The sequence below is a fragment of the Emydura macquarii genome, unplaced genomic scaffold, assembly GCF_026122565.2.
Source record: "Emydura macquarii macquarii isolate MOO-44397 ecotype Brisbane River unplaced genomic scaffold, CSIRO-AGI_Emac_v2 contig_3345, whole genome shotgun sequence".
Lineage (NCBI taxonomy): Eukaryota > Metazoa > Chordata > Testudines > Chelidae > Emydura > Emydura macquarii.
Window position 1 is genome coordinate 6,066,261 of NW_027133482.1, and position 118,064 is coordinate 6,184,324.

Sequence of the window (118,064 nt, forward strand, 5' to 3'; positions counted from 1 at the left end):
GTTTTGGGCCCCCCACTACAAAAACAATGTGGACAAGTTGGAGAGAGTCCAGCGGAGGGCAACAAAATGATGAGGGGGCTGGAGCACAAGACTTATGGGGAGAGGCTGAGGGAACTGGGCTTGTTCAGTCTGCAGAAGAGAAGAGTGAGGGGGGATTTGATAGCGGCCTTTAACTACCTGAAAGGGGGTTCCAGGGAGGATGGAGCTAGGCTGTTCTCGGTGGTGGCAGATGACAGAACAAGGAGCAATGGTCTCAAGTTGCAGTGGGGGAGGTCTAGGTTGGACATTAGGAAAACCTTTTTCCCTAGAAGGGTGGTGAAGCACGAATGGGTTACCTAGGGAGGTGGGGGAATCTCCATCTTTAGAGGTTTTTAAGCTGAGGCTTGACAAAGCCCTGGCTGGGATGGTTTAGCTGAGGTTAGTCCTGCTTTGAGCTGGGGGTTGGACTAGATACCTCCTGAGGTCCCTGCCAACTCTATGATTCTATATCTGGATGGAAATGGCCTGCAGATCAGCCTTACATCTCCAGAGAGATGTTAGCCCTCTGGTCATGGGCCAGCACCCCACCGTGCTAGGTGCTGTACGAACATGGAACAAGAAGAGGGGCCCTGTCCCTTTTTCTTTCACGATTTCCAGGGGGAACGAAGCTAATATCTTGCTTCAGCTTCGTGGCATTTTGTAACATGGAGTTAAAAAAAATCTCTCTCAGCTTCTCCTACGTGGCGCTGATCACAAAGCCGTTCCTGGCTGGACTTGCTGCCCTCAGCTGCTTGTCCCAGTTTGCCAGGCCAGATTCCCAGTAAAAGATTCTGCCTCATTCCGGTGAGATCCTGTGTTTTGCAAGCGTTCCCATGAGGTCTGCTCCTTCCAGCAGGTCGCATATGGCTGCTACTAGGGTCTTGAGCACGATGGTTTGTGTCAGGGATCTGCGTGTTCAAGCTGTTGGGAACTGGAAGCGACGCAACGTTGCAGCGCAGTGTGTATGTATCAGAGGCTTTTTGCTCCGGTCCTTCGGTGCTTTGTGACGGAGGGAGAGTGGGTGTCACTTCGACTGAGCGGTACCCGCCAGGGATTCCTCCCTTCCCTACAGCAAATCAGAAGAAGGACAGCTCCGAATTCAGCAGCCACATCTACAGGGCAGGCGTCTTCCTCGAGGCGTGTCCCTTTCGCCGCGGTCTGCACCTATTGCTGGCCAGAGATTTCACACTCCCATAGGACACTGGGTTGGATTAGACTCTCCAGTGGTATTAGCAGGGTTTAAACATGCCCAGTGACATTCTTTTGTAGGGCAGGGGACCACGTGACAATAGGAGTGGAATTAAGGCCCTTCTCAGACATCTAGGCTAGGTGCTAAAGGGATTAGTTGCTGAGATGACCCCCCAGGGATGCTGGGGGAGGGGAGAGGCAGAAACCTCAGGCAGTTGTTCCCTGGAGGGCCGAGGGATGTGAGCCTTGAAGAATGGATGGGGAGCAGATGGCTGTTCCTGTTCTTTTGGGACTGTGGCTGAAGCAACCTTGTATCTGCCTGTCCTTCTTTGCTTCTTCCCGATGCACAAAGATGGGGCCTGTCAGGCTGGTTTTCTCTTTGTGGTTTACATCTGAAGTTTGGCTCTGCCTGGTCTGTCCTGTCCTGCTGTCTGCTGGAGGATTCCAACATGAGGGGGAAACCTGATGAGAGCAGAGGGGGAGAGGTGTGTTACTTAGCCTGGCAGTGTCCTTGTGAGCACCTATTTCATTCAAATGTCTGAATAAACATCTGGGAGAAAAACAGTCTGCGTGAAAGATCTGAAACCCCTGGCTCCTCCGACTCAGAGCTGAGCGGTCAGCCAGTCCACAGCCGAGACTGCCAGCGAAACCAGGGACGACGTGCCTTCACATCCCTAGGGGCCTGTCTACACAAATATTTAATTTGTGGCAAACGAAGTGTCCGTATGGACCCTGCTACCGCGCACTAACACTTCCCTTGTGCGCTTTGCTCGACCCTGCTTCGGAACACCTTCTTAAAGGGACCAACATCCTGGTCAGCCATTTTTTTTATCCACCAGAAAGAAGCCAGAAAGGGCACAAGCCCAACTCCCTCCCCTGCATTTGCTGGTCAGCTTTAAAGGGACTGGACTTTTGCACAGGGCTCCAAATGTCTGGGCTGGATTCTGCAGCGTGCACTTCGAGCTGTGGCTGACTTGCCTGGACTCCAGGCCGGGCAAATGCAAAGTGCTGCACTTGGGAAGGAACAATCAGTTGTGCACATACACAATGGGCAATGACTGCCTAGGAAGGAGTAGGAAAGGGATCTGGGGTCACAGAGGATCACAAGCTAAATAGGAGTCAACACTGTAACACTGGCGCTAAAAAAGCTAACCTCATTCTGGGCTGCATGAGCAGGCGTGTTGGAAGCAAGGCTCAAGAAGTAATTCTTCCGCTCTGCTCTGCGCTGCGCTGATGAGGCCTCAGCTGGAGTATTGTGTCCAGTTCTGGGTGCCACGTTTCAGGAAAGATGTGGACAAACTGGAGAAAGGCCCGAGCAACAAAAAATGATCAAAGGTCTAGAAAAAAATGACCAGTGAGGGAAGATTGAAAAAACCGGGTTTGTTAAGTCTGGAGAAGAGACGACCGAGGAGCGACATGATCATCGTTTTCAAGTACATAAAAGTTTGTTACAAGGAGGAGGGAGAAAAATTGTTCTCGTTAACCTCTGAGGACAGGGCAAGCAGCAATGGGCTTAAATTGAGCAAGGGCCGGTTTAGGTTGGACATTAGGAACAACTTTCTAACTGCCAGGGTAGTTAAGCACTGGAATAAATTGCCGAGGGAGGTTGTGAAATCTCCATCTTTGGAGATTTTTAAGAGCAGGTTAGACAAACACCTGTCAGGGGTGGTCTAGATAATGCTGAGTCCTGCCTGGAGTGCAGGGGACTGGATTAGTTGACCTCTCGAGGTCCCTTCCGGTCCTATGATTCTCTGATTCTTTCACTCTGGGATGTCAAGAGCGGATGCCAATAATTCAGTGTGGTGTGTTTAATTTACCATCCTCCTGAGAATGGAGTAGCCCGTTGCAGAGTAAGAATAGGTTGCTTTGTTTCATGCAAAGCAATTGCTCATACAGACAGGAGATTTGTTTTTGCTGTCTTTGTGCTGTGTGTGTTTAGCTGTGTGTGCATCTCTGTGTGTGGGGGATTTCTCCTTTCTCTCTGAGAGTAAAGTTTTTGAAAAGGTTCATGTTAAATGCTGTTGCAGCCAGGGGTTTTATGCATTATTAATATACTGAATGATCCTAAAAACCACACGTGGGAATCCATTTAGGTCATATGGTTACATGCGGAAGGCGCTTTGGAGGGTCTGTAAATAATCTCCACTTTATTAGACCAGCAACAGCAGGCTCTTCCCTTGTCTCCTCCCCAGAATCAATCGCCTGCTTTCACGTTTGTGAAATGCAGCCTCTAGGGCTCACGCTAGTTATCCAGCTCTAGCGCCTTCCATCCTAGGCACGTTGCAGACACGAAGGAATCAAATCTCAGTGCTCACCCTTCTGAGATGGGTAAGTATCATTATTTTCCTTTTAGAGAGGGGAAACCGAGGCAGGGCCAGACATAGAACCCAGGAGTCCTGTTAGCTAACCCTTCGTCTTAGCTACCAACCCAGCTTATCCCTCTGTGACTTCACTCCCTGAGACTGCACCCATCTTTCGCTACTGCTGGAATTCAGACCACAGAGTGCTGCGTGTCAGGTTGCACTGAGCCATAAATGGGACTAAATCTCACCGGGGAACAGGGCTGCACATTTTCTGGTGCCTTAGCTTCAGGCAGACACCCACCACTGCCTGGAACAGGAATTGTGCTGACTGACATGCGGGCAGAATTTAGTTCTGTAGCTTTAACCTTTATTCTTCCTAGGGGGAGAGAGGGGGAAATAGGGAAAAGTAGCTTAGAACAAGCATCATCCGAAAGCCGGACGGCCCAGTGCTGTGCACGGACAGGGGCCAGATTTTGTTCTCAGTCGCTCTGATGCAAATCTAGAGTCATTCCCAACAAAAGCGATGGAGTGAGATGGGTGTAAATCAGGAGCGGCTGAAGACGGAGTTAGACCCGCAGAGCGAAAGTGCCTTTTAAACTGTTCACAATCCTTTTCTCCCCCCCAGGTTCCCGTTTACAATTAAAAAATCCCCAAGCCAGCTCTAAATGAATCTGGGCCTATCAGAACCAATCCAGTGTCCAGTCAGTGTGTAGCGTGCTAACCTCACAGCGCGGGGCTGAATACGCAGCCAGGACCGTAAAGATGGTAGAAAATTAGGGCTTCTTCCACTGACATAGGGTCGGCGGGCCAGCTCTCCCTGAGGCATCTGTAAGGAATCCAAGGGCCTGAGTCCATGGGGAAACCGGTGGGGACCATGAGTTACAGCAGGGACCACTCTGCCAGGAGCAGCACCCCGCCCTTCTTGTAGACAGGAGCGTCGCTGAGGTACAGGGATGAACCAGGCTGGCAGGGTCTGTGATGTGATGATGGACAGCCAGCACCTCGAGAGCTAAAAGCATCAATCTCTATGGCTCGAGGTAAAGCGCCTGACTCTGTCCTGGGCCCTGCGAAAGACTCACATCCTCTTGGGGTCAGGCACAACGGGGGATGTGTAACACACACTGATGAGTGCGTTACCTTAGCAGGTGCTGATCCTGCAGGGAAAAGAGCTAAAGAGTTCTGTTCTCATAGAGGCAGGTGGCTTGTTACCCTTCCTGAACATAAGGGAGGTGGGAGGGTCTGTCTAGGAAGAGAGGATCTAGGGTGTGAGCTGAGCAGCCTTAAGGGAGGATACCTCAGGAGCAGCCCCGTCTGGAAATCAGATCTGAGCTGAACTTTATGTTGTCTCATTCTTAATTTCTGTGTTAATAAAAGCCCAGCCAAGAGGGTGAGAGACGCTACGCAGTGAGTATCCAAGCAGGATGGGAAAGTGCCTGTTCTCTTTCGCAGAAGTGAGAACTGGAACAGATCTTCTCCCCACAGCCCAGTCTCCCAATCCAGTGTGAAATGTCCCAAACCAGGGGTCTCCCACTTTTCCCCTTGCATATTCCATACGCCAACACATCTCCCTGGCCAGGAGCTCCTGATCTTCCGCCTGCATTTCCCTTCGCCCAGCTCCATTGGTGCTATGTCTACACTACACTTGGAGGGGGTAATTCCCAGCTCAAGCAGACAGACAGGCGCTAGCTCTGCTGAAGCCAGTGTGCTAAAAATAGCAGCCTGGCCATGGTTGCCTGGCTGGTGGGATGGGTTAGCCGCTTACGTACACAGCTAGGATCTCGGATGGGGTTGTACGCGAGTGGCTAGCCCAAGCCACCTGTACCACCCCCGCTGCAGCCACGCTATTTTTAGTGCCCCGGCTCAACCAGAGCTTGCGCTGTGCAGCGACCCGAGCTAGGGGTGACACCTCCCAGCTGCAGTGCGGATGTACTGTTATAGAGGGGCGCATGCCTCGTCTGGATCCAAACCGGCCTTAGCGCGGGGGTGCTCGGGTCCAGGGTTTGACCCGCGCGCCTCACTTCTCCGCCCCCTTGCGCCTCGGCTTCTCATCTACAAAAGCCGTGCAAAGGGAGTCATTTCACCCGCCAGCCCCCTGGCCTCCCCCACCTTCTCTGCAACCCCTACACGTCTTCTTGGTGCTGAGGGCCCAGTTTTATCGTCCTTCTCCCCACAGCTATCTAGGGAGCAGGACGACCCCCCGCCCTGATCCCAAAGTTATTTGGCAATGAGCTGTGAATGCATCATTCACAGCAGAGCATGCCTAGTACAGTAAGCCTGCGCCACTGCCCTCTACTGGATGGAATCAGAAAAGACTCAGCTGTGTGTCATGGGCCCTATACAGCTAATTGATAATCATGGCAAGTCTCCTTTGATGCAAATGGCTTTTAGAACAGGAGGATCTGAGTTCTTGCCCTGCGGCTGTGAAGCTTCTGCTTGGTCTCAGGGGTGTTACTGTAAGGAGAAGAGATTGGGAGGAATTTGCAGGGCAGGCGGGGGCGTTTTTGTTGGAAAACTGGGAGGGATTCAGCAATGGGCGCCAAGAACGATGTGAGATCTGGAAAACCTGCCTGACCCTGAGAGACTAGAGAGACAAGCTGTTTAGCGTACCCAAGAGAAGGTGAAAGGGTGCCTTGCTCGCCGTCTGAAAGCACCTGCATGTGGAGAAGATTTTACATCATGGCAGGCTCTTTAAAGTAGCAGAAGGCAGAAGATCTAGTGGCTGGAAGCTGGAACGAGACAAATCCAGGCTAGAAAAACAGACCACGTTTTTAGCAGTGAGGTTAATTCACCGTTACAACAATTTACCTCGGATGGGCGGCGGAGGTCTCCGTCCTCAAATCAACACTGGATTTTTTTAGGAACGTATCCTCTAGCAGGGGTTCTCACGACACATTTGTGGGTGGCCTCAGACACGTCTTCCTAAAATAAGTCTGCTGGGAAAAGCGATATTAACGCACATGCAAATGTCGCTTTTCGCAGCAGACTTACTCAGCCCCAGCAAAGCCTGGATTAAGCCCTGGATGGGGGTTGGGGTGGCGGGCAGTGGGGGCCCCGGGCAATGGGGGAGGTGAGCTCTGCCATTGGAGTTCGGGGCCGGAGCCTGCCACTGTGTGGCTGGAGCTCAAAGCCCTGCAGCCGGGGGACAGAGCCCGCTGCCTCCTGGCCAAAGCCTGGGACTGGAGCCCAAAGCCCCATGGCTGGAGCCTGAAGCCCCATGGCTGGAGCCTGGGGATGGAGCCCGAAGCCCCATGGCTGGATCCCGGGGCCACACAGCTGGAGCCTGGAGCTCATTGCGTCACCACCCTGCAGCTGAAGCCCAAAGCTCCGAACTCACCAGCCGCCTGCTCCTCCAGTGTTGTGCTCCATGTGTCTCCAGAGGTGCCCAACACCAATGCTGCACATCCAGGAGCAACAGGGACGGGGAGGGGCCGCTGCTTTGCCCCCACCCCCAGTCGCCACCCCGGAGGCTGTTGTGGCCGCAAGAAAAGCCGCTGGTGGCCCCAAGAAACGCTGCGCTAGCTCGTCCCCCAGATATGGGCTTGAGGCAGGAATGGCTGGGTGGACACCTTTGGCCTGTCTCATGCGGGAGTCCAGCTGGGCCGACCATAATGAGCCCTTCTGACTTGAACGTGGATGGCCCTTGCTCCATCATTGCCCAGCGGTTTAATTGAGTGCGTGCGTGACAATGTTTCAGAGCTGAGACGATTTAGATCCACTGGTAGTTCTCCCTCCGCAGCAGCACACACACGACCCACCTCCGCGATCTCCATGTGGGCCTCTGAGCCAGCCAGCTTTCAGCCGTGGACGGCCGGGGCTGCGGGGTGAGCCGTGGGCCTGGCACAGCCGGTTTTGCAACGAGCGTTTGCAACCAAACAATGCTTAGCAACCTGATGTGGACAACCAGGGGGCTCGAGGCAAAGGCGAAGGCAGCGGGGCTGACAGCGCCTACAAACTCAGCAGGGAGCCTGGGTGGGCAAGTGGTTGATGCAATCTGGTGTTGGTGAAATGTAAGCTAATGACCCAGGGATAGAAAAAGAAACTAATCCAAGAAGAGAAAGGCTGATCATAGCAGTGATACTTGAACAGACACAGAGCAGGGAGAGGGCGGACCAGGGAAAAGGAGCCAGGAGGCTGGGGGTGTATGAAAGCTCAGCAGTGGTGAAGAGATACTCAGAGACAATCCTCGGAGGCACGCGGCTGAGAGGAAGCCGGTGGTGGAGCAGGCCTGAATGCTGATGAGGGTGCAGGGGCCGGTGTGTCCAAGGGCCAGCCCCGCCCGTGGCAGTGTGAATGCAGGGCGCCTGGATTTCGTTGCGGCACTGGGACGGTGGGCGGTGGAGCACGGCCGCTGTGCACCCTGGGCTTCCAGGCGGCCTGCCCTGCCCTTGCGATAGCAGGCAGGTCTAGTGACGGGGCACAAGGCCGTCCCAAGAGCCGCGCGTGTTGGGGGAAGTCCAGGCAGGGACTGGAAGTGGGCAGAGCCGTGGCTGCCTCTCCCCCCCCCACCACACTAATGCACAGGGCAACTGCAGTCAGTTGGGGGTCGAGGGGTCCAGCAGCAGATTCGGTACTTGTGTGAGGTACCTAATTAGCTAAGCCTTGGGCGGGTTCATCACTGTTTCATAGACAGGGAAACCGAGGCATGTGGTAGAGCCCCAAACTCCCAGACCTTGTCTACACACGTCTGACCCTGCTTAGTTAAACCAGTGAAACCACCTGGGTGGACGCTCTGATTTCTGCTCAGTCTGCCGCCCAATCCTAATTCAGATAACCTGACAGCATCCACAGCATGCTGACTGCAGAGCATCCACACAGGGGCCAGCACCAGTTTATCCTCACCCCATTAGTAAAAACAGTGCCACTGTGTGTAGACAAGAGCTTAGGTCTCAGCCCCACGGTGTCACTCCTAAGAGGGCAGAGTTAGCCCCCTAATCTTTTGTAGCCTGATTTTTATGGTTATTAATTTATTGAATAGGGTAATAGGTTTGCCAATTGCTCTAATTAAAGGATTATGAGGTTCGTATCCTTAATCAGGCTTCAGGTGAGTTATAAGGACCCCGGGTACAACACAGGAAGAATTCCAGTGATAACCAATATTTGTGTAATTTTATAAATGTATTAAAATAACATAAAATAATAAACAAATGACTGATATAGAGAAAATAAAATGAATAATCAAATGGATAATGGATTAATACAATCTTAAAGGTAAAGACTTATTTGATAGATATATCTATGATATGCTTTAAACTAGTATACTCACACCCTTCCTGGACTTGGTTGAAAGAGATGTCTAATTTCTCAAGTTGGAGTTGAGTGGAATAAGCACTGCTTCAAAGCTAAGAGCTATAAGCTAAGACTAACATTACAACTTTAAGAATATAAAATAAAGAATGAATCTTAACACTAAATAAAACTTCAAGCAGGGGTAGCTGACAGTCGACTGCTCCGATGAGCTGGATTTGATCTTTCTTATACCCCCTAAGAATATGGATCCTCCTTCCAGGCCCATACTTGGCCTTTCCACCTCCAAACTTTTGGGGTACATCTAATCTATTGGCTACTAAGTTTGTACGTATTATTGACGTATCCACATCCCTTTCCAGGTGGTCTTTTATCTCACCTTTGTTATTTCTAGCTTATTGTGGGTTCTGTGGTGTTCTTGTAAAGTTTCTTGATAACGGGACAGCCCCTTCCCCTTTTAATGTCCCTTGACTTGTCTAGGGTAAAGGTTATGACCATATATGTCCTATCCTGTTCTACATTTATCTAAGCCAAAGGTTGAATATATATATTAACGGTAGCTGTCATCCAGGATGTGGCCTGGAAGGTACCTTGCATTACAGCTGAATAAAATATCTAATTTTATTATTGAATCACACAATCATATCAAAATATCTCTAATAATGCAAGCAAGCAGGCTAGTTCTATAGGCTACTCTTTACAGGGGCTTTTAGCCTGCATCTGGCCAGCCCACCCCAGAGCTCAGGGTAAGGTTTGCAAAGAGAGCCTGGCATGGGGGTATTAGCTGGAATCACAGCTGGGGACTCAACCTATCAGCTCAGGCAAGCATGATACTAACTGAGCCCCACGGAGCCTTGTGTCACTTTAAATATACCGACATGTCCGTGTCAGACCGCTGGGGTGTGTGTATCACTGCCCCCTGCAGGATGGAAGTCGAACTGCTTCACTGTGTGTCATGGACCCTATACAGCCAGTGGAGAGTGCCATTTAGCCCAGGAAGGGATGTGTGTGTGTGTGTGCAGGATCTGGCTGTGCTGTTGCTCTGACGTTCGGGGTTGCCGCTCTGTAGTTGGAACGGGAGGCGCTGGAAATCTGGCCTGGTCCTCCAAGCTGCTTTCTACCCTTGACACTAGGAGGAGGCTGAAAGCCAGGCGCTGAAAGGTGTGATCCGTTGGGCCAGCTCGAAATCCCGGCTGCCCCGCCTCAGGGACGGGATGGGAGCCACCAGGGTCCCGGCCTTGCAGTGGCCTGCCACTCCCACGCCAGCTGTGCCAAAAAGTCCCGGCGGCATTAGCACCGCGGCACAGCTTCTTAATGGGGCTGGGAATTCCGTCCTTCCAGGGGGGGCCGGGCAGACAGAGGCGCTGCATCACCCGCCCTGCGTCAGCTGCTGGGGTGCAGGAGGGAGGAACGTGTGACTCGCCTGCCTCGCTCCAGCCGTGCGGCGGCTGAGCTCTCTCCTAGCCCAGGTGGCTCCTGGTGCTAACCACGGGGGGAGAAGCCCCGAGCAGCAGAGGTGAGGGCGGCTGTTGGAGGTCAGTGACTTCCGCTGTAGCCAAGTTCCTGCTCCGACAGCCGTGCGCGGCCATGCTCCCTGGACGCCGCCCCGTAATGCATCAACGAGCCGACCTGCTGGAGGCAGGTGAGTGGCTGGGTGTTTTGGGGATACGTGGCCGGCTTGTGCCTGATTTTCTGAGGCTGTTATTGTCTCCTCCTTGGGAGCCGAGCGGATGAAATCCCCGTTGCAAAGCGAAGTTCACCTGGGCCAAACCCCACGTCCCAGGTTCTGGGTGGCACCACCGCCCGTGTAACGCGTTCTGCGGCATTGCATGGGCGGGGCTGCCCGATGCCGGAGGAGGCTAGAAGTGGGAAAAGGAAAAGAGTCAGGACGCCTGGGTTCTGTTCCTGTCTCTGGAAGGGGAGAAATGTCTAGAAGACTGGGGCTTTGGACTCCTGGGTTCAGGTCCCAGCTCCAGGGCAGAGTTAGGGGGATATTGATTAACACAGAGAGGCCCTGGTGGCTGGAGAGCTGGGTTTATTGCTGGCTGTGGAAGGGATGTAGGGTCTAGTGGTTAGAGCAGAGAACTGCTCGCGAGGACTCCTGGGTTCTAGTCTCACCTCTGCCACAAACTCTGTCACCGTGGTCTAACCACTTTCTTTCTACTCGTTAAGGGACAATGTTCGTTAAGCCCCTGGAGGCTGGGGGCTGGTGCTGTTACTCCACACTGCCCTGCGGGACAGTCAGTGCATTCAAACAACCAAACTGACTTGCCTGGTTCCTGTAACCCAAGGGGGAAAGATTTAGGGCCAGAACTGGTGTCAATCTGGATTAACTGCAGTGGCCTTCTTCTTCTTTCAGGTGGCTGGTAAACAAGAGCATTAGATGCCCAGGTTGAGGCTGGCGATCGATTTGATTGCTTCAGAGAGAGCAAAGAGGCTGGCAGAGATACCGCCAAGAGAGGATCATTTGGGACGTGGGCTGGCGAGATGATCCAGCGTTTGAATTCCATTTCCACGGTCACGCACAGGCCTGAGCCTCGGTCCCCGCTGAGGGAGCACGTCTGCCACGTGGTGTGCAGATGTGGTTCATAATTTCCACGGGAGAGAAAAGCCACTGGGATCTTCCACTGGGTCCCTGAGGCAGTGTTTGTTCGGGACGCTGTCTTCCTTCCACCTGGCTCACCGTTGATCTTCAAGGGGCAACCCTGCGTCTTGTGCTGAGAGCCCAGAAGGTTTTCTGGATTTGAGTCGAAAGCTTGGTATGTTATTTAGAGCTTCACGTCTTGGAAGATCCTTGTTCCTTCGAATACGATGGGCCTGCCAAAGAAGTCTCATTTTGCGACCAATTTGGGATGGGTGGATGTGCGCCGGGCCAGGAAACCACGGTTGTGGTGTTGACTTTACTGGGCGCGTATTGATCTGCATGGCTGTGCGTTACTCTGGACTTACACCAGAGCACTGAGATCAGGATCATCCTGACAGGACAGAATTGCTTCCCTTGCACAGATGCTTTCCCTTTCTCATCCTCCTGATCCTCCCTTCTGCCGGCACGGATATGGCAGGGCGGGGCGGGAGGGTAAGCCCCCTTTCTTTCTGCCCCCCCCTTCCCCCGATCGTAGTCCTAGCAAATGCAGTTCTGGTAAAAGGCAGCAAACTCACATGTCCCAGTCCCAGACTGCAGTGCATTCACAGTTCATAAAGCACGTCACCACTAAGAGGAGCTGACAGGAAAACCTTTACTTGAACAAACGGGAATATAGTATCAGGCATGGCTGACCGGACCGTGAACCGTAGGCAAACACAGAGCAAATTAGCATCAACTAAAATAGCAGGCAGTTCAGATCACTTATGTGTGAGGTACCAAATGAACTGGCGTGTCAAGCTGCGTTAGAGCAGGGATGCATAAGGAATGGCCGCTCGCTGCACACTTCCTGGGACGGCCACAAGCGTTCACTCCTGACCTCGGCCAAGCTGAACTTGATGGTGCATTGCGGGTGCGAGTGTGGGGTGCCCACCGTGAACACACGGGGAGGGTGGGTGAGCAGAGGCCTGGGCAGGGGGTTGGTGCACATGTGGGTTGGTGTGGCCCTGGGTGCCGGCACAGGCTATGTTTGTTGGTGTGCGCTGTCGGGATGTGTGTGAGTGTCTGGCAGCGTGTGGTGCACAAGGGGTGTGTGGTACATGATGTGTATGAAACTGGTGTGTGTCTGAGCATGTGCAGGATGCACTGTGTGGTGCATGGGGTGTGTGTGGGTGTGGACACATGTTGGATGTGTTGTGTGGTGCATAGTGTGTGTATGGTTGTGGGCACATGCTGGATGTGTTGTGTGGTGCATGGTGTGTGTGTGTGTGTGGACACATGTTGGATGTGTTGTGTGGTGCATGGTGTGTGGGTGTGTGCACATGCTGGATGTGTTGTGTGGTGCATAGTGTGTGTATGGTTGTGGGCACATGCTGGATGTGTTGTGTGGTGCATGGTGTGTGTGTGTGTGGGGGTGTGCACATGCTGGATGTGTTGTGTGGTGCATGGAGTGTGTGGGGGGGGTGTGCACATGCTGGATGTGTTGTGTGGTGCATGGGGTGTGGGTGGGTGTGGACACATGCTGGTTGGGTTGTGCGGTGCAGGGGTGTGTGTCTGAGCTGCATGATGCTCTCTGGGAGGTGTAGGCAAGGAAATGTGAGGTTTTGCCCATTAGCCAGATTCCTCAGTGGAACGACTGGGAGAGATACCTTTGCTTTTGTATTGTAAAAACTGAATTGCATTCTGCTTCCTTGAAATTGTCTTTGGGAGATTCAGTGTCACTTCGTAAACACCACCACTAATAAATATACCTCCTTTAGCCAGCACCTTTTATCCCAAAGGATCACAAAGTCCTTTATTGTCTACATACAGGCACCGTTCCACCTGCTGCTGGAATGCAGCCACCTCTGGAGGAGAACACGACAGCTCTTTAATAGCACACAGTAACAGCAAAGAAGAAATGCTATATCCAACCAAACCTGGGGGAAGAATCACATCGTTTCCCTGGAACAAGCTAGAGCCCATCACTTCTACTTGTGTGAAAAATACCACTGGGTCTTTAGCTCTTTGGGCTTACACCTCGTCGGCCCGCTTGCTGCACAAGAGACGTCGCTGCGGGTTGCTGGATTCATGGCGGACCTGCTGCTGTTGCGAGATTTACGCTGCTGGCGCTTGTGCTCTGTTTCAGCAGCTCTCCTCCTCCCTCAGACCGTGGCTCCAGCATGGATGAGGTTTCGCCGCGTAGAACGGCCATGAGTGAGAGCTTCCCAAAACCCTGGGTCCATGTTGAAACGCCTCCACGGATAACTTGAGGGGAGCCTTTGAAATGTTTCTTCTGGCGGCCTGGAGAGCACTTTCCCTCCTTTAGTTCGCTGTAAAAGTCGCTCATCTGACATTCTGGTGGCGTGGCCTGCCCCCTTTGATTTCATCCACAGAAGATGGGTGCTTGGAACACCTGCCCACAGGAGAACCTCAGTCTCTGGAACCTTGTTTTGCCATCTGGTCCCCATCGGTTTCCTCAGACCGCCCCTGGGAAAGGGATTCCCATGTCATGGCATCTGCACATCACCCTGGTTCCTCATGCATACATCCAAGTTGGCAACACCGTGGCTTTGGAGACCTTCAGTTTCATTTGTTATCTAATGCCTCTCGGCTCCCACATATTTGCACGTAGCCTGCCAAAGGCCACACTTACTTTGGCAATTCTGGCGTTGGTGTCATCATCGATGTGAATGGCACGTGACGTACTGCCGAGGTCGGTGAATTTGCCCACTGCCTGGAGGGCTGGGCTGCTCATTGTGCTGGTAGGCTGTGTGTAAGGATGTCCTGGTCCAGCACTTCTGTCTTCTTGACGTTAATTGGGAGACCAACATTGTCACAGGCTGAAGATGAAGAGGCCATACTCCACTGCCCATCAGGCTCAGAGGTGGCGTTCAGGGACCAGCCATCAGCAAACAGGAGATCATGAACAGTCGCTTCCTGTACCTTTGGCTTCGCCGGCAGTCTCCTGAGATTGAAGAGTTTGCATCAGTCTAGGATCTGACGCCAGTTCCGGTGTCACACTCGTGACGGGCGTCTGTCAGCGTGGCAGAGAACATCAGACAGAAGAGGGGTGGGGCCCACACTCAGCTCCTGCCATCACGGAATTGCCGAACCTGTGATGAATTTCTCCGGGCAACTGACTTTTGCTGTGATCTTGCCCAGGCTCTCATGACTGACCGTAGCAAAGGCTTTTGTCAGATCAGTGGAAGTCACGTACGGGCCAGAGTTCTGTTCCTGGCCTTTCTCCTGCCCTGGACGAGCTGCAAACACCATGCTGAGGGTCCCACGTCTTTTCCGGAAGCCACGCTGGCTCTCAGACAGGAGCCCTTGTTCAAGCTGTCGCACAAGGCGATCCAGCAGAATTCTGGCGAGAATTTGGCCGGCTGTGGACAACAAGGAGATGCCCCGATAGCTGTTGCAGGATTGTCTGTTACGTCTCGCCTGACCTGCCTTGAAGAGCGCCCACTACTAAGTCACCTGCAGCCCAACGGCCCCTAGAATCACACTGTGCCCTTGACTCCATACCGACTCGGAGGGGAGAGCACCTCCTACTGAATACCCCTGGCCTACTCGCAGGGTAAAGGAATAGTAAGCATGAACCACAGTGGCAGAACTGAGCCGTTGCAGAGCTCTGGCCTCTGGTACAGTCAGTGCCCATTGTATCATCTGTTTTATTGGCTTTGGGGATCGTTGTCTTTGCTTGTAAAGGAGCGTGGAAGGCTTCAGAGACACATTCGATGGTTAATTTGATTTCATTTAGAACTGGACTCACACCAGTCCACAGCTGGACTCACACCAAAGTTCGACTCTGGATCCAAAGCTTGCACCTTCACCCATCTTGGACTTGTAAGGAATGGAAAAATCCCTGGTCTCAGGACTTCGCGCTTGTTGCAGTGCTGTTCTCCACGGCCACTGGGAAGCTTTTCAGAAAGTTGGGGTAGAAGTGAGACGCGCCTGCTCCAAAATCAATGCAGTCCCTTGTCGGCTGACTGTATAGGCCCTCCAAGCCACAGTTGCGAAGTTCTGAGTCCATCCAGGAGAGGATGGACACACACAAACACACACACTGCAGTGTTTGCACAAGGCGAAACTCTGCTCTAAACATCATTCTGCTATTTTCTCTTCCTAATGCAGTAACCCCACGTTCTGCCCTGGGGAACAGAGCACAGAATTCTACCTGCGGCTTGCTTAATTTGAGAGAGAGGGGAATTCAAAAAGAAGAAGAGGAAAAATTCTGTCAAATACATAAAGATCTTGAAAAGAAAAGGGGGGATGAAAAAAAAAAGAGAGAGAGAGAGACGAAGGAAGGGAAAGCAGAATGACCCTGTTTGTCTTTCTCTGATGGATTGCCACATTACTCACGCTCGGGTTCTCCAGGAGTGAAATTGCTGGAAGCCACATCCCCAGTGAGATGCAGAGAAAAACTTTTCAGCCTTGTTGTTGTTGGGCTGAATCGTGGCGGGGAGGGAGACCTTGAGATGGAAATGTGCTGTTTTTCTGGAGAAGTTCACACTTGGCTTTGATTTCCCCATCACTTCATTTCCAAATGGCACATTGCGAGGTAAAGTGCTTTGCCTTTAACCTCCTGAGCAAATGGATTTTGTTTACTTTCACCCACCTAAACCAATTAAAAGGAATCCTTTGTGCTGATTTTTCCATTGATTTCCCCCCTCCCCCCCTTTCTAGTCTTTGTATTTTGCTTTGTTCTCATCGGTGCTCAGTAAATCCCAAAATGCAAAGCTCTGGCTGGATTTACTGATTCGTCTCCTCCATGGCTCCCGAAAAGCCATGCTTCAAGAGACTTTTGCACTGCTGCAGTGGCTTCCAGCTGAGGAACTCCAAGCACTTTGCAAAGGGCGTCCCTGATTTGTGAACGCATCCCTGTTCAGGACAGCACTTAAACCTGCGCGTAAGGCCCTTGAAGTCACTGAGGGTTAAGCACATACTTCAGTGCTCTCTGAAGTCAGGGTTTACGCTCATGTATAATAACATCCCTGTGGGGTAGGTAAATATTGTAATAAACTGGCTTGGTTGCACATGTTAACACCGCCCTCTGCTGGATGGAATCACAATGTCTTAACTGTGTGTCATAGGTGCTATACTGCTAGTGGTGGGGCTCCATTAGCTCAAATAATAGGGGACCTGTCTTCTGAAGCAGGAGGAACTGAGATCTGTTCCTGCTATCGCTCTAGTAGGCCTGGTGCCTTGCTGAAGGGAATAGTGAAGTCCAAGACAATCATAACCCCTTGGAAGGAGGGGTAAACTGTAGCCCGTATAGCTTACAGATGTGCCTAAGGTCACAGAGGGCCAGCACAGGGGCTCTGCACCCTTTAAATCACACCTGGTGTACACGGTGGTGCTCAGAGGTCTAGAGTAGCAACTGGCAGAGCTGGGCTTGGAACCCAGGAGTCCTGACTCCTCGTGCCCTAGTCTAACCACTAGGCGCAGCCGCTCCATGAATCAGCAAAGCTAAACGGGCATGCAAGGTAATTTGGATTAACGAAGGCCATTCGTGTGGGCAGAAAGACTCCGGTGATGGGGAAGCGCTGTCTTAGAATGTACCGCGGCTTCTGGGCAGAGAATTGCTTTATTCCAAAGTCACAGGGAAACTCACGGTGCAAGCAGTGTTTGTTTAAATGCTCTCTCTAGCTTCCCTTTCATCTGCAGGCATCCTCCTACCTGTGTTTCCAAGGGGAAGAAAGAACAGAGATGTCCAGAGACTTGACAGGCTGGCCCCACATGAAAAGGGCTTAACAAGGCCTACAATCCAGGACCGCTTTCACCCAGGCTGAATCTCAGGTCCCTTGGTGGACCTAAATACCAGCAGAAGGGAGGAGAAATCAAGGGCAGGGAAAAGGTGCTTCCAGCTGAGATCTGAAATGAACAAGGGAGTCTGTTCCAGGAGCAGGAGCTGCAGGGGAGAAGAAGTGAAATAGACAAGGCGCTCTCTGGCTGGTGGAAGATTTTTATCTTCCCCTTGTCTCGCCTGCAATGAATGCCTCAGAGCTCCATCCCTGACCTTCCTTTCTTCTCCATGTATCTTCCTTCCTTCCTTCCTCTAGCCACAGAGGTGACACCCAGCTCAGAATCTCCCTCGACTCTCCCGTTACCTCTTCCGTGTCTAAGCATCCCATCCCCCCCCCTCCACCGCCACCCCAGCCGCACCCTTGAAGTTCCCCTTCACCCTGCCCCTGCTGAAATCCTTACCCACATCTCAGCACCTGCAATCAATTCCCTTTTCTGCCAGTGTCTCAGACCTACAAGACTCAGCATCCGGAGCGCTGCAGCCAGACTGCGCTGTCAGACTGAGTGCAGCTGTTCTCTGCCTGCTTCACGGGCTTCCAGAAGTGGGGAGCTCATGTTTTAACACAAGGCAGACAGAGTGTTGCTTGGACTGAGCCTTCTGCTTTGTGCCAAGTTGCACAGCAGGTGCCTCAATCACGCGATTGATCAGGTTCGTCCCTGAAGTCAATGTGGTGGGACCCCAACTTCAAAACTCCCACAGACTGTATAGGCACAGGACCGAGCTTTTTTGCACAATAGATGAATCGGACACACGAGAACGGCCTTGGATCTGAAGAGTTTATGTCATTCAATCCTGGAGAGAACCAACACCGTGTGCATATGTTAGGCGACCAGTCAACGGATACTCGTAGAGACCAGCGTGCGTGCAGTCCATCGGGTGAAAGTTGTCTGCACCTGCAGTAGCTCTTTATTATATCCGTGACGGTAGCATAAACCCCTGCTCTGTTCGAATAAATCATTCATGGGGAATCCTTCACCCAGCATCAGTAACAACAATCACACGTTCGCCTTTCCATCTGTCTAGCAGCTGTCAAGATGGGGGCCTGCCTGAAGACACCCCAGCCCTTCCGTGCAGGACCGACACTCTCACAAAGGCGCGTTTATTATCATCCTCCTTAGGTCGAGGATGGAGCAGCAGCGGCCAAGTGACTTACCCCAGGTAAGTGGCACAGCTAGGATGAGAACCCAACTCTCTGAATAGCTGAGTTAGTGCCCTACCCACTAGACCGCACTGCCAACATCTTGGTGGGACATCTAGAGAAGAGTGGATTATTGGAGCTGTACAATTATTTGGCCAAACTATTCTGAACGCCTGTAGGGTGAAATCCTGGCCGCATTGAAGCCAAGGAGAGTTTTACATTGACTTCAGCGAGGCCCAGGATTTCAGACTGTCTGTTTGTTGTGGTAGCTACTCCTGAAGCATTCGCTTGGTGTGAATGAGGTGAATCCTCTGTGAACCAGTTTCCAGCCTCAGTTGCCGGTAATTCCATTAAATCCACTGGGTTACTCTGGATTTACACCCGGTGTATCTGACAGCAATGTTTGGCCCAGACACTGATTCAGACAGAGCAGCACGTTCACAAGGAGTTGAGAATTTCTGTGAAATGAAACCATAATCCCAACTACGCCTACAAAATGATGGAGTCTAAATTAGCTGTTACCACTCAAGAAAGAGCTTGGAGTCCTTGTGGCTAGTTCTCTGAAAACATCCACTCAACAGGCAGCAGCTGTCGAAAAGCTACCAGAATAGGATACAGGACCATTTAAAGTCAAGTGGCCCATTGACACGTCTGCTGTCATAGGACAAAAAGAGGGGACTAGTGAGTGACAGATTGTTGTAATAATTCATAGTGCCGTACAACGTATGTGCTAACTGTGCACGCTGAACAATCCGTTCCACCTCGCCTTTTGTTGTGACACTGGGCGTCCCTTCCCCAGACTGGCCCGGCAGCTCGTCCCTCTCACCACCAGAAGTTGGTCCAATTAAAGGTATTTCCTCACCCATCGGGTCTCTCTAATCTCCCGGCACTGACACGGCTACGACGCTGCCTACCCAAAGCCAGAGCCGATTAGCGGCTTCCCTCGCTGAGGTGGCTCAATGGAACCACGATCACGCTTGCAAATGACCTGATGAGGAAAGGACAACTGCCTGCTCCAGGGATGCAGATTCCACATCAGCCAGGCCTAATCCAGGGGCACCATCACGATAAAAAAACACATCCAGCACACCGCTGTCCTATTGCGTCATCCTTTGGAGGATCTCAAAGCACACCTTCCGAGGTCTGTGAGCACCCTTACCCCTGTTCTAGACATGGCCACGCTGGTGCCTTCTCCGACCAGCACCCCTCTTGCCCGTAGGCAGAGCGGGAGCTGGTACTGACTGCGATCCTGTGGCAGAATCAGGCCCAGTTGTGCAAACGTGTAGAAAGACACCGACCCTGCGGTCAGGCCTGTACGGCTGAGTGCAGCCCCTTTGAAGCCCATGCAGGTTTTCACGCTGTTCTTCTCTCTGCTTGTTGTTCGTGCCAGTCAACCAGGGAGCAGGTCCCCTTGTACCAGGCCCTGCGCACGCAGGCAATCCAACGGCAGTCCCTGCCCCAGGTAGCTTGCTAGGCTCCGACATCCAGGATTCCTTCAGCAACCGCGTTGCGTGGTGCTATGGGCCCTTCAGACGGCGCCATGGCCTAGCGAGTCACAGCTGTCAGTGACAGGCAGCCACGTGCCCTTGGAAACCACACACACACACACACACACACACACACACCCTGCAGCCTCCTACGCTCCAGCAGCCGTAACTAATTAAGGATAATTACCCACGAAGGGTCCCCTCCTACCACCTCCTCCTCCTGCTGCGGGGTCCCTTGCGCCTCAGAGGCCCACGGACTGATTCCTCGAGGAGTAAGATACTACTCGGCGTGAGTAAGGGTGGCAGGGTGTGGCAGGTACCGCTTGGCAACAGAGGGGAGGCAGGATTGGGCCCCTGTTGTTTGCAGAGGATGGACTGAACCGAAACCCTGGCTCTGCATTTTCGGGGAAGGGTGGAAACGCAAAATTACAGTGGGTTGAAGCAGACGCCCAGATCCGAACCGTTCCCCAGCTTTGGGAACTCGTTGGCCGTTGGGATCCGGGCTGCCTTCCCCGGCTAGGCAGAGCAGGGGCGTTGGTAATGCTTTGGCCCGGACTGAGCGCTGCCTGGCCCTGCGTGTTCGCTGAAATAAAACAACACGTGGTCTGGTTCTTCGTAAAGGCCCCGATCCGGCGAGGCCCTGAAGCACGCGACTGCCATGGCTCCCGGCTGAGGGTTCAGCACACATGTAAGTGTTTCGCTTCATTGGAGCCTACACCAGCTCTCCGGTCTCCACACATGCTGGGTGTGAGAGTAGCACAAGGGAAGGCCGGAAGGGACCATTAAACCATCTCCTCTGAGCGCGTGGATGGCACCCGTAGAACTTCACCCCGTGATTCCTGCCTCAAGCCCAGGGCGTGTTGTTTAACCAGCGTGTGCTTTGCAGAAGGAGACGCCAAGCGGGATGTAGAAACCCCAGCGAGGGACAATCCACCCTGTGGCTTGGCAGGGATCGTTATCAGCCTGCTCTGACGGAGGGGAGCTGCACACAGCGAAATTGTGACCCCGCCCCACACATCACACAGGGGGTCTGCGGAAGGATGGGGAGGCCGAGTTCAGCACCTCATCCTTGCTCTTGGTATGCGTGTGTTAGATCTGAAGCGTGTATTTGTTGGGGCGTCATGAGGCACGTGTGTTTGACGCGATGCATGTGTTTGCGCTCGGTGGGTGTGCGTGTGGGGTGCGATGCACATAGATTCGCTGGTCACTGTGTGTTAGATAGTGGGACAGGGTCAGACCGGATGGCTACCGGAGAGTGCTGGACGGCCAATATATCAGCCCAGGCTCGGCAAGTCCCTTTTCCTCTGGTAACTGAGCTGGGGTTACTCCTGGTTAATTAACACACCTGGAGCCAATCAAGGCCCCGCCCAGGACTTGTTAAAAGCCTCCCCCCCCGAGAAAGGCTGTGGCTGGAGTAGTGGAGTGAGGGGAGCTACCAGAATGTATGAGCAGGCCAGACACTGTCCAGAGCCAGGAGGGTTGTGGAGATGGAGCAGGATGCTGGCAGGAGAGAGCCCTGCAGGTACAAAGCCTGGGGGAGGGAAACACCTGCCCGAAGAGGGCAAAGGACCTTTCCCAGGCATGGAGCCTAAGGGAAGAGACCCTGCCAGAAGGGGAAGATTGAACTGGACATGTGGTGAGGCTGCTACTTGTAGGGTCCCTGGGTTGGGGCCCAGAGTCAAGGGTGGGACCAGGTCCCCCACACGCCCTACCAGCCATTCACTGGAGGGGCAAGAGCCCCAGTGAAGAGGCAAGGGCCTGTGAGAACCAGAGACAGGACTGGGACCCAGCAGGGAGCGAGCATCTTAGAGCGGCTGCATTACCCTCCCCCACCACTGGAGGGTGGAAGAACACTAAGGGGTGAAGCAGTTCCCTGACCTACCGCTGGAAGGAAGCGCTGGCCCCAGCCAGGCAGAGGAAGAGCTTTGTCACAATATGTGCACATTTATTCTGAGTGTGCATGTGTTTGAGATGATACCCGTTTGTGGGAGGGTGTGTCTGGGTTAGCTAGATACACACATTTGTTCTCCTCTGCGTGTGTTAGATGGGGAGCACACAGTTCCCCTGGGGGGATCTGAAGCCAGCTGTTTGCTAGCACTTGTGTAAATAATTAAGGTAAATGTGTGCCGTGAATTGCGCATGCTTCGTTGGGGGGGGATCCTCCTAGACGTCCCAGATGTTCCTGACAATGCACAGATCTGCCCCTCCCCCCGCTGGGTCGGGTGTGATCTGGTCACACACCTGTAAGCACACTTTCTTATTCCCCCCACTGAGAGAAGGAGCAGGAGGAGCTAACTGCAAAAGTGAGCGTCAAAAGCAGCCAGTGATTTAAAAACCCCAACAACTTCTCCCAACAGGGGGCCGGATCTTGAGGCCTTTACTCTGGGAAACTCCTCCTGCAAGGGGGAGGTTTCACCAGAAGCCTCTGTTACTAACACAAACGTGTGTGTGGGAGAAAGCGGGTGGTGTTGTATGAGTGTGTACTGTTTGTACGTGTTTGTGTGCACATGAGTGCATGCACTTGAGCCAGTAAGCATGTAAACTGGTGCGGATGTGCAACTCTGTGGATGCGTGTGCGTTAGTAGATTTTGTGCACATGCAGGTGTGTGTGTGTGTGTGTGTGTGTGTGTGTGTGTGTGTGTGTGTGTGTGTGTGTGTGTGTAAGTGCATATTTGTGCGAGAGGGTGATCGCACATGTGTGAATAGGCACGTGTTTGTGCAATTGCCAGTGTTGCAGCCCCAAAGTGAGCTCTGGAGTTTGCGCACGCGTGTGCGTGCACGCACACACGCATGCACACACCCACACCCAGCAGAGCCCTGTTCGCTTTTCCTTTTGTTGCACTTGCTTGTTGCACAAGCTGCCCCATGGGCGTGGGGCTCACGCTGGCCGCAGGCCGGAGCACAGGTGCTTTGGCTCTGGGTTCAACGCGCGGTCACAGAGCCCCGGCGCCGGGGTCAGCCCAGTGTCTTTGAGTCAGAGAGGGACGTGCCAATGTGCATTAGCGCTGAGTGGCCAAGACATCAGCCCACTTGTACACACACACACACAGCAGCACTCCCTCCCTCCTCGCGTGAACAGCCCCATCCTTTCGCACTCTGCAGCTCCATCCCACCTTTGGGAGCTGCTCTCCCCTTCCTCCACGGGGGGAGACGTTCCCTGACTCCACGTGTTGTGACACCGGGCTGTGGGCTGGGGTGAAGAGCAGGGCAGCCTTTATTTAGCAGGGGATGGCGCAAAGCATGGCAGAGCTAGAGAGAGGCGGGCAGAGAGCAATGCGCTGCCCGGCAGAGCGGGGAGGATGTGGGGCTCGTCTGGCAGATCGTCCTGACTTCACACGTGGAGAAGTCAATATGTCGCTGGGTCCATGAGACCAGTTTGCAGCCAGGGCCAGAGACCTGTTGGGGGAGGAATTTAAAGCCATGGAGGTAGCAATTAGTCAGGTGGAAAACAAGAGTAACTGAGTCTCTGCCCTTCCCGACCATCCTTGCTGGGCAGCCCTGGGGTCTCTCCGCCTTGAGCTGCATCTGGCTCGTGGCATTTTTGCCCGGGATCCCACCCGGGAGTGCAGGGTGTTGGGTGTGGGCATGTTTGGTTGGAGCAGGCCGGTAGCTGCTTGGCGTGCTGGGCGCAGGAGCATGGGGCTCCATGAGGAACAGATGTGATGGAAGGCAGGAATGACCCGAGGCGCCATAATACACTGGCATGATCGTGCCAATTACCGTGCCCGGCTGCGTGGCTCAAGTCCGGGGGAATCCATCTTTGCTGGAGCTGGCCGGGGATTTTTCGGCAAAACATTTTCTGTTTGTCCAAAAAACACTGAGCCATCGAGAGCAAAACTTTCCCCACGAAAGGGTCAAATTCGACTGATTTCTTGGTTCAAAGAATTTCTGACAAAAAGACGTTATGAAAATGTCAAAACAGTCCCCATGCAAGGGAGTCAGAACGAGGCCAAATGCATCCGCTCCGCCCGGACCGACATGCCTGGACACGGGCCAGAGCCGCTGGGGGTGGGGAAAAGGGTAGCGGGGATGTTTGGGGGACGGAAGGGTAGATATGGGCGGTGTATGGGGATGGCTGGCTGGCTGGGTAGAAGGATAGGTATGGGACTAGAAGGGGGGCTATGGAGATGGATGGGCGGAAGGGAAGGTATGGGGATGGATGGATAAATGACATTTTCTCTGTTAGAAACAGCTGACCCTCCATTCAGTCCAGCTCCAACTGGTGCGTAAATCAGACTTTCGCTACCATTCCAAGGGCCTCCTCTTCGCCCTCTCCTGGCTGTCTATTCCTCCCTCGGCCGGGCCCATCTCTAGCACCTCGATGCCAAGGCTCGGGCGCTCTCCTTCGCCCCCTTTCTTCTCTGTGCTGCGCTGCTTCTGCATCTCTTCCCCACACCCCCTCTTCCCGGCAGAGCCTTTTCTCTGTTCCCCTTTCCGGCTTTTCCAAGGAGACTCTCGGCAGGACGAGCTAGGCGCGGGCTGCCAAACGGGTCGGGAAAAGACAGAGCCCTCGGTCATCTGTGGGGCTCAGGTCAACTCAGCCCGGATGGGGTGAGACACTGTGGGTGTCCCCCGTGGTCCTCTGTCATTCCTGTCTGTTCCTGAGCTGGTGCCTGCCTTTCTCCAAGATCCCTCTCTTCTCTGATCTGGCCTGTTTTCAGCCTCCTTTCCCTTCTCTGTCCTGGCCTGTCTCCCCTCTCATTCCCCTCCCCTTCAGATCCCCGCATCCCACCCACAGCCCTCCCGAGATGGGAGTGGAGAACTTGGGACCTGCGGCCCCTATCAAACGTGGCTGGAGCCTGCTTGGATGAGGGAGCGAGGGACAGTGAGTTGGGGGGGTTTCCCCGGCCGCCCTCACCCCACGTCCCCGGGGAGCAGGTTGGCTGTTGCTCAGGGGACGGGTGAAATGGGCTTATTGCAGCGTGGGCGGATAAAGGCCCCTCCGTCGGCTCGGAGCCCTGGCGTCGCCGCGGTGCAGGTGGCAGGACGGCTGCTGCTGGAGGACCAGAGCCCGTCTGATCTCGCGTCTCCCAGCCGGCGGGTGGCACAGGCGGCAGAGTCTGGGCTGCTTGCTCTGGGGGTCTGGACGGGAGTGGGCGGCATGGCCCCACACGGGGGACACAGCTCCCTGTTGGCAGAGGGCCCTTACCAAACGCTCCAGGCTTCACGCCCCGGCCTGGCAGCATGGGGCCTGGGTGAGGAGGGACCCAGGGGGAAGGAGTTACGCTGCCTTCAGGGGCCCGATCCAGGCTGCCGAGCACCCTTGACTCCCCATGGGCTGCAGCCGGGCGTTCCTGAGTGGGCTGGTGATGGGGGCATGGCCTGCGTCCCACGGCTCGGTTGATCCCAGGGCAGGCGATTGCCCCCATGCCCAGTGGTGGTTCAGAGCCGGCTGTTGTCAGAAATACTCAGCAGCCTTGGGGGAAAGCTGGGGCCGGAGCCGGTGCCGGAGCTGTCCCCTGCTGCTCTGCAGACACCTGGCCGCCTTCTGAGCTCCCGGGGCGGTGGCAGCGAGCTTGGCCTGGTGGTGCCAGCGTGCCGGGGCCCGGAGAGGCCAGGAGCCGGTCGGCAGCGCCGAGGGCAGGGAACAGCGGGTGTCGGAGGAGCAGGGGGATCCACACGCTAGCAGCTCTCCATCGCCGCCGTGAGGGGCTGGACTAGAACTGGATGGACTCTGCATCCCATTCCCAATCCAGCTGGCTAACATATCAGAGAATCCTATGGAGCGGCGAGGGTGGCACGGTGGGGTTGGGGTCAGAGTGCAGATAGGGGTGTGGGGATGGATGGGAGGTTGGGGTGCAGTGGGAAGGTAGTTAGGAGGGGATGTGGGGTGGAGTGGGGGAAGGGTGTGGTTTGGGGTGTGGAATAGGGAAGGGGTGGGGGTAGGATGGAGTGGGTGTGGGAGGTGGGTGTGGGTAGGAATGGGTCGGGGGGGGGGGGGGCACTGGGAAATGGCCCTCTTAGATTTTCCTCTGGCACTTTAAAATATTTTGGATTTCCCGCACAACTTAAAAACTCCTTTTTGTCTGTTCTGCTCCCTGGGCTGGTGAGAGGGGCTGGATTGATGTGCTGATGGTCACACAGAGAATCCGCTGCAGAGCCAGGAATGGAACCCAGGAGTTCTGACTCCCACGTTCCTGCTCTAACCACTAGACCCCACATCACCCAGACCCATCCTCTGGACTCTTTGGTCTCTTCCTCCCTTGACTCTCCTTCCTGGACCCGCTGCGGTATACACCGAGAACATAGATCCTTCGAGTCATTCCCTCCCCTGGGCCACGTGGCCAGCCTAGGCTGAGCAGGATTAATGGCAGCTACTGATTGCAATGCTAAGGGATGCTTGACATCATCCACTGTAATCTCGTTAAGCAAACCCAGCCGTGGCTTTAGGAGCAGAAGGCCTGACGGCAGCACATAGGAGTGGGGATGGAAGAAGGCCCTTGTCTCTCAGCCTCCTGGAAAGCCAGCCCACGCCCCAATCAAAGACAAGAAGGGCTGCTTGCTTCCTAGGCGTAAAACCAAGGTCCTCACCGACTTGTATACGATAGCAGAGTGACTCCTGGGGTCACGGCCCGTTTCCCTCTGGACCTGAAAGTCGTCTTTGCTCCCTGCTCCCAACATGCTGTGTAGCGTTGCTGTGAGCGGCCGGGTTCCACCCCAGGGGTGGCTGCATCTGATTAGCGGGTTGCAGCTCCTAGAGCTGGCCTCCTTGCTGACAGTCTTAGCGCACAGGCCAAGGTTTGACGGGGGGATGGAGAGCGCAGGTAGCCCTGCTGGGTCAGGGGTGTGGCAGCCTTCTGTGGATTTAAACAGGCTTCAGGGCTGACAACTTCGCGCCTTTCACCAGATTCAAACTCACCCAGAAACTTTGGGAAGCGTGAGGGAGAAACCAGTTTCCCTTTGTCCCACCACCTTGTGGGACGTATCTCCCCAGGTTCTCCCGCCGGCCGGAGGAACCCCCCGTCAGCCAGATGGTCCCTCATCTCAGCGCATTCGTCAGGCGTGCGGTGCGTGTCTCCACCCCTCACCGTCTATTTTCTTTACCTCCCCAATTCAACGAGCCCTCCGGGCATTTCTTGTCCGCTGCTTGCCCTGACAGCCTGACCTCACAGCCTGGACCCAAAGCTTCCTAGCTCCTCAGCCCCATGCTGCACCCCACCCCAGCTCAGAGCTGGGGTGAATCTGGTTACAAAACCCCCGCTCACTGATTCCAGTGCGTTTACATTCTTAATCCCCGGGATGCTCGTGAAAGGGGCCGATCTGGAAACTGACAACCCCTGTTGCGCTGGGCTGCAGCGATGCTCACTTCAACCCAGGGAGGCGTTCGTGGTCTGACAAGCGGTGCCAAAGTGAAGAAGAGACAGGGCCCCCTCCGGTAGCCATCGGTGCAGGTGTGAGCTGCACATGCTGTGGGCGGGGGGGCGCTTGTGTCCACAGCTGTAGCTACAAGTACAGATCCAGCCAGCTCAGCTTTGCACAGCTCCAGGGAAGTTGATGGGTGAATAAAATCTTTTTTTTTAAATGATTGCCTATTAAATCATGCTAAGGGCAAGCTGGTTTTGTGCCTGGGCTGGTCAATAACCAGGGTTTCTCTCTAGCCACGGGCAAATCAATCCGCTTGCTGCTGGGAATTTAAAGCGAGGCCTGTTCACCACCATGTGTCTGTGGGACAGCTTCTCTTAGGCCTTGTCTACACTGGTGGTGGCGTGTAGGGTGCACGTAGTGACACGCGGCTGTGAGAAGCAGGCTGTGTCCACAGCCTGGGGTCTAGCTGCCTGTGGCAGTGAAAAGACACTATACTGATAAAACTAGCAGCATCGCCAGGGCAGGCACTGTGGGGCCTGTGCAGAACTGTGTAAGACACAGAGCCTAATGTGCTGGCATGGCTTTACTTTGCTAAGCAGTGCTGCACCGTCTACACTGCTGTTCATACCCAGGCAAAGCGGGGGGTGCAGTGTACCTACTCCAGAGGCTGCCCTCCCTACGTGTGGACATAGAATTAGTCTGTATGCTCTCACGCTCCCCCTCCCCCCCACTGGTCAAACAGCAGAGTTTCAGCAGAGCTTTTCAAAACTTACTTATTTTTTCCTGTGGAAAAACAGCCTTTTTTTTTTTTTGGTCACACTGGAAATTGTTGCAGGAGACAATGTTTTTTGTTTCGGATGCCGTTTGTCTAGTTTGCCTTGACAAGTGAAAAGTCAAATAAAAACAACTCGGCGTTCGCAACAGCAGAAAATGGAAACAAGTTGACTGAAAAATGGTTTAAAAAAAAATCCAGTTTGTGCATTTTCAGTGAAAACTTTGGAAGAAAAATTTCAATTCGAATGAAAAGTTTTTCTGTTTGTAGAAATTTTTCATGTGGAGAAATGAACGTTGCCCGACCAGCTGTAAGGTCAACTAAGAAATTAAGGTCCAGTTCATCCAAGATATTTATTTCCTCTTACTCACTTGGTGCTGTACCATAATCTGCAAGGTATCCCACTGAAATCAATGTAACTAAAGAGGTAGAAGCTAACCTGTTAGCTGCCGGGATGTGACAGCTCCACTGAGGAGGCTGATGCAACAAAAAGGAAGGAAACCGCCCAGAAGTTAAGGCCTGCTCACTTTAGTCCCCGCCTAACCAGCTAGGGTGAGTGACTCGTAAACGTTAATGTCAGAGGGGACCATCATGATCATCTCGTCTGACCTCCTGCACATCGCAGGCCACAGAACCTCACCCATCCGCTCCTGCAATAGATCCTAATCTCTGGCTGCATGACTGACATCCTCAAATTATGATTTAAAGACCTCAAGTTACAGAGACTCCACCATTTACATGAGTTGAAACCTGCAACTGACCTGTGCCCCAGGCTGCAGAGGAAGGCAAAAACTGCCCAAGGTCTAAGCCAATCTGACCCAGGGGAAAATACCTTCCTGACCCCAAATATGATGATCCGTTAAACCCTGAGCATGTGGGCAAGGCTCACCAACCACACACCCTGGAAAGAATTCTCTGTAATAACTCAGAGTCCTCCGCATTTAGTGTCCCGTCACCGGCTGTTTGGGATATTCGCTACTATCCATTGCAGATCGGCTACACGCCATTGTCCCATCACACCATCCCCGTCCCATCACACCATCCCCTCCATCAATTTATCAAGCTCCGTTTTGAAACTAGTTAGGTTTTTTTGCTCCCACTGCTCCCCTTGGGAGATCATTCCAGAACGTCACTCCTCTGATCGTTAGAAACCTGCGTCTAATTTCCAGCCTAAACTTGTTGATGACCAGTTTATATCCATTTGTTCTTGTGTCCACACTGGTACTTTATTTAAATAATTCCTGCCCAGTGGGGAAACACTTTTGGCTTTCTATCTCTTATGACACGGACTAGTCCTTGCATGCCTTGGCAGGTGTATTACATCTGTAATCAACCAATATTTCACTCCAGGGGGCTGTGCGTGGTCTCTCCCAAAAGCTAACAGCCAGCTGGTTGTCCTGGTTATTGTGAGATGTTTGCATGGGAACCACCTGTGGAGTTGTGGAACATGTACAATATTGGTTTCCAAAACGGGTGGAGGTGGCACTTGTCACCTGAAATGGGGGGGGATCTCAGAGCTGACTCAGTCAAGGCGGAGAGCAATCGACTGCCCTCGATCCAGCCCAGCGCTGTGTTTGCAGTCAGGGGAAGATGCAGCCAGAAGATTTCCCCCCGTGGGCACAAATCCAGCTTTCTCATGCTGGATGCAGTGGGTAGTGATTCATTCCGGATGCCTCGGGTAACCCTGAAATGCATCACAGCTCTGGTCCATTGCGCTGGAGTGAATCCTGCCGGGCTGCCATAGGGCCAGCCCCAATTTACATCAGTGTAACCCGCAGCCCGTACGCTGAGCCGCTCCGTTGCTTGTTGAATTGCAAGGCTCCCTGTTACTGTTAAGCAACTGAACTATTCGTGTTTGCAGTTTAGGCAGGAGGGAGGGAGAAGCTAACTGAGGTGCTCAGAGGAAATCGGGTGCTCATCTTTCAAGCCTGCTGGATGCCGGCCTGGCTTTTCCAGCTGGGACGCTGCGCCGTGCAGCCCTCCCAGCCTCAATTAGTGTCACTTGCTTGTTGTCTTTTGGTGCCTCATTAATGCTCTGCAAAGACAGGGCATGCTCGGTGAGGCCCTAGCCCGAACTCCTCCTGTGCGCAGCGTCTGGGTGATAGACAGCAATGGAAACCGAACTGGTCATGCACAGCAGATGGCGAGAACGGATTCAGACTGCATCCTTCCGGGAGCCGTCCGTAGGGACGCTGACCTAATGAACTCCCCCTGGGACTTCCAGTGACCCCGTGTCAGAGTGGCAGTGGAAGGGGGGGGGCACATCACTGCCACGACTGGGGCAGTGGAAGTAGGGAGGCTAGACCAGAAATGAACTGGGCTTCAGTCCGCAGCTCTGCCACAGATAGCCTCCACTTCAGAGAGTTTAAGGCCAGAAGGGATCATTAGATCATCCAGTCTGACTCCCCCCCTGCCCAGCGCAGGCTGCTAAATTTCACCTTCTCTGACTGTCAGCCGATCACGTCACCTGTCTGTGCTCTGGTTGCTCCCAATTGTGCAGCGGGGATAAGAACCACACCCTCCCAGGGATGTTGGAGGGTGGATTCATTGGCGCAGGTGAGATACGGCTGCACTGGGGCCAGAGATCCCCCGGAGAGGAGGTTCGAAGCAAGTGAAAATGCTCTCTGATAATGCACGTAGTTCGTCTCTTTCAAAAGGGGCACAATGGGGACCTGAGGAATTACAGACCAGGCACCCTAACTTCAATACCTGGGAAAAGACTGGAACAAATGATCAACAATCCGTGTGTAAAGCAGCGAGAGGAGAACAGGGTTATAAGGAATAACCAGCATAAAACTGTCAAAGATCATGCCAACCCAGCCTAATTTCTTTCTTTGACAGGGTTTCTGGCTCAGTTGATGGGGAGAAGCAGGAGACATGAGATCTCTTGATTTCATAAGGCTTTTGACACAGTCCCACATGACATTCTCATAAGCAAACTAGGGAAATGTGGTCTAGATGTAAGGTGGGTGCCAACTGGTTGAAAGGCTGTACTCAGAGAGTAATTATCACTGGTTGGCTGTCAAACTGGGGTCCTGCAGGGGCCCATCCTGAGGCTGGTGCTGTTCAACATTTTCATTAGTGATGTGCCTAATGGAATGGAGAGGATGCGTATAAAATCTGCAGGGGACACCAGGCTGGGAGGGGTTGCAAGCACTTCGGAGGACAGGGTTAGAATTCAGCATGACCTGGACAATTTAGAAAATGGGTCTGAAATCAACAAGATGAAACTCAGTAAGGACAAGTGCAAAGTACTGCACTTAGGAAGGAAAAATCAAAGGCTCAGCTGCAAACTGGGGAATAACTGGCTAGCTGGTGCGCTGCTGAAGAGATCCTGGGCGTTAGAGCGGATCACAAATTGAATATGAGTCAACCATGTGAGGCCAAAGGCAGATGTCATTCCGGGGTGTACTAACAGGAGTGTTGTATGTAAGACATGGGAGGTAATATCCTGCTTTACTTAGCGCTGGGGAGGCCTCAGCTGGAATCCAGGGCCCAGTTCTGTGTGTCGCACTGTAGGACAGATGTGGCCAAATTGGAGAGAGTCCAGAGGAGAGCAAGAAAAACGAGACAAGGTTTAGAGAACCGGACCTGTGAGGAAAGGTTAAAAAAAATGGGCATGTTTAGTCCTGAGAAAAGAAGACAGAGGGGGGACCTGAGAACCATCTTCAAATAAGTTACAGGCTGTTATAAAGACGCCAGTGATCATTTGTTCTTTCTGTCCACTGGAGGTGGGACAAGCTGCCATGGGCTTAATGGGCAGCAAGGGAGATTTAGGGGAGATGTTGGGAAAAACTTGCTCGTTCTAAGAGTAGTTAAGCTCTGGAACAGGCGTCCAAGGCAGGTTGTGGAATCCCCGTCACTGGAGGTTGTTAAGTGCAGGTTGGACAAACACCGGTCAGGGATGGTCTAGATTTATTTGGTCCTGCCTCAGCACAGGGGCTGTACTTGATGACCTCTTACATAGCACCAACGACGGCCTCAGCCTCTCCTTGCACTCCAGAGGGAAATCACACCTTCAGCAAGATCACGACAGGGCATCGTTCAAACAGGCCAGGGAACAAGAATGACTAGTAACCTCACCCCTGCTTGATCCTTATTTGAGAACAGACACGTTAACGAGCAGAGAGATGGCTACCCACTGAAACCGTTTGGGGTAGGAGCCGTGTCTTCGTACGTGTGAAATGCCTGCCAGGCTGTTAGTGCCATAAAAATCATTCATAAATAATTCATTGGTGCCTGGTCTTCTCAAATGCAGTCGCAGATGCAAATTGGGAATTTTTGGAACTGCGACCCAGCTGGCAATTTGCATGTCCAAGTATCCGGTTAGCTGGTGGCACGGTGAGAATCACACACATTTTAGGCACCCAACTGCACAGCCAGTCAAGGGATAATAATGTTGTAATGAACTGAGTCTGGTTATCTAATGGAGAGATACAGAGCTGCTCAGCTGTGTCTCATAAGCCCTATACTGCTCCCAGTGAATGGAGATTCTCCTCTAGCTTCAGTAGCCTTTGCTTTTTTGTAGCAGTAGGATTTGAGTTATTACCCTGCTGTTACTGTGCAGTTCCAAGTGGTCGTGTTGCCCAGTAGTGACAAAAACAATCTTATTGTTGAGAAAATCAGGCCCATGATGTTTGATGCAACTTTTGCACCAAGAAGGGATCCTAAAAAAACTGCATGATCAAAAAAAATGGAAGGGAACCAAGAATTTAAGAATGAATGAATTCTGCATCCATGTCAAGGGAGGAAATTCACAAGGCAATAAAAGGTTGCGTGGACATATCTCCTCTCACTGACTGGGTCTATTGTACCTCAATAGTTTTACAAACTATACTGAAATCATTTCCGTTGTTACAGATGTGCAACCACCTCTGGGGCGGAACACAGCCAGTGTTTAACAGCGCAGAGCAACACCACTTGGCAGTTTGGGACAGGAAGTAAAGAAAAATTCCATAACCATTTGAAACCTCAGGGAGCCCTTAGGGGTGGTTTGAGGAACCAGAATGGACTGACTCGAAGTGGAACTTGCCCTGGACACTGAAGCTAGCTGCTCTGACCAAAAGTTGTAATGACACCAAGTGAGCAGGCCCTCAATTTATATTTAATTCAGCAGCCATGGCTGCCTGATGGAAGCACATCTCCCTCTCACTCTGGGCTGGGGCAATGGGGTTGACACTGACCCAGCGGGGAGCGTGCCTCCTAGCGCATCACACACAACACTCCTCCTAGCCCAGCATCCCCTACCTCCACAATGGGGCATTACAGTCAGTACCGACTCAGAGGGGCAGAATACCGCCTACTGCATCTCCAGCCCAACTCGCCACAGGTCCTGGCGTTTCCTCTGAGCTCTCTCCTCCGAATACAGATCCAGCTAACCCTGCCTTAAGCTTGCGAGACCTTCCCTGCTATAAGATGGTCCATCTGCCACCCCTCTAGTGTATACTACAAAGTGCCCTGCTGCATCTGGGTCTAAAGCTCCCCTTTATTGCTGCTTGCCGTTAGCAGGGGTTTCCTGTGTTTTCCTCCCGCTCTGGAACGAAACGCTCTCCTTATCCCTAGTTATCTTCGCAGCGCACAGGCTTTCTGCCCAGAAGCATTAGGGAGAGCTGAGCCGTTTAGTGCTGTGTTCAGATTAGATAGGGACAATTTTAAAACGGGGTCAGAGGAGCTCAGTGACTTGGGCAGACGCCCTATTGAGTTATCCTCTCTGGCAGGAACAACCAGCACTTTTGTCAAAAACAGGCCATTCACTGTGGCTTTACCCCCTTTGCTCCCCATTTGTTGTTGTTACAGAAAATAAGCTCCATGTGCAAAATGTGCAGCCCACTCTGGGGAAATGACTAACAAGCAGGCCAGGCTTGGCAGGACACTAGCGCTGAGTGAGGGATTGCACTGGAAGAGAAAACAGAGGAGGGGAAAACAGAGGTAAATTAGACACTACGTTGAACAGCTCTGCCAGGTGCAGGTAAATTGCAACTAATAGGAAGGAGCAGGTAGTTCTGCTATTCTGAAATATACCACCCTTACAGGCAGACATTGAACTGACGCTGTGCATGTGCATCACTGCTCCATAATGGATAGACTCAGAGTTGCTCATCTGTGTGTCATAAGCCCTATACTGCATTTGGTGAATGAAGAGTCTCCTTTAGTTTAAGTAGCCTGGGCATTATTGCAGCGGTAGGCTCTGCGTTATGATCCTGCTCTCACTGTGACGTTCTAGGTGGCTGTGCCGTCCAGCAAAGTGACAAAAATCGTATTATTGTTTATTCCCTGTATAGCACCGTAGATGTGCAGGGAGCTTTATAAAGTAGAGCAAGATGGAGTCCCTGCCTTGGGACTACACACACATGTGGTTGCTGGGGGAGGTGAGTGGCTGCCTTGTATGGTACTGGCTAACACACCTACACACAATTCCCCACTACAGGATGGTGGGTGTGTGTGCATTTACTGTGCCTCAGCGCTCTCTGCTTTGGAACAGAGGGCAAAGGAACTGAACGCTAATCCTGATTGTGCTTCGGGTGCCCTAGGTGGCCAGGGGTCAATTTCAGTATGTCAGAGGGATGGGAATTCCCAAATCCAAGGCCTGGACTGAGAAGTCCCTGCCCTCCTGAGAAGCACTGGGATGCCGGCAGGTCTAATCTAGTAGTCCCAAATGGCAGGTAGCACAGTTTCTTTAGCTAAAAAGCTGGAGGGATCGGAGACACCTCCAACAACATTGGGTCTGTTCCCTTTTGGGGCAGGCGTGCGCATCACTACAACAGCGTTGGATCCGGGAGACCCCGGTTACCTCCCCTCCTAGCTATAGGGATGATTGCAACGTCTCAGACCCTACCACGCGGGAACAGCCACCGCACTGTGGGCATGTGGATGCTCAGACGAAAAGCACGTAACCCCTCGCAAATCTGTGCACACACGCAGCGCTCGTGACAGGTCTGGGTCATTTACAATATTGCTCGGTCGCTTTGATTTGTTATTTTCCCTCTAGATTTATCCCAGGCTCCAGGCCCCTCCTGCGATGTCAGAATAAAGATGCGATGAAAACCCTGCTGGGATGACAATTTGATGGGTCCAGGGCCCACTCCCCGAGCACCTGCTCTGATTGACTTCCCACTCACCAAAGCCCTAGATGCCACTGTATCCTCCTGCCAATTTTTGGAGAGCCCCCCCTCAGAGCCCTATGCCCGCCCTAAAAGTCTGGGCTTTGCAGTGGATGCAGCAGATTTTCAAATCCAGCCTCTGGCAGAACAAGGAAGGGGAAGCGAACGCCAGCTCAGCAGCTCCCGCATCTTTAAATCGGGCTCCAGTTCACAAGCACACAGAGGATCCCTCAGGGAAGCAGATCTCAAACCAGTTTGGGTGGAACTCGGTCTGGAAGTTCAAAGCCGCCAGTAACTAATGTACGGAGACTTTATGCTTTGCTCTTCTCCGGTACCTCCCCTCTGAGAGTCTCTCAGCCACATTCGTGACCTCCCCCACCCCGATGTGGTGCGTGCTAGCGCCCCATTTTCACAGCTGGAGAAACTGAGGCACAGAGGTGACGCCACTGGCTGATGGCCACACCCCAGGTCATCGTCGGGGCTGGGGATTAGGACGCTGGAGTCTCTGGTGCGTAGACTTGTGGGCAGCGCTAGACCACCCCGTTCACCACCGTCTCCAAGGCGGCTCAGCCACTAGACCAGACCGCTAGGCCACGGTCCCGTATGAAAGGGGCTGTCGAAACATAAGGGGTTTGTCGTTGCTGTCCAGGCTATTCTCCCTCTGGGGCAGCGGCCAAGCCATTCAAACGTGGCTGTAGGCGCTGGTGTGTGGTTAAGCCCTTATGCAAACCAATTCGCCTAGCTAGCTAATGGAAGAAGAAAGCGAACGTGCTTGGTTCTGGCTGGGTGCCTGGCTCAAGTCTAGGGCTGCCCTGGGATGGAAATGGCTCGGGGCAGCTGGGAGAGGTTTAAGCAGACAAGGAGCCCGGGTGCAGGATGGAGGAGAGATTCACCCCGCCCTGTGAATGGCAGAGAGCACAGTCAAGTTCCCAGGAGGAAGATAAACAAGGACAGGCCTGACATTTCGCCCGTCTAACGTATCTAATTAAGCACATTTCATGCTCCCTTACCTTTCCTAAATGGCATTTCCTTGCCTTCTCTCGTGCTCGCGACTCCAGCACTCGTTTCCTGGAGGGAAATGCATCAATTGCCACAGTTCAGACCGGGGAGCTCATATTGTTCATCAAAACCAACGCTTGCCCCTTCCCCGAACCGCAGCTGCCTCGGTGACATTTACGGGGTCGTTCCGTCAGAGGCCAGAGAGAGCACGCAGCCAAATATCACAGCCTGGGCTGCAGCCTCTGTAACACGGGCTGGGTCAGGTCGAACTGAGAGACAGCCAGATGGACTGACGAGTCCGGACAGACAGACAGGCAGGTGGGTGGGTGGCTTGATGGACACAGAGTGACAGACTGATGGATGGACGGAGGTTCAGATTCCATTTCCCTTTGCAACCTCCTGGGAGCACTCCCATCAGCCCCTTCCCCCCGCTGCCATTCACAAAACTTCCAGCTGGTATCTGCCCTCGGCCCCACCTGGCCCAGCTGCACGAAGCTGGGGCTTTTCACCGCTCGCCCGTGGCGCCCTTGCCTCCTCCGTACGACACGGAGCGGTGGCAGGTGCCCTCTATCATCAAGGCTCAGGGGTGCCGTGGGAGCCTTCAGGAAGCCACCCTGGCTCTGTGGAAGCCCATGGCTTCAGTGGCACAAAAGGGAGGGGGAAACCTCGGCTTGGCTCTGCCAGCAGCCAGAGGGGCCCTGTGACAGCCACTCCACCACGGCAGGCACTTCTGCTCCCGTCTGCCACCCTCTGCCTGGGCTTCTTGCCCCCTCTGGCTTGGCCACTAGCCTCCGACTTTGCATGATCTTTCATGCTGGGGACGGACTCCGACCCACTTATGGCCCAGACTCCTCGGCTTCCATCTTCCCCCAAAGAGGTGGAGATCCACTGCCCCCCAGGCACACGCCAGCCACCGCTTGCAATGGCTGGGTGGCGGCAGAGATTGCCACAGAGACCTCTGCATCTAAAAGTATGCCCGAGTTCCATGGCGGCAGCCGACTCATAGTCCCGCAGAGCACTGACGAGTCGGCAGAGGGGGACAAAACGCTCGGCTGTGTAAACGTGGGCGACCCGTGCACTTTTCCCTAACTGCCTGCTCCTTTAGGACATCGCAAATCTTAACCAGAGCAGGAACACGCTAGGGGGTAGCTGTGACTAGAGATCTAACCCGCATGGAGGGACACTGAAGACACCGAGGCAGGGGAAAGAAAAGATGGGACGGGGAGACCCTTTCTTGATATATTTTCTCCCTTCCCCCCAAGGCGTCCAGAGTGTTGCTTAGTAAAAGACAGCCGTAGCGCAGGGAAACCCCAGGACAGTGGTGAGGCAGGATACTGGGCTGATGGAGCATTGGTCTGACCCGCTATGGCCGTTCTTATGTTCTATAGTTAAGGTTACATCACACCTGCTGTTTAAAGGTTGACCTTTCTAAGTCCTCTAAAATAGACACTCTTACTCGGATTCCTTTGAAATTTGCTGTACCTCAGGAGGGCACAGGGTAGGATTCATGACCCAAATTTGGGGTCATTTGAACTAGGCGTTGCAGAGATATAAGCCCCAAAATAAATAGTCATTTTTCAAAAAATGTCTCAGTGGGTGTGTTTTGCACAGAGCTAGAGACCAGCCCATCGAGGAGATGCAGGTCAAACTGGTCTCAAGCTGTCGGCTTTAAGCCATGGCAGCGCCTAGCCCCGCTAAACCTTTGTGGGACCCAGCCTGAGGATGGTCTTTAAGCAGACGCTGACGTCTTCACTTGCGTAGATGTGTGGTCTGGCAGGATTACGGCGCGCAAGCACCAACAAAGGAAAAGATCACGAGAAGGGAGCCAAGGCCATTTCCCCTGTGAACCCCTTTGTATGCCTGTGCAGTAGAGAATTAATAACCTCCGTTGCATGCTACGAGTTGTGTCTGTTCTAGGCTTACTGTGAACATGGCAGAGCTGTCAACAGGTGCTCTGACCCCAGGTTTTGGTATCTTGGGTGGGGAAGAATCAGAGCTACGAGACTTTGTGTGTGGGTGGAGACAGGGCGAGGGATTGTGGCGGCCGGGGGCGGGTAGAAAATGAGGATGGGTGGTAGGCAGCCTTGGGCTGGTTGTTGGAGAAAATCTATTTTTAGTAGCCCGGGAGGTGGGGGTGGGGCGGGAAGTGGCGACTTCCTGATTTTGGGGCCGATTAATATGGTGTTTCCAAACGGAGGGAAAAGAAAAAGGTGCGCTTCCAACAGGCATGCTCTGGGCCATTCCTGGATCATAGAAGCGTAGGGCCGGAAGGGACTTTGAGAGGTCTAGTCCAGTCCCCTGCACTCAAGGCGGGACCAAGCATTTGCCGAGGCAATCATGAGGTTGCAGCTGTTTGCAGGAGAGCGAGGAGTACCCCACGACGTGGGATTGCTGATTCCAGGCTGCTCTGGGCAGCGAGAGGCGGCCTGCGTTGGCATCACGTGATGCCCAGTCTGCAGCTGCAATAGGAGATCTTTTACGAAGTGCTGGTGGAACATGAATTGGGAGACTGGAGGGCTCATGGCTGACCAGAAAGTGTGGGCCGTATGGCATAGCCTTGGCACACATTCCACTCTCCAGCCATCCTGAAACACGAGCGGGAACACTGCCGGCAGCTGCCCTTTGGTCTAGGCGCTGCATGCGAGGGAGGTTACAGGAAATGGTTTTGATATCGGGAAGGGAATACTTCAGGGAGATACGTTCCCTGCTTGCAGCGGGGAGTTGCCTGAGTGTGGTAGTGAGGTGGGCTGGCGGGTTCTAGGGGCGAATGCAGTGACTGGGTCGGGTGACCCGGGGTCGGCCTGGTTGATGTGTGTGTGGGGAGCAGTGGGGAGAGCGGGGCTGGCTGTCTGGGTATGCAGACTGCAGGACGTGATATGTGCACCTACCTACATTACCAGTAACTCCTACCAACAACGCATCTTTTCCGGTTCAGGAAACTAGGAACTTCAATGGCAAAACCCACCGTTAAGGCAGAGTTAAGCTTGCTGGATGGTAGGCGTCTCCGTGCCCAACCCTGAATGAGAAGGAGGAAACCTTCCTTGTTTCCATGGTACAGCTCAGCAGACGGTGGCACTGAGAGGGGGGGTGTCACTGTGCATCACTGGCGAGCTCAGAATAGACACCAGCAGTCCTAAAATATGGAGCCCGACGTGGCGACTAGGAGCTACCAAAGCGCTGATCACCGCTTTAAGCCGTGTCTGACTCCTTAGCCCAGGATCCAGAAATATGTAACTTTCAGTTTCTTCCCTTAGCCAAGATATTACCATGAAATATGATTTTACACTAACCTAAATGGGCTCGTGGAGTGTTTTCCCAGGCGGCGGGCCAAATTAACACCTGCTGTTGCTGCCCAGAAATCGCTGGAAATGCCCCAGAGCTGAGCGGGGTCCAAGAAGGAGCCTTAAAGCGAAGGGGATGAGTTTAGTGACCCGTCCCACAAAACGGGCCTCTGCAGGCCGAGAAGGCGCCTCACTCCCCGTCTAACCCAAAGCACTTATCAAAGGCGTCGGTCTCGTCCGCCCCCGTCACAGCTGGGGAAGTGACGCACCCACAGTCGCGCTGCCACTCGGTGGTGGAGATGGAAGCGGAACCTAGGTGTCCTGAGCCCCAGTCCTGTGCCCCACCCACTGGGGCAGCAGGAGCAAGTCACATAACATTTGTATCGAATCTGTTGGGATCACTCTCTTGCCCGCTAGGTGGCATGTTCTGCTCACCGGCCCTGTTAGTAATGAGCAGGGATCCTAGTTTTCCATGAGAAAAAACCCCATAAAATTCTCTGGTCAAAACCCACAAAAATCTGCGTTTTTCCGTGATTAAAATGAAACGTTGAACTTCGTTTCCCTAGCCACCACTGACAGATAATTATGCGCAGAACGTGATGTTTTATTGATCTACTTACAATTTTAAAGCACGTTTGAAACCTCCCAGTGCCATCGCTCATAAAATAAAATAAAATGCACAGAATTGCAATTCGTATTTCTTACATATAGGAAATACTTCTGGGTCTGTATTCCATACAGCAGAACCCTGGTTATCTGAGCCTCTGTTATCCGGCTGTCCATAGTAACCGAACCACCAGCGGCCCAAGACTCAGCACCTGAGCCCCTGCTGCCCAGGGCTGATCATGAGAGCCCCCGCTGTACACAACTGACTGCCCGAGCCCCGCTCCACCTTAACATAAGGCATAGAAAGCGCTTTGCCAATTCTCCTGATTCGCTGAATTTTTGATGATCTGATCTGGTCCCGGTCCCAATTAGATTGGATACGTGGGGTTCCTCGGTATATGGTTTTATTTTTTCACAAAATTCCATGTTTTTCCATGGCAAACAGAGCCAACAACTAAAGCCCTTTCTCATTGTTTCCTAAATACTTTTTTGGACAAACCACTTCTTGAACGACACGGGCCAAATTCTGTTCTCGGTTTCACCAGTGATAGCAGATTTACACTGGCTAAGCAGGCACAGAGGGTGGGGTGTGCTTTTGCTCTCCTCTGCTGCCAAAAAAGCAAACAGAATGCCTTGGGTAAGGTCTCTGTAGCAGGGAACACTGGAATAGGAAGGGTAGGAGCACTGGTTCTGGAAGCGTGGGAAGAGGGGCAGTTATTTTATTTAAAGTATTGGGTTTTTTATGGTACTCGTCACCATAGCCTGTAAGTATCTAGCATACATTAATGGTTTAATCTTCAATTTAGCCCCATTACACAGATACGAAATTGAGGCACAGAGCAATTAAGTGACTTGTCCAAGGCCACTGAACAAGTTTGTGGCAGAGTTGAGAACAGGTTTTAGCTCTCATTCAAGAATGAATCGCGCCAGACCTACCTAATTTCCTTCTTTGAGAGGGTTACTGGCTTAGTGGATAGTGGTTTTCGTTTCGCATCCCTGCCCATCCTGGCTAATAGCCTATCCTCCATGAACTTATCTAGTTGTCTTTTGAATCCTGTTATACTCTTGGCCTTCACAACAGCCTCTGGCAAGGAGTTCCACAGGTTGACTGTGCATTGTGTGAAGAAATACTTCCTTTTGTTCGTTTTAAACCTGCTGCCTAGTAATTTCATTTGGTGACCCCCAGTTCTTGTGTTACAAGAAGGAGTAAATAACACTTCCTTAGTTACTTTCTCCACACCAGTCATGATTTTACAGACCTCTGTCATATCACCCCTTAGTCATACCTTTTCCAAGATGACAAACCCCAGTCTTCTTAATCTCGCCTCAGATGGAAGCGTCTCCCTATCCCTAATCATTAGTTGCCCTTTTCTGTACTTTTTCCAATTCCAGTGGATCTTTTTTTGACATGAGGTGACCAGACCGGCACGCAGTATTCGAGATGTGGGCGTGCCATGGGTTGGCTGCGCGTGTGTTCTCCCAGTGTGTATGCTGTCCCAGCTCTGCGCAGGTAACCGAGACACCACAGATCCTTCCCGCAACGAAGGCACCCGGCCAGGTTTATTGTCAAACGAGCGAAGCAGAAAACACCCGATCCATGCTACAAGTGCACTTGATATTGTGTGCCCCTGACAATGGACCAGCTCCGTAAACGGCGGGACTTTCTGTTCCTCACTTGGCCAGACAAAGATGCTTCCTCTGAGACCCTCTTTTATACACTGATACAAACGAGTTGCGTGTTGCCTCTCTGACGTGTGTAGTTGCCACCCTCTGACGTGGCAAGGTATCACGCTTTGCTGTGGTAAGATACCACCCATTACCTTGTACCAGATGGTTCAGTCAAAACATCTCTATTTATCAGATTAACAAGACATTTCTATCCTTGATAGTGTCATCTGCAGAGGTCAGGGAGCCCTCGTTATCTCTGGGGTGTCCCGGAACCTTTCTGGAACGTGCTTGCGCCCAGCACCTCTCTGGAATGTGTTTGTTACACCAGCTCTGGTTTTGTCAGTTACTGTCAGCCTGCCAGCATTCACAGCCTGCCTTCTGCTCGCTTTGCTTTCTATCATTACCTTAGCGCAGGACTCATACCTGGCCTGTTATGTTAGGCCTCAGGTCTCAGGCTCTGAGTTTCTACTACACCGTGGATTTATGCAGAGGCAATAGGGTACGTTCTGTCTTATTATCTATCCCTTTCCTAATGATTCTCAACATTCTGGTAGCTTTTTTGATGGCCGCTGCACATTGAGTGGATGTTTTTAGGGAACTAGCCACAGTGACTCCAAGATGATCTCTTTCTGAGTGGTAACAGCTCATTTAGACCCCATCATTTTATATGTACAGTTGGGATTACGTGCTCCAAGGTGCATTTTGTTGCCCACTCACCCAGTTTTGAGAGATCCCTTTGTAACTCTGCAGTCTGCTTTGGAATGAAGTATCTTGAGTCGTTTTGTGTCATCTGCAAATTTTGCCACCTTGCTTTTTACCCTTTTTCCAGATCATTTCTGTGGGGAAGCGGAGGACATGATAAACCTTGACTTTAGTACAGCTTTTGAGACAGTCTCACATGACATTCTCATAGGCAAGCAAGGGAAATGTGGTCTAGATGAAATTACTGTGAGCTGGGTGCACAACTGATTGAAAGGCTGTAGTCAAAGAGGAGGGTGTATTGAGCGGTATCCCCCAGAGGGCAGTCCTGGATCTGGTACATTCTACATTTGCATTAGTAACTTGGATGATGGAATGAGTCTGTGTATAAAATCGGCAGATGATACCATGCTGGGAAGGGCAGGATTCGAATTCAAATAACTTTTGACAAATTGGAGAATTGGTCTGAAATCAACAGGATGAAATTCCATAAAGACAAGTGCAAATTACTACACTTAGGAAAGAAAATCAAAGGTACAACTAACTACCAAGTGGGGAATAACTGGCTAGGCGGTAGCACTGCTGAAAAGGATCAGGAGGTTATCCTGGCTCACAAATTGAATATGAATCAACAATGTGGTGCATTTGTGAAACAGGCTAATATTCTAGGGTGTGTGAACAGAAGTGTGGTGTGTGAAACCTGAGAGGTAATTGTCCTGCTGTACATGGCACTGGTGAGGTCTCAGCTGGAGAACAGTGTCCAGTTCTGTGGGCCACACTTTAGGACAGATGTGGTCAAACTAGAGAAAGTCCAGAGGAGAGCAAGAAAAATGAGACAAGGTTTAGAAAACCGGACCTAGGAGGAAAGGTTTAAAAAAACCCGGACATGTTTAGTCTTGAGAAAAGAAAACAGAGAGGGGGGACTTGATAACAGTCTGCAAATATATTGAGAGTCGTTATAAAGAGGAAGGTGATCAATTGTTCTCCATGTCCTTGGGAGGTAGGACAAGAAGTAATGGGCTTAATCTGCAGCAAGGGAGATTTAGGATGGATATCAGGAAAAGCTTTCTAACACTAAGTGGAGTTCAGCTCCGGAACAAGTGTCCCAGAAAGGTGGTGAAATCCCCAGTGCTGGAGATTGTTAAGAACGGGTTGGACAAACACCTGTCAGGGATGGCCTAGGTTTACTTGGTCCTGCCTCAGCACAGGGCTGGACTTGATGAGCTCTGGAGATCCCTTCCAGCCCGACAGGTCTGACTGTTATTCCAGTGTGGTCACCACAACACCATCCACCTTCTCCGGGAATGGCCGCTGAAGCCAGGAGGCCAGAATGGGAACAACCGGGGCCATGGAGCCGCTGAAAGAAGCAGCTGGAGGTGAGCGGTTGGGTGAGCTGGCTGGCTCTGGGCAGTGGGCGTTGGGCGGCTGGACGGGAGCAGCGATAGCTGGGAGCGGGTGGTTGGACGGTGGGTGTTGGGTAGCGGGGTGATTGAGAGCCAGGCCGGACGCACAGCGGGGCATGGGCCTGAGCAGGGCAGGGGCTGCAAGGGGACACCGCACCCACGGGAGCGCCCCAGGGCAGAGCAGCCAGAGATGGCACCAGAAGGGGGGAGCGAGCAGGCTCCTGACCCCTCTCCTGGGCAGATGCCTGCCCAACCTGCCCTGGAAACCCCAACCCCCTGCCCAGCCCCAGGGCTGCAGGGACACAGAGCCACGGCCCTGGCCTCAGCCCCACTGAGTGCAAAGGGGAGCCCCCCCCGGGGGAGGGATGGAGGCCAGGGGTCCCCCTGGGGAATCAGCCTGGCAAGTGTGAGGAGGCCCCGCCTGGGGAGGGGAATGAGGGTGGGGGGGCCCTGCCCAGTGGGGGGGCCTGTTGGAGGGTGGGGGGCCCTGCTCGGTGGGGATCGAGGTGGGGGGCTGTTGGAGTGTGGAGTGTGGGGGGGCCCTGCCCTGCCCAGTGGGGGGGATCAGTGGGTCGGGGTGGGGGGGCCTGTTGGAGGGTGGGGGGGCCATGCCCAGTGGGGATCGGGGTGAGGGGCCTGTTGGAGTGGGGGGATCGGGGTGTGGGGGGGCCTGTTGGAGTGGGGGAGCCCTGCCCAGTGGGGATCGGGGTGGGGGGCCCTGCCCAGTGGGGATCGGGGTGGGGGGCTTTTGGAGTGTGGGGGGGGGGCCATGCCTGGTGGGGATCGGGGTGGAGGACTGTGCCTGGGGGGGTCGGGGTCTGTGGGGGGGCCATGCCTGGGGGGATTGAGGAGTGGGAGGGGCCGTGCCTGGGGGGATCAGACAGTGGGGGGCCTGTCGGGGTGTGGGGGGCCCTGCATTGCCCTGCTCTGCCCTGCCCTGCCCTGCCCGCGCTCTGCTCCTGCGCTGTCTCCCCCGGGCCTGCGGGGGTCGCTGTGGGCCGGGCCGCTCCCGCTCCCAGCGCCGCGTTGGCCGCGCCGCCCCCCCGGGCCGGGCCGGGCCGGGCCCCTCCCCTCAGCGGCCGGGCGCGGAGGAAGCGGCGGCAGCGGGGCCTGGGCCGGAGGGTGACGGACTCGGAGCGAGGCGGGCCCCGATCCCCGACCCCCGGCCGGCCGGCGCCATGTGGTTCATCTACGCGCTGAGCTGGCTCTCGCTGCTCATCCAGGTGCTGCTCGTCACCCTGGCCATCGGTGAGACCCGGCCCGGCCCGGCCCCTTCCCCGGGGTCCCCTTCCCCCCGGCCCGGCCCGGCCCGGCCCCTCCGCCCGAGCCCCGGGGCGCCCCTGGGCCGGGGGCGGGTTTCTGCGGCGGGCTCCGAGTGTGGGGGGGGGCATTTGGGGACACGCGGGGGGGCTCCGTGGGGGCCCCCAGTGCCGCGGGGCGGGCTCGGCTCGGCGCCGTGGGGCTGGGGCGGGGGCAGAGCAGGGCGGCCCGGCGGGGCGGGTTGGCAGGACAGCGGCCCTGCAGCCAGGCACCCGCCACCCGGGGGGAAGGGCTGGGCACTGAAAGCCAGGGTGCAGCGCCGAGCACACTCCAGCGAGCCGCGGCGTGAGACGGGACCTGGCCCCAGGCCTCCCCCAGACCGGCCCAGCCCCGCTTCCCGTCGCCCAGGACGCGCTTTCCTCCCAGCTGCAGCCTGGTCCGCAGGCCCTGCTTCCCGCCTGCTTCAAACGGGAGCCGAAACCTGGGGACAGGCCGCGGGGTCCCTAAAGGAACCAGCAAAAATGTGGGACACTGACAAGGGGGTTGGACCAAGCAATAGGAATTGGATGGCGTGGTGGGCAGCAGCCCTGCCCTGCTCAGGGGGACTGGCTGCTGCACAGGCCTTCTCTGCGATTATAGGACGGGTCTTGGTTCCTGATGCCTGGGTCCCATGTCCCGCTACATTTCTACCTCGTAGGTTGTAAGCTTTCTAGAGCAGGGAGCTTTTCTGCCTCCCTGTTTGTCCTGGGCCTGCCGTAACTGGGCCGCATTCTGATTGCGACCATACTAAAGAATGCCACTGCTAGAGCTAGGGCCTGTCATCGGAAAGAGTTCGGAGATCATGCCTCCCCCATCCCTGAAATGCACCCACCCCTGGGGTGGGAGGCAAGCAGCTGTTTGACAATGCCCAGTAGTGTAGACAGGGTCTGAAGAAGAACCTCCATTTGAAACGGCAGGCGCAGCTGTAATTACGATCACAGCTATTGATTGGCTGCAGATCATAGGCACATCTAGTTGATGCTTAAAATCCTATTTGTGTCACTCGCTCTGTCTTCATTTCCCCACCTGCTTGTGAATTGTTTCACTCAGCTGGTGCATCCTGCCGTCAGGTTGTCAGCTCTTCGGGGCAGGGATTGTCATCTGTTCTGCATCTGTACAGCACCCAACACAATGGGCCGATCGCTCCTGACTTCAAGCCCATCAGGTCATGGTGGCTTGGTCGGCCCAGCAGTAATGTTGTAACTGTATTTCTTGGCTACATCGGTCTACATTTTCGATTGAAGTCGACCTCCCAGCACCTGTGAAAACCAGGCCAATGTTAATCAAGCGGGGCAGCCAAAAATGGAGGCACCTCGAGGTAGTGCCTGGCTCTGAAAGCCCAGGTCACAGCGCCTGGAAATGGCTACAGTGTAAAAGCCAAATCTACATCTACTGCTTCCAGTGCTTCTGGAGTTTGTGAGCATGAATCTGTGGGGCTGAAATCCCCTCGAAATGACCAGTCCAATGTGGTTGAGCACTTCCCGGCTGTGCGCTGCGGTGAGCGTGAGCCTGAATTAACCCTTTGGTTTTCTCTTCCAGCTGCTGGCCTCTACTATCTGGCGGAGCTAATAGAAGAATACACCGTCGTTACTAGCAGAATAATCAAATACATGATCTGCGTAAGTCTCTCCTGGGGTGGCAGAGAGATGGATTCGATGATGCTTTCGGGATCACTTAGGAAATGTATTCGCCCATGAATATTTACTAGCCCAAGTCACCTCTCAGTTAGCCTGTGAAGGCCAGGCAGTAGAATCAATGCAGAATGTTACCGTTTTAGGGATCAACCACCCAGATAAAACCACCAGCCCCAAAGAATCTGGCAAAGGGCACGGCCGACGGCTCTCGGAGGCACCAGCCCATGAAACGAAGGAGAACTGTTCCCAGTCACCGCCTAGAATGGTGAAGCAAAGAGGATCATGAATGTAAAAAACAAGGGGCTCTGGATGGTCCGAGATCTGCCTGCCAGAATACACTGGCCTGAAAATCAGCCAGTAGGGATTGCAGCCAACCTCCCTTGGAGGAAAGCTGTACTGCCCTGCCTTCCTCCCTCCTCCTGGGGCCGCTGAGGTAGCTGGCAGGGAGGAGTCATGCTCCCTGCGTTCCAGGCTGCCATGGGAGAGAACAGAGACTTGGGGACCCTTTGTACCTCCATCCCCAAGGCATTAAAGGGAGCCAGGAGGAGAAAAGAGCAGTGGCTGCTGACAGCTCCCTGAGCAGACTGCCTCCAGCTCTGCTCCTCTCGGAGAGATGGAGGGCATTAACCCTCCCAAGCCCCCTACAAGACAGGTTTTATCCTCAGATGGGGAAACCGAGGCACGGATGCCAAGTGATTCATCCAAGTGTCACAGGGTTCTGGGATTAGAATGTGGTGGTTCCTGGCTCCCAGTTCCATGATCATGCCACTAGGTCGGGATGGCAGGTAGGAGGTGGGTTGCCAGGGGAGTACCTTGTTAAATGGTTCAGCAACCCAGCTGCTGAGCCTGTTTCAGACATCTCAGCAAAGGCTGAAGGAGCTGAGTATGTTTAGCTTGGAAAAGAGGAGATTAAGGGGGAACGTGATAGCGTCTTCAAATACTTCAAAGGCTGCCATAAAAGAGACAGGGAAAAGTGGTTCTCTCTTGCCACAGAGGGCAGGACAAGAGGCCATGGGTTCAAACTGCAGCATAGCAGATTTAGATTAAAACTCAGTGTGAGAACAGTAGGACAATGGAACAGACTGCCTAAGGAAATCGTGGAAATTTCTTCTCTGGAGACTTTCAAAAAGCCATCTGTCTTGGATGGTTCCGACACAACAAATCCTGCATCTGGGCAGGGGGTTAGACTAGATGAGCCTTCTGGTCTCTTCTAACTCTATGGTTCTATGAAAAATCATACCTGGCTCTTACACAGCCCTTTTCATCCGTAGGTCTCAAAGCCTTTACAAAGGAAGTCAGCGTCATTAGCCCCTTTTTACAGATGGGGAAACCGAGTCAGAGAGACAGCAAAGGAACTTGCCCAAGGTCACCTGTAGACCAGTGGCATAGTCAGGAATAGAATGCATCTCCCAAGGTCCCAGTCCAGTGCTATATCCATTAGACCATGCTGCTTTACAGATGAGTGATGGGGGGGTCTTCTGACTCCTACCTCTGGGGAAGGTGCTTCTGAGGCACTGTGCCCCTAAACTCCCTCTGCTTGGCTGATCCGCTGGGGCAGGACTGAAAGTGACCTCTGAGTCCATGCGTCCTGACCTCTTAAGCGGAAGAGTGGTGCCTGCATGTCAGAGGGGAGGGGGACAACTTAGAGAGCAGCCCCAGAAGGCCTTCAAGGCTGGGACCATTTCGGGGGGAGGGGCCTTAACATCAGCACGTCCCCTCAGTGTAAAATCACTGATACTTGCAGCAGCATAAACTTAGTGTGATGAAGACTTGTGCCACAAGACACGGCCTGGAGGCAGATTCGTAGTTCCATAGCATTGAAGGCCAGAAAGGACCATTGGCTCTGGCCTGTTCTGTATATCACAGGCCATTCAACGTCACCCAGATATCCACAGGCTTCTGGGGAATGGTGCAGAGCAATCACAGGTCACTCAGTTCTGCCTCTGGGCCTGATCTTGGATGAACTGAGCACTTGCAACACCTCCTGCTTTCAAGGGTCTGGATTAACTGTGGGCCGGGGTGTTTCTCTGTTTCAGTTCTCTACAGCGGTGCTCGTAGGCCTGTACATCTTTGAACGCTTTCCCATCTTCATGGTGGGCGTGGGCCTCTTCACCAACCTGGTCTATTTCGGCCTGCTGCAGACGTTCCCTTTCATCATGCTGACGTCGCCAAACTTCATACTGTCCTGCGGTGAGTGCGGCTGCCCGTGCGGAGCAGAGAGATTGCACGTCAGTCCATCCATCGCCACGGGCTGCAGGGCTCTGCCGGGGGGGGGGTGGCGAGGGACGGGGGATGGGGACAGGCATTTGAGAGGGAGGTGGGAGACCCCCTCAAAGAGCGTCTGCCACAGGTTCAGCTGTGCCTCTGGGCCAGCTAGTACCAGACATTTGAGCCTTACTGGAACACATCCTGTGGCATTAGCAAGTGCTGTGCTAATTGAGTGCATTTAACTGGCTTCAGCACTTGAAACATTCCTTGTGGTGTCTGCACCCCCAAACGTTACAGCCTCCTGAGTTCTGTTCCCAGCTGTGCTACAGACTTCCTGGGTGACCCTGGGCAAGTCGTTTGCCATCTGTTCCTCAGGCTGTCCATCTGTCAGTTGGGCATGATAACATTTCTTTACCTCCCGGAGGGCTGGCAGGCTGGTTATAAGGCTCTTTGAGATGTACAGATGTAAGAAGTTGTTGATGGGCCAAATTGTAGGATTAATTATTAACTGTCTTGCTAACACACGAGAAAGCAAAATTGATCAGTTCGTTTCCTGTCCAATCTGAGGGAAACACAAGGAAAGGGAAACAAGCAGCAGCTCTGAGGAATGGTAAATTCCGATGGTTAAAATGATTTTAGCCTAATAATCTAAGCTGCTCTTAGTAACACAGGTAAAGTATACATGTGGGATTTTTAACTTGACCGCGTTCTTGAACTAAAAAGGAAGTTCAACAAATTCTCATTATTCGGATTTATTCTTTGTATTATCGTAGGACCGAGGACCCCCCAGTCATAGACCAGGGCCCCATTGTGCCAGGCGTTATAGAAACACACCAAAAGGCAGTCCATGCCCCAAGGAACTTACAACAAACTATAAAAGACAATAGACGGACGAGACACCACACGGGAACAATGGGGCAGTACTGGGCAGTGGTCTTAGCACCTCAGCTCCCTCGTTTGCCCCTTTACTGTCATACACTGCTTCCTAGAAGCTAGACAGGTATGAAGGTGCAGCCATGGTGTTATCTTATTGTACTTGTCTGATATGTAGGAAGACTTTCATCTAGGTAAGATACGGGACTGAATGGACCATTGGTGTGTCAGCAGCTATGTAGTTTTAAATGATTTCAGTAGCAATCTGGGAGATGCAGCAGCGGTAGTTGGACATGAGGTTCTTTGCTTTGCATCTGAATCTGTCGTGTGGCATAGAGCCTTCTAAATGCTATACTCCTCCTTCTGGAGTTGCCCAGCAGAGACGTGTGTCCCTTGTCACACAGAAGAAGTGGCAAAGAACTCAAGAGTCCTAGCTCCCAGCTCTCTGCTCTGCCCACTAGAACTGTCCTCCCTTTGCCATCGGGTGCATTTGTGTTTGACTAGAGAGGTTATTCTGGCAGTGATTGCTGGGGGCAAAGTAATGGTGCGGTTGCATCTCTGACAGCTTTTATACTACTGTTTTCCAGGGCCCTCTGGTTAGGGAAGGTGCCGTACTTCAGTGAATCTGCAAAATAAGTGGGGTGATGGGTACTGATTTACATCTGGCAGTTTACTCTCTCCTTTCCTTTGGCAGTGCTGGTTATATTGAATCACTACTTGGCGTTCCAGTACTTTGCTGAAGAGTATTACCCGTTCTCGGAGGTAAGTGGCCATTGGGGAGAAGGATCTCTTTAAGCTTTTATATACTTTTGAGCTGTGTGCAGTGTTGGGAGGAGAGGAGATGGGAGTTCAAAGGTGACCTGCCAAAAAAAAATAGCTGCTCCTTTTTTGGCCCTTTTCAAAGATGCCCTGACAGTGTGGTGTCTCAGGACTTCTCAAAGTATTTTTTTCTGCTTGTTTTTGCCTTGGGGGTATCAGGAATGTCTAGTCTTTGCTTTCTGGTTTTTGGGTGTTTTTTGCTAGAGGACTCTTTGGATGATCAAGAAATGTGGATTTTGTGCTTTCTGATCCTAATTAAATGGGTGGGATGTTGAATCCTTCACAGAGCTTTTCTCTGAAGTGTTTTGAGTTAAATAGTGGTTAACAAAAGACAAACCAAAGAGTTTTAAACAGTCGGAATACAAATCTCTTCCCTCTGAAGTAATCCGGTTTCACTACCTTGATATCTCTAGCATCAAATCTCCCAGTCCACCAGTCATCCTAGAATATTCTAGGATGGACAAGATCTGAATTTAACATAGCGGTTTCTACACAGCTTAATAAAGATGTGTGCATGCTAATTATGGCCAGAGGGGTTACTGTGCTATTAACAAGATAAAACCTAGTTATCCTCTCTCTGGATATGTAGTTTGCCATTACAAATATACAAAGAAGTTGGTCTGTAGATGTAGCTACTTCATCAGATCTCAAAAGCTAAATAGGGTCAGGCCTGGTCAGTATTTGGGTGGGAGCCCTGCAAGGAATGTAAGAGGGCTTCAGGAAGTGGTGTCAGTGATCCATTAAGTGGTGCTTTCCTTTTCATCCGTTAAGAGTAAAGGTATTAACTGTAATGTCCTGGCCAAATTTCAGTTCAAATGATCATGTTCTGTCCTACTTAACATTCTTCAGGGTTTCACTTGGAATCAATATTTTTCACTTCCAGTCTTATTCACTCTTGCATAGCTCTGTTTGGCGCTGGTGAATGACTGCTTTGTTCCACCTCCTGAACTCGTTGCATTTCAGCAGTGGGTGACGTGATCCTGTATATTCTTTGTTTACCTCCCAGGGATATTATGAAGCTTAATTGTCTGTGTGATCCTAGGATGGGGCTTGTGGTACTAGAGAGAAAAAGTAGGGATGCTAATATCTTTTATTGGACCAACTTCTTTTAGTGAGAGAGAAGTTTGCAAGCTACCCAGAGCTCTTCTTTATGTCTCGGAAACGTACTCGGAGTGTCACAGCTAAATATAAGGTGGAACAGATTGTTTAGTATACGTAGTTACACATATTTCAAGGGAACCATTCAGGTTGTGGTACCAGTGAGTTATAAGTAGGCTTGGCAGAATTTGATTTGTATTTTTTTGGTATAATTTCAATGGATAAGACCATATTTATTTTTAAGCAACTGAAAAGATTTGTATCTATTTAAATTTCCACAGGTGCACTAAGTTATGGATTTTAAGCATTATTTTTTCAATTTATATTGATTTAAGATGTCACAGTTGCAGGAAATTATAGTGGGGCGGGGTCAGCAGATGCTGAATTTCAAAAAGTGAAATCTTTATAAACCATTAAATCACAAATTGTCAACATCATGTCAAACTATACAAAGGAAATAGCCTTACATCAACAAATCATAGTCCAGTTGTAACAAACCTAATTCAAAGGTCTAAATCACTGGACTTTGACTCTAAGAAGTTCTGTCAGCCAACATTTTTCTTACTTTGCTTATCTATATATTTTGATTATTATTGATGGAAATATTTTCCCATCGGCTTGTGTGTGTACTGATAAAAAGCTAATCCTTCCAGGCCTAATTATGATCAGTTTCACTGTATTGTCCTTTCCCCTGGGGAGTTCCCCACATCTCTTGCAGGACTCTGCTGGTTGTTGTCAGTACGGCTGCATGGGTGTGAGGGTAGAATTTGGAACAAATTTACTGATGATGCATGAGCCAGGATACAGTCCAACTTCCTGTCCCTTAGCCGTGTGGGCTTGACAGGCCTTTCAGGAGTCAAAAGCACAACCACCGGTTTGAGTTTGAAGTCAGGCCTTCGCCCTCATAAGAACGTCCACATTGGGTCAGACCAATGGTCCGTCTAGCCCAGTGCCCTGTCTTCTGACAGTGGCCAATGTGGGTGCTTCAGAGGGTGCAATCACTGAGTGATCCACCCCTTGTTGTCCACTCCCATCCTCTGGCAATCAGAGGCTAAGGACACTCAGAGCATGAGGTTGCATCCCTGCTAATAGCTGTTCAGGGACCTATCGTCCATGAACTTACCTAGTTCTTTTTTGAACCCAGTTATAGTTCTGGCCTTCACAACATCCCTTGGCAATGAGTTCCACAGGTTGACTGTGCATTGTGTGCACTCATTCATTTTCGCTGAATACACCCTGGAGGCAGGGCTGATACAGTCACTCTCCAGTGGAGAGCTCCTTGGAGAGCTATTACCTTCTAGTCTGGTCTTACTTCAGCTTTCTCCATATCTGCTTCCTACCCACACAACTCCCATAGCATGGCAGGTTGTCCGATCACCAAGAAGCAGGGACAGGTTCCGGCCTGAGCCCATGGAATATCACCTGTAGGTGCTCAGAGCATTTGTTCCCCCTTCCTTCCTACCTCTAAAATATTTGAAATGCCGGTTTTGCCATCCTTGGATCTCACTGCCAAGGCGCTGATAGTTCGAGGGCTTCTGCCCAACTAGAAATGTGAATGTGGAATCGTAGCTGTTAGGTAACGGACGTTTCTGGATCGTTAGCTGCAGCTGCTGCAGTGGGTCTGTTGCGATTGGATTATAACTTGGTCTCTCACTGCCTTTTACGTTTCACCCCCAGGTTCTTGCCTACTTCACGTTCTGCCTGTGGTTAATTCCCTTCGCATTTTTTGTGTCCTTGTCGGCCGGAGAGAACGTCCTCCCGTCCACGGTGCAGCCTGGCGGTGAGTGCGCTTGGTGTTCTGGGAACCAGCTCAGCTGTGACAGCAGTGGTATTCTACAGTGCACACTCTCCTTGGCCCCGGAGGGTGCGGCTTGTGTAGATCACAAGTCCCAGCATGATCTGCTCCTTCTTGATCTGAAAGGATAGATATGCGGCTGGAAGCATTTAAAACTAGGCTGGATAAATACTTAGAAAACCTATGGTGAGGAGCGGTTCTGCAGTGCAAGCAGTATCTGCTGGGGCTTTGTGGTCTTTATGAACCATGTCCCCATGTCAAATATGAGGAAGGATGGCCCAGTGGTTAGGGCACTAGCCTAGGACTTGGGAGACGTGGATTCAGTTCTGTGCTTTGTCACAAACTTCCTGTCTGACCTTGTCAAGTCACTTAGCTTCTCTTGTGCCTGGGTTTTCCCCGTCTGTAAAATGGGGATAATATTTCCGTGTCTCACAGGCTTGTTGTGAGGATAAGTGCATTAAAGACTGAAGCACTTTGAGATCTGCTGATGAAAAGAGTTCTATAAGAGCCAGGTATTTATAGTTCATCTTGTGAAAAGTAGCTGTATTTGGTACCCTCGGTAGCTAACAAGCAGCTATTGTTGCTTCCAGTTGGGCAAAACTTGGGCATCCAGAAAAGCTGTCTAAGGCTTTAAAGGAGACTTGTCATTTCCCAAGGCCGAATGATTCTTCACAGAGCTAACGATGCAATAGTTGGTGCATTTGATCTTACTGGCATGTACCTTGTCTCCACAGATGATGTGGTATCGAACTACTTCACCAAGGGGAAGAGGGGTAAGCGCTCTGGCATCCTCGTCATCTTCTCCTTCATCAAGGAGGCCATCCTGCCCAGCCGACAAAAGATGTACTGACCCCGCGCGGACGGCATTAACTGTGACAAATCGGAAGGAAAGACCCACGCTTGGTGTGAACATCTGCGCTGTCCATGGGTCTCATTTGAACCCCCCCCTTCCACTTCTCTTCAAGGGATTTTGTTAGGAATGTATAATCTGTGCAATGGCCAGAGGCAGCTGCCGTATCAAATGGGCATGCAGGAGGTGCAAATGCAGGAGGTTGCCTTTTTATACCTCTCCGATGATCCCCTGGGACTTGCTGACGAGGAGGTTCTGTTCAAATTGAGTTTGAGGGCGGCAGCCTCCACGAACCCTGGATTTTGACCATGGACAGACCATGAAGTGAGCCATTGTCATTTGTTCTTATTTAAAGCCAAAAGCCTTTGTATGACGTAATTTGTCCATGGGCAGATGCTCCTCGGGACAGCGGGAGGAACACATGCGGCATCTAACTGAGCTTTACATACAGCCATGATTTAAAAAAAATAACCAAACTCTTGAATTCCAAAACATTTCCGCCTGGAAATCTGCCAGGGATGGAGAGAGCTGGTGACACAACTCGCTCACTCTTCACAAAATGCATATCCACGATCCAGACACACAGGCTGAGACCACAGTGTGTCTGTGAGCCGGGCGAGCGCTAACGCACTCCACTCCTGCAGCTCTGAAAGGCGACTTGCCAAGGATAACAATTGGACACGTGCCTCTTTTGCTGCTTTATGATGATGTTTAAAGAAGCCGAAAGGGTTTTTTTTATATCATTTTTTCCTGCTTGTTTTAACCTTAGCCATTTCAACTTTGGTCTTCCCTGGGCTTGCCGGAAGTCTTGATGGAGGGCTCAGAAGTGGCTTGTAGGCTTTCTAAACCTTTCATTTAAGGATGTTGAATCTTTCACAAGGAGAGCTCTTCTCCTTGCTGTGTGAGCCACTCGAGTGAAAGTGGCGTTGACAAACAAAAAGCCCAGTGTTCAGAGCTGTGAGTAACAATTGCATCGCTTCTCAGTCAGGTTTTACTTGCTCAGCATTTCCAGTGCCATAGTTCTCCAGTCATCCATAGTCTTCTGGGGGGGAGGGGGTAGACAAACCCTGAATGTTCAGTGAAAGCAAGGGGAAAAACATAGAGGTGTTTTTTATATATAATAAAGAAGCAAAAACAGAGCCCAGCTTCATTTCCCCCCTTTGCTGGTCACCTTTAACCTTTGTGCCGGGAATAGAGATGTTTTCATTGGTGCCCCGCTTGGAATTGGGAATTCTGGCACCAGGCAGTGTCTACTTATCGTTTTGAAAGGGTTTATGCGGATTCCCTGAGGCGTGTTATCTTTTTCCTCTTGGGTCAGCTCTGGGCGAGGGCCACTGAGAGCTGTTTAGATATATCCTGTGTATTGACAAGAGCCTGGAAACCGCAGGCAACATCCGGTGGCAATATCTCTCATTCTTATGCTTAATTTCCTGGCAGTGTGATTTCTGTTCAAGCACCAATTCTCTGTTTGAATAAAGGTTATAGATGCAGTTTGCCTTATGATCAAAGAAGCCGAAATTTGCTGTCTCCCTCTTGGCACTTGACCCAAACCATAATTCACTGGTTAAAGTTTTTCAAGCCCCAGAAGCAATCCAATACTTCTGTTTTTAAGAGGGTGACACATGATGTCTAGATTCTGTGTGTAGTCCCGACTCTGATTTATACAGTACTTTGCTAACCCTGTACCAAAGAGCTAAAAATGGAAGGCTCAGATTCTTTAACACTTCTAAGAAGCATGTTGAAGACCCGGGAGGGTGCAGGGAAGAGCCACATATGGCTTGAGAGAATGCCCTGCAATAAGAGATTTAAGGATCACATCATCTGTTTAGTTTATCAAAAGGATCGAGGTGACGTGATGACAGTTATTATTTATTACTGTAGCACCTAGGAGCCCTAGCCATAGATCAGGGCCCCATTGTGTATCCGTATGTTCATGAGGAGAGAATACTGGGTACTAACGGGCTCTTTAATCTAGCCGAGAAAGACAGAACAAGAACCAATGGCTGGAAGTTAAAGCTTGACAAATTCCCGTTGGAAATAAGGCGCAAATGGGGGGAGGGAAAGCAATTAAACTTTGGTGTAAACTCTCAAGGGACATGGCGGGTTCTCCATCTCTTGGTGTCTCAAGCCAGCCTGGCTGCCTTTCTAGAAGATGCTTTAAGCCAGGGGTGGGGAACCTTTTTTCTGCCAAGGGCCTGATGGTGGTACGCTGAGTGTCCGCCGCGAATTCCCCCCGCCGCCGAAAAGGGGCAAACGGCGGCAGGGTTTCAGCGGTGGGCACTGCCCCCCCCACGGAACCCCGCCGCCACTGAGAAACTGCCCCGCCTCCCCCCGCCGCCAGGGAAGACCAAATGATTTGCTTGTAAGTTCCCCACCCCTGCTTTAAGCAAACGCAAGTTATTAGACTCAATACAGGGGTAAGTGCATATAATTCTTTGGCCTGTGCTATACAGGAGGTCACACTAGGTGATCTAATGCTTCCTTCTGCCCTTAAATCTATTAACTTGGATCCAAGCTAGTGAATTCACATGGTGTATAGTGATCCATGGACTTCAGCTGTGCTGCACGTGAACAGAGTCTGCCCACATGGATCCACCTGCAAAACCTCACCCTAAATGGCTGAAATGCACGAGGTAGGGTGGCAGAGGCTCTTAAAGATGGCTGATCTATATAGCTCTTGGACCGACTAAACTATTGGTTTAGAAATGGAGAGTTAAATCAGCAGATACAGCTGTATCACTGTAAAGGCGCTGAGCTACTTACGAGAATTAGCTATGCTGATCAGCACCTTCGTTCTGCATCCACACTAGGGCGTTGCAATGATTCAGTTGTATCTGTCTCTTCACCCATACACTGAAACCTGTACAACAGCGGCATGAATCAGTCCTGCCATCCGAATGCAGAGCTTGAAACACTGGCTGAAAGTGACGCTGAAGAGCAAAGAGGAAGCACCTATGCAGGACTGGTGTGAAGAACTCCTGGGTTCTGACTTTGACTCTGGGGGCGTGGGAAAGGTATGTGCTATTTCCTGCAGTTTATAGACTCGTAGGACGGGAAAGGATCTCGAGGGGTCTAGTCCAGACCCTTGCACTTACGGCAGGACTAAGGTCGCCCATCTCAAATTTGCTGAATGTATTTTTTCATATTTATTCAATAACCTCCATGTTTAATTTGGATGATACTGTTGTAGGGATCTAGGTTCTGCTTACAGTGAGGTACATGGTGGGGGAAAGATGGGACCCTCAACTAATTTTTTGACAAGCCAAGAAATGGCTAGTGTGTTTGCCCAAGGTCACAGTCTATCCTGTGTAAACTACCCTGTGTGAGGACCTGGCTGTATCATCATAGTTACCAGGACAGTTACTAGTATAGTCTTGTAGGGTCTCCTCTGTGGGGCAGGGGCTGACGTAATCTGACATTTTGTGGGAGGTGCAGGCACGCTTGAACTTTGTTCTCCACCTGTGCAAACCATTGTCTCCTTGATATCTGCCAGTGTGTTACCAAAGCTGAGTTAGGCACCTCCAGCTGCATGGTTTTGCAAATAGGCTCAACTGTAAGATTAACAATACTGAGATGTGAGCAGTAGGTTTCAGAGTTAACGCTCAATAGAGACCAACAAGGCCACTTCCAGCTCTGCTTCAAACTGTTGGTTGCCTCTGGCAGACCGCACTGCATCAGGTCACATCTGACAACCAGAAGGGCTAGAGCCTTAATGTTGAAAAATGAAAGACCACAGACACGCAGAGAAGTCAGGGCCCAGGTCTACGTGGTCTATATTTAATCCATGGGCAGTGATGGATACTCCTCAGGATGGCAGCGTAGGCTTTGCTTGCCCTGTTTTCAGTTCAATCCAGCCTGATCTTTTACCCACTGCTGTGAACTGCATCTGGGTATATCTTTTTACGGCAGTTTTGCGCCCTGACTCAGAACACCAGCTGCCGGCTGGAGGGAGGGAAAGCTGGGCCTGGGGGGCGCACCTCACTGCCAACCTGGTGCCAAGAGGCAGAGCAGGACTTGGACTCTGTTGAGCAAGAGCCCTTGGCAGCAATCATTGGCACGCTGGCCCATCTTCCCTGTAAGATGCTGGGCTGCAATTACTGGTCTGGTGGAAGAAGTGAGGCTCTGGAAACCATCCCTCTCTGGAGATATCAGCCCAGTAATCCCCAAACACCCTGCATTCTGTTGGATTAGTGAGTAAGGCCACAAGGCATTAGCACACAGGAGCAGTAGGTTTAATGCACCTTCTAGTTTAAATAGCAAGGCTGAGTCTGGGGTCCTTGTTATCATCTCATTAGTTGGAGTTTAGGGCAGTCCACACACACCTCCTCCAGCTGGTGGAGCGAATTCTTTTCCTGCTTAGTTCTTTTATGATCACAAGGGACTGCAGGTGTTCGTGAGACCTACTCCTTATCATCTGCTCCAGTGCAGTCAGTCACATAGTCGGGTTATGCCAATCAAAGCTGCGTTGAATAGCAAAAAGCCAAGAGTCACAAAAGGCGGCCTGGAAGTGGGGGAAGGCTACCATCAGAAGGGCTGATCCTACAAGGTGCTGAGCGCTCTCCACTCCTTGCTGACGACAGTGGGAGTGGAGGGCACTCGGCACCTCGCAGGATGAAGCCCTGGCTTTGCAGATGGAAAGTCTAGCTGCTGCTGCTGTTTGCAGAGAGGTGAGCCTTCAGCGTAGCTCTAAATGCTGGGTCCAGGATTTCTCGCAAACTCAGAGCCATTTCGTCCGTCCACCTGTGCTCCAGGCGCGGGAGGCGCTTCCTTTTAACATCGAAGATGTGCATGGGTTTGAATTCCTGCGGCATCTTTATCCTGATGGGCCGAGTGTGAGGGTAAATGCTCCTCTCTATCACTTCGTAGGGCAGGCTGGGGACAGGGGAGAGTCTGCCATTGTAAGCCATTTCGATCACAGGCTTTCTGTGCGAGTCCTTGGAGAGAAACAAGAAGGAGCTGAAGTCATGATCCCCGCGGGCCTCAGGGTCGGTGCCCAGCCGGACCGTTGTAGCTCGGAATATGTTTGTCACCCGAGGGGAGGATGGATTGACGCTGGCATTCCATGGTTGCTGTGATTTCTCAGTGCTGGGCTGAGCAGTGGCCGCTTTAACCTTAGCCCTCCACTTGGCACGGACACTGATCTTTTTCTCTCCAGCAGGTGTTTTGGTGACTTCCTTCCTGGGGACAGCACCCAGGTTCACTCTGTTCTCAGGAAAATGCACCTTTCTTCTAGGAGAGCGAGGCGATTGCAGCTGCTGCTTCATTTGAAGCCAGTTAGAAAATGCCACTGTGTTCAAGAATTCCTGCTCCCTCTGTAAAAAAACACACATCAAACCAGGTCAATCCTGTGTAATGTAGGGCATTAGATCCAGCATTCATCACCCGGGCAAGGCGATATTCGGTTAAAACATCTTAAGGAGCCAGAAAGCATGGCTGATTTCTTCTAAATGTGATTTGGTAGGAGGAGGTCTTTCCGCTCAATTGGTACTGAACCTCACGACAGTGTGTGATGCAGATGCCATCTTCCTTAGATGTAATATTAATTCAGTGTCCTGAATGCCTGTGGTCATTAATGAGCCCCTAGTATCTTCCACACCAGTAGGGGTCTGGCCTGGACTTCTGGCCAGATTCCAGCTTACGTGAATATTCTGCCTACCTCAAAACTCCCCCTGTGGTTTCTTTTGGGCATAGTGTTCCCCTCCTATCCTGAACTGTTGGGTCATGTCAGCCTGTGCTATGAAACAGCTGCTGCCTTTCAGCCCACCAGCGCTTCCTTTCGGGTGGGTGAAATGAACAGTGTCTCTAAAGAATCAAGTTCAGCCCAGGCAAGTACCTCTGCAGAGTCTTGGCTGAGGGCTTCCCTATGGCTGCCGAAGTTAAATGAACTTATAGCAACTCCTGCGCTTTGGGATTTTAACACCTGGTGAGTCTCACTCCTGAACAGATCTGAGCGTTCCAAAGAAAGGGCTCGGATGTCACTAGGCAGCAGGTGAGCTGCACGGCTGGGCCGGGGGGGCTTTCTTTATGAGTCACTGCTTTGTATTTACACTTTCATATATTTTTAGTGTCTCGGTACTGGGTCCAGAATGCCCTGAGAAAAGGTACGTCATGCTACTCAAACTGAAGTCCATGGCCTGCATCTATCTCCTGTGCGGAGGAAATATCCATGAAGAGATGAGATCTTAGCACTATTACGGTCCCTCAAACAGCTCCTTAAAGCATTAAAAAGCCAGTGACAATATAAACATAACCCCCGTTTCTTCTATAGATCAAAGCGCTTTGCCATCTTTTATGTGTTTATCCTCACAACCACCATGTGAGGCAAAGAAGCATTATTATCCCCATTTTACAGATAGAGAACTGAGGCACAGAAGGGCTAAGTGACTTGTCCAGGGTCACACAGGAAATTGAAGCCTCGTCTCTCACATCCAGGCCAGTGCCCTAACCACTGGACCACTCTTCCCTGCCCAGAAACACAGCTTCCGACCCAAATGCTGCCATTCTGCATGCCTGCTCACGCTGCATGCTCTTGCAGATGGTGGTATGATAGAATCATAGAAATGTAGGGCTGCAAGGGCCTCGGGGAGAAGTCATGTCCAGCTCTGCGCCGAGGCAGGACTAAGTAAACCTAGACCCTTCCTGACGGGTTTGTCCAACCTGTTCTTAAAGACTTCCACTGATAGCAATTCCACCACCTCCCTTGGACGCCTATTCCAGGGCGTAACGACCCTTACAGTTAGAAAGCTTTTCCCAATATCTCATTTAAATCTCCCTCGCTGCAGATTAAGCCTGTTACTTTTTCTCCTACCTTCAGTGGCCATGGACAACAAATGATCATCATCAGTTTTATAACAGCCCTTAACATATTTGAAGACTGGCAGCAGGTTTCCCCCTGCTCAATCCACTCCCTTCTTTTTTCAAAACTAAACATGCCTAGGTCAGTTTTCCCAAAGCTTTTCTCATTTTTCTTGCTGTCCTCTGGACTCTCTCCAATTTGTCCACATCGTTCCTAAGGTGTGATGTCCAAAATTGGACACAGTACTCCAGCTGAGGCCTCCCCACCGCCATGCAGAGCGAGACAATTACCTCCCGTGTCTTACGTAAGATATTCCTGTTAACACACCCTGGAATGTTAGCCTTTTTTCCAACTGCATCACATTGTTGGCTCATATTCAATTTGTATTCCCACCCCCAGCTCCTTTTCAGCCATAATACCACCTCGCCCATTATTCCCTGATTTGTAGTTGTGCATTTGATTTTTCCTTCCTAAGTGAAGTACTCTGCATTTGTCCTCATTGAATTTCATCTTGTTGATTTCAGTCAAATTTTCTAATTCATCAAGGTCCTCCTCCAAAGTGCTTGCAATCCCTCCCAGCCGGGTGTCATCCACAAATTTTATACGCATCCTCTCCACTCCAGTACCCAAGTCATTAATGAAAATATTGAATAGTTCTGGACCCAGGACTGACTCCTGCAGGACTCAACTAAATATGCCTTCCTACTTGGACAGCGAACCATTGATAACTGCTCTTTGAGTCGGTCTTTCAACCAATTGTGCGTCCACCTTGCAGTAATTTCATCTAGACCACGTTTCCCTTGTTTGCATATGGGCGTGTCATCCATCCACTGGGCCAGTAACCCCATCAAAGGAGGAACTGAGGTTGATGTGGCATGATTTGTTCTCAACAAATCCCTGGTGGCTATTCTTTAGAACTGTTATTCTCGAGGTGCTTACAAAATGATAGTTTAATAATTTGTTTAGCATCTTTCCAGGTATCTCAGTTAGACGGATTGGTCTATAGTTCCTCTGGGTCTCCTTTGTAATGGCAGGTACTGTATTTGCCCTTGTCCATTTCTCTGGGATTTCATCTGTCCTCCAGGAGTTCTCAAAGATAAATGCAAATGATTCTGAGATTGTTTCAGCTAGGACCTGCATCCATCTAACTTATCTACATATTCCTTAACCTGTTCTTTCCCTACTTTGGCTTGGGTTCCTCCCCTCTTGTTAGTCAACACAATTAACACTATCTGGTAACCAGTTCCCTTTTTAGTCAAGACTGAAGCAAAATGGGCATTAAACACCACACCCTTCTTGATGTCACCAACTAGCTCTTCTAACAGCTCTGCTCTAGGAACTATTTTGGGGACATTCTCTGGCCTGTGTTACTCACCCAGCAGGTCTGGCTAGGCAATCACAACGGTCCCTTTCGGCCTTGGAATCGATGAGTCTGTAAGTAAAGCACCTACACTTTCCTTCGTCTGTGTCTTTATCGCACAGTGCGGCAGTATCTGACGGCCACAGCTGGGCTGGGCGCCGCTGTGCTGGTTGCTGTACAGAGTGAATGACAGTCCTGAGAGGCTGCAGAAAAGCAGGACAGGACCCTGCAGCCATGGTGGAAAGACCTGTTAGCACAGGTGCCAGCTTTTATTTTTGCCGGTGGGGAGCAGAATTTTGGGAGGTGGGGTAGGGAAGACACGTGACTTGTCATGTGAGTTATGTGTCTCGCAGTAGCCCCCTGTGCCCATGGAGGCTGTGCTCTCTCTCACTTATTGGGGGGGTGTGCGGCTCTGTCTTTCTCCCATTCCTTCCCCACTCCCCCCACATGTTTGGCCACTCTCCCTGGCAACCGGGGGGAGCCGCTTCCAACCCTGGTCCCTCCCGGCCCCTGCTCTGCAGCACGGCAGCTGCCTGTGGAGGCTTGGCTGCAGGAAGCAGCTTCCCCTCCCTGCCCCGGGCTGGCTGCCGGACAGGAGTCCAAGTGAACTGGAAACTTGCCAGGAGGAGAAGGGTGGCTCCGGTTCACTTGGCCCCTGGCCCCGGCAGCCAGCCTGGATGCAGAGTGGGGGAGGCGGCTTCCCCCGGCTGGCGGGAATTGATTGATTTGGCACAGTTTCTTCCCTAGCAGGGCAGCCACAGGGCAGCAGTGCACCACGTAGCATGGAGTGCCGATGGGGAATTGCTGAAACCTTTTGGTAGCAAAAGCTGCTGGCTATTCTGGCACACAGCTCCACCTTCGTCCGTGTGGACCATCACACTGCTGCAGTATTGCCCACACCCTAGTGGTCAAGGACAACTGGACCAGTGGAGGAGACTGAGTCAGTGCTGCTGCTGAACTGGGACTGGGGCCTCCTGGCTGAATGAAACAGGCTGCTTCCTCCCTCCCGAGGCTGAGTTCGTCACCTGGTGTCTCACACTAAGCGTACCCTGCGAGCTAAGGGTGGGATTCCCTGCTCATGGTCACATGCTCGTGCTGGCTCTCACCGAGTGTAGCCATGCTAGCATGAGTAGCAGCACCGCTTAGCCGTGGTGAGTATGAACCCAGCTGAACCCCGGCGGTACCTACTCAGCATGGCTAAGTTTGCCTCCCTGCCACGACACATGGTAGCAGGGCTACACTGCTATTTATACTAGCCGCAGCTTGAGTATCCATACCCAAGCAGGGAAATCATGCCCCTAGCTTGCAGGGTACACACAGCCTCAGACACTATGGTGATGAGAACCATGTAAACACCTAGACAAACGTATCTGCCCAGCACTCAAGTTCCTTCTGGGCCCCGGGCGTAAGATTCAGGGTGGAGCAGGCAATGCTGTTTTTGAGTCTTTGGAGCCCGTAATGAACAAGGGGGAATAATTATTTCAGTAGCGAGTGGCTAAAACGAGGAGCAATGGAATGAGATTAGGAAAGTGCAAACAAACGGAGTAACAGGAAAAGGTTCCAGACAAGGAGATTTATTAGGCAGCAGAAGGGAAGGAAGCCGAACTGCTCAGCACATAGAAAAAGAGACGGTAAAAGAGGGAAGAGCTGTGACCTAACAAGTCTCTTTCAGCCCAGTCTGGTCTCCACTACAGAGTTGGGTCAACGTAAAGCAGTTAATGTGGACCCAGCTCAGTAGGCGTCTACACTAAAAGGTCGCTCCCAGCGATGTAACTCTGCCCCTGCACCAACTTAATAACTCCACCTCTGTGAGTGGCGTAGCACTTAGATCGATGTAGGAAGGTCGACGTAGTGTCAGTGTAGACGCTGGGTTACTAACATCGACTGCGGCTGCCTTTCAGAGACCGTCCCACACTGCCCCACACTAGCAGTTCAATCAGGGCAAGCGCTCCAGGTGTGGACGCGTCCCACTGACGCAAGGAGTGCAGCATGGACACGCAAAGGTGATTTAATTACTGTGGGTGGCTGTGCGTCGACGTAACGTAGGTTGACTTAATTTTATAGTGTAGACTTGCCCTCAGGTTCAGGGGTTGTGGCATACTCTGCCGAGTGGTAGGAGCCTCACAGTCGAGTGCTTTAAAACCTGATGCATTGGAGAAGTGACCGCAGGGAACCGTGCTACTGAAGGGCTGAACTAGCTAGGCACTGATAGCCTTTTCCACCTCTATATTTAGGTTGCTAGTTGGCAACCAAGACCTTTTATTTTAACTAGAAACCAAAAACAGTCAGGAGAGTCCCTGGCTCTGCCAGTGCTACAACGTCATCTTACCTTCTCGATCTTCAAGAAGTTTTGTTCAATGCGCTGACATTCACTTTTGATTTGGTTCAGCTTGTGCATTTCCTGAGCAAAATTGCGCTTGTCTGTTTTCCACATAGCATCACTCAGGTACCTGGAGAATCACAAACCAGTCAGCTTAAATTTGGCCCCCAGAAAGCAAATGGAACAAATAATCAAGCAATCAATTTGCAAACCCTTCGAAGATAATAAGGTGGTAAGTAACAGTCAACATGGATTTTTCAAGAACAAATCATGTCAAACCAACCTAATAGCTTTCTTTGACAGGGTAACAAGCCTCGTGGATAGGGGGGAAGCAGTAGATGTGGTATATCTTGACTTTAGTAAGGCTTTTGATCCTGTCTCGCATGATCTTCTCATCAACAAACCAGGGAACTATAGCCAAGATGGAGGTACTATAAGGTGGGTCCATAACTGGACAACCATGCCCAGAAAGTAGTACTCAGTGGTTCATAGTCAAGCTAAAAGGGCATATCGAGTGGGGTCCCTACAGGGATCAATTCTGGGTCTGGTTCTGTTCAATATCTTCATCAATGATTTAGATAATGGCACAGAGAGCACACTTACAAAGTTTGTGGACAAAACCAAGCTGAACAGGGTTGCAAGTGCTCTGGAGGTTAGGATTAAAATTCAAAATGATCTGGAGAAATGCTCTGAAGTAAATAGGATGAAATTCAATAAGGACAAACGCTAAATACTCTACGTGGGAAGGGACAATCCGTTGCAGACATACACAATGGGAAATGACTGCCTAGGAAGAAGTACTGTGGAAAGGGAGCTGGGGGTCATAGCACAAGCTAAATATGAGTCAACTGGTGCAAAAAAAGCAAACATCATTCCGGGATGCATTAGCAGGAGTGTTGTAAGCAAGACACGAGAAGTAATTCTTCCGCTCTGCTCTGCATTGATAAGGCCTCAGCTGGAGTATTGTGTCCAGTTCTGGGCGCCACTTCTCAGGAAAGATGTGGACAAACTGGAGAAAGTCCAGAGAAGAGCAACAAAAATGATTAAAGGTCTAGAAAACATGACCTGTGAGGAAGATTGAAAAAACTGGGTTTGTTTAGTCTGGAGAAGAGAAGGCTGAGGGGGGACATAACAATTTTCAAGTACATAAAAGATTGTTACAAGGAGGAGGGTGAAAAATTGTTCTCGTTAACCTCTGAAGATAGGACATAAAGCAATGGGCTTGAATTGCACCAAGGGAGAGTTAGGGTGGATATTAGGAAAAACGTCCCGTGTCAGGGTAGGTAAGCACTAGAACAAAGAGCTGATTGGGGTTGTGGAATCTCTGTAACTGGGTGTTTTTAAGAACAGGTTAGACAAACACCTGTCAGGAATGGTCTAGTCATGATGTAGTCCTGCCTGGAGTGCAGAGGACTGGACCACAGGAGCTGAGGTCCCTTCCAATCCTACACGTCTATGATTTTATGATCTGTACATGATGACTCCACGATCTCTTTTCTTGAGTGGTAACAGCTAATTTAGATCCCCATCATTTTGAATGTATAGGTGGGATTATTCTTTCCAATGTGCATTACTTTGCATTTATCAACACTGAATTTCACCTGCCATTTGGTTGCCCAGTCACCTCGTTTAGTGAGGTCCCTTTGTAACTCTTCGCAGTCTGGACTTAACCATCGTGAGTCATTTTTTATTGTCTGCAAATGTCCCCAAACATTTCCCATAACATTTTGCTCCACCATTCCTAGATTACCTCCTATTATGTGACTGATTTATCTGCCCTTGAACTGGCCACTTAAGACAGGTTTTACTATAATCAGAGTGAGAGGCGGCAAAACCTGGCCTGGAACAGCAGGAAGCGTGGCAGGATGGGATTAAAAATACAGTGGCAGAGCTGAAGTGAAGGCAGAACTCTGGAGCAACAGGAGCTGCTGCAGATCTCACCTGTCGTTCACGGCCATTGCTGGGTACTCTACACTGCATGCTTCCTGTGGGGTGTATAGTGTACATACAGCATGTAACCCCCAGCACAGGTATACACAGCCATGTAGACCAGGAGGCACAGCTCAGATGAACAGAGCAAAGACGGGTACATATCCAAACCCAAGCACAGACCCTACCCAGCTCTCTACTGCCCAAGCCAGGCCTCCCTTGTCTACACGGCTATTTTAGCCTTTCCCCCACCGCAGGGACAGACTCTGACAGCAGAGAAAGGCTGAGCTGGGAGCTAGCAGAGCCTTTTCCCATTGCATCGCCCCTGCCAGAGTCTTTCACTGACCCGCGGAGCTACACATTGCAGGGTGGATGCAGCCTGCATTTAACTGGGACACGTAACTACGCACACAGCACTGCAGCCAGTGGTGCTTAGTGGAGAGGTTGCCTATTTGTGGCTCTAGTCTAGCCAGTGGCTTTACTCCACTTTCACCACCACCAGATTTCCCCCGTTTTTAAGGTACGTGTTAGCACGGTTCTGTAGCATGTAGAGCTGCTGAGGGCTTCTTTTCCCACTTCTGGGCATCTGTTCACATGGTTAAACCCACAGCCGGTTGTTCCAGTATTGTAGCTGGGAACTCTAAAATCGGTCATCATTTCCCTTAAATACTGTGGTGTGCAGCGCTCACCTCGCACAGCTTCTGTGGGCCCATATCCTGCAGAGGTCAATGGGCTGCTGCCCCTCTATATCCTTGGCATGGACATCGGCTCCAGCTTCAACCAGTTCGATGATGCAGCTGAGGCGTCCTTCGCTGGCTGCCTTGTGAAGTGGAGTCATCCCGCCCTGGTTCTGCCTGAAAAACAGCCTGTCACTCCAAATTCTAGTCCAGATTTCAGATCGGCTGCCTGTGAAGTCTTAAAATAATATCACCTTTCATGTGGCATTGCAGAACAGATCAGTTAGGGAAGGCAGAGATGAAAGCTAGCTACAGGTCCCCTCCGCTCCACCTCCCAAGCACTGCAGGATTGTTCCCTGTGACTTTCTGGAGCTTGCTTTGGCCAAGATTTAAATCTCCCTGGTGATGATTCTGCCACTTTTGGGAGATTCTTCCCCAGCCTCTGAGGACAAGAAAATCCTCAACGCCTTTATTTTTTAAACACGGTTTGGGTAGGGAGAATTTTGATCAGATCAAGTGAATCTCTTCTAATTACAACCGAACTCTTTGCAAGGGGGTGGCTCCAAGTCTCGACTGACTGCAGGTGGATGGCTGGGTCAGAAATTTGGTAATGAAGCACAGCGCCTTTCACTCCGAGGCTCTGGTTTTTATGCAGGCCACATTGCTAGTGACTCGAAATCATTTCCATCCAGGAGCGGTTGGGTGGCCTGCATGAAATGGGTTGGTGGGAGGGGAAGGGAGTGGATGTTCCTAGCTGATAGACACCCCCATCATAATAGGCCTCCTTAGTGGCAGAGAGAGACCAAAGAAACAGTGGACCAGGGAGATTGAATTCTTCTCTCATCCCTAGAGGTGATCCCTTCGGGTCAGGACTGAGATATGTTAAGATGGAGGGTGGATATTTACATTGCGGCTTTCTGTGCTATCCCTATTCTGAGAATCAACACAGGACTTCAGTCTCCAGGGCCGCCAAGCCAACATCTTTAAAGTGCATTAAAGTCACACAAATTAAAAGGGGAAAAAACCCCATTAAGATGAGGTAAAAAGTTTGAGAGTCTCAAGCCATCACTCACACATTGATGTCCGCCCCGTTTCTAATGAGGTATTGCAAGCACTCCAATGCCCGGGGACCACTCTCTTTGTTCATCACCAGGTGAATGGGCGTCCAGCCAGTCAGACTGGCCAAGTTCACATCCACCTCAAAGTTTTCGACGATCAGTTTCAGGCACTCCAGCCGGCCGTGTAGAGCTGCTAAATGGATGGCTGAGAATCCCTAGCAGGAAGGAGGAGCGAAAGAACAGTTCTAAATGTTTCTTGTCAGATGTCGCTCATTAAGCCACTCCAGTGGGGATGCTTTTCATAGCAGAGAGGAGGGGGCTTGCGTTCTGAGCACAAGCGCTCCACCTGGATTCTAATCTTGGTTCTGATAGTAACGCCCTCTGTGACTTCAGGACAGCCACATCACCTTTCTGTGCCTCAGTTTCCCCCTCTGTATAATGGGCTAATAATATTTATCTACCTCCTTGGGTGTGGGGGTGTTTGTTGTTTGTTTATTGAGAGGATTAGTGATTGGAAATGACTGAGAACGGAGGATTACAATAGAAATGCTATCTATCTGAAACATAAACGTGTCTGTACCTCCAGTGGTTTGCCAACACATGCACATGACTTGCACACCTTTATACTTTGCAGCGGCCACACACGTTCAGGGTAGGACCTTCCAGACTGACACTCACATCTTTACACCCGTGCTAAGCTGCCTCTAGCTGTGAAGATGTAGGTTGTTATAATTACCCAGGACAACCACTAGAGGGCGAGATGATCACATGTACTAGGCTGATGTGTTACACAATGATACGTACAGAAGCATTATTTCATATAGGGTATAAGTTTAGAAATCAGTAGTTTACCAAAAAAAGAAGTCCTAAAATACCCAATTTACCTCTTGTTTCTGAAGCACCCAGAAATCTTGCCAACTTTGGGGAGCAGGTGGATGGGGAAAACACACATTAAGAAAAAATGCCAGTTTATTAAAGAATTAAAGGCAGACTCGCCAGATAAAACTATATATTATTTAAGATGCCTGTCTTTCCAGGTGCTACTCTGAATAGCCTAGTTTACTCAAACTGGAAGAATTAAAAAATACAAATCTACATTTACTGTTCATCTTTATAAGACTGTGAAAGTAGACCCATCAGTTCCACTTGGGTCCAGTCAATTTCACCTCACTGCCTGTTCTGTGTACTTGTAGGACACACTGCAGAGAAATGTTTAAATGGCCCCTACCTAAAAAAGGTCTTTTCAGTATGTTTTTTTGTTTCCTGAAACATTTCTATTCCCCTTAGTTTTTTTTTTAAAACCTACCCACACCCCCTCATTTGGGTAGCCACAAGCTAACCTCCCCACACGAGCCCGATTACAAAACTGGGACAACACCACACTCACACAGCTCCCCACTTGGGCTTCACACAGGTACACGGAGCCGTGCAGGAGCAGGGACCAAAGGGGCTGGTCCTGAGCAGAGCTCAGCCCCTGCAATTCCCACGGATTTCAATGGGAACTGCTGGTGCTTAGCATGTCTCAGGATCTTTTTTTTTACATTAAGCCACTTAGGCAGGGGGAGGAATGTTGATTCTTGAGCATTATCAGTGAGGGCAAGATCCTGATCTCCTGAAATCAACTGGAATCTTTCCAATCCCTTCAGTGGAGAGAGGGGCAGGCCCTAAAGATCTACTTCGGTCCTCTCACAGGAGGGCCCAATCCAGTATAGTGCGGAGCACCTTTTGCTTCCCCTGAAGTCAATGGATGTGAAGGACACTCAGCACCCCCAGGAAGCACTTTGCAGGGTCAGGCCCTTTCATGAAGCAGTAATATTTTTGTCTGGTTTCTACTGACAAGCAAAGATCACACGAGCGAAGCTGAATTGTTTATCTGTCACCAGGCGCTCTGTACAAACACTGCCTTGGGCTGAGTGCAGTTTTATTCTCGCTTTAATGTCGCAATTGCATCTGTGCTATAAAAGCACTAATTTGCACAGTGGGAACGTTTGGTGGGAAAGAAGGAAGCACTTGATAGGACTGTGCTCCCAGCTAAACGACTCTGCATTTATTCTGCATGAGAGCGGGACCAAAAAGGCTAACTACCAGCTCCTTCCAGCCAGCAGTACTGTCGGTGGAACTCATTCATAAGCAAGCCCAAGATCTATAGACCCAGCTCCAAGCTGTGAGCGTGAACAGTCACTCCCAGATACCCAGATCTCTCAGTGAAATTACATTACACACGAGGGGCCTGTAGCAAAGCCCGCTGAAGTCAATGCAAAGTTTTCCATGGACTTTAATGGGCTTTGGATCAGGTTCTGGCTAGACCTGTCACTAACAGTGCAGTGTCTGGATTGCAAACTGCAATCAAGCATCCAGGGAACAAACCAGAGACTCTTCCTGGCTAATTCAGCGTGACTGCCACGAAGACTAAAATGCCTCCAGTTATGTCTTCCTGTGCAGAAGCGCTGAGGGAAGAATATTTCCCACAGCAAGGGGATTCAATTGTCCTTTGGGCAGAAAGACCACAGCAGTTACATATGGAAAACCAGCTAGGAAGTCGTCTAGACCACCTTGAGGGGCGGTCTCATGCCACTGATTTTCGAGCACAGATCCTGCTGAAAGCAGTGTTCAATTCATTGCAGCTGGGGCAATGGTGGATTGTTCCTTGCAGTTTATTTTCTAATCTTTCTACTCCAACCTGGTGCTTAGCATCTCAAGTGCTGGGGCGTACCTTGGGAGATTAATTCAATGTCTACAGGTCTGGCTGTCAGTACGTCCTCCCTGCTAGGGAAATGTAGGCTGACTTTCTCCATGCCATTCCATTACTCCTATTCATCGCCCCCAAGCCACATGAAATAATTCTGCCTCTTTAGTAATTATACCCTTCAAATATGTACACCCAGTTATGTTCCCCTCCGAGTTGTCTTGGAGCTGCCCTATACAGAGTCAGTTATTTAAATTTCCACAATCCATCTAGCCCTTTAATCATTTATGTAGCTTTTTCTCTTAATTCCCTCCAATTTACATAATTTTTTTTTTCTGGCAGTAAGGATCTCAGAGCTGAGGGCAGCTTTCTATGAGCTGGCCATCTTGCCTGAGCTGGATAAGAGAGACTATTACCTCCCTGCTCTGTGACATGCCGTGTAAACATCATAGCAAAAATTCATCTGCATCTGTAATTCATTTCTGAGCAGGTATGGGCGGGTGCCGGTTGGCAGGGTTCTGTGGGAATACAATTTTCAAATGTGGGTGTCTGCAGTTAGACACCAAGGGACAGATGTTTAAAACTATTCAGGTGTCTTATTATGCACAGAGGGGCCTAACAGGATTTTCAAAAGCACCCAGACATCTAAGTCTCTTTGAGACTCATGGGAATTAGGCACCTAAGGGCTTTTGAAAATCCCATGCAGCACCCATCTGCATCTGAAAAGGCCTAAATATCTTTAAAAATCTGGGCCTAAACAACTAGCCTGATTTGTATATGGGCTGAGCAACTAGATGCCACTGAGTAAATTCCCACTAATCACAGGTCCCTGATGTGACTGGAAGCAGGACAAAGATGGGACTGAGAATTGATGGCTCTCAGCCAGTGTCTTAAAATGTTTCGAAGGGCAGATCAAACCTTAATCGAGAGACTATTTTGGGACTACTGCCCCTCTCCCTCCCAGCTGTATGGACCACCTCCCCTCCTCTTTGGATCCCATGACATCCCTGTGGCAACTATCTGCAGTCATTCACATGGAATAACGAAGTATTTTATGCATTTTTAACTGTCCTAAAGAAAATTAGCCGCTGGAATCAAGAACTTCAGTGGGGATGCTTTGCTAGATCAGAGCCATAGTGAGCAGCCAGCTCTTTGCAGAGCAGTTTGAGACCCACTGATGTAAAGGGTTAAAACACGGAACCTTTCCCCTCTAGATTGCTGGGTCCAAGCAGAAAGATCCCTTTCGAAGCGTGGCTGGTGGCTCTGGGATAACAATGGACAAGTTGTGCTCTAGCAGTTTGTGCACAGGCAGTAGAATCAGGAGAGCTGGGTTCTAGTCCCGCTACTGATCTGCTGTACTTACTAGGGCAAATTACTTCACCTGGCTTTCCCCCTCTGTAAAATGTGGTTAATTATTGTCACCTTTAGAAGAGGTTTTGAGATCACTGGGTTATAAACACTGCTTTTAGTTACATCCTTCAAGTGCTGGGCTAACATTGATGAATTCATCCTTGCAACACCCTTGTGAGGTAGGTAAGCGTTATTCCAATTCTATAGATGGAGGAACTGAGACACAGAGAAGGCAAATGTTTTGCCCAGGACCACAGAGTATTAATGGGGAAATAGAACTCAGGAGTTTCTGGCTCCCCTTCCCGTGCTCAAGGCCCTAAGCCACATTGCAATGAGTTTGGGGGTCTCAGGTCAGTTGCTAAGAGACAGGGGTCCAGCTCACAAAACCAGCATCACAACTGCCCATCACAACGGGCCCTGTGCGGTCACTCTTACCAGAGAAGCCAGGGACTGAAAAGGCCCGTGTTAAGTGAATCATAGAGTTGGAAGGGACCTCAAGAGGTATCTAGTCCAACCCCCTGCTCAAAGCAGGACTAACCTCAGCTATATCATCCCAGCCAGGGCTTTGTCAAGCCACAGCTTAAAAACCTCTAAAGATGGAGATTCCACCATCTCCCCAGGTAACCCATTCCAGTGCTTCCCCAGTGAAAAAGTGGAAAGCAAAAACACACAGGAAATGGGCTTTACATTAATATCCGTTTGGGTAGGGGACTCAGCTTTCTGCAGACATTCCTGGAGCCAGTGCAGGTTTCCCACGGTGGCTGCCATAAGCTCATGCTCTCCTCCATACTGCTTCTTACAGACTCTGGTCAATTTGGGAGAGCCTCTAAATGAGAGCACAGACACGCACAAATCACTCCATGTGTCCCATAGTCTTCAGCCCTTCTGGAATTTTGTATCTGAGCCAAACGGCCACAGAAAAACACACTGGTTTATGAGTACGGGCAGGTCATCCTTCCTGTAGCCCACGTTAATCTCCGCACAAGCTGACTTCAATCCTCCAGTTCCAATCTCCCTCTATTTGGCCAGCAAGATGTCAGCTAGCCCGGATATTGGAGGCACACAAGGCAACAGAGGTTACTTCTAACTTCGAAGGGCCGTGTGTCACATTCAGTTGAATTAAAAAACTAGGTCAAGTGACTAGAAATCAATCATTTTTAAAGTACAGAAACTGGAGGGGCAGGCAGTCTCCTCCCAAGTGAAAAAACACAGCTTTGGCTTCCAGCAGCTCTCCAGCTACTTAGGACTCAGCCTCTGACTGCCACAGCTTCCAGAGACACAGGGGGTGAGGAGAGGGACTGCCGGGGGCTGTATTAACTTTTAAGGGCATCTTCCAGGGGGCTGAAGAGGAGATGATGATGTGCTTCCACTTGGCCCGTTCCCCTGAATGGACCCTGTATCTGGAAGGGGTGGTGGAGGCAGTGGAAGGGGAAGATGCAGCCATCTCGGAGATAAAAGGCAGCAGCTGATTTAACAAGCACAGCAACACGACAGGATTTAGGACAGGAAGGGAAGACTAGTTCACTAGTCAGAACCCTCCATGGACATCTACAGGGCACGGCCTTAGGAAGCCGAAGAAGTTGGTGTTTCTCCCTGCTGCACACGTGTGGTCTGTGCACACGGTGATCCCGCCCGTCATGTACTGAGTAGCTGCAGCGCCACCTGAGCTTAGCGGACCCACCTCTTGGGGCTTGCCTTTTAGGTTGTAAGTGCCTTGGTGCAGGGACTGTCATTTGCTGTCTGTACAGCGCCTAGCGCAATGGGGCCTCTAGGCGTGAGCACGGTATAAATAAGGAAATGGAAAAAAAAAACCCCAGGGTGTTTTGGTGTCTGCCTGGGCAAGGTGGGAAGCAGGGAGGATAAAGCAGCGCACAGCTGGGCTGCCTACGTTTGGGGGGAAGGGGGCAGAGGTTATTCAAGCTCTGTGTTCTGTAAACACACAGACCCCACCACACAGTCCCAGCCCCCTTACCCAGCCCCTGGCTAACCCGCACAGCTCACCCCCGAACTGCCCCACAACCCCATACACCCCCCCCGCCCTCTTCTCATCCATCCACCCCGACCCACTCAACGCCCCCCCAGCTTCCTCCCCATGCCCGGTCCCCAGCCCCACAACCCCCCGATGGCTCTCACCCCCCCCCCCCAGCCACCCCCTCCTCCAATCCTCACCCCCCAACCCCCACAGCTGCCCCCTCCCCCTCCCCCCAACTCCCACCAACTCCCACCCCTGCCCCACAACCCCATATTCATGGCCTGCACCCCAAAACCCACAGCTGCCCTCACCCCCATGGCCACAGCCCGCTTCCCACACACTTCCCCCCAGCCCTGCTCATGGCCCGCCCTGCCAGCCCAGCAGGTTGCCATGTCAACAGCGTCATGCTCCAGGTGGCCCCCGATTTCGGGGGCAGGCGGGCCCTGACCTGAGGGCGGAGCGAGTCCGGTGCGCCATGGGCGGGCCGCTGGGAGCCCGGCCTTAAAGGGGCGGGGCAGGGAGGGGAGGGGCGGGGCAGGCACTGTTTGGTCGACAGTAAAAGCCCAGAAGCCCCGCCCCCAATGGGGGGCCCATGGGTGGGGGGACACACTCCCCCTCGGGTCCCCTCCCAACCAATGGGGGGCTGGTCTGTGGGGGGCTGTACTCCCCCTCCACGGCCCCCTTCTCCCATGAGGGCCCGGTCTGGGGGGGGCCTGCTCTCCCCCCGGGATCCCCCTCTCCCATGGGGGGCTGGTCTGGGGGGGCTGTATGCCCCCTCCTTTCCCATGGGGGGGGCAGGTCTCTGGGGACTGCACTCCCCTCTGCACCCCTGCCTCTCTGGGGCCACACACCCCCCCGGACCCCCTCCCCACCCATAGGGGGGCCGGTCTGTGGGGGAGCACGTTCCCCCCCGGACCCCCTCCCAACCCAAGGGGAGGGGGCCAGTCTGTGGGGGGGGGGAGAGCGCACTCCCCGCTGGGCTTGTGACCACATCTGAGTGCCTTGGGGGTCCTAGGCTGGTGCCGCCGGGCAGGGGACTGCGCAGCCCAGGGGACGGGCTTGTTGCGCTTGGCTGGGATGTTCTACAGTCTGGGGGGAGGCTACCGTGTGCCCGTCTGCTTTGCGGTCTGGAGCAGCCGCGGGCCCTCACCCAGGCATTGCCCCTGCTGGCTGCAGTCAGGCCCCGTCTGATCTCCCCCCGCTGCTGCACGCCAGCTCCGAGGAGCACTTCCCGGGTCAGATTTTTCTCACCCGCTTTCAGACGCGACCGGGCTTCGCTGACCCGAAGACCCATTCATGGATTCCAAGGGCAGAAGGGGACCATTGTGATCATCTAGTCTGACCCCGTATATAACACAAATCAGAGACCTGCCCCAAAAGAATTCCTAGAACAGATGTTTTGGTAAAACAGCCGATCTTGATTTAAACATTTTCAGTGTTGGAGAATCCACCGCAACCCCATGTCAATTAATGCAAGGATTAATTACTCGCACCTTTAACAATTTACTCCTGATTTCCAGTCTCAATTTGTCTAGCTTCAATTAGATCACTTGATGATGACCTGTTGTCTTCATTCCCTCGGAAGCACCTGGCATTAGCCACTGTCGGAAGACAGGAGACTGGGCCGGATGGACCATTGGTCTGACCCTGTATGGCAGTTCTCACGTTAACGTCAAGCCATTGGAGCGTGTTATAGCTGTCTCTGCTTGAATGAAGAGCTCATTATTAAATATTTGTTCCCCGTGTATGGACTTATAGACTACAATCAAGTCATTCCCCGTCCCCACCGTCTCTGGGTTGAGCTAAACAGAGTGAGCTCCCTGAGTCTATTGTGGCCTATAGGTATTTGCTAGGGGAGGCATAAGTATAAGTGAAGGTAGTCATGCAATGAGCCTACACGCCTCAAGCCCTGTAAGATAATAGCTCAGGGCTGGTCTACGCTAGAGAGTTTTGTTGACAAAACAGTGGGCTTGTACCGATGTAACTCCCCTGCTATGCTGACATCATAAAACCACCTCTACGAGAGGTGTAGGGCTTATGGCGGCTTAGTTAGGGTGACGCAGTGTCAATGTACAGGCCGCGTCCCTTGTCCTTTACATCTGCCATGAGGCTGTCATTCTTGTCAATTTCACTTCGGGTTGGAGTGGTGAAATTGATAAGAAAGCCCCCCTGAGAGGTGAGGAGCTGTTCTCCACTGGGCCGGGAGTGGGGCAAGAAGCCCAGGCGGCTGGATCCCAGTCCTCAGGGGCAAGAAGTCCCGGGTGGCTTCCCTCTGGGAACAGGGAGGGGAGAAGCCCGGGGCTGACTCCTGGCAGGGAAAGGTGAGTGGGTGAGAGAGACACGCTGCACCGACCCAAGGAGGGTCGTGTGAACATCAGCCCCCGCCGTAATTACTGAGGTGGCTGTAAGTCGACCTATGTTAGGTCAATTTATTTGTCTAGTGTAGACAATGCCTTAGCTAAATTAATTAAAGCCTAAGGCCAAAAAACCTTAGCATGAGTAACTAACCAAGACGAGAGTAATCCTCGGTCATAAGATATCACAAGATAGAATGCTGTAATGAGTCAGCTGCTGAGGGGTAACCGCCCGTCTATAGCAGCTTTGGATATTTTGAGTCAGAGACATCAGCAGATATCTGACCAGAAGAGTGCCATGGTAACTAATTGAAGTATATGCTAATAAGCTTAAGGTAAAAAGGTTAAAAACCTATGGGGGGAAGGGCACCCCAACATTAGGATGAGGTACTACAAATAAAGGGCCTGAAACCCCTACTAAAGTCTGCACCCCATGTTATAAGGCAATATATAAGTGTTTCCTCTGTACCTATAAATGTGTTTGCTCTAAACCTGTTAACCCACACCAGCAGGAGAGATGCAGTACCAAGTGTGAAATACTGGTTTACCATGACCAGTGTCATCTCTGCTCCAACAAAAGAAGGCCCAGAGACACTAGACAAGCCAGTGTGGAACATCAGTGGACAAAAATCTTTGTTGAATGCTCCCTACATGCCCACAAAGAGATGTGCACAAGCACTTGTCCCATCGGCTTGAAACTCTGAGAGAAGGGAATAAAAATCCCTGATCAGATGAAACTGTATCGCTATACTGCTTGAACTCTGAGGGGTGAGGACTTCTAAGCATAAGCAAGGGATCCCCAACTGTTTGGCCTGGGTTAGTGCTAAAGGACATATAGCGCTTTCACATAACAGCTGCTTCTATTACCTTTTAGAACGGAATACTGTAATGCATTTGTGTGTGTAGGTTTACCGCCTTTAACCTTGTAAAGAACTCATGTCTTTTTCTTAGTTAATAAATCTTTAATGATAGGATTGGCTACAAGCATTGTCTTTGGTATAGGATCTGAGGTGCAGTTGACTTGGAGTAAGTGACTGGCCCTTTGGGACTAGGAGTGACCTAAATATTGTTGTGACTTTTGGTGTAAGGGATCAGCTATCACAAAGGCAAGCTTGCCTGGGTGGCAAGATGGACTGACACACCCCAGCGGACTGTCGATGACGCCGTGTTAAGGCTGTCATGGTGCTTGAGGAGTTCACACGTGATACTTGGTTGGTGAAGGCGAAGTCTAGAACTCACAACTAGCGAGGGGTTTGTGAGCTGCTTCGTCACGGTCTTTCCTGAGGGCGGTGCTCATGAGCCACTCCAGACAACTTGACAATCTGCACAACATGGAAACTGCCGAATGATCTAAGCTGTGTACATGCAAATTCCATTTCTGTCTCTTTAGCCCTTTGCTGTGACCGTTTGTCTGGTTAAAAGGTGCAGAGCTCAAATTTCAAACGTGGGGCATTGTAGAAGGACACTCAGATCCCCCAAGATGCTCACCTCGGCAGCTAGGCAAGTAAATGCCTATTTAATGTATCATCTATTCCACCCATCCAGGCATTTACACTGCAACAAGGGCTGATTTGAGCATTGCAATCTGACATGTAGACGTCCTGCTAAAGATCCCCAGGGAAATTCTCTTCTAAGGACTGATTTGGAGCTCCCAACTCCATTTCTGATCATTACAGAGATGTCCCAGAGCTCCAGTGATCCGAATCAGAGCTTCTCCAAAATGTTGAGGATGCCCATAACCAGGGTTTTATGGTGAACCATATGGTTAGTTTAGGATAATCCCTATAGAATCATAGAATCATAGAATATTAGAGTTGGAAGGGACCTCAGGAGGTCATCTAGTCCAACCCCCTGCTCAAAGCCGGACTAACCTCAGCTATATCATCCCAGCCAGGGCTTTGTCAAGCCTCAGCTTAAAAACCTCTATGTCTGGAGGCATCAAATCAATTCACTTCCCTAATTAATATTCTGCATAGAAGGAAAAAAAAAGTCATCGTCTTGCCAAGGGGGAAGAGAAAGACAGGACGGCTGGCCAGGGCTGAGTGCATTCAGCTGGGTCTGTTATTGTCACAGCAGCTCAGGATGCGCCCCCAAGCTGCAACCTTCTTTATCTGCAGCAGTCCTCAGAAGAGTGTGAATTGATGTTTGGCCCCAGAAAACAAGGATATTGCTCTGAGTCTGGGCCCAAATCTGTGTAAGCAAGGCACAAAGGCAGCAGCACCAAGAGGAGGCAACTGATGGGACAAGGAGATTTGATCCACAGGGGTGGGTGATTGTTACAAATGCCGGTCAACAAAACCAAGTTCCACGGGCCAAGACAAACGCCACAATAGGAATGTTGTCGGTGTTAAGATTCCTGGCTGTGCTCCCCAGCAACCATGGAGGCAAACGGAGCAAGTTAGGATGACCAAACAAGCGGGCTGTTCGTCTGACTGCACTTCGGGATAATAAGCCAGCTGGGAAAGGACGTGATCATGAACTGAAAGTCTGTGTGACTGAAAGATACACAGGTGGTGCAGGTAATGCAAGGGGTAGAGCAGGCGGTCGTGAGGGTATTGTGGTGCAACCTGAAAGAGACACATGTTTAGAACGTTGCAACGTGGCAATGTGGTAGTCCCTGGTGCACGAGGGTGGGACCCCATTGTACCAGACCAATACTTCATAAGAACCAGGCCCTGCTCCCAAAACCTTGCAATTCAACAGGCAAAGGAAGGACTATTAGCCCCATTTTATAGATGGGAAATTGAGGTGCAGCGAGACCAAGGGATTCAATGCCAGAGCCCGAACCCAGCTCTCCAGAATTCCATGCTAGAGCCTTACCCACACACCCGTCCTCCCTGGCAGAGATGTAAGGAGGTCTAGGTTGGATATTAGGAAAAGCTTTTTCCCTAGGAGGTGGTGAAGCACTGGAATGGGTTACCTAGGGAGGTGGGGGAATCTCCATCCTGAGAGGTTTTTAAGCTGCGGTTTGACAAAGCCCTGGCTGGGATGATTTAGTGGTGGCGGGTCCTGCTTTGAGCAGAGGGTTGGACTAGATACCTCCTGAGGTCCCTTCCAACCCTCATTTTCTGTGATTCTCTGATTTACTGTCATTTCAAAAACCTCCCACAAGTGTAAGTCACAACTAAATCCCTTGGACGAAACTGGCCCCATTGTCAGTGGCAAAACTCCCACCGTCTTCGCTAGGGCCAGGATTCCACCCCTCGTGCACCCTCCCCACAGTCTATGGCCGGGGTGCCCGTGGAGTCCCGGATGGCAGCCTCTAGTCTGTAACCGTAGGGGGGGCGGTCAGGCTGATCTAGAGCAGGCTTTCACTCTTCTCTGTGCTAGTCGGGACTCAAGGCTGACACAGAGCCAAATAAAAGTCCCGGGGCCTGATCCTGAGCTGTTGAAGCTGGGCCAACGAGAGCTCTGACACTGCTTTCAGTGGGCCCAGGATCAGGGCCCAGCTGTGGCAGCCTTCACACTGGGCATTGTGCCCACAGACCCACGGAGGAGCTCCTCAGAAGGGACCACGACATTCATCTCGACTCACCACCTGCCAGCGCGACCCTTGTCCTCTCGCGGGGACCCCTCCTTTCACCCTTTGCATCCAATCAAGGGCCAAATCCCTGGAGCCCGAGCATCTCCCAGCACCTGTCGTGGGGCTGTAGGGCCCTAGCACCTTTCTGGATTGGACCCGCAGGGTCTGGAGTCCGTGGCAAAGGTCCCGCAGATGATTAGACTAGAAGCATTCTGAGGCAGAGCTCTGCCATGTTTCTGGAGCAGGTGTGCAGCAACTAGCCCTCGCTCGCCCCTCTCTTTGTGCCCCCCGGTGCTTCGCTACCCCACTGAGGCTGTAATTCCTACTCCCCTCCTTTCCCCCCCCCCCAGCAACAGACACGGATTGATACGCCAGGCACACGCTAGCCTCTGGGGAAAATCCTGAAACGAACCAGAATGAAATTCCCAGACAATGACTGTTGGCACACACTTGTGTATCATAGAATCATAGAATCATAGAATATTAGAGTTGGAAGGGACCTCAGGAGGTCATCTAGTCCAACCCCCTGCTCAAAGCAGGACTAACCTCAGCTATATCATCCCAACCAGGGCTTTGTCAAGCCGCAGCTTAAAAACCTCTAAGGATGGAGATTCCACCACCTCCCTAGGTAACCCATTCCAGTGCTTCACCACCCTCCTAGTAAAAAACTTTTTCCTAATGTCCAACCTAGACCTCCCTCCCTGCAACTTGAGACCGTTGCTCCTTGTTCTGTCATCTGCCACCACCGAGAACAGCCTAGCCCCATCCTCCCTAGAACCCCCTTTCAGGTAGTTAAAGGCCGCTATCAAATCCCCCTCACTCTTCTCTTTTGCAGACTAAACAAGCCCAGTTCCCTCAGCCTCTCCTCATAAGTCCTGTGCTCCAGCCCCCTAATCATTTTTGTCGCCCTCCGCTGGACTCTCTCCAACTTGTCCACATCCTTTTTGTAGTGGGGGGCCCAAAACTGGACACAATATTCTAAATACGGCCTCACCAATGCCGAATAGAGGGGAATAATCACTTCCCGTGACCTGCTGGCAATGCCCCTCCTAATGCAGCCCAATATGCCATTGGCCTTCTTGACAACCAGGGCACACTGCTGACTCATATCCAGCTTTTTATCCACCGTTACCCCCAGGTCCTTTTCTGCAGAGCTGCTGCCCAGCTCGTCGGTCCCCAGTCTATAGCTGTGCATGGGATTCTTTCTTCCTAAGTGGAGGACCCTGCACTTTTCTTTGTTGAACCTCATTAGATTTCTTTTGGCCCAATCCTCCAGTTTGTTTAGGTCACTCTGTATCCTATCCCTACCTTGCAGGGTATCTACCACTCCCCCCAGCTTAGTGTCGTCCGCAAACTTGCTGAGGGTGCAATCTACCCCATCCTCCAGATCATTAATAAAGATGTTGAACAAAACCGGCCCCAGGACCGACCCCTGGGGAACTCCGCTTGTGACCGGCTGCCAGCTAGACATGGAGCCATTGATCACTACTCGTTGAGCCCTATGCTCTAGCCAGTTCACTATCCATTTTATAGTCCATTCATCCAACCCATACTTCTTTAACTTGCTGATAAGAATACTGTGAGAAACCGTATCAAAAGCTTTGCTAAAGTCAAGGTATATCACATCCACCGCCTTCCCCACATCCACAGAGCCAGTCACCTCATCATAGAAAGCAATCAGGTTGGTCAGGCATGACTTTCCCTTGGTGAATCCGTGTTGACTGTTCCTGATCACCTTCCTCTCTTCCAAGTGCCTTAAAATGTAGCATGTCTCTCATCCGGGCATCCTCCTCCTCCCCCCCGGGTGGCTGGTCTACCTGGGGTCTGCCTGCCTACTACTGCCGCCTGCTAGTGGAGTTACTCCTTTAGCTCACGTGGCAGGTGTCTATGCTTTGGGGTTGAAGGTCCCAGAGCCAACCCTTCCTAAAGCCCCAATGGGTGGGTTGTCATGGCTGTTTCTTACCGGACGGCTGGTTCTCAAGTAGTCTCTCTCTGTGCCGGCTTGTCCCCTCCTCCATCCAGAAGAGTCCTTCGCCTGTTTTTCTGGTGGTGCGCTACTCTCTCTCTCAACTGGACTGCGGCTGCATTCTCTTCTGGGCACGGCACGGATGCAACGTTGCCAATTTCACTGTCACCTTAGAAAACAAGAAACCCACACACACCTGGTGTGACAAAACCATGATTCACAGAATGCCGCTATTCTGAGGTTCCCCAGCTAGTCAATCAGCTGCCAAACCCGCCCTCCAACGGCAGCTAAAATCAGCGACCGTTCGAATATCCTGGCCTGATCTGCTCTGCCGAATCATCCCCGGTATGGCAGATAATCATCTGGACGAGGCCAGAAAAATAGGACTTGATGCATCTTCCCTCATCTGAAACTTACAATGCTAAGCAAACCTCACAAATAATGAATTGCTGAGAATATTTTGCATTCACAGATCTCCAAGGACTATATAAAAGTGAGGCAAAGTGACATGCCCAGGACTGCAAAGCATGGCGGTGGCAGAGCTGCCAATGAACCCCCCCCAGGAGTCCTGCCCCCACACTGTGCTCATTCTACTACTGCTTCGGTGAGACAATAGAGCCTTCTGTAAAACACAAAGCTGCAGCGATTCTGAAGCTGGGCTAGCTCAAAGGGAGTGGCCCATAGGGCAGGTCTACACAGCATTTAAACAGCCGCAGCTGGTCCAGGTCAGCGGACAGGCTGTGGAGCTGTAAAATTGCTGGGTAGGTGTTTGAGCTCAGGGAGGGACCCTCTGCTCTGCTCTCACGGGGTCCCAGGGTCCAGCCAGCACCGGGATGTCTACACTGCAATTAAACAGCCCCGAGCCAGCCTGAGTCAGCTGACGCGGGCCAGCCCTGGGAGTTTAATTGCTACGTAGACCATGCGGCTTCTCTCAGCTACCTCTCAAATGGCAAGGTGTGGCCTGCACCAACCACAGGCCCTGGTGTGCAGCGCTCCACGAAGCAAAAGGCTGCTCCGGCCATGACGGGACCTGGCTTCTTGGAGAGCCCCCCCTCTGCAGGGCAGCTGGATGACTTACTGAATGGGGTCTGGGAGAGCTCAGGACAAGTCACTGCACCTTGAGCCTGCGCCTCTTTTCTGAACTCAGGCTGCAGCGGCGAGGGCTGGGCTGCAGCGGAGGAGTCCACCATCCTGCGCCGTCTCTGCAGGATGGACGCCAGCTGGTTGTCGCTGATCCTCTGGCTGCGTTTACGCCAGCTCGTTTTTCTGACAGGCCTTTTCATTGTGCCCTGAGAAGGGAAACCGAGGCACGTTGGCGGACAGCACGGACACTGGGAAACACAGTCCCCTCCGTCCAGTGACGGCGTGCGCCGTCCTCTCAGCTCACACTCACAGACCCCTTCAGGCTGATGGCCCAGTTGCCTAAAGGGACCGAACTTCTCAACAGGGGCTGATGGGACACTCTGCGCGGGTCAGCAGGGAGGTTTGAACCGAGGGCTAGTGTTGGGCAAGTAACCGGCTTTTCGGTTTGATGCAGTTCCAAAAAATCGGGACCGGTGGAACCCAAGCTGACTTTTCTCAAAATGTTCAGCAAATCAAAAAAAGTCTGTGTCCAGTTTGCTGCAGAGAGAGAGGGGATTCAAACCCCAGTGTCCCATATCCCAGGTGAGCACACTAACCACTAGATTAAAGGGTGTGTGTGTGTATGAGAGAGAGAGAGAGTGCTGCATGACCGCCTCCTCCTTCTCTGCCTGTTTTGTGAATGGCTGAAACTATTTATGTCAAGTCTGCAAACAGTTTCGGGACAACCAAAGCCACATTTTTCTTTTAATAATCTATTAGTCAAAAAAAAAAATTTTTTCCCCTGCTCTCCCTAGGAACATTAGCTCTTTCACACAGACCTCTACCCCTTGAGCTGATGGAGAAGCTCCACTTAGCAATAGCAGGCTTTTATCCAGCTGCAAGAGGGGTAAGTGACACACTGAAACGGTGATAAGCTTTCAAGCCAGAAAACACCCCCACATACAGCCACTCAACACATCTAGTGAGACAGGTTCACAGACAGTCATAGAAGTGCCCCAGGTCAAGACCCAGTGGGCGGCGCTGAAAACCTCTGCTGTCAATCTGCTTCTGTGGATTTTCCAAATCCAGGAAAATGAAGGGATGGCAAAATCATCAAGCTTCTTTCCTTTTCCCCCTCCTCTCCCTCTCGCCATGTGAACACGGCAGGGATCATGCACTGAACAACGGGACGGTTCAGGTCCTGCCAGCATGAGCAGTTGAATATCTCCCTGTACGTCGTACAGGGGAAATGGGGAACTTTCCAAAACAGAGAGCAACTCTTTTCATTAAAAAAAAGGGGGAGAGGGGGAGGCCGAAATTCACATCAAGAGTTTCCAAGGGTGATGAAAATGTTCATCACGTACAACAGACGAGGCTCCCACATCTGCAAAATTTGGAAACTTTCAAAGGCTTGGAGCACAGCTAAAGGAACGCTCAGCGCAGGGAACACTGCATCTACAGCCCAGGGCCCGGCGGAGAGCAGCAGGGGTGTGAGGTTCAAGGCATGGGAGTAAAATTAAAGGTCAGGCCCTCTGCCCTCAGCAAGCGCGTTAGAAGGGCCCAGAGGAAAAAGGGGCCGGGAACGGGTGTGAAGGAGGAGGCGCTTAAGCGTGATGCTCATCCTGTGTCTCAGCTACGGGAGGCCTCCGGGCTGGAGCAGCTCGATGAAGGCACATTCCTGCTGGAGTGAGCTCTCCCGCACTCCGCGCCTTGCCCGGCTTTCCTTGCGCGCAGCTGCCTGCACCTGTCCTGAGCAGGACCACACCTGAGTGCAAAGGTGAAAGGCTCTCCATGCACGGGTGCCTCTCTGCACGGCGAGTTCAGGGCGCAAGCTACCCACCAGGATCCCTTGCAGCTCCATCACCGTGCTCTTGCGATTGCTGGCTGCTGTTGAGTGATCCTGAGAGAGGAGATCTCCTGAGTGCGGATTCTGCTGTTCCCCCTCAGTGCTTTACCCCCGCCCACACCCCCAACACAGGCACAGCTGGTGCTCATACTCCAACGGCCCCGAGTCCTCGGCCTCTCTCCTGGGGCTGCTAAATGAGCCAGCCAGCTGGGGCCGGGCGTAGCTAGGCATTCAGTGACGTGGCCATCCCTCCGCTGGGAAACCACCCGCTCATGTCACATGGCTCTCTGGGCAGTTATCAGCTGGTAAAGAGCCTCAGATCTATCTGCCCCGCGCCGGAGTCAGACTGATGGGCGGGAGGGGAAAGCTCATTCCCCAAGCCAGGGCCGGTCGGATGCAGCACAGTACAGAGGAAAGGACCTGCACCCCATTGTCCTATTTCCCTCCTGGAGCCAGCCAACTGCCCCTCAAGCCCCAGGCTGGATTGGAACCAAGGTGAGAGACCCATTATCCCGCTCCGCTCCTCTTCTCCCTGCCCAAGTCCGGTCCCCATGAAATATGTTTTCCACACCCCGTGACACTTGATATTACCAGCGGCATCAACATCAGGGGGCTGCAGTCACGGGGGAGGGGGTGCCAGGTTGGTCTGGGGGAGACCCAAACCTCCCTTCCCACACCCTGGTGCCTCTGTTTACCTGGGACAACGCAGTCACGTCCTTCTTTGCTGGTCTCAAGGCAACGCCGCTCTTGATCCTGGCCATCATCTCCTCCACGGCTCGAGCTTTCACGTCGTCGGTAGCAGGTTGGCCTGCACACGCGGGAAGGGTGAAGGTGATGATTATTTGTATTTCCACAGTGTCTGGGAGCCCCAGTCATGGACCAGGCCCCCGTGCGCTAGGCGCTGTACAAACACAGAACAAAAAGATGGTCCCCTGCCCCAAAGAGATACCAATCTAAGCATAAGACAAGAGACGAAAGATGGAGACAGACAGACAGACAGGGGGGGGGGGGGGGCACAAGGAAACCATGAGACAATACTGCTCAGTATGACAGGCAGTGGTCTCTGCGCACCAGCCGCCTAGCTATCGGCAAGTGTTTTGTCGGCTTTACGGCAAAGGAGAGGTCTGAAGGTGACTAATGGGGTAACTTCACAGCCCTTTAAGAGTATGGGAAAGCAGGGGAGAAAGCACAAAGGGTGACGGATCAAGGACGTGGATCATAAAATGGTGCCAGTATTTCAATCGCCTTCAGTGTTGGCCAGTAAGGGAAGCCAGAGCCCTGCGGTGATACTGCTGAGAGGCACAGGCTGGCCACGTGACATCACAGGAACCAAAGGGACATTTTTGGAAAGTGGGAGGTGCTAGAGCCAGACCTGAGCAAAGGAAATTGCTTGTACACACAGTGTGTAATTAGCCTGTGGAACTCACTGCTACAGGATGCCACTGAGGCCAAGAACTGAGCAAGATTCAAAGAGGGGTTGGATGTTTCTGTGGATGCCAAAGTGCGGACAGGATATTAAACCTTGTATTGCAGGGCTTAAGATGATCTCGGTTAAAGACCAGTTTGAGTGTGTGTGGAAAGGTGGGGAGATGATCCCACATCTGTACTATGGGGTTTTTACGCCTTCCTCTGAAGCATTTGGTGCTGGCCCCTGTCAGAGGCAGAGGATCCATGCTGGCTCCCATGTAACACTTTGTCCTTCTAGAGCGTAGCTCAGCGCCAAGCACTTCACACACACCAGGGCACCCTCCCTCGGCATGAAGAGCCCGCGTTTACCTAGGGGAAGCAGGCTTGTCCAGGACACACGGCAAGGCTATGGAAGCTGACTTACTGCATTTCTGTGTGTGGCAGCTGCATGCACCCTTCCTCTTGCTATCTCTGGTACTTATTGCCAAAATCTGAGGGTACTTATTCTCTAACCCCTATTACAAAGGCACACAGAGAGGTCCAAAGCAAAGATAAAATCAAGGAGAGTTGGTGCCTAAAGACCTATAAGGGTCTGGGCCTCAGTGACCTGGTTGAGATCACAGAGGAAGCAGGGAATCAAACCTGATTCTCCAGCTAACACCACTGGACTCTCTTTCCCCTGGACCCATTCCCCTGTGACCAGCTCATCCAGAACGGGATGGGTCACTCGATGATCGCCCCCACTTCTCTGCTCTCGGGATGCATCACAGAGGAACCGGGGAGGGACCGTCTGTCCAGTAACTAGCATCTGTCCTCTAGCACCGAACATCCCCTCCTCCCCGAGGCGTTCAGAACAAGGTTTCTCAGCCCGTGGCTCACGACCCAAACGGGTGCAGGAATGTGTCAAAGGGGTCGGGGGGGGGGAGGTCTGGGGTGGGTCCTGTCGTCAGTTGGGGGGAAGGTGGGAAGCCCCGGGTGAGAGGTACAGAGCCTGCTTCGCGTTCACCCTGCAGCAGCAGCTCCTGCGGCTCCGCCCCACCCCGGGGACGGCTGCGCTTAGCTGCCCGCTCTGGGTGTTGTGACCTGGTGCATGAGGTCGCAGCGCGGCTCAGGTTTGGCCCAGCCGCCCCTCCATGACGATGCAGGCTGGCTGGGTCAAATCGGAGCGAGCGGCGCTTCGATCCCATGCGCTGAGTGGCCGGGCTGCTCGCACAAATTGGACCTGGCTGGTCCTTGGCAGGGGGGGCCAGGCCAAACCTGCAGCACCGGGAGGTCACAAGGCCTGGAGGGGGGAGCCGCTGCTAGGCAAAGCCCTGGGCGCTGATTTCGTACTTCTTCCCCGTGGCGTGCGGCGTACGTGTTACGGCAATAACCATTTACTAACCCAGGTGGCTTTTGCACGCAAGCTATTGCCTGGTTCACGCGAGGCCGTCCAGGGTTACACGTGGGCCCCGAGTCACGAAAGGCTGAGAACCGCTGGTACGCAGAAAACAGTGGCATGGGCGTATGCCATGCATGGACTAGGAGGGTGCAATATCCCCCCCCACCCCCGTGGATGGGCTCTGACTGACGGCCAGCTGCTGACTCCCTTAGGGCCAGCGGTGTCTGCACGGGAAGCTCTGGGCGTGGGTGTCACTTACTCCACAGGAGCGGAAGACGCCGGCGGTGGCGGAGGAGGTGGCGGGGGGGGGGGGGGGGGCGGAGCCACTTCTGGCTGATCAGGTTCGGAAGGCGGGGCTCCAGCCGTCTCCAGTTTCTCTTCTAGTAATTTCACTGGAATCGAATGCAATTGGGAATACGTTCAGAGCTCAGTGCGGCCACGGATCCTGGGTTCGATGGGTCGTCGGCCTGACCCAGAACGGCCCTTCTCATGTCCTCCCCCCGCTCCCCCCCAGACGCTGGCCCGTGGAGACCTGGCCCATGGACAGCGGGCTGGTCACACGGCGCTGGCTCCTCCATCACGTTTCCAGTTGCTAATTTGCATTAGAAAAAATACACAGCATCCATCCAGGGCGGGAGGGAGGTCACGCCATTGCACATGAGAAGGGGGGCAGGAGGGCCGTGGGGCAGCAGGACTGGGCGATGGGGGAACGGGAGGGGAGGCGAGGCTGGGGTGGGGAGAGGGTCGAGCAAAGCGGGTCTTAACCCTGTAAAGAGCTGGGCCCGGATCACGCCCCCACCCACCAGCCGGATCTGCATGCCCCCGAAACTTGGAGAGCTTTGCAATGCAGCTCCGGGTCTGGGGGTCTCATCCCTGCGAGGAGCTGAAGCCCCAGCTCTGGGGCTCTGCACAGCCTGAGCCGTGGGGGGCCGGGGAAGGGCCTGAGGTTCTGAACTGCGCCGCGGGACTCCAGCAGCTGCAACGTTCCCGTTAATGCCCAGCCTCTTCCCGAGAGGTGGGGGAAGGACCCTCGGCGTGGAGGGGAACCTAAGATCCCGCCAGGGCCTGGCTAGCGCCTTGGCTCCCCTTGGGGGGCCCAGAGCAGGGAGCGAGGATTGGGTCCGGCAGGATGGTCCAGGAGCCGGGGATGAGAGCACGTACCTTTCCCCTCCAACACCACGTTCCTCTCCTCCGCCTGTTGCAGCTGCTTCCCCAGCTGAAGCGTCTGTGCTTCGGCTGCAGCCAGGGATGCTTGGACTGCGCCCAGCTCCTCCTGCCGTGGTCTCCCCTCTAGCTGCTCTTCCAGAGCCTTCACCTGGGGGGGCAGAAGAGAAGAGAGGCGCAGGGCAGAGCTTGGGAGACCTGGTCTCATCCCCCTCTCGGAGCTGAGCCCTGCAGCCGTCCCCCCGAGGGACACACCGCGCTCCCCAGCTGGCCACGCCGGCACCGGGCCACGTGTCTGCCCGCCACAGCCCAGCTGCTTGGAGAGAGGCCGCTTGGGACACCCCCGGGGCCGCCTGGACATACAATCCTCCACCCTCCATCAGGCTGATTGTCGTGTGGGGTTTGCTCTGGGACCCCACGGTTACGGAGCACGTGCAGGAGTGGGGCCCGTCGCCCCAGGTCGCCCCAGTTAGCAGCACTTAGGGGACCGCCCCAGCCCAGTCACTTGGAGGTTTTCTCTGCGATCAGGCTGGGCTCAAGAGGCCGGCTGGGCCCTGGGGTGCTTGCTGGTGAGCCCAGGGAGGATCTGAGTGGGAAAGGCCGGACCTTTGGGCGGGGCGGGGGGATAAAAGCCAGTCCCAGGGGGACAAGGCAGAGGGGAAAGGCAGGGACTTCTGGGGAGCAGGCTGAGCGCCTGTGCCCAGAGGTGGGGAGTCTGGGAGAAGTGAGGCCTCCCTGGGTATGTCTACACAGAACACTAAGCCCAGGCTCCCACTCAGGTTTGAGCCCAAGCCCTGCTTCCGTCCACACACAAATCAGTCTGCCTCAGGTCAGCAAGCCCTGAGGACCCAGGCCCTGCCGGGAGGGGGGTCAGAACCCCAGCCCTGCCGTGACTCGGGTCCAGGGCCTGTCACTGTGCGGTGTGGATGCAGCTCATGCTGCAGACCGGAGTCAGAAGGCCTGGGCAGCGCAGTGCGGACGTGTGAGTGCGGCTGTGCGACCCGGCTCCCGCCCTGGTAAACCCAGGCTCACAATGCAGGGCAGACACTTTCTGCTGGGCCATTCAGCAGCACTGACCTTTCTGCTGGGCCATTCAGCAGCACGTGGGGTGGAAGAGACTGTGTGGGTCCAACTCCCCCAGGGCCGACTGGCAGGGCGGGAGCCCATTGTGGGGACACACGGGGCCGGAGCCTGGGGACCCGGCCTGGATTCCATCCCGGGATGGGTGGAGGCCCGGGGCCCGAGCCCTGGCGGGAGGAAGCACTTAGAGAGAAGGGGTCCGAGGTGCAGCTGGCCCCAAACCCTGCCTACACAATCCCCCACCCCCAGAGCTGCAGGGACCCGAGATGGGCTGACAACCAGCCCTACTCCCGGTGCTGGGAATCTGCAGCACCAAGGGACACTCCCAGGCCCGCACAAAGGTCCCTGCTGCTCTCCGGGCGGCACCCGCTGGAGATCCCCCAGCTCAGCAAGCAGATTAAGGGGGGTGGCAGGGTAGGTGGATGGGGCAGCGGATCGCCCTGACCTTCCCACTGCTGCAGCTTGGAGCTGCCTTGGTACTTTCCACCAGGCTAATGCTGCGGTTCGCTGCGGCTCCAGGCCGTCCCCGGTTACCGAGACGCTCGCTGACCTTCTCCTGGCGCTCCTGCTTGGCCTCCTCCAGCATCCGCGTCAGGTTAGCCACCTCGTCCAGGGCCTGGAGCAGCTGGCCGTTGGGTCCCACTTTCTGCAGCAGGATCATGCTCTGCCTGTTGGCTTCCTTCTGCTTCACCAGCATCTGCGCCCAAGACACGGGGGGGGAGTGTTCAGTCGAGGGTTCCTGGGTGCCGTGCCCAGCCCTGAACTCAGCCCGCTGCCCCGCGTTACCCAGCTGCTTTGCTTTAATGTGCGCCTCGACGCAGCCAAGCGACTGGTCAGCCCAGCTCTGCTCCCGGGGGCGTTCAGAGTCACTGCCGGGCAACGCAGCGAGCGACGGGAGTTTCTGCTGCTTTTGGAAGCTGGGCTGTGAACTAAGCAGTCACTGGGCTCTGCTCCCGGCTCTGCCACTGGCCCACTGGGTGGCCCAGGGCAAGTCCCTTCTCCTCTCCATCGGTATCTGTAAAACGATTCCACTAGGAAGCGCTCGGAGCATCGTGCACAGAACGTGCTCTGCCCCACAGCCTGGTCAACGCAATAGGAGCTTCCGCTGACTTCACTGCGCACTGGACCAGGCACTTGGGGAGAATCATAGAATGACAGAGGTGTAGGGCTGGAAGGGACCTCGAGAGATCTTCTAGTCCAGTCCCCTGCACTCAAGGCAGGACTCAGCGTTATCTAGACCACCCCTGACAGGCGTCTGTCTAACCTGCTCTTAAAAATCTCCAGCGATGGAGATTCCACAACCTCCCTGGGCAATTTATTCCAGTGCTTAACTACCCTGGCAGGAAGTTTTTCCTGATGTCCAACCTAAACCACCCTTGGTGCAATTTAAGCCCATTGCTTCTTGTCCTGTCCTCAGAGGTTAACGAGAACAATTTTTCTCCCTCCTCCTTGTAACAAACTTTTATGTACTTGAAAACTGTGATCATGTCCCCCCTCAGTCGTCTCTTCTCCAGACTAAACAAATCCAGTTTGTTCAATCTTCCCTCACAGGTCATGTTTTCTAGACCTTGGATCATTTTTGTTGCTCTTCTCTGGCCTTTCTCCAGTTTGTCCACATCTTTCCAGAAATGTGGTGCCCAGCACTGGACACAATACTCCAGTTGAGGCCTTATCAATGCAGAGCAGAGCGGAAGAATTACTTCTCGTGTCTTGCTTACAACACTCCTGCTAATGCAGCCCAGAACGAGGTTTGCTTTTTTTGCACCAGTGTTACACGGTTGACTCATATTTAGCTTGTGATCCGCTATGGCCCCCAGATCCCTTTCCGCAGCACTCCTACCTAAGCAGTCATTGCCCCTTGTGTATGTCTGCAACTGATTGTTCCTTCCCAAGTGGAGTATTTTGCATTTGTCCTTATTGAATTTTATCGTATTTACTTCAGAGCATTTCTCCAGTTTGTCCAGATCATGTTGAATTTTATTCCTATCCTCAAAAGTACTTGTAACCCCTCCCAGCTTGATAACACCCACGAACTTTGTAAGTGTGCTCTCTGTGCCATTATCTAAATCATTGATGAAGATACGGAGCAGAACCAGACCCAGAACTGATCCCTGTGGGACCCCACTCGATATGCCCTTCCAACGTGACTGTGAACCACTTATAACTACTCTCTGGGAATGGTTTTCCAACCAGGTATGCACCCACCTTATAGTAACTCCAGCTAGGGTGTATTTCCCTAGTTTGTGGATGAGAAGGTCATGAGAGACAGTATCAAAAGCCTTACTAAAGTCAAGATATACCACACCTACCACTTCTCCCCATCCACAAGGCTTGTTACCCTGCCAAAGAAAGCTATCAGGTTGGTCTGACACTATTTGTTCTTGACAAATGCCTGCAGGCTGTTACTTATCACCTTATTATCTCCTAGGTGTTTGCAAATTGATTGCTTAATTATTTGCTCCATTACTCTTCTGGGTACTGAAGTTAAACTGACTGGTCTGTAATTCCCCAGCTTGTCCTTATTCCCCTTTTTGTAGATGGGCACTGTATATATTTTCCCTTTTCCAGTCCTCAGGAATCTCTCACATCGTCCAGGACTTTTCAAAGATAATCGCGAATGGCTCAGAGATCTCCCCAGTCAGCATTCTGAGTATTCTAGGATGTATTTCATCAGGCCCTGGTGACTTAAAGACATGTAGCTTGTCGAAATAATTTTAACTTGTTCTTTCCCTGTTTTAGCCTCTGATCCTACCTCATTTTCTCTGGCATTCGTTGAGGGGCACGAATTCAAATTATTTTTACTCCTGTCAGTCCTGCGGGGCCAGCCTGGCTCCGGGGCAGGGAGCCAGGGTGTAGTCCTACTTGTGTGTCATGAACAGGGTTTACGGCTGTCCAATTTAGGGCCAACCACTTGCACGGGAGGAAACGCACTCAGGGCAGCAGGGCTGGCATGGGTGTCACTGAGGCCAGGATTTGGTGCCAGTCCAAACATGTCCTGATGTAATGTGGGTAGAGCCATTAACCCTTTCACCCCTGCACTTTTCCGAGGCAGGCTGGGCTGCTAGCAGACGGCAGTAGAGGCTGCGGAAGGCCGGTCACATGGGGCTGGGGGGCAGGCGATACCCACGAGGTGTCCAGGGCAGGGAGTGTGGGAGTTGCCAGCAGCAGGCGGAGCAGGCCAGGCCGGTGTGCAGGGTGCAGTAGGGGGGGCAGAGAGGGAGGTGTTTAAAGAGAGTGGAAGGATCACCCTCGGGCGTGCTGGTTAGTTTCCGCCCTGCGCTCCGGGTACCGGCCCTTGTGCTGACGGTCCCGGGTTCGGTGGGGCGGGGTTTCCGGTCGGTGCCTTACGCACGGGGCTGGCCAAACCTAGACTCACTCTCCTTGCCCACTGCCCTGTCCGTGTCACTCGCTCACTTCCAACCCCCCCGCCCCGTCCCTTGCCCTCCTCCTCAAGGCCTTGCGTAACACCGCTTCCTCCATCCAGCACCAGGGGAGATGTCGGACAGGACTGAGGGTCACCCACAGAGCAGGGGAGAGGACTCCAGCGTTGCGCTCGGTTCCTCCTACCCCGCCCCCCAGCCTCCCTCCCACGTCTTCTTTTCCCCTCCCTCTCCAGCCGCGGCCCCTGCGCCTTCACCTACCTTGTGGGCAAAGACCTCGGCGTGCTGCCTCAGGTCCTGCTCCAACTCCAGCTGCTGCACGGCGTCGCTGTAATCCTGCGTGACCATCTGGGACACTGCCGGGGGGGAGGGAAGAGCCATCGCTCAGCTTCTCGCCACATGCGTCGCTGGGGCACCGGCCACGGCACCGACCAACCGGGGGGAGTCCAGCTCGGTGAGACACCGGGGGCAAATTCAACCCTGGGCCTCAACGGGAGCGTTGGTGAAGCCCCAGCTCCTGGAGCCGGGTGAGAGGCTCAGCTACCGGAGCGAGCGTGGACCTGTCTGCTTGAACCGGAGAGGACACCTCTAGCTGCAACCTAGCCAGCCCTTGGGTCTCCCTGTGCCCCCGCCTCTCTTCTGTACAATGGGTAACAACACCGCCCTACCTCACAGGGCCATGGGAAGGGAAACCCACTAAAGATGGGGAGATAGAACAGCAACGGGGCCCAGAAAGGTCCCTCGATGGGCTCAGGCAGGAGCTCTCGCCAAAGATTTTCATCAGGAGCTCCGTGGGACGCCGGCTCCTTAGCCTCACAGGTGCTTTTGAGAAGATATTTGGAGTGGGTCAGACCCTGGCTAAACATCTAGGTGCTCATCAAAACAAACCCAGTGATCTCATCTGCCCTCTTCAAGTCATGGCCAAGCTCTGGGAACGAACTGACAGACGAATGGGAAACGAGGAGCGTGCTCCGGACACAGTGGAGGGGACAGGACACAGAAAGGAAAAAAAACCAAACCAACCCAAACACACACGTTGGAGCAGGTTCACAGGACACTCCACCAACAGCAGCTGAGAGACAGGCGGGGTAAACCTGGCCCAAGTTGTGCTCAGTGATCTGGACTTGGAGCGGTTTGGAAAATGGGGGAAAAGGTTTGCAGAGCATTTAAAAAATTCTGATCTGGATTTCCATTCCCCAGGTTTCCAGAAGGAACCATTTCCCACGTGTCGGGTGTTTTTTAACCTTGAGAAAACCTGCTCTGAAAAATTCCATTTCTGAAAATTGTCCGATTCACATTTTTGGGTGGGGGAAGGGCATGTTTCTTTTTGTTTCTCTGGTTTTCCTCTGCCTCCCCCAACGTCTTCCTTCCCTCCCCCCATTTTGCCATGGAAAAAGGGGAGGAAAAAAGCATAAACTGAAAAACAAAGGAAAACAAACAAAAAGGGCAAAAGTTTTCATCCGTTGGTTTCACTGGACAACAAAAGGGAAACGTGAAAAGTTTGGGGAAGTTTTCGCAATGGCGAAAAGGCAGCTTTCCAATGAGAACAAGGCACCGGAGCTGTTCTGCCACAACGGTGCTGCCGACTCACCTCTCTTGAGTATCTTCAGGGCCTTCTGACTCCTGTCCATCGCCATCTGCAGGGAGCGCCTCTCCAGTCGCTCCTCTTCCACCTGCAGCAGGACACCTGGGGTTGCAGCCAGTTCTTTATTTACATCAAACTCAGCCCCATTAACTTCAGTGGCCCATGGACTTGAACAGATCCCGGGCTTGACCCACCCCCTGCACCTATGAGGGGCAGCGTTCACCCCAGGGGAGGACTGGTGGCTATGCAGACAGGCCTTTGGATCTGGTAGGGCTCTCCCCCGCGCCCAGATCTCCAGGGAATTTGCACCCTCTCAGCAGCAAAGAGCCAGGAGGACGGTCTGGCACCCAGCAGGCCTGTAACTAGGGGGTCTCCTGCTTCCTACAGCAGGTTGAAGGACGGAGCATTCTGGGGGAAAAGGGTGCGGGCCGGAGCTCTGCTGCAGTCTAGTTACTCCCAGACGCAGCAGCTGCCCATACAGGCTGTGGGGCAGCCGAGTGCAAGCCAGGGCAACCCTCAGGCTGCTCTAAACTGTTGTGGAGGGAAGTGGCCCTGGGCAGCCCCAGCATATGGGAGACACAAAGGAGGAATCCCCCAGGCCCCTGGGGCTCTGAACCAAGGCCGGGGAGGAATTCAGCCTTTCTTTTCTTAAGTGGAAGCCTTGGGGTCTGACCCCCGCCTCTGACATTCCCCAGTGTAAACCCATTGAGTTCAGAGGAGCGACACCGGACTGAGACCAGGTGTGTGAAAGGGGAGCCTGGCCTGGGCATCCCCCAGACAGCAACAGGGCAGCAGCCGCTCAGCCAGCCACCTGGGCGCTGGTTAGCGATTTGTGTTAGGGCAGCACTCGCACCAGACGAAGAGCCAGCCCCGGCCCCGATTAGCTGATAGTCAGTGCACCTGGCTGCCGAGCACAGGTGGCTGGAAACAAGGGGACCAGAGGGGCCGGCAGGCTGAGCAGCAGTCCCAGCACAGCAGCTGCTGAGCTCCGTGGGCATCGCGGAGCGGCGAGTCCCGCGTCAGCACAGATGGCGCATCCCCTACCTGCTCCCCGAGCTCTCTGATCTGGCACTGCAGCTCCTGCACTCGGACGGTGAGCTCCTTCTTCTCCCCCAGCAGCTGGGAAACCTTCTCCTGCAAATCTGGAGCCAGAGGAAGAGAAGTCACACCAGGCGGTTCCCTCTCCTTGCTTCGTGCCGTGGACACGGGCCCTAAGGTAGCCAGGCCTGGGTGGGCAGCCAATCCACTGCCGAGGACAACCTCCACTGTAGGTCTGCCTGGGGCACGGCGTGTGCTTCAGACGAACAGCTCTTCAAAGAGCCACTGCCGTCCTCCCCATCTGACAGATGGGAAACTGAGGCACGGCCAGGGGCTGCGACTTGCCTGAGGTCACTGAGCCAGTCAACAGCCCCCCAGGCCACTGCTCTATCCGCTAGAGAATGTGGCTACGAAGCAAACCCATCCTAGTCACCCCGGAGCGCTGCCAAGTGAGGGGACGGGTGTGGTAACGTGCTGCTCACGGGGGCCGTGCTGCGAGGGGAAGATAGCTGCATATGAACAGTGCCCAGAGGGGATCTAGGCTCCTCAAACCATTTTCAGGCCACGGAATGACGTTGTTATGGGAGAAAGGTGCCGTTCTGGCAGCCCTGCAGACTGAAGGCCTCTGGCCGTGCCCAGAAGGTAATGGAAGCCCAAACTTCTCAGTCATGGTCCTCATCTGTGACCTCCAGGAAACCCCTCTTGGACAGGCAGGTAATTCAGTAGCCAGGGCCCAGGCTGTCCTTGGCCTGTCTAAGCAGTGCCCCAGCGCCAGGCTGGGGTTTGTGACCTGGGCCCCCTGTCTGCTAGAAGCTGGAATGAGATTCACCAACTCATTGCACGTAAGCCAGGGGTTCCCGACCTTTTTGGCTCGAGGGCCACCAATACCATTTGAAGGGCCGCCCGTCTGCCAGCTCCTACGCCACGCGTTGACACACACACCGCTAAGCACTGCAACTCACTACAAGTTTACAGGAAACGCTGTGCGGCAGCTGTGCTCACGTTCACAGTCACTGCTTTACACCAGCCAATGACGCAGTGTGTCACACGCACAGACACGCACGGGGGTAGGCGAGTGGCTGTCACTGCACATGGCCTGGCAGCTAAGTCACGGTGGGTGGCCTGCTAAGGGCAGGTCAAACCATAAGGCACTGCAGCCAGACAGCAGGAGTTCGGCGAGGAGGCTGCCTCCCTGCTGATCTCCCGTCCCCCGGGCTGCAGCAGGAAAACCACACCTGTCCTGTAGCCCCGTGCGCTCCACCTGGGTCCCTAGGCAGTGGCTCCCTTCTGCAGCCAGAGGGACGGGAGATCAGTGCAGCCCTCCCTCTGGCACTAGCGGGGACCCCAGTGCCTAGGGACCCAGGCAGAGCACTCTGCCGTGCTCCCTGCTACAGCCAAGGGGAGGGGAGCGCTGATCTGCCATCCCCTTGGCTGTAGCAAGAAGCCTGCACCCATCTTGTAGCCCCAAGGACACGTGCTCTGCCTGGGTCCTTAGGCAGCGGATCCCTTCTGCAGCCAGCGGGAGGGGAGCCATGGGCCACTTTGAAAGCCCCCATGGGCCACTTTTGGCCCCCGGGCCACAGGTTGGGAACCACTGGTGTAAGCCACCAAACAGCCAGCAGCTGCAACCCGCGTTCAGCTCCTGTCCTCTGTGGGTACCACGTACCCCGTTCTGTGCCTGGCTGGCACATGCAGCATCCCCAGCCTGGGGCCAGCCTGGCACAGACGCCCTGCAGTTTAAAGGTCCAGTATCTCAACTGCCGCCCCAGCGATGGTTTTCAGTCAGCTGGACTCTTTGCACCAAAACCGTTGGGTTCCTTGGAGTGCACCAGCAGAGTCTGATTTAGCAACTCGGCAACCGGAGTCGGGGCCCAGCACAAAAAGTCCCCCTTAGCCTCTTCCGTAAAATTGTTTAAGTCTGGAAAAGCTGGAGATACAGAGACTTGTTCGTGTTGAAAAAAGTGGGCAAAGATGTCTGCCAGGCTCCAGGAAAACTCTTAAGAACGGCCAGACTGGGCCAGACTAAGGGTCCATGTAGCTCAGCATCCTGTCCTCTGACAGTGGCCGATGCCAGGTGCCTCAGAGGGAAGGGAGAGAACAGGGCAACTATCGAGTGATCCATCCTCTGTCGTCCTCTCCCAGCTCCTGGCAGTCAGAGGTTTAGGGACACCCAGCGCCTGGGGTTGCATCCCTGACCACCCTGGCTAATAGCCATTGATGGACCTGTCCTCCCTGAACTGATCTAGTACTTGTTTGATCCCAGCTACACTTTTGGCCTCCACAACATCCCCTGGCAGCGAGTTCCGCAGGTCAACGGGGCGTTGCGTGAAAAACTCACAGGCTGGCATGGCAACGAGCGGAACAATCGCTGATCTGGGGGGGACCTGTGACGAGCTGAAATCACTGCAGTGTGTTTCAACTCTTCTCTGTTACCAGGGTGAGGTTGCTGTCCCCCCCGGGGGGAAAGATGGAGGGAGACACTCGGTGGGCGGAGAGGGACACGGGGACTGGAAGGAGCCAGCTTCAGCATCATGGCTGCCCCTCCCACCATCTCCCAGGATGCACCGTGACACCACCGGGCTTTCGTCGTCCTGATCCTGAAAGGCCTCCTGACCAGAGCAGGCCAGAGAGAGGGAACCAGACGGGATCGCCTCCTCCACTGGCTTTGGCTAAATCCTGAACCGCTCCTGGGATAGGAGACGAGGTTCCTGCTTTGCGCCCTCCTTCATGTGTCCTTTTCCTTCCACCTCTTATTCCTTCTCTTTCCTATCCCCGGTTGCCTCTGTCCAATGAGCATCTGGCTGGGCAGCTCGGGCACTCCCGTTCTCTGCAGCCGTGCTACGCGCCTGTGATCAGCGAGGCAGGTAAAAGCCACACCTCCGACAGCCCAGCGTTGCTGAAAGTTTGCCAGGTCTCGAGGGGCGGATCAGACCACGTGCCGGGGCTGTGTGTCCCCCAGAGAGCGAAGCTGCATTCTCTCTCTCAGCTGTTCTTTTCTTTCCCCTTTTGCGTGTGTTGTGTCTTAAGGAAAACAGGACCAGACTCCAAGAGCTGTTACAACCAAAACTCCATATCAGCTCAGCTAAGCTTTGCTCTTAACCCACAACAAGGGCAGTGACAAAACATGTCCTTTTGGAGCACCCTCTTGTGGCAGAAGACAGCCCCATAGGCACTCCTGCCTCAGTTTCCCCATCATAAAATTCCTCAAAGTCCATCTTCGGTCTTTAACTCAATAATGTCCTTGCAACAGGCTAGTTTAGTAACACAAATACTTCAAAATACCCCTCAAACATCAACGTCTAGAGACCATCACCAAAATAGGAAGCCAGGCTCTTCTTCAGCCTCCCTCTTCAATCAGAGGGGCGAGTTCCTGGGGGTCCCCGAGCCAAACCCAAAGCCCAAAAAACAGCATCCACCCACCCTGGGATTAACAAAAATGCAACTGACCAAAATCTGCCCACACTGGGTTACGTTCTCAGCCCCTCCTGGCTTCTCCCCATTCTCAGGATTATTCCCTTGGACCTGCCGTCTCTCTGGGATCAGCAGGAAAATCTCCCTCCGGGGCTCTCTTGGAACTTGAATTTTCCTAGCTCTCTCCCTACAGGTTTTCCACTACTGTTCTGTGGGGAACTCTGGCAGGTAGCTCGACAGCTAACTCGCCTGCTCGTGGGCCTTCCACCAGACCCCATCTGTTCCCCATTGTCTGCTTTCCCAGCTGCTGCCTGACCCTTTATATAGACAAGGTGTCTTCTCTCCAGACCCACTAGAAAGCAATTAACCAGGCACAGGTGGATTGGCTCTGCTCCCTCTCCACGCCCCCTGTGCCGTAGAAAAGACCGTCAAACTGGATTTTCCCCCTATAAAAACCCCTCCAGACAGGGAAATTGTTACAGTGAAAGCCTTACGCAGAACATTGTGTTTCAAAGGCTTTATCTGTTGTCCTCTCACTGTGTCTATAATAAAAGGGTACAAAGATCTAGATGGCGGTGGTTACAATGGGAGTCGCCAGCCATCCCGTGACACTAAAATCACGGAGGGTCGATTGCTGGAAAAGTGAACACGGGTGTCTTTAACAACTAATGCCATGTGGGCCTGAGACCTCTCCCCCCTTCTCAACACAACAGCACCAGGGTCCTGGCCCATGCCATGGTCTCCCAGGCACTATGGTAATACAAGAAACAAATAATGATAACAATAATAGGGCTTCGAATTGGCATCTGGGTGTCTCAATGGCAATGCTCTGATATTAGCGGTCACGTTTAAAGAGTGGATCCAGATGAGCTAAATCCTGGAATCCCCTTTACACCACTCCCTGGGCAAGGCTTTCCTGGTGTCAGCCCCGTCATGTCTAAAGCCGTGTGGTTTCTGCTCTGCCCCACAGCTCTATCTAAACGCCCACACCCCATGCCAGCACTGGCTCTGTGCAAACACCTGGGAGGGATCCTTGGGGGAGAGAGAACCTCTTCTCGGGTTGGTCCCAAGCTTTGGTCAGGGACCCGAGAGGATGTGCGCAACTCACCTTTGATCTGCTGCAGGTACGGATACGCTGGGTCTCGGCTTGGGTCGGGAGGGGAGTCTACTTCAGTGGCCAGGCTCAGCACGTCCTCGGGAAGCTGGTTCAACATGGGCAGCAGTGCCACACTGATCCGCTTCAGATTTTTGTTCTCCCTGTTCACCTACCCCCCAGGGTGCCAGAAGAACAGAGAAGAGCCATTTGTACTGAGGCAGAATGCAGCGGACCGTTGCTGGAAACTGAATGGGGGGGCATCTCTGACAACCAGAGGAACGTGGAGATTGCCAGACTGGATCAGAACTGAGGACCGGCTAGCCCGGGAACCTGTCTGACAGTGGCCAGTGCCAGCTGCTTCACAGGAAAGGAAAATTTCCTCTTAGAACATTATAGTTAGAACGTTATATATAAACCCTGGAACCTGAGGGTTTTTCCCCCTTCCAAAACTCATGGTTATTATGACAACTCTGGATATTCTCTTTATCCACATAGCTGGCCAGTCCCTTTCTGAATCCTGCTACGCTTTTGGCCTCAATGATCTCTTGTGGCAATGAGTTCCACAGGCCAACTGTGCATTGTGTGACAACATATTTCCCCCTCTCACATTTGAATCAGCTGCATTTCAATGCCAACAAATGTCCCCTCATCCTCGGGAGCACAGAAGTGCCAATTCACTTTCCCTGTACCACCACGATTCTGTTTCTCTTTAGCCCCTCCCCACGTGTCAGATGCTGCTTGGATTTTCCCTGCTTGTGGTGAAGTGAGTGACCATGATTGAAATGTAAAGTACAGCTGCTTGAAAACATTTCCCAAGGAAAATTTGGATGAAAATTAAGAAAATTTTGTTTTCTCAGGGAGAATTTTCATTTGGGAAATTTTAATTTTTCAGCCAAAATTTTAATTCCAGAAAAATCTCAGCCAAACCAAAATAGGGAGATTTGGCAGTGCTGCCACAACGCCTCCTGGGAGCTGTAGTTCAGGTGCCTCATGCTCACATTGGCCTCGATAGGCCAGGCTGCCTGGTCAGACTGCGTCTCCCATAATGCACCACAGTCTCCCCTCTTGGAGAGGGGAAGTGCATCATGGGAGTCCCTGGACCTGGTGCATCATGGGGGAGGTAGTCCAGCTGTGGGGCCCCGTCTATAGAACAAGAGCATGAGGCAGGCAAGCTACAACTCCCACGAGGCAACGTGGCAAAATCTCCAACTGCATTTTTTTCGTTTTTGGGGGTGTTTGATTTTCCAGTGAAAAACAATCTCCATTTCCCACTCTTTGCAAACAAAGCACATTCATTTTGTGCACACCCCCGTTTCCTGCCAAGGAGCAGTTTAGACAGACGCGATTTCCAAGCAGCCCTAGCGGGCGGCGGGCAGGCGGAGGGGCGGGCTGACTCCTGCACGGTGCTGCCGGCTTTGGTCCCGGGTAGGGGAGCGAGGACTGGCAGCTGGCTAACGCTGCCCGGGCAGCTCGCTTGCCCTTACCTGGGCGGCGTAGACTTCGGCTTGCTTGCGACACGATTTCTCAATTTCATACTCCGCCTCCAGCGCCGAGAGCTCCGCCAGCAGCTTCTGCGACGCTGTGAATGAGACGGGGAAGCTGGAAGAGGCAGGACTCGAGCCCCCCACCCAGCTCCATCCCCGACACGGGGCTCCCAATGGAGCGCTCCAGCCACACAATCTGCCTCCTGGGCTCTGGCCCTCGCCCTCATCACCGCAGCCCCACACTCATTCGTGGGATTTGCCCTGCAAGGCCAGAGGAGAGTAGCCTGAGGCCTGTGACAAAGCCGGGAAGGTTTTTTTTATTTAAGCGCTTCTTGTGCATGTTTGTTAACTCATGTAATATAACACGTGCTTAACTGAGTTAAAAGGCCACAAGAAGCGCGTGTGAGTTGATTTAAATCCGTCACAGCTCACTTTCTCCCGCACTGCCTGGAAGAATGTAGTCCTGCGGGAGGCTCAAATCTTGGCCTGGCTAATAGTGCCTCAAAAAGCTGCCTGGTTACCATGGCAATTTACCACCACCAGGCATCACTTTATAAGGGTCTTGCCGTGGTAACCACTGCTTGGTGAGAGGTTAACATTTTCAGTAATAGCTTTAACGAGAGTCCTGTAGCACCTTGAAGACTAACAAATTTCTGCAGGCATGAGCTTCCGTGGGCTGCAACCCACTTCGTCAGATGCAATAGTAGCTTTGTAATAGCTCTGACGCTTTATGAGACCGGAGAAAAAGACGATTTCTATTAAGATGTCAAAGTGAGAGACGCTCAAGAAAATAAGGAAGAGAAAAGAACACCAGCATGGGAGGTTTTGAAGAAAAAATGGGAAAAGAACGTGGCAATTTCAGACATCTCAGTGTTGCATCCATAAATGGTTAACAAGCAGCTCTGGGAGTAAAAAATTATATTCTTGGCCCTGTTTGCGTCTTTCAGCTAAAGCTCAACCGGGCTAATTAAGGCTACAGTACCTGGAAAACACTTCACTCTTCAATCTCCCAGGGCACTCTGTCGCTGACCTGAAAGTTGCTGTACTTCTCCAAAAAAACTTCAAAAACAGACTTGAAAGAGAAACTGCTGAGTTAGAAATTATCTGCAAACTTGACACATTCAAACTGGGTTTAAACAGGGATTTGGAATGGCTATCTCCTTACAAGAAGTAATTTGCTCTGATGACCCATTCTCACCTCCCACTCAATGGTTGTCATTAAGCCTCACGTACCCGGCTTCTATCCACCTACCCCATTGTTCTCTATGCGCTTGGATATGTAAATGTTGCCTTCTATATGTTTTCTATATGTTTCCTATTTTGCTGTATCATTTCTACCAACTGCATCTGAGGAAGTGAGCTGAGGCTCACGAAAGCTTATGCCTGCTGAAATGAAATTTGTTAGTCTTTAAAGTGCTACAGAACTCACGTTGTTTTTGCTGTATGCAGACTAACCTGGCTACCCCTCTGGAACTCTTCTACAAGGAAGAACAGAGGGATTTTGAAGTAAACAGTGGATGTTTCATTGTTTTATCTCATCAAGAACTTGCATTTCGTGGCCACTCTGAGAGGGAGGCATCTGTCAGCCCGAGTAATTTCAAGGAGCTTTTTGATAATTTTTTTGGTCATGATTTGGGGAGAGGGGTGAAGATTTATGGACAGAAAAATGCATCCTTTTTTTTTGACCTAACAAAGACCATTCAGAATGAATTGACCAAATGAATAGCTGAAGAAATAACATCCTACAATGACCATGAGATGGAACAGTGCAGCTTTTTCAACTGAGAGGCAGGCAAAACAACTGACCTTTCTCACTTAAGCCAGCTTTCACTGTGTTGTGCGACACAGACAAGCAAAAGCAAACACAAGATAGGTTCATGGGTTTTAAAGATGTCAGCTCAGATCGAAATGCAGTTGCTTTGAAGCAGGTTGCGGATTCAGTGATATTAAAATGTGACTGCAAAAGAAAACTGTGTGCTCAGAGCACCACAGCTAAATACAACGCTGCACCTGGTCTGATGATGTTATCGAACGCTCTGTCTCAAAAAGAGAAAGACGGATTGACCTTCCTTATACATTAGATAAGCAAACATCTCTTTTAATGGATGTATAACTGTCAGTTTCTTGCCATGAACCTTCCATGTCTGTTTTGAAATGTTTGAAATAATAATTTTTATACCGTATTTGTGTCTTTATAGTGAATATTCCACTAAACAATACACGATTTTCAGGTTCTGATTTGGCAATCGATTACACAAACTTATTTTTTAGTGCTAATATTGGTGTTTTTTTTAAATTGATGTGGGTATATTTTAATTACATAGCAACTGCAGTCTATTATTTGAACAGAGCATGAAAATGCTCTAAGTGGAGGCATATGACATTAGCTGAACAATGTCAATTAATGTTTGGGACTTTAACCTAAGCCGGTATTTAAATGAATGTGAAAATGTCTGGGCTTTTAAACTGTTTTTGTTTACTTGGAATTGCTCTTCTTCCTTCTCTGTAAACAGAATCATTCGGAATGATTCCTTTCCCGGTATTTAAAAATCATCTCATAATAATAGCTATTAAATTATGGGGGTGGAAACGATTGTTTTGTGATCTGTGCCTCGCCAGTCAAAAATGTCATGGGCTACCCCTGGACTCCAGGTCTGGAGAGTCTTAGCGCAGGACCCTATCCACTCGTCATCCTGCAACAACCTTAGCTGTTTTGCTAGCCAGGTGGAAAATGTCTTCAGCACCCCAGTAGCTGAGCAAAAAAAGGCCAGCCAATCAGTGGAACAAAACCAGCCAGCCAATCAGAGCTGAGCCAAGAAAAAGATGGGTGGTATGTTCCCCCCAGAAGCTGGTACCTGGGGCAACTGCTGGCCCGTCCTGGGAACCGGCCCTGAGGCCATCCTTCCTGGCCTGGTATCCTGCAGCCTAATGCCAGGGTTGCTGTGTCTTACACTTGCAACTGCAGATGAGCGCAAAGCAAAACACGCCCACCCTCGGGGGCACTTCCAGAGCTTGACCTGACGTTTGCGGCTTGATCCAGCTCTGCTCACCAGCGTTCTGAATATCGACGGGGTCCCCTTGTGCTGGGGGCTGTACAAACAGGGGAAGAAACAGGCTCTGACCTGGGGAGCTGGAACTGTAAACACTCTGGGGCAGGAGCCATCTTTCAGCACCATAAGTTGCTCAACATTTCTTACCTACAAACCTACAACCCCTCCAGTCTCTCTCAGGTGAGCTACTTGCTATCTGCTGCCCACAGTGGGTTTATCGTCCTTCCTGTGGTCCCAGCCACCGGGGGCAGCACCCCTCACGACCGCACATAAAGTCGGCTCGCCACATGCCCGGACGCAGCTTATTTGATCCATCTTGGGGAGCAGGCCGGAGGATGGGGGGGGGTCCTTACTGGCCAGGGAGGATTGGTTGCCCACTCAGTGGAAGGTGCCCACACAACCAGAGATGCTTTCTCCTTTGAAATAAGGGTGGTTGATACTGATCTGCTCCTGCGAAGAGGGGACGGGCGCTGGGCCGAGCTCGATCCCAGTTGCCCGAGCGAGTCTGCAGCTCGTGGTTATTCAAGAAGAGGATGTGGGAGATCAGAGCAAAGGTGGGGGAATTAGGAAAGCCACTGGGGACACTCACTGTTGTGGGATGCCCCTTCCCGGGGTAAAGCAGGGTGGTGATGGGGCAGCACAGATCCCACAGCTCTGGGCAGGGGAATCCGATTTGAACCCACTCCTGTTCCAAGTGCCATGTGTTTGCAGCGCAGCAGATGGGCCCTGGTACTGTAGCCACGCAGTGCACCGACTGGGACTTGCATCGCTTCCATAGGGCAGGGTGGGAAGAGGCTGTCTCTCTGGTCCATTCACGGATGCCTACCCTGGAGCCAGGGATTTCACTTCCAGCTGGAGCAGCCAGACCCGGGCTCGCTCTGACTGAGCCAGAGCACTAAAAATAGCAGTGTAGACGGAGCGGCGGGACGCGTTAGCCACAGACCCTAGGGCTGCACTGGGGCGGCCAGCCCGTCCCTCTTCTCATGCCGCCGCTACTTTTAGCAAACGAGCTTGAACAAAGCTCGCGTCCGTCAGGGGTGCCGTTTAAGTTTTGTGCAGAAGGTCTGATTGCAGCGCATGCCCTAGCTCCAGTTCTGCAGAGGAGAGGGGCTGCTCCCGGCTTGTGCCCCTGGGGTGAGGTGGGGGGGTAAGTATTTTGTTTACACACAGAGGCAGGGTGAGTCAGATAAGAAAGGGCTGGTGATTAGATTAAGGCTCTGGAAGTCTTTAAATGAGTCTGTGAAACAGGAATCCCTCTGCGGGGCAGGAAGGGGTGTTGAAGGGAGAACGCAGGGGCCTCAGGAGACGTACAGCCAAGTCCGCTGAGCCAAGGCTACATTCAGAAGTGAGGCGGATAGGTGAAAAGATGGGACCAAACCCAAGGAACCGGACAGCACTGGTCTAAGTTCCCCTCTATATATGGTACTTATGCGGCCCCATCACCGTAGTCTCTGAGCACCTCACAGGGTCTAGCCTGTTTCTCCTCACAGCCCCACGGTGAGTAGAGCAGTGCTGTTCTCCCCATTGTACAGATGGGGCACTGAGGCCCCGGCACTCTAAGGGTCAGATTTTCAAAGGTATTTTGGCACCTAGTGGGATTTTTAAAAGTGTTTAGGAGGTGAGGTGCTTTGTAAACCCCACCAGGTGCCTAATTGCATCAAAGGCTTTGAAACTCTGTCCCTGCGAGACTGGCCCGAGGTCAGACAGGAAGGCCGTGGGGGAAGTAGGACCCAGGTCTCCCCGCTGATCTCTGGGCTGCATGCCGCAGCGAAAAGACGACTCGGCTAGGTGGGAGGAAAACCCAGAAGGCCGGTTCTCTGCGACTCCAGCACATGGTCCCAGGCGGTTGGGAAGGATGTCCTGGTTGACAGCATGAAAAGTAGCACAGAGGTCAGGCAGGATGCGGAAAGAAAGAGAGCCCGAGAGTCAGCTGAGAGGAGATCACTTAGCCCCCCCGCCGTGGCAGGCTCTGCCCTGTGCTGGGTTGTAAAGCGCAATTCTAACGGAAAACCATTTCGTTTTGCTCTTTTCTGTTGTGAGTCTGAGACGAGGAAGGAATGAGACAGTGTCATACGAGTGTCAGGTGTGTTTACGCCTCAAAGTCTTCGGGTTTCAGCTGTATTCAAGCCTATTCCAGAACAAAGAACAGAAATTGCATCCACAGAGTCCATAAAGTCGACAATTACTGGCATGATTTATTCACTGGGCACCGTCTGTGTGCTCAGCACTGTTCAGAATATGTCAGAAAATGTAGGCCCTGAGCCAATATGTATAAAACCCTGGAGAGGCTGGCTCAGATATTTAAGTATGAAGTATGTAGTTATTGAGCACGTGTTAATATCAGTAAGTGGAGGTACTGATGGCAATAGAAGTTTTACCTGATTAAGGACTGGAAGATTTCACCCTCCGGCTTTTTTTCCAAGAGGAATAGCTGCCCAGAGCTCCCGTGCCTGTTTATTTTCCTTTCCTGCCTGCAGTGGCCCTGATACACCTCAGAAGACTCAATTGTTTTCTCAACTTTGAAATGTGGAATTTCCTTGGTGTTTGGTTTTAAATATTCTCCTGTGAGAACTGCAACCCAATCACCATAGTGTTGGGTTTAAACACCTTCTGGGAAGTAACTAGCCTTTAAACAGAAGTGAAAGCAGTGTTGCCAACTCTCATGATTTTTGTCATGAGTCTCAAGATAATTATTATTTTCCTTAAAATATATCCCCAGCTCCTGGAGTCAAGTAGATGTGTGATGATTTCAGCCTTCATTCTTAAAGGTAAAGTAAGTTACTAGTTCTCGCGGCTGTGGAGAAAGCTTCAAAATGTGACCCCAGGCACCCTAAAGGCTCATAAAGGCAAATAAGAAGAACACCAAATCTCTTATTTTTACATAATCTCATGATTTTAAAGCCACTCTTACGACTTTTGGTGAGCCTGACTCATGAGTTTTGAAGATTTGAGGATGGAAATACTGTGGCAGTAACCTGAAAGTGTTCATTTCCTTCCCGTTTAAAGTCAGTTCCTAGTCTATTATTTGTAGTATGTAGCAACACCCCTATACCTCCAGCCAGCTGCAGTATAAATTCACAGGACTCTTGCCCTAGTAGGATGTTTCTCAAAGTTAAAAGATCTCTTCCAAGCTTGGTGAACTGCAAAAAGTAAGCAGCCTAAATGATGGAAAGTCACCTAGATTCTCCTACCGTTGTTTCAATTGTTCTAGTCAAGACTTGACACAAAGTAAGAACATACATTAACATTTTAAACCTAACCAACATCCCATACGTGACTTGTCACAAGATGTCAGAACATGTTAGTATTAGAGGTGAGTGGGTCTAATATTTATTTAATTTTCTTTCTTTAGATAGGAATTAGATACAGTGCTCCTGTCAGCTAATTTCTAAGTTATTATCTGCAAAAAAAAACTAGAGTTTTCAGGTGCCTAAGTAGCCCCTGGACTCACAGTTAAATGGCCCCCCCCCCCACAATCTGAAATGGAATCGCTGGCACCCATATGTCATGCCCATCCTGGAAATTACAGCACTGGCGTAGACATACCCTTAGATTGTCAGCTTTCCAGGGCAGGGCCCATTGCTATGTGTTGTTTGTACAGCGCCTAGCACAATGGGCCCGTTTATTATGGCACTGCTGTAATAAACAATGCTGAGCCACTGGAGAAACCGAATGGCTCAGCCAGTCAGGCAAACGGCTCGTTTTCCCATCTGTCCCCTGGAGCTCACAAAGAACAGGAGGTAGGAGGCCATATTTCGTGGCCATCCTCATGGACAGTCAGTGCATCCTGTGACTTTAAGTGCCAGATCCACAGCTTGCCTGGTAGGCAGAAAAAAGGGTTTCACGGGGCCAGGATTTTGCTCAATCTGGGCTGCCGGACAGGAGGAACAGGTCTGGACAACACGGGGGGTAGAATCTCCCGTGCCGTGGCTTGCCCAGTACTCTGACCATTGGTACAGGGGCACGAGAAGCCCCGACTGGGTTCAGAGCCCTGTCGTGCTGGGTGTGGTACAGACACATTGGTGAGGAAGCTAAAGCACAGCTAGGGGACGTGACTCGCCTACAGTCACCCAGCTGGTCAGCGGCAGCACTAGAGTGAGAACCCAGGTCTCCTAGTGCCCAGCCTGCAGCCCTATTGACTGCACAGCTGGGAGGTTCCCTTTGGGAGACAAGGTGCTGCGAGCTATTTCCCAGCCTCCATAACTCAGGACTCTTTAATGATCTTGGAGACTACAAACCTCATCAAAGTCTGCATCTCTCTCCTTGGGATTTTGGGGGGAAGGGAGGAAAGCCAGGGACTCACCTTGCTCAAACTCAGACAGCATCTCTTTAGCTTCGTCCCTCTCCTGGAGAAGGGCCTCATGCTGCGGGCAGAAGTAAGGAGACAACACTTCATTTACACAGCACCTTCTCTCGCAAAGGATCCCAAAGCACTTCACCCCCCACTCAAAAGCAGCCACCTCTGGGGTGATGCATGGCACCTGTGGTTAACACCATGCCGCGGTCTGGGACAGGAAGCAAAGGATCTCATAGTTATTTTGGTCCTGACCCACTTGTACTGGCGGAGGGATTTGGGAGCGGAACGGAGGGCTTTGGCGGGGGGCGTAGACTCTGCTGAAATAGGAGGTCTCTCCATTCAAGAATTATTATGCCCAGAAAGGCCCTGATCAGGATCAGGGCCCCTTCGTGCCTGGCTCCGTACAAACACTCAGCAAGAGACTGCTGAGGCGCTAGATCAGACGCACGCCTCCAGGCAGTGCCAAGACAGAGGCCGAGGACACCTGGCCCAGCACTTTGTGAACTTTGTGAGGACTTGGGGAATAAACACGCAACCGAAAATGATTCTGTGGAGGATCCCCTACCGTAGCCACTTCTTCATCCTCAGAGGGTTCACTCTCGGCTTCCAGAATGGCTGCAGGGAACAGAAAGCGCAGCGGGGAGTTACCACTTTCAGCAAGAAGCACGAAACCTTTTCAGGAGCTCAGCATTCGAACTGTGTGTCAGCCCTGCCAATATGCCGGCAGCGCCCTTCCTACGTGTGCTTTCCAACGCCGGGAGGGACCCAGCACCCTCAGATGCCACCAACATCCATGGGAGTCAAGGGTGCTCTGTGCCTTCTAGGGCCGTGTCCCTGGGCTAAGTCACTTGCTCCAGAAAAGCAGCCACCCCTGGCAGCTTAATGCATTTACACCACACAGGTTAAACAGTGTTGCCAACACCTGAGATTGTATCGCAAGTCTCGTGCTAATCGGTAAGGTTCCATTCGGCACTGTAATTCTAATCAGCACGGGTGAGGCCACATCTGGAGTATTGTGTCCAGTTTTGGGCCCCCCACTACAAAAAGGATGTGGAGAAGTTAGAGAGAGTCCAGCGGAGGGCAACAAAAATGATGAGGGGGCTGGAGCACAAGACTTATGAGGAGAGGCTGAGGGAACTAGGCTTGTTTAGTCTGCAGAAGAGAAGAGTGAGGGGGAGATTTGATAGCAGCCTTTAACTACCTGAAAGGGGGCTCCAGGGAGGATGGAGCTAGGCTGTTCTCAGTGGTGGCAGATGACAGAACAAGGAGCAATGATCTCAAGTTGCAGTGGGGGGGGTCTAGGTTGGATATTAGGAAAAAGTTTTTCACTCGGAGGGTGGTGAAGCACTGGAATGGGTTACCTAGGGAGGTGGTGGAATCTCCATCTTTAGAGGTTTTTAAACTGCGGCTTGACAAAGGCCTGGCTGGGATGGTTTAGTTGGGTTCAATCCTGCTGTGAGCAGGGGGTTGGACTAGATATCTCCTGAGGTCCCTTCCAACCCTCATCTTCTTTGATTCTAAGATTAAGATGCTGTCACAGGTATTGTTATTAAAAGTGAGGGACAGGTTGCGGGCAATAAACAAAAATTCACAGAAACCTGCAACCTGTCCCTGACTTTTACTAAAAATACCCTGGGGAGGGGGGGAAAACAGAGCTGCCTCTGGCCAGCTATTGGGCTGCCCTGGGGCTGGTTGTTGATCAGCTGCTCAGTGGCCGCGGGGGCCGACAGCTGTTCCAGCCCTGCTCCAGAAGTCCCGGAGGTCCTGGAAAGTCGAGGAATCCTTGACCAAAATCATATCTTTACTAATTAGTATTCTTCTTCAAGCCCAAGTTCCTGAAGTCACATGAGGACGTGAGAATCTATTGTTCACTGTTTTTTAAAAATGCCTCATGATTTTTGAGCCATGTGACACTGGCAGGCCAGATGCCAGCTCATGCCAAGGCTCCGCGGTCTCAACAGTGACAAATACGTTGCTGGAGCCAACGCAGCTCGCCTGTGTGTTAGTGTTTCTCAAACAGGGGTTAGAACGACAAGAACGTGTTTAGTATTTAGACTTCATGAAGTGCTTCTAAATTGCTTCCTACATTAATCTCACTTATAATACCCGTATCCCATGTAATAAGGTAATGGTTAAGTGTTTCCTGTGTAATTGCAAATCACCAGACAGGAGAGAAGCATTAACAAGTATGAAATACTAGGCACCAACAGGAGGGGTTATCTCCTGCCCAGCAAAGGAGGCCCATCAGCACCAGACGAGCTACTGTGGAACATCAGGGGACAAAAGCCTTTGTTGATGACTGTCCCCCCACCCCACGGAGAGTGCAAGTGAATTCCTCCCAACAGCTGAGTTTGCAACTTGAAGCAGAAACGGGGAAGGAATAAAAAGCCCTAACAGGGAGGAACTGAATCTTTCATGCTGCTTGGCCTCTGAGGGACAAGGATTGCTAAGCATAAGCAAAAGATCCCCAGCTAAACTTGGTCCGGGTTAGCCCTACCAGACATGCTTATTATAAAAGCTATATTACTTTTTGAAACTGAAGACTTGGAACTCATTTGTTTGTATATGTGCTTTAACCTTGCAAATAACTCTCTTGTTTCCTTTTCCTAGTTAATAAATCTTTGTACAGTTTATTGTAGTATTGGCTATAGGCGTCGTCTTTGGTGTGTGATCCAAGGAGCAATTGACCTCGTGTAAGTGACTGGTCCTTTGGGACTGGAGGTAACCTGAACATTGCTGTGATCTTTGGTGTAAGGGGCCGTCTATCACAAAAGCAGGCTCACCTGGACGGCACGACAGATCGGAGCACCCAAAGGGACTGTCTGAGACTCCATGGTTAGGCTGTTATAGTGTCTGAGGAGTTTACATCTGATAATTGATTGGTGAAACCTAACTCTAAAACTCACAACCACTGTGGGGGTTGTGCCCTGCTTCTCAACAACCTGCCCCGAGGCTGGTGCTCATGTTCTTCAGCCTCTGCAGGACAGCTGGACAAGCCAATCTCATGATTTTCTAGGGGCCTGACACAAGATTGTGGAATGGTCAGGGCTGGTGACACGGATTGCTTCGCATCACTTTCACCCGCCCTTTCCCATGGTGAGGGTTTCACCCCATTGCTCAAACAGGGCTGCAAGGAAGGGAGCCATGCTGGCCACAGGAAGCAACTGGGAACCAAGAAAAGAAGGGTCCATGTATGGTGTTATGAGGGCTCAGAAGGGAACAGTCCTCCATTGGCTGGAGGAGGGTGGGGATGGGGGAGACAGACCACATGTGACGTTTCCATCTCTTAGCTTCTCTGATGGACGTGATGCAGGAAGCGGGAGGTGCTAGTGGCGGTGTTTGGAACCGGGACCGCAGCAGCTGAGGCCCCCCCCATGGATAGAATTATGGGGTGAAACCCCCTGCAAAGAAAGACGCTCCCCTGCTCTATAAGGAAGAGCTGACCCCAGTGATTCTGACCGTGCTTGTGCGTGTGGAAAGTGCAGGAGAGACCCTCGCCTTGCGATTCTCAGGCCTCTCCAGCCTACCCAGGCCATCCACGTGGGAACAAAGTCTGTAGGTCACACTGATAGATTGGAGGGCAGTATCCTGGAATGCTGGGAGTCTGAACAGGACTTAGGGGTTGGGGCAGATGCCCAGTGGAGCATGGTCGCCCAGTGCCATGCGGTAGCTAAGAGGGAGGGCCAAAAGAAATCTGATGAGGTTCAACAAGGACAAGTACAGAGTCCTGCACGTAGGACGGAAGAATCCCATGCACAGCTACAGACTGGGGACCGATGAGCTAGGCAGCAGTTCTGCAGAAAAGGAGCTGGGAGTAACAGTGGATAAGAAGCTGGATATGAGTCAGCAGTGTGACCTGGTTGCCAAGAAGGCTAACGGCATATTGGGCTGCATTAGTAGGAGCATTGCCAGCAGATGGAGGGAAGTGATTAGTCCTCTCTATTCAGCATTGGTGAGGCCGCTTTTGGAGTATTGTGTCCAGTTTTGGGCCCCCCCATTACAAAAAGGATGTGGACAAGTTGGAGAGAGTCAGCGGAGGGCAACAAAAATGATGAGGGGGCTGGAGCACAAGACTTATGAGGAGAGGCTGAGGGAACTAGGCTTATTTAGTCTGCAGAAGAGAAGAATGAGGGGGGATTTGATAGCAGCCTTTAACTACCTGAAAGGGGGTTCCAGGGAGGATGGAGCTAGGCTGTTCTCAGTGGTGGTAGATGACAGAACAAGGAGCAACGGTCTCAAGTTGCAGGGGGGGGGAGGTCTAGGTTGGATATTAGCAAAAGCTTTTTCCCTAGGAGGGTGGAATGGGTTATCTAGGGAGGTGGTGGAATCTCCATCTTTAGAGGTTTTTAAACTGCAGCTTGGCAAAGCCCTGGCTGGGATGATTTAGCTGAGGTTGGTCCTGCTGTGAGCAGGGGGTTGGACTAGATACCTCCTGAGGTCCCTTCCAACTCTATGGTTCTATGAACAGTCTACTACTGCTGCTAGCTGACAGAGCTACTCCTTTAACTCAAGTGGGGCTGGTCTGCTCTGGGGTGAAATCCTGGCTTCTCTGATGCCAATGGGACTTTTGCAATTGACTTCAGTGAGGCCAGACTGTCACTTTTGGGTGCCAAATACCCCTCTGTGTGTGTGTGTTTGGAGGAGGGGCGTGCTCTACGAGACATGCAGCAGGCGTTCAGAGCCAGTGTTTGACCTGCTTCATAACAGATCTGATCTAATGGGGAATGTGCTCTGGAATCGAATCCTCCCCTTTTTAAAAATCCTGTTGCTGAGAAATTTAAACGCCCTGCAAAAGCCACTGTTTACTGTAGGCCCTACAATATATTTCCTCCAGGACTGCAAAACAAGATAGCTGAAGTTGTGTAGGGTCCCAAAACTGGGCCTGTGGGACAATCCACATGAAATGTCACTGCAGAGTGGAGTCCCATTACAGACCACACCAAATGCCACTGAACTCCGGAGAGCAGAGGATCAGGACTTTATTTGGCTCCTAATCCCCATAGGTGGTGAAAGGTGCTAGCCTGATGGTTCTGGGGGCTGAAGTCCAGCTTCTAGCACCCTACCCTTCCCCTAACCCTTGGTATCTCTCATAGCTCTGCCAGCTAGCGCTCGCTCTGGTGATGGCTCGCCAGGACTGAGCGCCAGCGGCTCTCTCCTACCCACCTCCCAGGTCACTCTCTCTTTGCAAAGTGCTTTGGCATCAGCAAGTGCTAGGGACTTTTGACTGTGAGCCATTCCTCTCAGGTCACTGCCCAGCTGTCGGATGGGAACAGCCATCGCTCACCCCAATCTGGGCTCGCTCGAACTCAGTGCAGTGACTCAGGGCTGGTCTCGGCTTAACAGTTTCACTGTGGAACCAGCCTGGTTAGGAGTGTGATATTTTACCAACCTAGCTATACCGCTAAAAGCTCTAGTGCAGATGCACTTATGCTGGTATGAAGGTGCCTTAGACAGAGATAGCTAATTTCACTTCCTAAACCAGCACAGCTTATGCTGGTGCAAGCACTTTTATACTGGTAGAAGTGTCTCCACCCCTGGGCAGTTTCTCTATACACCGCTGTAGTAAAACAGCAAAACCTGAAGTACGGACGCGTCCTTAGAAGCGTAAAGCTCATAGGTCCCAGTGAGGCGTGTGGGATGGGTGGGTATGGAAGGGACAGACAGACTGACTCTGTATCTGCAAACCAGCTAGTCACACAGGGAAGTAGCTAGGGGTCAATATAAGTTGAGTACATTATTACACGCTGTGGTTCTTGCTGCTGGTGTATTTCACATAGTCAGGACTGCACTTTGCATTGAAATTGCAGGTTTTTAGCCTATCTTGGTCTAACACCCTCTGTAACCTCGCTGGAGTCACATGTCCCCAAACTGAGAGCCCCCAAAGTATTAATGTCTAGATTCTACCCTTATGGTCACTTTAGAAACGCAGGCAGAGCCAGAGAGACAGGTCAGATTCCTCCAGCCTCAGCCCTTCGCCCTGCTATCACTGAGACTGCCGTGGGGTTAAGATCCCCATACAACCAGCAGCTGCGGCACCGGCTCAGGCCATTAGCCAGCCCAATCTGCCAGTGGCCAATGCCAGACGTCTGATAAGGAGAGAGAAATTTCCAGCAGACAACTCGTGCAGCACACAGCCCAGACTTTTCTTGTTGACTCAGCCGACGATCAGCTGACGCCCTGCAGCCTGAGCTCACCCTTGTAACGCACAAGTGGAGCTGCACATTTGTGTTCTCATTAACAAACGCTGGGATCCCTTTTTCCAGAGCCCGCTCAGCTGTTTGCAGCTGGCGTTATAACATGCACTCTGGGGGGCTTACCTGCCAGTTGGCTAATGCTGTCCGCAGCACGATCCATTCTGATGCGAGCTGACGGAGCTAAGTCTCCATGCTGGTGCTGCCTGTCGCCTCTGATGTGAGTTGACTGGGCTCTTTCCCCATCTGCACGGGATGCTGGGCCTTTTCCATCCCTCACCCATATGGGGAACCGAAACCTTCCCTCTTCCTGTGCACTGTGCGGGAGCGGCTGAGACTCAGCAGCCACAGCGGTGCAGGCAACCCGGGCAGCCTTTGAAGTTACAACGAAGTAGGGACTCAGCAGCCGGGGTCAGTGTAGCAGAAAGTGAGAGCACGAGGCCGGAAACCCAGCGTGCCTAACCTGAAAGATTGGTCAAGGCTGTTATAAAGCCAGAGAACCAGGAGTCAGGCTGTGAATTTACAACCTGCCCTCACTGAAACTGGCACGGAGAAGAGCTGAGACTGCAAACACAGATATCTCCAAAACATTGCCAGTGTCAGAACATTACTAAGATCTAAATATACATCAGAGACGGAAGGTACTAGGACCAAAGAGATAACAAGGGCAACCTGACCCGACACTTTGATGGTAGAAATGTCTTAGAATATGACCAATAGAAATGTTTTGCCCGAACCATCCAGTGAGGGGTGGTATTAGACTATGTCAAGAGGGTGGCACCTACCTACCTGTGTCAAAGGGGGCAGAACGAAGTTGTCTGTAACAGTGTGTAAGCCAGGTCGGAGTGTCGGAGTGGCACTCCCCCTGCTCAGCAGCTGAAAGAGGGGCACGTTATTTGCATGGGCTTTGTATTTGCACAAGTACAATTAAGTACTCATACTGGGACCGACGAGCTAGGCAGCAGTTCTGCAGAAAAGGACCTGGGGTTACAGTGGATAGGAAGCTGGATAGGAGTCAGCAGTGTGCCCTGGTTGCCAGGAAGTCTAATAGCATATTGGGCTGCATTAGTAGGAGCATTGCCAGCAGATCACGGGAAGTGATTATTCCCCTTTATTCGGCATTGGTGAGGCCGCATTTGGAGTATTGTGTCCAGGTTTGGGCCCCCCACCACAATAAGGATGTGTAGAAGTTAGAGAGAGTCCAGCGGAGGGCAACAAAAATGATGAGGGGGCTGGAGCACAAGACTTATGAGGAGAGGCTGAAGGAACTAGGCTTGTTCAGTCTGCAGAAGAGAAGAATGAGGGGGGGGAGTTGGTAGCAGCCTTTAACTACCTGAAAGGGGGTTCCAGGAGGATGGAGCTAGGCTGTGCTCAGTGGTGGCAGATGACAGAACAAGGAGCAACGGTCTCAAGTTGCAGTTGGGGAGGTCTAGGTTGGATATTAGGAAAAAGTTTTTCCCTAGGAGGGTGGTGAAGCACTGGAATGGGTTACCTAGGGAGGTGGTGGAATCTCCATCCTTAGAAGTTTTTAAGCTGCAGCTTGACAAATCCCTGGCTGGGATGGTTTAGCTGAGGTTAGTCCTGCTCTGAGCAGGGGGTTGGACTAGATACCTCTTGAGGTCCCTTCCAACGCTATGATTCTATGATTCTATATTGCATAAGCGCACTAGGTGCTGAGCGTGATGGGAAATGGTCAATGTGTCTGGTATTGTTACAAGTCACTTTTGTGTGCGCTGCAGGGGTAATGAAATGTTGTCCTTCGATGGTATGAACAAATGGCAGCAGAGCTGTGTTCAGCCTGGTCTGATAAAAAATTCACTCACTCAAACAGAGCCCAAAAAGGGTGGCGGACGGATGTTTCAGCATGACAAGGGGGAGGGAGGGGTGAGAAGTCTCTTGTTGAGATTGCCCCAGCCTTGGCAAAGGGCTACTCTCAGGCATGGATTGATGATCGCCTCCCACTGTTAAATGGTAAAATTAATGATTCCTCTCAGAGTCGTTTGTTTGTTGAAAGCAGGGACATTGCTTCTGTGTCAGCAGAAGGTTTTCCCATGAGCTGAATCATTAGAATGACTGGGAGACTTTGACTGACAACCACCAGAGAGGTGCCAGGGGTGGGCAGCACCTGCAGATGGCGGGATCGGTCAGCGGCAGTAGATGGCAGGCACGACAGTGGTCAATGCCAGGAGTGGTCAGCGCCTGCAGATGCCAGGATCGGTTAGCATCTGTAGACAGAGGGGGACCGGCAGACAGCGGGAGCCAGGAGTGGTTGGTGCCAGCAGATGGCGGGAGCCAGCAGCGGGGACTCAGTGAGGCCTGAAGATGGCAGGAGGCAGCAGCAGAGGAGGCCTGGTCAAGCCGGCATCCAGCAGGAACCTACAGAGGGGGACTGGCCGAGCCCCAACCAACTACGATGGTCCAGTACAGGTGAAAGCCAGAAGGGAG

General features: G+C 52.2%; 3 protein-coding genes across 3 annotated transcripts; 1 reads left to right on the forward strand and 2 right to left on the reverse strand.

The window, feature by feature from the left end:
• The first annotated feature begins 44,639 nt into the window (after positions 1–44,639).
• On the forward strand, positions 44,640–55,667 carry TEX261 (testis expressed 261). Its single transcript, XM_067533590.1, has 6 exons — positions 44,640–44,828; positions 46,419–46,498; positions 48,550–48,703; positions 50,289–50,356; positions 53,189–53,291; positions 54,041–55,667. Exons 1-6 carry the CDS (start codon positions 44,759–44,761, stop codon positions 54,154–54,156), a joined length of 591 nt encoding a protein of 196 aa, XP_067389691.1. The 5' UTR covers positions 44,640–44,758; the 3' UTR covers positions 54,157–55,667.
• Positions 55,668–58,796: 3,129 nt separating this feature from the next.
• ANKRD53 (ankyrin repeat domain 53) lies at positions 58,797–74,781 on the reverse strand. Its single transcript, XM_067533610.1, has 6 exons — positions 74,753–74,781; positions 73,020–73,158; positions 68,312–68,511; positions 67,251–67,415; positions 64,642–64,762; positions 58,797–59,468 (listed from the first exon to the last, which is right to left on the reverse strand). The coding sequence occupies exons 1-6, from the start codon at positions 74,779–74,781 to the stop codon at positions 58,797–58,799; spliced, it is 1,326 nt and encodes a 441-aa protein (XP_067389711.1).
• Positions 74,782–77,631: 2,850 nt separating this feature from the next.
• On the reverse strand, positions 77,632–115,989 carry LOC137143693 (shootin-1-like). The gene is made up of 17 exons (XM_067533611.1): positions 115,746–115,989; positions 109,994–110,043; positions 109,435–109,495; positions 102,082–102,176; positions 100,610–100,766; positions 96,097–96,194; positions 95,059–95,140; positions 93,729–93,823; positions 90,638–90,784; positions 89,005–89,158; positions 88,103–88,235; positions 87,601–87,719; positions 85,751–85,863; positions 85,050–85,109; positions 83,265–83,436; positions 82,145–82,316; positions 77,632–79,225 (listed from the first exon to the last, which is right to left on the reverse strand). Exons 1-16 carry the CDS (start codon positions 115,780–115,782, stop codon positions 82,159–82,161), a joined length of 1,731 nt encoding a protein of 576 aa, XP_067389712.1. The 5' UTR covers positions 115,783–115,989; the 3' UTR covers positions 77,632–79,225; positions 82,145–82,158.
• Positions 115,990–118,064: the final 2,075 nt, after the last annotated feature.

Excerpts from the sequence above, each read along its gene's own strand:
- LOC137143693 (XM_067533611.1), bottom strand. The coding sequence starts at position 115,782 with ATGGATCGTGCTGCGGACAGCATTAGCCAACTGGCAG. Across the intron at positions 93,824-95,058 it reads CCTGAAGATACTCAAGAGAG|TGTCCCAGATGGTCACGCAG; the intron begins GTGAGTCGGCAG and ends CCCCCCCGGCAG. Across the intron at positions 83,437-85,049 it reads TGGAGCTGCAAGGGATCCTG|GGCACAATGAAAAGGCCTGT; the intron begins GTGGGTAGCTTG and ends TTCCCTTCTCAG.
- ANKRD53 (XM_067533610.1), bottom strand. The coding sequence starts at position 74,781 with ATGGCGCACCGGACTCGCTCCGCCCTCAG. Across the intron at positions 64,763-67,250 it reads GCCCACAGAAGCTGTGCGAG|GTACCTGAGTGATGCTATGT; the intron begins GTGAGCGCTGCA and ends GTGATTCTCCAG. Across the intron at positions 59,469-64,641 it reads ACTTCTTGAAGATCGAGAAG|AGGGAGCAGGAATTCTTGAA; the intron begins GTAAGATGACGT and ends GTTTTTTTACAG.
- TEX261 (XM_067533590.1), top strand. The coding sequence starts at position 44,759 with ATGTGGTTCATCTACGCGCTGAGCTGGCTCTCGCTGCTCATCCAGGTG. Across the intron at positions 48,704-50,288 it reads AAACTTCATACTGTCCTGCG|TGCTGGTTATATTGAATCAC; the intron begins GTGAGTGCGGCT and ends TTCCTTTGGCAG. Across the intron at positions 53,292-54,040 it reads GTCCACGGTGCAGCCTGGCG|ATGATGTGGTATCGAACTAC; the intron begins GTGAGTGCGCTT and ends TTGTCTCCACAG.